Raw genomic sequence first — 111,474 nt, forward strand, 5'->3', positions numbered from 1 at the left:
ATAGTGTTCTTAATAAATACAGCACATTATTATCAGTAATAGTGTTCTCAATAAATACTGCATATTATTTTCAGTAAGTGTTCCTAATAAACACTGTACATTATTATCAGTAATAGCGTTCTTAATAAATACTGCACGTTATTATCAGTAATAATGTTCTTAATGAATACTGCACATTAATTGCAGTAATAGTGTTCTTATCAATACTGCACATTATTATCAGCCATAGTGTTCTTCATAAATACTGCACACTATTATCATGCTTTTACAATAAGCTATACTGCCAGTATAGCAGCGCCTCTCCCTCTTGCATTACTATCTCCTTTCAACATGTTCCTGGGCCTGATAAATATTATGTTCACAAAGTTGCACAAAAAACAATGCTTATAAAGGCCTCGGAAGGGAATGGAGTCTCCAGTTGGGAGTACGAGAGCGAATCTAAATGCAAACATGTGTCAGCTGGCCTCGGGGGATGCTGTAGTAACATTTTGTAGAGATATTTTACTGTTAGTTTCTTTTGCAGTCTTTAATGCAGAACTTAATATAAAATGGGACTTAATGTAAGTGATTCTTTCACGTAAAATGGATTTCTTAACTGTTTCTCAATTGTAATCTCTAACAGTTGGACAATAGAGATACCCAAATTTTCCCTTTATATGTTGCGATGAACAAAGATTTGAAGCGGGTTTTAAATGCAGACTTCATACATCCAGTCAAAGTTCGAGGTTAGAACAGCAAAAGTACAAAGAATACAATCAGTAAATGATCAACAGAAAGGAGTTTAATATAAACTGCACTCGTGATGTATAAGGACAGAGCCGCACCCTGTTTAAGTCCCTCAGCTACGTGAATGAACAAGCTGTGGACTTTGTGCTCTCTGAATATTTACACAGTTATTATTAGATTAAAGGGCGGGGATCACTCCACTGCATTGAGAAAAGTTCATTTAATGGCACAAAAACAGGTTTGTTATCTGATAACTTCCAGATATGGACACTTGACAAACTCACTCACCTTAGAAGTATGAAGTCTGCATTTAAAACCCGCTTCAAATCTTAAGTCCACTTAATGCTAATCTCTGGTTCCCTCGCTCTCTCGTTCACATTATATTTTTAAAACGTTTCCTCGTCCTCTCTCTCTAACCTTCTCACTCTTTTCCTTTTCTGCTTCAGAATCTTACACTTTTCCATCCCCTCTTTCTTTCATTCATTTGCCCTTCCCACTTATCCTCTTTCCTCATTCACTTTTATCTCTTTCCTCCTGTTCCAGTCTTCCTTTCTTTCCTCTTCCTTTTTTTCCAATCATGTTTCTCTCCCTGCCTCTATTGTTTAAATTCTCCTTGTCTCTTGATTCCTCTGCCTCTGTCTCTTTTATTCCGCCTTTGTTTCTTTCTCTCCAGGACACAGAGAAATTCCCAGCTGTCTTTGAATAAAACCGTGGTGTCTTTTGAGAAATCAGCCTGGGCCTCCATGTAACATCTCATCCACAAGATGCATTTCCAGCAGTGCAGTACTCACTCAGTGTCAGCCAATATTATGTGCTCAGGTCTCTGGAGTGGGGCTTGAATGCATGACCAGCTGACTCAGTGCAATCACTGATCCAAGGCCAGCGGCTAAGAGTGGGGCATTTAAAAGCCAACTTATCGGTGAATTTTGGGTTTTCTAATCTGTTCAGAGATCATCACAGCTTCTGGTTCATTGTTAAATGATGATCAGACTACAATTCTCACAAGATAACTGGACCCATTTCTTGCAGGACATTGTTACTCGCTGTTTATAATGTTCGTGGAAATTAGTCAAATACGCTCCGTGTCTGTTTTTTCCACAAACGGGGATCTTTAAATACAGTTATCATGTTGGATCCATTGGAAGATACCGCAGCGTAAGTTCCCCTCTTCTTTTCATATGTAATAAATGTACTTGCTTAAAAACTTTAACATCTCCCAGTTCTGACGAAAGGTTTTCGATTTGAAATGTTAACTCTGTTTCTTTCTCCAACAGATGCTGCCTGACTTGCGGAGCTTTTCAGAATTTTCTGTTTTTATTTCCGATTTCTAGCAACCGCTGTATTTTGCTTTTGACCCCCTGTTCTTTTCATCTGCAAACAGGCACTGGTGTCAACTTGTGACTCATCCGTGCTCGAGAATGTAAATTTGGACTACATTCAGTCGCGTTAGCTAATAGACGCAGTGAGTGGTCTCCTGGGTGTACATCGCTGCAACATTTGTTAAAGCAACAATGCCCTTTCTGTAACCTTGCAGAAAATTAATTGGTTTCATAGTGCAGAACATCACGCAGCTCGGACAGAGCAACGTGTAAGACGAATTAGGTAAACAATTGGCGATGAGCCGATGCAAAGATCTGACTTGAATCGTCTGGAAATTTGTAAGGGAAGGACATAGTGATTGAAGGGATGTTCTACCTTAATGGTTTTCTTTGAAATTACACATTGGATGTACGTGATTTAACCTGGGAGCGGAGGAGGCAGCGGGAGCGGACCTAGAAGAGCACCGGAGGCGGCAGAGGAACTCAAATAAAGGTCCAGGCTCAATTGAAGCGGTGGAGGCGACGTTTCATGCAGAGACAGTCGGTCGGAATCGAGACAAAAAAGAGTGACGTGACAGCACAGCAGGTAGATAATTTTTACAGCGTTTTTCCCTCTAAGTTAGCGAATTGGGTAAAATTAAAATAAAAACTGGGGGCGTAAAACTGCTGTTAGTTTATTAAATTTAATAAATTAAACTAATTTATTAACTAGACCAATAAAACTATAAATAAACAGGGGAAGGAGCTGAGTTGCTGGTAGCTGCTGAGCGTTTGTTTCTCTGTTGAGTGTTTTTTTAAGGCTTAATTAATTTGTGTTAGGTTCAATGAACAATCTAATAAATCGAGGCATGGCACGGCAGCTCACAACCGACGAATGCACGGCCTGTGCCATGTGGGAACTCCAGGACTCTTCCCGTCTCCTGGACAACCACAGGTGCAGGAAGTGTTGTCAGCTGGAGGAGCTTGAGCTCCGGGTTACGGTGCTTTAGCAGCAGCTGGCGTCACTGCAGTGCATCCGCGAGGTTGAGATCTACATGGATAGCACGTTTCAGAGGTGGTCACCCCGCAGCTTTAGAAAGTGCAAGCAGAGAGGGACTGGTTGACCGCCAGACAGACAAGGAGGAGCAGGTAGGTAGTGCAGGAGTCCCCTGGGTGCATCTCACTCGCTAACCAGTATTCTGTTCTAAATACTGGTGAGTGAGAGGGTTCCTCTGTAGAGCGCAGCCAGAGACAAGTCCACAGCACCATGGATGGCTTAGCTTTCGAGGAGGGAGGAGAAAGGTCATGAGAGCGAGAGTGATAGAGGATTCTATAGTTAAGGGAGCAGACAGGCGTTTCTGCGGCCGCAGACGTGATTCCAGGATGGTATGTTGCCTCCCCGGTGCCAGGGTCAAGGATGTCACTGAGCGGCTGCAGAACACTCTGGGTTGCGGGGGGTGGGGGGGGGGGGGGCGGAGCGTGAAAAGCCAGAGGTCGTGGTCCACATCGGTACCAACGACATCGAAACAGGGATGAGGTCCTGCAGGCAGATTTTATGGAGTTAGGAAAGAGATTAAGAAGCAGGACCTCAAAGGTAGTAATTACTCCCGGTGCCATGCGCTAGTGAGTGTAGAAATAGGAGGATAGAGCAGATGAATGCGTGGCTGGAGACATGGTGCAGGAAGGAGGGCTTTAGATTCCTGGGGCATTGGGGAATCTGGGGAAGGATGGACCTCAACGGAGGCGGGGAAGATCGCTAGTGCTGTGGGGGGAGGGGAGTTTAAACTTATTTGGCGGGGGGGGGGGGGGGGGTGGCGGTGGGAGTTGGGTTGTGTCGGCACCAGCATAGAGCAATGGAAGGTGAAACAAGGGGCATAAAGGATCCAGGGATAAAGATAGCATTAGAGCAAGTAATAGTACAGTATGAGGTAGGATCAGACTAAGAGAGAGTGCAAGAAAGTCTAAAACTGGTTTGCATTGCATGTGTGTAAACGCACAAGGCATGATTAATAAGGTTGGTGAGCTGCAGGCGCAAATAGCCACCTGAGAATACGATGTCGTGGCGATAACGAGACATGGCTCAAAAAAGGGCTTGAGTACTAAATGTTCTAGATACAAGGTGTACAGGAAAGACAGGGAAGGAAAGAAAGGAGGGGGTTGGCAGTATTGATTAAGGAGAATGTTGCAGTGCAGGGGAGAGAGGATGTCCTGGAGGGGTCAAGGACAGAATCTATTTGGTTAGAGTTACTGAATGTATTCTATAGGCCACCATCTAATTGGAAGGATATAGAGGAGCAAATATGCAGGTAGGTAAACAAAAAGGTGCAAAAGCTGTAGAATAGTGATAACTGGGGACTTCAACTAGCCTAATATAGGTTGGGATAAAAATAATAATATAAGGGGCAAAGAGGGGGAGGAATTTTTTTAATGTGTTTAGGATAACTTTCTTAAACAGTAAATTTTTGGGCCAACGAGGAAGGACGTCTTGTTTCTAGGGAATGAGGTGGGCCAAGTGGAGCCAGTGTGAGTGGGGAGCATTTAGGGAACAGCGATCATAGTATCATAAGGTTTTGAATCGCTATGGAAAAGGACAAGGACCACTCTAAAGTACAGATACTCAATTGGAGGAGGGCCAATTTCAATGGAATGATTACAGATCTGGCCCGGGTACATTGATTGGCAGGCAAATCTGTAATTGAACAGTGGGTGGCCTTTAAAGAGGAGATGATTCTGGTACACTTCAGGCACATTCACAGGAGGCAGAAAGGTAGGGCACCTTAAGCCAGAGCTCCCTGGATGAAAAAAAGAGATAGTGAGTAAAATGAAACGGAAAAAAGAGGCATATGACAGATGTCAGTTTGATAATTCAAGTGCGAACCAGGCAGAATATAGAAAGTTGAGAGGGGAAGTTGAAAAGGAAATAAGAGGGGCAAAGAGGGAGTATGAGAATAAACTGGCGGCCAACATAAAAGGGAATACAAAAGCCTAGTACAGGCATGTAAACAGTAAACGGGTGTTGTGAGGAGGGGTGAGGCCGATTAGGGACCATAAAGGAGATCTACTCATGGAGGCAGAGGGGATGGCCTACGTACTAAACGAGTTCTTTGCATCTGTCTTTAACAAGGATGAAGATGGTGCAAGAGTCTCAGTAAAGAAAGAAATAGTTGAGATACTGGATGGGCTAAAAATTGATAAAGAAGAGATGCTAGAAAGGTTGGCTGCACTTAAAGTAGATAAGTCACCCGGTCCGGATGGGATGCATCGTAGGTTGCTGAGAGAAGTAAGGGTGGAAAATGCAGAGGTACCGGCCATAATCTTCCAAACATCCTTAGATACGGGGGTGGTGCCAGAGGACTGGAGAATTGCAAATGTTACACCCTTGTTCCAAAAATTGTATAAGGATAAACCCAGTAACTATAGGCCAGTCAGTATAACCTCGGTGGTGGGGAAACTTTTCGAAACGATAATGCGGGACAGAATTAATAGTCACTTGGACGACTATGGATTGATTAGGGAAAGCCAGCACAGAATTGTTAAAGGCAAATCGTGTTTAACTAACTTGATTGAGCTTTCTGATGAGGAACAGAGATGGTAGATGAGGGCAATGCAGTTGATGCGGATTTTGGGGTGAGGGGACTGTGTCCGAATCTGGGGTGAGGGTGCTGTGTCAGATTTTGGGGTGAGGGGAATGTGTCAGATTTTGGGGTGAGGGGGCTGTGTCAGATTTTGAGGTGAGGGGACTGTGTCAGATTCTTGGGTGAGGGGACGGTGTCCGATTCTGGGGTGAGGGGACTTCGTTCGATTTTGAGGTGAGGGGACTGTGTCAGATTTTGGGGTGAGTGGAGTGTGTCAGATTTTGGGATGAGGGGACTGTGTCAGATTTTGGGTTGAGGGACTGTGTCAGATTATGGGGTGAGGGGACTGTGTCCGATTCTGGGATAAGGGGGCTGTGTCAGATTTTGGGGTGAGTGGACTGAGTCAGATATTGAGTTGAGGGGGCCGTGTCAGATTTTGGGGTGAGGGAACTCTGTCAGATTTTGAGATGAGGGGATTGTGCCAGAATTTGATGTCAAGTGACTGTGTCAGACATTGGGTTGAGGGGACCGTGTCAGATATTGAGTTGAGGGGACCGGGTCAGATTTTGGGTTGAGGGAACTGTGTCAGATTTTGGGTGAGCGGTCTGTGTCAGATTTGAGGTGAGGGGACTGTGTCAGATTTTGGGTTGAGGGGATTGTGTCAGATCTTGAGTTAAGGGGACTGCGTCAGATTTTGGGGTGAGGGGACTTTGTCCCATTTTGAGGTGAGGGACTATGTCAGATTTTGGGATGAGGGGACTGTGTCAGATTTCGAGGTGAAGGCACTGTGTCAGATTTTGTGGTGAGGAGACTGTCAGATTTTGGGGTGGGGGGAGTGTGTCAGGTTCAGTGCTGAGTGGATTGTATCAGATTTGGAGGTGAATGGACTGTGTCACATTTTGCAGTGAATGGACCGTGTCAGATTTTGGGGTGAGGGGACTGTGTCAGATTTTGAGATGAGGCGATTGTGTCAGATTTTGAGGTGAGGGGACTGTATCAGATTTGGAGTTGAGGGGACTGTGTTAGATTTTGTGGTGAGTGGACTGTGTCAGATTTTGAGGTGAGGGAACTGTGTCAGATTTTAGGGTGCGGGGACTGTGTCAGATTTTGTGGTGAGTGGATTGTGTCACATTTTGGGATGAATGGACTGTGTTAGATTTTGGGGTGTGGGGACTGTGTCAGATTTTGAGGTGAGGGGGCTGTGTCAGATTTTGGGGTGAGGGGACTGTGTCAGATTTTGAGGTGAGGGGACAGTGTCAGATTTTGAGGTGAGGGACTGTGTCAGATTTTGAGGTGAGGGGACTGTGCCAGATTTTGAGGTGAGGGGACTGTGTCAGATTTTGGGGTGAGGGGACTGTGTCAGATTTTGAGGTGAGGGGAATGTGTCAGATTTTGAGGAGAGTGGACTGTGTCAGATTTTGAGGTGAGGGGACTGTGTCAGATTTTGGTGTGAGGGGGCTTTGTCCGATTTCGAGGTGAAGGCACTGTGTCAGATTTTGGGGTGAGGGGACTATGTCAGATTTAGTGGTGAGTGGATTGTGTCACATTTTGGGGTGAACGGACCGTGACAGATTTTAGGGTGAGGGGACTGTGTCAGATTTTGAGGTGAGGGGACTGTGTCAGATGTTGAGGTGAGGGGACTGTGCTAGATTTTGGGGTGATGGGACTGTGTCTGATTTGGAGTTGAGGGGACTGTGTTAGATTTTGGGGTGAGGGGACTGTGTCAGATTTTGAGGTGAGGGGACTGTGTCAGAATTTGAGGTGAGGGGACTCTGTCAGATTTGGAGTTGAGGGGACTGTGTTAGATTTTGAGGTGAGGGACTGTGTCAAATTTTCGGGTGAGGTACTGTGTCAAATTTTGTGGTGAGGGGACTGTGTCAGATTTTGAGGTGAGGGACTGTGTCAAATTTTGAGTTGAGGGACTGTGTCAAATTTTGTGGTGAGGGGACTGTGTCAGATTTTGAGGGGAGGGGACTGTGTCAGATTTTGAGGTGAGGGGACTGTGTCAGATTTTAGGGTGAGGGGAGTGTGTCAGATTTTGAGGTGAGGGGACTGTGTCAGATTTTAGGGTGAGGGGACTGTGTCAGATTTTGTGGTGAGGGGACTGTGTCATATTTTGAGGTGAGGGGGCTGTGTCAGATTTTGGGGTGAGTGGACTGTGTCAGATTTTGAGGTGAGGGGACTGTGTCAGATTATGGGGTGAGGGGACTGTGTCAGAATTTGAGGTGAGGGGAATGTGTCAGATTTTGAGGAGAGTGGACTGTATCAGATTTTGAGGTGAGGGGACTGTGTCAGATTTTGGTGTGAGGGGACTTTGTCCGATTTCGAGGTGAAGGCACTGTGTCAGATTTTGGGGTGAGGGGACTATGTCAGATTTAGTGGTGAGTGGATTGTGTCAGATTTTGAGGTGAGGGGACTATGTCAGATTTTGAGGTGAGGGGACTGTGTCAGATTTTGAGGTGAGGGGACTGTGCCAGATATTGAGGTGAGGGGACTGTGTCATATTTGGAGTTGAGGGGACTGTGTTAGATTTTGGGGTGAGGGGACTGTGTCAGATTTTGAGGTGAGGGGACTGTGTCAGATTTTTTGGTGAGGGGACTGTGTCAGATTTTGAGGTGAGGGGACTGTGTTAGATTTTGTGGTGAGCGGCTGTGCTAGATTTAGGGGTGAGGGGACTGTGTCAGATTTTGGGATGAGGGGATTGTGCTAGATTTTGAGGTGAGGGGAATGTGTCAGATTTTAGGATGAGGGGATTGTGCCAGATATTTTGGTGAGGGGACTGTGTCAGATTTTTTGGTGAGGGGACTGTGTCAGATTTTGTGGTGAGGGGACTGTGTTAGATTTTGTGGTGAGCGGACTGTGCTAGATTTAGCGGTGAGGGGACTGTGTCAGATTTTGGGATGAGGGGATTGTGCTAGATTTTGAGGTGAGGGGAATGTGTCAGATTTTGGGATGAGGGGATTTTGCCAGAATTTTTGGTGAGGGGACTGTGTCAGATTTTGTGGTGAGGGGACTGTGCTAGATTTTGAGGTGAGGGGTCTGTGTCAGATTTTGAGGTGAGGGGAATGTGTCAGATTTTGAGGTGAGGGGACTGTGCTTGATTTTGAGGTGAGGGGTCTGTGTCAGATTTTGAGGTGAGGGGACTGTGTCAGATTTTGAGGTGAGGGGACTGTGTCAGATTTGGTGTTGACGGGACTGTGTCAGATTTTGAGGTGAGGGGACTGTGTCAGATTTTGGGGTGAGGGGACTGTGTCAGATTTTGAGGTGAGGGGAATGTGTCAGATTTTGAGGAGAGTGGACTGTGTCAGATTTTGAGGTGAGGGGACTGTGTCAGATTTTGAGGTGAGGGGACTGTGCCAGATATTGAGGTGAGGGGACTGTGTCAGATTTGGAGTTCAGGGGACTGTGTTAGATTTTGCGGTGAGGTGACTGTGTCAGATTTTGCGGTGAGGGGACTGTGCTAGATTTTGAGGTGAGGGGTCTGTGTCAGATTTTGAGGTGAGGGGAATGTGTCAGATTTTGAGGTGAGTGGACTGTGCTAGATTTAGGTGTGAGGGGACCGTGTCAGATTTTGGGATGAGGGGATTGTGCTAGATTTTGAGGTGAGGGGAATGTGTCAGATTTTGGGATGAGGGGATTGTGCTAGATTTTGAGGTGAGGGGAATGTGTCAGATTTTAGGATGAGGGGATTGTGCCAGATTTTTTGGTGAGGGGACTGTGACAGATTTTATGGTGAGGGGACTGTGTCAGATTTTGAGGTGAGGGGAATGTGTCAGATTTTGAGGTGAGGGGAATGTGTCAGATTTTGAGGTGAGTGGACTGTGTCAGATTTAGTGGTGAGGGGACTGTGTCAGATTTTGAGGTGAGGGGACTGTGTCAGATTTATTGGTGAGTGGATTGCGTTAGATTTTGGGGAGAGGGGACTGTGTCAGATTTTGAGGTGAGGGGACTGTGTCAGATTTTGAGGTGAGGGACTGTGTCAAATTTTGGGGTGAGGGACTGTGTCAAATTTTGTGGTGAGGAGACTGTGTCAGATTTTGAGTTGAGGGGACTGTGTCAGATTTTGAGGTGAGGGTATTGTGTCAAATTTTGTGGTGAGGGGACTGTGTCAGATTTTGAGGTGAGGGGACTGTGTCAGATTTTGAGGTGAGGGACTGTGTCAAATTTTGTGGTGAGGGGACTGTGTCAGATTTTGAGGTGAGGGGACTGTGTCAGATTTTGGGGTGAGGGGACTGTGTCAGATTTTGAGCTGAGGGGAATGTGTCAGAATTTGAGGAGAGTGGACTGTGTCAGATTTTGAGGTGAGGGGACTGTGTCAGATTTTGAGGTGAGGGGACTGTGCCAGATATTGAGGTGAGGAGACTGTGTCAGATTTGAAGTTGAGGGGACTGTGTTAGATTTTGGGGTGAGGGGACTGTGTCAGATTTTGATGTGAGGGGACTGTGTCAGATTTTGAGGTGAGGGGACTGTGTTAGATTTTGTGGTGAGCGGACTGTGCTAGATTTAGGGGTGAGGGGACTGTGTCAGATTTTGGGATGAGGGGATTGTGCTAGATTTTGAGGTGAGGGGAATGTGTCAGATTTTGGGATGAGGGGATTGTGCTCGATTTTGAGGTGAGGGTAATGTGTCAGATTTTAGGATGAGGGGATTGTGCCAGATTTTTTGGTGAGGGGACTGTGTCAGATTTTGTGGTGAGGGGACTGTGCTAGATTTTGAGGTGAGGGGTCTGTGTCAGATTTTGAGGTGAGGGGAATGTGTCAGATTTTGATGTGAGTGGACTGTGTCAGATTTAGTGGTGAGGTGACTGTGTCAGATTTTAGGGTGAGGGGACTGTGTCAGATTTTGAGGTGAGGGGACTGTGTCAGATTTTGAGGTGAGTGGACTGTGCTAGATTTTGGGGTGAGGGGTCTGTGTCAGATTTTGAGGTGAGGGGAATGTGTCAGATTTTGAGGTGAGTGGACTGTGCTAGATTTCGGTGTGAGGGGACCGTGCCAGATTTTGGGATGAGGGGATTGTGCTAGATTTTGAGGTGAGGGGAATGTGTCAGATTTTGGGATGAGGGGATTGTGCTAGATTTTGAGGTGAGGGGAATGTGTCAGATTTTAGGATGAGGGGATTGTGCCAGATTTTTTGGTGAGGGGACTGTGACAGATTTTATGGTGAGGGGACTGTGTCAGATTTTGTGGTGAGGGGACTGTGCTAGATTTTGAGGTGAGGGGTCTGTGTCAGATTTTGAGGTGAGGGGAATGTGTCAGATTTTGAGGTGAGTGGACTGTGTCAGATTTAGCGGTGAGTGGATTGTGTCACATTTTGGGGTGAATGGACCGTGACAGATTTTAGGGTGAGGGGACTGTGTCAGATTTTGAGGAGAGGGGACTGTGTCAGATTTTTTGGTGAGGGGACTGTGTCAGATTTTGTGGTGAGGGGACTTTGTCAGATTTTGAGGTGAGGGGAATGTGTCAGATTTTGGGATGAGGGGATTGTGCCAGATTTTTTGCTGAGGGGACTGTGTCAGATTTTTTGGTGAGGGGACTGTGTCAGATTTTGTGGTGAGGGGACTGTGCTAGATTTTGAGGTGAGGGGTCTGTGTCAGATTTTGAGTTGAGCGGAATGTGTCAGATTTTGAGTTGAGGGGAATGTGTCAGATTTTGAGGTGAGGGGACTGTGCTAGATTTTGAGGTGAGGGGTCTGTGTCAGATTTTGAGGTGAGGGGAATGTGTCAGATTTTGAGGTGAGTGGACTGTGTCAGATTTTGGGATGAGGGGATTGTGCCAGATTTTTTGCTGAGGGGACTGTGTCAGATTTTTTGGTGAGGGGACTGTGTCAGATTTTGTGGTGAGGGGACTGTGCTAGATTTTGAGGTGAGGGGTCTGTGTCAGATTTTGAGTTGAGGGGAATGTGTCAGATTTTGAGGTGAGGGGACTGTGCTAGATTTTGAGGTGAGGGGTCTGTGTCAGATTTTGAGGTGAGGGGAATGTGTCAGATTTTGAGGTCAGTGGACTGTGTCAGATTTAGTGGTGAGGGGACTGTGTCAGATTTTGAGGTGAGGGGACTGTGTCAGATTTATTGTTGAGTGGATTGCGTTAGATTTTGGGGAGAGGGGACTGTGTCAGATTTTGAGGTGAGGGGACTGTGTCAGATTTTGAGGTGAGGGACTGTGTCAAATTTTGGGGTGAGGGACTGTGTCGAATTTTGTGGTGAGGAGACTGTGTCAGATTTTGAGTTGAGGGGACTGTGTCAGATTTTGAGGTGAGGGTATTGTGTCAAATTTTGTGGTGAGGGGACTGTGTCAGATTTTGAGGTGAGGGGACTGTGTCAGATTTTGAGGTGAGGGACTGTGTCAAATTTTGTGGTGAGGGGACTGTGTCAGATTTTGAGGTGAGGGGACTGTGTGAGATTTTGGGGTGAGGGGACTGTGTCAGATTTTTAGCTGAGGGGAATGTGTCAGAATTTGAGGAGAGTGGACTGTGTCAGATTTTGAGGTGAGGGGACTGTGTCAGATTTTGAGGTGAGGGGACTGTGCCAGATATTGAGGTGAGGAGACTGTGTCAGATTTGAAGTTGAGGGGACTGTGTTAGATTTTGGGGTGAGGGGACTGTGTCAGATTTTGATGTGAGGGGACTGTGTCAGATTTTGAGGTCAGGGGACTGTGTTAGATTTTGTGGTGAGCGGACTGTGCTAGATTTAGGGGTGAGGGGACTGTGTCAGATTTTGGGATGAGGGGATTGTGCTAGATTTTGAGGTGAGGGGAATGTGTCAGATTTTGGGATGAGGGGATTGTGCTCGATTTTGAGGTGAGGGTAATGTGTCAGATTTTAGGATGAGGGGATTGTGCCAGATTTTTTGGTGAGGGGACTGTGTCAGTTTTTTTGGTGAGGGGACTGTGTCAGATTTTGTGGTGAGGGGACTGTGCTAGATTTTGAGGTGAGGGGTCTGTGTCAGATTTTGAGGTGAGGGGAATGTGTCAGATTTTGATGTGAGTGGACTGTGTCAGATTTAGTGGTGAGGTGACTGTGTCAGATTTTAGGGTGAGGGGACTGTGTCAGATTTTGAGGTGAGGGGACTGTGTCAGATTTTGATGTGAGTGGACTGTGCTAGATTTTGGGGTGAGGGGACTGTGTCTGATTTGGATTTGAGGGGACTGTGTTAGATTTTGGGGTGAGGGGACTGTGTCAAATTTTGTGGTTGAGGGACTGTGTCATATTTTGTGGTGAGGGGACTGTGTCAGATTTTGAGGTGAGGGAACTGTGTCAGATTTTGAGGTGAGGGACTGTGTCAAATTTTGTGGTGAGGGTACTGTGTCAGATTTTGAGGTGAGGGGACTGTGTCAGATTTTGAGGTGAGGGAACTGTGTCAGATTTTGAGGGGAGGGGACTGTCTCAGATTTTGAGGTGAGGGACTTTGTCAAATTTTGTGGTGATGGTGTTGTGTCAAATTCTGTGGTGAGGGGACTGTGTCAGATTTTGAGGTGAGGGGACTGTGTCAGATTTTGAGGTGAGGGGACTGTGTCAGATTTTGAGGTGAGGGGACTGTGTCAGATTTTGAGGTGAGGGGACTGTGTCATATTTTGAGGTGAGGGGACTGTGCTAGATTTTGGGGTGATGGGACTGTGTCTGATTTGGAGTTGAGGGGACTGTGTTAGATTTTGGGGTGAGGGGACTGTGTCAGATTTTGAGGTGAGGGGACTGTGTCAGAATTTGAGGTGAGGGGACTCTGTCAGATTTGGAGTTGAGGGGACTGTGTTAGATTTTGAGGTGAGGGACTGTGTCAAATTTTGGGGTGAGTTACTGTGTCAAATTTTGTGGTGAGGGGACTGTGTCAGATTTGGAGGTGAGGGACTGTGTCAAATTTTGAGTTGAGGGACTGTGTCAAATTTTGTGGTGAGGGGACTGTGTCAGATTTTGAGGGGAGGGGACTCTGTCAGATTTTGAGGTGAGGGGACTGTGTCAGATTTTAGGGTGAGGGGACTGTGTCAGATTTTGAGGTGAGGGGACTGTGTCAGATTTTAGGGTGAGGGGACTGTGTCAGATTTTGAGGTGAGGGGAATGTGTCAGATTTTGAGGAGAGTGGACTGTATCAGATTTTGAGGTGAGGGGACTGTGTCAGATTTTGGTGTGAGGGGACTTTGTCCGATTTCGAGGTGAAGGCACTGTGTCAGATTTTGGGGTGAGGGGACTATGTCAGATTTAGTGGTGAGTGGATTGTGTCAGATTTTGAGGTGAGGGGACTATGACAGATTTTGAGGTGAGGGGACTGTGTCAGATTTTGAGGTGAGGGGACTGTGCCAGATATTGAGTTGAGGGGACTGTGTCAGATTTGGAGTTGAGGGGACTGTGTTAGATTTTGGGGTGAGGGGACTGTGTCAGATTTTGAGGTGAGGGGACTGTGTCAGATTTTTTGGTGAGCGGCTGTGCTAGATTTAGGGGTGAGGGGACTGTGTCAGATTTTGGGATGAGGGGATTGTGCTAGATTTTGAGGTGAGGGGAATGTGTCAGATTTTAGGATGAGGGGATTGTGCCAGATATTTTGGTGAGGGGACTGTCTCAGATTTTTTGGTGAGGGGACTGTGTCAGATTTTGTGGTGAGGGGACTGTGTTAGATTTTGTGGTGAGCGGACTGTGCTAGATTTAGGGGTGAGGGGACTGTGTCAGATTTTGGGATGAGGGGATTGTGCTAGATTTTGAGGTGAGGGGAATGTGTCAGATTTTGGGATGAGGGGATTGTGCTAGATTTTGAGGTGAGGGGAATGTGTCAGATTTTAGGATGAGGGGATTGTGCCAGAATTTTTGGTGAGGGGACTGTGTCAGATTTTGTGGTGAGGGGACTGTGCTAGATTTTGAGGTGAGGGGTCTGTGTCAGATTTTGAGGTGAGGGAAATGTGTCAGATTTTGAGGTGATGGGACTGTGCTTGATTTTGAGGTGAGGGGTCTGTGTCAGATTTTGAGGTGAGGGGAATGTGTCAGATTTTGAGGTGAGTGGACTGTGTCAGATTGAGTGGTGAGGGGACTGTGTCAGATTTTGGGATGAGGGGACTGTGTCAGATTTAGTGGTGAGTGGATTGTGTCACATTTTGGGGTGAATGGACCGTGACAGATTTTAGGGTGAGGGGACTGTGTCAGATTTTGAGGTGAGTGGACTGTGTCAGATTTTGAGGTGAGTGGACTGTGCTAGATTTTGGCGTGAGGGGTCTGTGTCAGATTTGGAGTTGAGGGGACTGTGCTAGATTTTGGGGTGAGGGGACTGTGTCAGATTTTGAGGTGAGGGGACTGTGTCAGATTTTGAGGTGAGGGGACTCTGTCAGATTTGGAGTTGAGGGGACTGTGATAGATTTTGAGGTGAGGAACTGTGTCAAATCTTGGGGTGAGTGACTGTGTCAAATTTTGTGGTGAGGGGACTGTGTCAGATTTTGAGGTGAGGGACTTCGTCAAATTTTGAGTTGATGGACTGTGTCAAATTTTATGGTGAGGGGACTGTGTCAGATTTTGAGTGGAGGGGTCTGTGTCTGATTTTGAGGTGAGGGACTGTGTCAAATTTTGAGGTGAGGGGACTGTGTCAGATTTTGAGGTGAGGGGACTGTGTCAGATTTTGTGGTGAGGGGGTTGTGTCAAATTTTATGGTGAGGGGACTGTGTCAGATTTTGAGGTGAGGGGACTGTGTCAGATTTTGACGTGAGGGACTGTGTCAGATTTTGACGTGAGGGGACTGTGTCAGATTTTGGGGTGAGGGGACTGTGTCAGATTATGAGGTGAGGGGACTGTGTCAGATATTGAGGTGAGGGGACTCTGTCAGATTTGGAGTTGAGGGGACTGTGTTAGATTTTGTGGTGAGGGGACTGTGTCAGATTTTGTGGTGAGGGGGTTGTGTCAAATTTTGTGGTGAGGGGACTGTGTCAGATTTTGAGGTGAGGGGACTGTGTCAGATTTTAGGGCGAGGGGACTGTGTCAGATTTTGTGGTGAAGGGATATGTCAGATTTTGAGGTGAGGGGGCTATGTCAGATTTTGAGGTGAGTGGACTGTGCCAGATTTTGAGGTGAGGGGACTGTGTCAGATTTTGGGGTGAGGGGACTGTGTCAGATTTTGTGGTGAAGGGATATGTCAGATTTTGAGGTGAGGGGGCTGTGTCAGATTTTGAGGTGAGTGGACTGTGCCAGATTTTGAGGTGAGGGGACTGTGTCAGATTTTGGGGTGAGGGGACTGTGTCAGATTTTGAGGTGAGGGGAATGTGTCAGATTTTGAGGAGAGTGGACTGTGTCAGATTTTGAGGTGAGGGGACTGTGTCAGATTTTGAGGTGAGGGGACTGTGTCAGATTTTGGGGTGAGGAGACTGTGTCAGATTTTGAGGTGAGGGTAATGTGTCAGATTTTGAGGAGATTGGACTGTGTCAGATTTTGAGGTGAGGGGACTGTGTCAGATTTTGAGGTGAGGGGACTGTGCCAGATATTGAGGTGAGGGGACTGTGTCAGATTTGGAGTTGAGGGGACTGTGTTAGATTTTGCGGTGAGGGGACTGTGTCAGATTTTGATGTGAGGGGACTGTGTCAGATTTTTTGGTGAGGGGACTGTGTCAGATTTTGAGGTGAGGGGACTGTGTTAGATTTTGTGGTGAGCGGACTGTGCGAGATTTAGGGTTGAGGAGACCGTGTCAGATTTTGGGATGAGGGGATTGTGCTAGATTTTGAGGTGAGGGGCATGTGTCAGATTTTGGGATGAGGGGATTGTGCTAGATTTTGAGGTGAGGGGAATGTGTCAGATTTTAGGATGAGGGGATTGTGCCAGATTTTTTGGTGAGGGGACTGTGTCAGATTTTATGGTGAGGGGACTGTGTCAGATTTTGTGGTGAGGGGACTGTGCTAGATTTTGAGGTGAGGGGTCTGTGTCAGATTTTGAGGTGAGGGGAATGTGTCAGATTTTGAGGTGAGTGGACTGTGCTAGATTTAGGTGTGAGGGGACCGTGTCAGATTTTGGGATGAGGGGATTGTGCTAGATTTTGAGGTGAGGGGAATGTGTCAGATTTTGGGATGAGGGGATTGTGCTAGATTTTGAGGTGAGGGGAATGTGTCAGATTTTAGGATGAGGGGATTGTGCCAGATTTTTTGGTGAGGGGACTGTGACAGATTTTATGGTGAGGGGACTGTGTCAGATTTTGTGGTGAGGGGACTGTGCTAGATTTTGAGGTGAGGGGTCTGTGTCAGATTTTGAGGTGAGGGGAATGTGTCAGATTTTGAGGTGAGTGGACTGTGTCAGATTTAGCGGTGAGTGGATTGTGTCACATTTTGGGGTGAATGGACCGTGACAGATTTTAGGGTGAGGGGACTGTGTCAGATTTTTTGGTGTGGGGACTGTGTCAGATTTTGTGGTGAGGGGACTTTGTCAGATTTTGAGGTGTGTGGATTGTTTCAGATTTATGGGTGAGGGGACTGTGTCAGATTTTGGGGTAAGGGGACTCTGTCAGATTTTGAGGTGAGGGGAATGTGTCAGATTTTGAGGTGAGGGGAATGTGTCAGATTTTGAGGTGAGGGGAATGTGTCAGATTTTGAGGTGAGGGGAATGTGTCAGATTTTGGGATGAGGGGATTGTGCCAGATTTTTTGCTGAGGGGACTGTGTCAGATTTTTTGGTGAGGGGACGGTGTCAGATCTTGTGGTGAGGGGACTGTGCTAGATTTTGAGGTGAGGGGTCTGTGTCAGATTTTGAGTTGAGGGGAATGTGTCAGATTTTGAAGTGAGGGGACTGTGCTAGATTTTGAAGTGAGGGGTCTGTGTCAGATTTTGAGGTGAGGGGAATGTGTCAGATTTTGAGGTGAGTGGACTGTGTCAGATTTAGTGGTGAGGGGACTGTGTCAGAATTTGAGCTGAGGGGACTGTGTCAGATTTATTGGTGAGTGGATTGCGTTAGATTTTGGGGAGAGGGGACTGTGTCAGATTTTGAGGTGAGGGGACTGTGTCAGATTTTGAGGTGGGGGACTGTGTCAAATTTTGGGGTGAGGGACTGTGTCAAATTTTGTGGTGAGGAGACTGTGTCAGATTTTGAGTTGAGGGGACTGTGTCAGATTTTGAGGTGAGGGTATTGTGTCAAATTTTGTGGTGAGGGGACTGTGTCAGATTTTGAGGTGAGGGGACTGTGTCAGATTTTGAGATGAGGGACTGTGTCAAATTTTGTGGTGAGGGGACTGTGTCAGATTTTGAGGTGAGGGGACTGTGTCAGATTTTGAGCTGAGGGGAATGTGTCAGATTTTGAGGAGAGTGGACTGTGTCAGATTTTGAGGTGAGGGGACTGTGTCAGATTTTGAGGTGAGGGGACTGTGCCAGATATTGAGGTGAGGAGACTGTGTCAGATTTGAAGTTGAGGGGACTGTGTTAGATTTTGGGGTGAGGGGACTGTGTCAGATTTTGAGGTGAGGGGACTGTGTCAGATTTTGAGGTGAGTGGACTGTGCTAGATTTTGGGGTGAGGGGACTGTGTCAGATTTTGAGGTGAGGGACTGTGTCAAATTTTGTGGTGAGGGTACTGTGTCAGATTTTGAGGTGAGGGTACTGTGTCAGATTTTGAGGTGAGGGAACTGTGTCAGATTTTGAGGGGAGGGGACTGTGTCAGATTTTGAGGTGAGGGACTGTGTCAAATTTTGTGGTGAGGGTGTTGTGTCAAATTTTGTGGTGAGGGGACTGTGTCAGATTTTGAGGTGAGGGGACTGTGTCAGATTTTGAGGTGAGGGGACTGTGTCAGATTTTGAGGTGAGGGGACTGTGTCAGATTTTGAGGTGAGGGGACTGTGTCAGATTTTGAGGTGAGGGGAATGTGTCAGATTTTGAGGTGAGGGGAATATGTCCTATTTTGAGGTGAGTGGACTGTGTCAGATTTTGAGGTGAGGGGACTAGGTCACATTTTGACGTGAGGGGACTGTGTCAGATTTTGGGGTGAGGGGACTGTGTCAGATTTGGAGTTGAGGGGACTGTGTTATATTTTGTGGTGAGGGGAATGTGTCAGATTTTGTGGTGAGGGGGTTGTGTCAAATTTTGTGGTGAGGGGACTGTGTCAGATTTTGAGGTGAGGGGACTGTGTCAGATTTTAGGGCGAGGGGACTGTGTCAGATTTTGAGGTGAGGGGACTGTGTCAGATTTTGAGGTGAGGGGACTGTGTCATATTTTAGGGTGAGGGGACTGTGTCAGATTTTGAGGTGAGGGGACTGTGTCAGATTTTAGGGTGAGGGGACTGTGTCAGATTTTGTGGTGATGGGACTGTGTCAGATTTTGAGGTGAGGGGGCTGTGTCAGATTTTGAGGTGAGTGGACTGTGTCAGATTTTGAGGTGAGGGGACTGTGTCAGATTTTGGGGTGAGGGGAATGTGTCAGATTTTGAGGAGAGTGGTCTGTGTCAGATTTTGAGGTGAGGGGACTGTGTCAGATTTTGAGGAGAGTGGTCTGTGTCTGATTTTGAGGTGAGGGGACTGTGTCAGATTTTGGGGTGAGGGGAATGTGTCAGATTTTGAGGTGAGGGGACTGTGCCAGATATTGAGGTGAGGGGACTGTGTCAGATTTGGAGTTGAGGGGACTGTGTTAGATTTTGCGGTGAGGAGAATGTGTCAGATTTTGAGGTGAGGGGACTGTGTCAGATTTTGAGGTGAGGTGAATGTGTCAGATTTTGAGGAGAGTGGTCTGTGTCAGATTTTGAGGTGAGGGGACTGTCAGATTTTGAGGTGAGGGGACTGTGCCAGATATAGAGGTGAGGGGACTGTGTCAGATTTGGAGTTGAGGGGACTGTGTTAGATTTTGCGGTGAGGGGACTGTGTCAGATTTTGATGTGAGGGGACTGTGTCAGATTTTTTGGTGAGGGGACTGTGTCAGATTTTGAGGTGAGGGGACTGTGTTAGATTTTGTGGTGAGCGGACTGTGCTAGATTTTGAGGTGAGGGGAATGTGTCAGATTTTGGGATGAGGGGATTGTGCTAGATTTTGAGGTGAGGGGAATGTGTCAGATTTTAGGATGAGTGGATTGTGCCAGATTTTTTGGTGAGGGGACTGTGTCAGATTTTATGGTGAGGGGACTGTGTCAGATTTTGTGGTGAGGGGACTGTGCTAGATTTTGAGGTGAGGGGTCTGTGTCAGATTTTGAGGTGAGGGGAATGTGTCAGATTTTGAGGTGAGTGGACTGTGCTAGATTTAGGTGTGAGGGGACCGTGTCAGATTTTGGAATGAGGGGATTGTGCTAGATTTTGAGGTGAGGGGAATGTGTCAGATTTTGGGATGAGGGGAATGTGTCAGATTTTGAGGTGAGGGGAATGTGTCAGATTTTGAGGTGAGGGGAATGTGTCAGATGTTGGGATGAGGGGATTGTGCCAGATTTTTTGCTGAGGGGACTGTGTCAGATTTTTTGGTGAGGGTACTGTGTCAGATTTTGTGGTGAGGGGACTGTGCTAGATTTTGAGGTGAGGGGTCTGTGTCAGATTTTGAGGTGAGGGGAATGTGTCAGATTTTGAGGTGAGTGGACTGTGTCAGATTTAGTGGTGAGGGGACTGTGTCAGATTTTGTGGTGAGGGGGCTGTTTCAGATTTATTGGTGACTGGATTGCGTTAGATTCTGGGGAGAGGGGACTGTGTCAGATTTTGAGGTGAGGGGACTGTGTCAGATTTTGAGGTGAGGGGACTCTGTCAGATTTGGAGTTGAGGGGACTGTGTTAGATTTTGAGGTGAGGGACTGTGTCAAATTTTGGGGTGAGGGACTGTGTCAAATTTTGTGGTGAGGAGACTGTGTCAGATTTTGAGGTGAGGGGACTGTGTCAGATTTTGAGGTGAGGGGAATGTGTCAGATTTTGAGGAGAGTGGACTGTGTCAGATTTTGAGGTGAGGGGACTGTGTCAGATTTTGAGGTGAGGGGACTGTGTCAGATTTTGGGGTGAGGAGACTGTGTCAGATTTTGAGGTGAGGGTAATGTGTCAGATTTTGAGGAGATTGGACTGTGTCAGATTTTGAGGTGAGGGGACTGTGTCAGATTTTGAGGTGAGGGGACTGTGCCAGATATTGAGGTGAGGGGACTGTGTCAGATTTGGAGTTGAGGGGACTGTGTTAGATTTTGCGGTGAGGGGACTGTGTCAGATTTTGATGTGAGGGGACTGTGTCAGATTTTTTGGTGAGGGGACTGTGTCAGATTTTGAGGTGAGGGGACTGTGTTAGATTTTGTGGTGAGCGGACTGTGCGAGATTTAGGGTTGAGGAGACCGTGTCAGATTTTGGGATGAGGGGATTGTGCTAGATTTTGAGGTGAGGGGCATGTGTCAGATTTTGGGATGAGGGGATTGTGCTAGATTTTGAGGTGAGGGGAATGTGTCAGATTTTAGGATGAGGGGATTGTGCCAGATTTTTTGGTGAGGGGACTGTGTCAGATTTTATGGTGAGGGGACTGTGTCAGATTTTGTGGTGAGGGGACTGTGCTAGATTTTGAGGTGAGGGGTCTGTGTCAGATTTTGAGGTGAGGGGAATGTGTCAGATTTTGAGGTGAGTGGACTGTGCTAGATTTAGGTGTGAGGGGACCGTGTCAGATTTTGGGATGAGGGGATTGTGCTAGATTTTGAGGTGAGGGGAATGTGTCAGATTTTGGGATGAGGGGATTGTGCTAGATTTTGAGGTGAGGGGAATGTGTCAGATTTTAGGATGAGGGGATTGTGCCAGATTTTTTGGTGAGGGGACTGTGACAGATTTTATGGTGAGGGGACTGTGTCAGATTTTGTGGTGAGGGGACTGTGCTAGATTTTGAGGTGAGGGGTCTGTGTCAGATTTTGAGGTGAGGGGAATGTGTCAGATTTTGAGGTGAGTGGACTGTGTCAGATTTAGCGGTGAGTGGATTGTGTCACATTTTGGGGTGAATGGACCGTGACAGATTTTAGGGTGAGGGGACTGTGTCAGATTTTTTGGTGTGGGGACTGTGTCAGATTTTGTGGTGAGGGGACTTTGTCAGATTTTGAGGTGTGTGGATTGTTTCAGATTTATGGGTGAGGGGACTGTGTCAGATTTTGGGGTAAGGGGACTCTGTCAGATTTTGAGGTGAGGGGAATGTGTCAGATTTTGAGGTGAGGGGAATGTGTCAGATTTTGAGGTGAGGGGAATGTGTCAGATTTTGAGGTGAGGGGAATGTGTCAGATTTTGGGATGAGGGGATTGTGCCAGATTTTTTGCTGAGGGGACTGTGTCAGATTTTTTGGTGAGGGGACGGTGTCAGATCTTGTGGTGAGGGGACTGTGCTAGATTTTGAGGTGAGGGGTCTGTGTCAGATTTTGAGTTGAGGGGAATGTGTCAGATTTTGAAGTGAGGGGACTGTGCTAGATTTTGAAGTGAGGGGTCTGTGTCAGATTTTGAGGTGAGGGGAATGTGTCAGATTTTGAGGTGAGTGGACTGTGTCAGATTTAGTGGTGAGGGGACTGTGTCAGATTTTGAGCTGAGGGGACTGTGTCAGATTTATTGGTGAGTGGATTGCGTTAGATTTTGGGGAGAGGGGACTGTGTCAGATTTTGAGGTGAGGGGACTGTGTCAGATTTTGAGGTGGGGGACTGTGTCAAATTTTGGGGTGAGGGACTGTGTCAAATTTTGTGGTGAGGAGACTGTGTCAGATTTTGAGTTGAGGGGACTGTGTCAGATTTTGAGGTGAGGGTATTGTGTCAAATTTTGTGGTGAGGGGACTGTGTCAGATTTTGAGGTGAGGGGACTGTGTCAGATTTTGAGATGAGGGACTGTGTCAAATTTTGTGGTGAGGGGACTGTGTCAGATTTTGAGGTGAGGGGACTGTGTCAGATTTTGAGCTGAGGGGAATGTGTCAGATTTTGAGGAGAGTGGACTGTGTCAGATTTTGAGGTGAGGGGACTGTGTCAGATTTTGAGGTGAGGGGACTGTGCCAGATATTGAGGTGAGGAGACTGTGTCAGATTTGAAGTTGAGGGGACTGTGTTAGATTTTGGGGTGAGGGGACTGTGTCAGATTTTGAGGTGAGGGGACTGTGTCAGATTTTGAGGTGAGTGGACTGTGCTAGATTTTGGGGTGAGGGGACTGTGTCAGATTTTGAGGTGAGGGACTGTGTCAAATTTTGTGGTGAGGGTACTGTGTCAGATTTTGAGGTGAGGGTACTGTGTCAGATTTTGAGGTGAGGGAACTGTGTCAGATTTTGAGGGGAGGGGACTGTGTCAGATTTTGAGGTGAGGGACTGTGTCAAATTTTGTGGTGAGGGTGTTGTGTCAAATTTTGTGGTGAGGGGACTGTGTCAGATTTTGAGGTGAGGGGACTGTGTCAGATTTTGAGGTGAGGGGACTGTGTCAGATTTTGAGGTGAGGGGACTGTGTCAGATTTTGAGGTGAGGGGACTGTGTCAGATTTTGAGGTGAGGGGAATGTGTCAGATTTTGAGGTGAGGGGAATATGTCCTATTTTGAGGTGAGTGGACTGTGTCAGATTTTGAGGTGAGGGGACTAGGTCACATTTTGACGTGAGGGGACTGTGTCAGATTTTGGGGTGAGGGGACTGTGTCAGATTTGGAGTTGAGGGGACTGTGTTATATTTTGTGGTGAGGGGAATGTGTCAGATTTTGTGGTGAGGGGGTTGTGTCAAATTTTGTGGTGAGGGGACTGTGTCAGATTTTGAGGTGAGGGGACTGTGTCAGATTTTAGGGCGAGGGGACTGTGTCAGATTTTGAGGTGAGGGGACTGTGTCAGATTTTGAGGTGAGGGGACTGTGTCATATTTTAGGGTGAGGGGACTGTGTCAGATTTTGAGGTGAGGGGACTGTGTCAGATTTTAGGGTGAGGGGACTGTGTCAGATTTTGTGGTGATGGGACTGTGTCAGATTTTGAGGTGAGGGGGCTGTGTCAGATTTTGAGGTGAGTGGACTGTGTCAGATTTTGAGGTGAGGGGACTGTGTCAGATTTTGGGGTGAGGGGAATGTGTCAGATTTTGAGGAGAGTGGTCTGTGTCAGATTTTGAGGTGAGGGGACTGTGTCAGATTTTGAGGAGAGTGGTCTGTGTCTGATTTTGAGGTGAGGGGACTGTGTCAGATTTTGGGGTGAGGGGAATGTGTCAGATTTTGAGGTGAGGGGACTGTGCCAGATATTGAGGTGAGGGGACTGTGTCAGATTTGGAGTTGAGGGGACTGTGTTAGATTTTGCGGTGAGGAGAATGTGTCAGATTTTGAGGTGAGGGGACTGTGTCAGATTTTGAGGTGAGGTGAATGTGTCAGATTTTGAGGAGAGTGGTCTGTGTCAGATTTTGAGGTGAGGGGACTGTCAGATTTTGAGGTGAGGGGACTGTGCCAGATATAGAGGTGAGGGGACTGTGTCAGATTTGGAGTTGAGGGGACTGTGTTAGATTTTGCGGTGAGGGGACTGTGTCAGATTTTGATGTGAGGGGACTGTGTCAGATTTTTTGGTGAGGGGACTGTGTCAGATTTTGAGGTGAGGGGACTGTGTTAGATTTTGTGGTGAGCGGACTGTGCTAGATTTTGAGGTGAGGGGAATGTGTCAGATTTTGGGATGAGGGGATTGTGCTAGATTTTGAGGTGAGGGGAATGTGTCAGATTTTAGGATGAGTGGATTGTGCCAGATTTTTTGGTGAGGGGACTGTGTCAGATTTTATGGTGAGGGGACTGTGTCAGATTTTGTGGTGAGGGGACTGTGCTAGATTTTGAGGTGAGGGGTCTGTGTCAGATTTTGAGGTGAGGGGAATGTGTCAGATTTTGAGGTGAGTGGACTGTGCTAGATTTAGGTGTGAGGGGACCGTGTCAGATTTTGGAATGAGGGGATTGTGCTAGATTTTGAGGTGAGGGGAATGTGTCAGATTTTGGGATGAGGGGAATGTGTCAGATTTTGAGGTGAGGGGAATGTGTCAGATTTTGAGGTGAGGGGAATGTGTCAGATGTTGGGATGAGGGGATTGTGCCAGATTTTTTGCTGAGGGGACTGTGTCAGATTTTTTGGTGAGGGTACTGTGTCAGATTTTGTGGTGAGGGGACTGTGCTAGATTTTGAGGTGAGGGGTCTGTGTCAGATTTTGAGGTGAGGGGAATGTGTCAGATTTTGAGGTGAGTGGACTGTGTCAGATTTAGTGGTGAGGGGACTGTGTCAGATTTTGTGGTGAGGGGGCTGTTTCAGATTTATTGGTGACTGGATTGCGTTAGATTCTGGGGAGAGGGGACTGTGTCAGATTTTGAGGTGAGGGGACTGTGTCAGATTTTGAGGTGAGGGGACTCTGTCAGATTTGGAGTTGAGGGGACTGTGTTAGATTTTGAGGTGAGGGACTGTGTCAAATTTTGGGGTGAGGGACTGTGTCAAATTTTGTGGTGAGGAGACTGTGTCAGATTTTGAGGTGAGGGGACTGTGTCAGATTTTGAGGTGAGGGTATTGTGTCAAATTTTGTGGTGAGTGGACTGTGTCAGATTTTGAGGTGAGGGGACTGTGTCAGATTTTGAGGTGAGGGACTGTGTCAAATTTTGTGGTGAGGGGACTGTGTCAGATTTTGAGGTGAGGGGACTGTGTCAGATTTTGGGGTGAGAGGACTGTGTCAGATTTTGAGCTGAGGGGAATGTGTCAGATTTTGAGGAGATTGGACTGTGTCAGATTTTGAGGTGAGGGGACTGTGTCAGATTTTGAGGTGAGGGGACTGTGCCAGATATTGAGGTGAGGAGACTGTGTCAGATTTGAAGTTGAGGGGACTGTGTTAGATTTTGGGGTGAGGGGACTGTGTCAGATTTTGATGTGAGGGGACTGTGTCAGATTTTGAGGTGAGGGGACTGTGTTAGATTTTGTGGTGAGCGGACTGTGCCAGATTTAGGGGTGAGGGGACTGTGTCAGATTTTGGGATGAGGGGATTGTGCTAGATTTTGAGGTGAGGGGACTGTGTCAGATTTTGAGGTGAGGGGAATGTGTCAGATTTTGATGTAAGGGGACTGTGTCAGATTTAGTGGTGAGGGGGCTGTGTCAGATTTTGGGGTGAGGGGACTGTGTCAGATTTAGTGGTGAGTGGATTGTGTCAAATTTTGGGGTGAATGGACCGTGACAGATTTTAGGGTGAGGGGACTGTGTCAGATTTTGAGGTGAGGGGACTGTGTCAGATTTTGAGGTGAGTGGACTGTGCTAGATTTTGGGGTGAGGGGACTGTGTCTGATTTGGAGTTGAGGGGACTGTGTTAGATTTTGGGGTGAGGGGACTGTGTCAAATTTCGTGGTTGAGGGACTGTGTCAAATTTTGTGGTGAGGGGACTGTGTCAGATTTTGAGGGGAGGGGACTGTGTCAGATTTTGAGGTGAGGGACTTTGTCAAATTTTGTTGTGAGGGTACTGTGTCAGATTTTGAGGTGAGGGGACTGTGTCAGATTTTGAGGTGAGGGAACTGTGTCAGATTTTGAGGGGAGGGGACTGTGTCAGATTTTGAGGTGTGGGACTGTGTCAGATTTTGAGGTGAGGGGACTGTGTCAGATTTTGAGGTGAGGGGACTGTGTCAGATTTTGAGGTGAGGGGACTGTGTCAGATTTTGAGGTGAGGCGACTCTGTCAGATTTGGAGTTGAGAGGACTGTGTTAGATATTGTGGGAGAGGACTGTGTCAGATTTTGTGGTGAGGTGGTTGTGTCAAATTTTGTGGTGAGGGGACTGTGTCAGATTTTGAGGTGAGGGGACTGTGTCAGATTTTAGGGCGAGGGGACTGTGTCAGATTTTGAGGTGAGGGGACTGTTTCAGATTTTGAGGTGAGGGGAATGTGTCAGATTTTGAGGTGAGGGGAATGTGTCCTATTTTGAGGTGAGTGGACTGTGTCAGATTTTGAGGTGAGGGGTCTGTGTCAGATTTTGAGGTGAGGGGAATGTGTTAGATTTTGAGTTGAGTGGACTGTGTCAGATTTTGAGGTGAGCTGACTGTGTCAGATTTTTTGGTGAGCGGACTGTGCTAGATTTTGAGGTGAGGGGAATGTGTCAGATTTTGGGATGAGGGGACTGTGTCAGATTTTTTGGTGAGGGGACTGTGTCAGAATTTTTGGTGAGGGGACTGTGTCAGATTTTGTGGTGAGCGGACTGTGCTTTGTTTTGAGGTGAGGGGACTGTTTCAGATTTATGGGTGAGGGGACTGTGTCAGATTTTGAGGTGAGGGGACTGTGTCAGATTTTGAGGTGAGGGTATTGTGTCAAATTTTGTGGTGAGGGGACTCTGTCAGATTTGGAGTTGAGGGGACTGTGTTAGATTTTGAGGTGAGGGACTGTGTCAAATTTTGGGGTGAGGGACTGTGTCAAATTTTGTGGTGAGGAGACTGTGTCAGATTTTGAGGTGAGGGGACTGTGTCAGATTTTGAGGTGAGGGTATTGTGTCAAATTTTGTGGTGAGTGGACTGTGTCAGATTTTGAGGTGAGGGGACTGTGTCAGATTTTGAGGTGAGGGACTGTGTCAAATTTTGTGGTGAGGGGACTGTGTCAGATTTTGAGGTGAGGGGACTGTGTCAGATTTTGGGGTGAGAGGACTGTGTCAGATTTTGAGCTGAGGGGAATGTGTCAGATTTTGAGGAGAGTGGACTGTGTCAGATTTTGAGGTGAGGGGACTGTGTCAGATTTTGAGGTGAGGGGACTGTGCCAGATATTGAGGTGAGGAGACTGTGTCAGATTTGAAGTTGAGGGGACTGTGTTAGATTTTGGGGTGAGGGGACTGTGTCAGATTTTGATGTGAGGGGACTGTGTCAGATTTTGAGGTGAGGGGACCGTGTTAGATTTTGTGGTGAGCGGACTGTGCCAGATTTAGGGGTGAGGGGACTGTGTCAGATTTTGGGATGAGGGGATTGTGCTAGATTTTGAGGTGAGGGGACTGTGTCAGATTTTGTGGTGAGGGGACTGTGTCAGATTTAGTGGTGAGGGGACTGTGTCAGATTTTGGGGTGAGGGGACTGTGTCAGATTTAGTGGTGAGTGGATTGTGTCAAATTTTGGGGTGAATGGACCGTGACAGATTTTAGGGTGAGGGGACTGTGTCAGATTTTGAGGTGAGGGGACTGTGTCAGATTTTGAGGTGAGTGGACTGTGCTAGATTTTGGGGTGAGGGGACTGTGTCTGATTTGGAGTTGAGGGGACTGTGTTAGATTTTGGGGTGAGGGGACTGTGTCAAATTTCGTGGTTGAGGGACTGTGTCAAATTTTGTGGTGAGGGGACTGTGTCAGATTTTGAGGGGAGGGGACTGTGTCAGATTTTGAGGTGAGGGACTTTGTCAAATTTTGTGGTGAGGGTACTGTGTCAGATTTTGAGTTGAGGGGACTGTGTCAGATTTTGAGGTGAGGGTATTGTGTCAAATTTTGTGGTGAGGGGACTGTGTCAGATTTTGAGGTGAGGGGACTGTGTCAGATTTTGAGATGAGGGACTGTGTCAAATTTTGTGGTGAGGGGACTGTGTCAGATTTTGAGGTGAGGGGACTGTGTCAGATTTTGAGCTGAGGGGAATGTGTCAGATTTTGAGGAGAGTGGACTGTGTCAGATTTTGAGGTGAGGGGACTGTGTCAGATTTTGAGGTGAGGGGACTGTGCCAGATATTGAGGTGAGGAGACTGTGTCAGATTTGAAGTTGAGGGGACTGTGTTAGATTTTGGGGTGAGGGGACTGTGTCAGATTTTGAGGTGAGGGGACTGTGTCAGATTTTGAGGTGAGTGGACTGTGCTAGATTTTGGGGTGAGGGGACTGTGTCAGATTTTGAGGTGAGGGACTGTGTCAAATTTTGTGGTGAGGGTACTGTGTCAGATTTTGAGGTGAGGGTACTGTGTCAGATTTTGAGGTGAGGGAACTGTGTCAGATTTTGAGGGGAGGGGACTGTGTCAGATTTTGAGGTGAGGGACTGTGTCAAATTTTGTGGTGAGGGTGTTGTGTCAAATTTTGTGGTGAGGGGACTGTGTCAGATTTTGAGGTGAGGGGACTGTGTCAGATTTTGAGGTGAGGGGACTGTGTCAGATTTTGAGGTGAGGGGACTGTGTCAGATTTTGAGGTGAGGGGACTGTGTCAGATTTTGAGGTGAGGGGAATGTGTCAGATTTTGAGGTGAGGGGAATATGTCCTATTTTGAGGTGAGTGGACTGTGTCAGATTTTGAGGTGAGGGGACTAGGTCACATTTTGACGTGAGGGGACTGTGTCAGATTTTGGGGTGAGGGGACTGTGTCAGATTTGGAGTTGAGGGGACTGTGTTATATTTTGTGGTGAGGGGAATGTGTCAGATTTTGTGGTGAGGGGGTTGTGTCAAATTTTGTGGTGAGGGGACTGTGTCAGATTTTGAGGTGAGGGGACTGTGTCAGATTTTAGGGCGAGGGGACTGTGTCAGATTTTGAGGTGAGGGGACTGTGTCAGATTTTGAGGTGAGGGGACTGTGTCATATTTTAGGGTGAGGGGACTGTGTCAGATTTTGAGGTGAGGGGACTGTGTCAGATTTTAGGGTGAGGGGACTGTGTCAGATTTTGTGGTGATGGGACTGTGACAGATTTTGAGGTGAGGGGGCTGTGTCAGATTTTGAGGTGAGTGGACTGTGTCAGATTTTGAGGTGAGGGGACTGTGTCAGATTTTGGGGTGAGGGGAATGTGTCAGATTTTGAGGAGAGTGGTCTGTGTCAGATTTTGAGGTGAGGGGACTGTGTCAGATTTTGAGGAGAGTGGTCTGTGTCTGATTTTGAGGTGAGGGGACTGTGTCAGATTTTGGGGTGAGGGGAATGTGTCAGATTTTGAGGTGAGGGGACTGTGCCAGATATTGAGGTGAGGGGACTGTGTCAGATTTGGAGTTGAGGGGACTGTGTTAGATTTTGCGGTGAGGAGAATGTGTCAGATTTTGAGGTGAGGGGACTGTGTCAGATTTTGAGGTGAGGTGAATGTGTCAGATTTTGAGGAGAGTGGTCTGTGTCAGATTTTGAGGTGAGGGGACTGTCAGATTTTGAGGTGAGGGGACTGTGCCAGATATAGAGGTGAGGGGACTGTGTCAGATTTGGAGTTGAGGGGACTGTGTTAGATTTTGCGGTGAGGGGACTGTGTCAGATTTTGATGTGAGGGGACTGTGTCAGATTTTTTGGTGAGGGGACTGTGTCAGATTTTGAGGTGAGGGGACTGTGTTAGATTTTGTGGTGAGCGGACTGTGCTAGATTTTGAGGTGAGGGGAATGTGTCAGATTTTGGGATGAGGGGATTGTGCTAGATTTTGAGGTGAGGGGAATGTGTCAGATTTTAGGATGAGTGGATTGTGCCAGATTTTTTGGTGAGGGGACTGTGTCAGATTTTATGGTGAGGGGACTGTGTCAGATTTTGTGGTGAGGGGACTGTGCTAGATTTTGAGGTGAGGGGTCTGTGTCAGATTTTGAGGTGAGGGGAATGTGTCAGATTTTGAGGTGAGTGGACTGTGCTAGATTTAGGTGTGAGGGGACCGTGTCAGATTTTGGAATGAGGGGATTGTGCTAGATTTTGAGGTGAGGGGAATGTGTCAGATTTTGGGATGAGGGGAATGTGTCAGATTTTGAGGTGAGGGGAATGTGTCAGATTTTGAGGTGAGGGGAATGTGTCAGATGTTGGGATGAGGGGATTGTGCCAGATTTTTTGCTGAGGGGACTGTGTCAGATTTTTTGGTGAGGGTACTGTGTCAGATTTTGTGGTGAGGGGACTGTGCTAGATTTTGAGGTGAGGGGTCTGTGTCAGATTTTGAGGTGAGGGGAATGTGTCAGATTTTGAGGTGAGTGGACTGTGTCAGATTTAGTGGTGAGGGGACTGTGTCAGATTTTGTGGTGAGGGGGCTGTTTCAGATTTATTGGTGACTGGATTGCGTTAGATTCTGGGGAGAGGGGACTGTGTCAGATTTTGAGGTGAGGGGACTGTGTCAGATTTTGAGGTGAGGGGACTCTGTCAGATTTGGAGTTGAGGGGACTGTGTTAGATTTTGAGGTGAGGGACTGTGTCAAATTTTGGGGTGAGGGACTGTGTCAAATTTTGTGGTGAGGAGACTGTGTCAGATTTTGAGGTGAGGGGACTGTGTCAGATTTTGAGGTGAGGGTATTGTGTCAAATTTTGTGGTGAGTGGACTGTGTCAGATTTTGAGGTGAGGGGACTGTGTCAGATTTTGAGGTGAGGGACTGTGTCAAATTTTGTGGTGAGGGGACTGTGTCAGATTTTGAGGTGAGGGGACTGTGTCAGATTTTGGGGTGAGAGGACTGTGTCAGATTTTGAGCTGAGGGGAATGTGTCAGATTTTGAGGAGATTGGACTGTGTCAGATTTTGAGGTGAGGGGACTGTGTCAGATTTTGAGGTGAGGGGACTGTGCCAGATATTGAGGTGAGGAGACTGTGTCAGATTTGAAGTTGAGGGGACTGTGTTAGATTTTGGGGTGAGGGGACTGTGTCAGATTTTGATGTGAGGGGACTGTGTCAGATTTTGAGGTGAGGGGACTGTGTTAGATTTTGTGGTGAGCGGACTGTGCCAGATTTAGGGGTGAGGGGACTGTGTCAGATTTTGGGATGAGGGGATTGTGCTAGATTTTGAGGTGAGGGGACTGTGTCAGATTTTGAGGTGAGGGGAATGTGTCAGATTTTGATGTAAGGGGACTGTGTCAGATTTAGTGGTGAGGGGGCTGTGTCAGATTTTGGGGTGAGGGGACTGTGTCAGATTTAGTGGTGAGTGGATTGTGTCAAATTTTGGGGTGAATGGACCGTGACAGATTTTAGGGTGAGGGGACTGTGTCAGATTTTGAGGTGAGGGGACTGTGTCAGATTTTGAGGTGAGTGGACTGTGCTAGATTTTGGGGTGAGGGGACTGTGTCTGATTTGGAGTTGAGGGGACTGTGTTAGATTTTGGGGTGAGGGGACTGTGTCAAATTTCGTGGTTGAGGGACTGTGTCAAATTTTGTGGTGAGGGGACTGTGTCAGATTTTGAGGGGAGGGGACTGTGTCAGATTTTGAGGTGAGGGACTTTGTCAAATTTTGTTGTGAGGGTACTGTGTCAGATTTTGAGGTGAGGGGACTGTGTCAGATTTTGAGGTGAGGGAACTGTGTCAGATTTTGAGGGGAGGGGACTGTGTCAGATTTTGAGGTGTGGGACTGTGTCAGATTTTGAGGTGAGGGGACTGTGTCAGATTTTGAGGTGAGGGGACTGTGTCAGATTTTGAGGTGAGGGGACTGTGTCAGATTTTGAGGTGAGGCGACTCTGTCAGATTTGGAGTTGAGAGGACTGTGTTAGATATTGTGGGAGAGGACTGTGTCAGATTTTGTGGTGAGGTGGTTGTGTCAAATTTTGTGGTGAGGGGACTGTGTCAGATTTTGAGGTGAGGGGACTGTGTCAGATTTTAGGGCGAGGGGACTGTGTCAGATTTTGAGGTGAGGGGACTGTTTCAGATTTTGAGGTGAGGGGAATGTGTCAGATTTTGAGGTGAGGGGAATGTGTCCTATTTTGAGGTGAGTGGACTGTGTCAGATTTTGAGGTGAGGGGTCTGTGTCAGATTTTGAGGTGAGGGGAATGTGTTAGATTTTGAGTTGAGTGGACTGTGTCAGATTTTGAGGTGAGCTGACTGTGTCAGATTTTTTGGTGAGCGGACTGTGCTAGATTTTGAGGTGAGGGGAATGTGTCAGATTTTGGGATGAGGGGACTGTGTCAGATTTTTTGGTGAGGGGACTGTGTCAGAATTTTTGGTGAGGGGACTGTGTCAGATTTTGTGGTGAGCGGACTGTGCTTTGTTTTGAGGTGAGGGGACTGTTTCAGATTTATGGGTGAGGGGACTGTGTCAGATTTTGAGGTGAGGGGACTGTGTCAGATTTTGAGGTGAGGGTATTGTGTCAAATTTTGTGGTGAGGGGACTCTGTCAGATTTGGAGTTGAGGGGACTGTGTTAGATTTTGAGGTGAGGGACTGTGTCAAATTTTGGGGTGAGGGACTGTGTCAAATTTTGTGGTGAGGAGACTGTGTCAGATTTTGAGGTGAGGGGACTGTGTCAGATTTTGAGGTGAGGGTATTGTGTCAAATTTTGTGGTGAGTGGACTGTGTCAGATTTTGAGGTGAGGGGACTGTGTCAGATTTTGAGGTGAGGGACTGTGTCAAATTTTGTGGTGAGGGGACTGTGTCAGATTTTGAGGTGAGGGGACTGTGTCAGATTTTGGGGTGAGAGGACTGTGTCAGATTTTGAGCTGAGGGGAATGTGTCAGATTTTGAGGAGAGTGGACTGTGTCAGATTTTGAGGTGAGGGGACTGTGTCAGATTTTGAGGTGAGGGGACTGTGCCAGATATTGAGGTGAGGAGACTGTGTCAGATTTGAAGTTGAGGGGACTGTGTTAGATTTTGGGGTGAGGGGACTGTGTCAGATTTTGATGTGAGGGGACTGTGTCAGATTTTGAGGTGAGGGGACCGTGTTAGATTTTGTGGTGAGCGGACTGTGCCAGATTTAGGGGTGAGGGGACTGTGTCAGATTTTGGGATGAGGGGATTGTGCTAGATTTTGAGGTGAGGGGACTGTGTCAGATTTTGTGGTGAGGGGACTGTGTCAGATTTAGTGGTGAGGGGACTGTGTCAGATTTTGGGGTGAGGGGACTGTGTCAGATTTAGTGGTGAGTGGATTGTGTCAAATTTTGGGGTGAATGGACCGTGACAGATTTTAGGGTGAGGGGACTGTGTCAGATTTTGAGGTGAGGGGACTGTGTCAGATTTTGAGGTGAGTGGACTGTGCTAGATTTTGGGGTGAGGGGACTGTGTCTGATTTGGAGTTGAGGGGACTGTGTTAGATTTTGGGGTGAGGGGACTGTGTCAAATTTCGTGGTTGAGGGACTGTGTCAAATTTTGTGGTGAGGGGACTGTGTCAGATTTTGAGGGGAGGGGACTGTGTCAGATTTTGAGGTGAGGGACTTTGTCAAATTTTGTGGTGAGGGTACTGTGTCAGATTTTGAGGTGAGGGGACTGTGTCAGATTTTGAGGTGAGGGAACTGTGTCAGATTTTGAGGGGAGGGGACTGTGTCAGATTTTGAGGTGTGGGACTGTGTCAAATTTTGTGGTGAGGGTGTTGTGTCAAATTTTGTGGTGAGGGGACTGTGTCAGATTTTGAGGTGAGGGGACTGTGTCAGATTTTGAGGTGAGGGGACTGTGTCAGATTTTGAGGTGAGGGGACTGTGTCAGATTTTGAGGTGAGGGGACTGTGTCAGATTTTGAGGTGAGGGGACTCTGTCAGATTTGGAGTTGAGAGGACTGTGTTAGATATTGTGGTGAGAGGACTGTGTCAGATTTTGTGGTGAGGTGGTTGTGTCAAATTTTGTGGTGAGGGGACTGTCAGATTTTGAGGTGAGGGGACTGTGTCAGATTTTAGGGCGAGGGGACTGTGTCAGATTTTGAGGTGAGGGGACTGTTTCAGATTTTGAGGTGAGGGGAATGTGTCAGATTTTGAGGTGAGGGGAATGTGTCCTATTTTGAGGTGAGTGGACTGTGTCAGATTTTGAGGTGAGGGGTCTGTGTCAGATTTTGAGGTGAGGGGAATGTGTCAGATTTTGAGTTGAGTGGACTGTGTCAGATTTTGAGGTGAGCTGACTGTGTCAGATTTTTTGGTGAGCGGACTGTGCTAGATTTTGAGGTGAGGGGAATGTGTCAGATTTTGGGATGAGGGGACTGTGTCAGATTTTTTGGTGAGGGGACTGTGTCAGATTTTGTGGTGAGCGGACTGTGCTTTGTTTTGAGGTGAGGGGACTGTTTCAGATTTATGGGTGAGGGGACTGTGTCAGATTTTGAGGTGAGGGGACTGTGTCAGATTTTGAGGTGAGGGTATTGTGTCAAATTTTGTGGTGAGGGGACTGTGTCAGATTTTGAGGTGAGGGGACTGTGTCAGATTTTGAGGTGAGGGACTGTGTCAAATTTTGTGGTGAGGGGACTGTGTCAGATTTTGGGGTGAGAGGACTGTGTCAGATTTTGAGCTGAGGGGAATGTGTCAGATTTTGAGGAGAGGGGACTGTGCCAGATATTGAGGTGAGGAGACTGTGTCAGATTTGAAGTTGATGGGACTGTGTTAGATTTTGGGGTGAGGGGACTGTGTCAGATTTTGATGTGAGGGGACTGTGTCAGATTTTGAGGTGAGGGGACTGTGTTAGATTTTGTGGTGAGCGGACTGTGCTAGATTTAGGGGTGAGGGGACTGTGTCAGATTTTGGGATGAAGGGATTGTGGTAGATTTTGAGGTGAGGGGACTGTGTCAGATTTTGTGGTGAGGGGACTGTGCTAGATTTTGAGGTGAGGGTTCTGTGTCAGATTTTGAGGTGAGGGGAATGTGTCAGATTTTGATGTGAGGGGACTGTGTCAGATTAAGTGGTGAGGGGACTGTGTCAGATTTTGGGGTGAGGGGACTGTGTCAGATTTAGTGGTGAGTGGATTGTGTCAAATTTTGGGGTGAGGGGACTGTGGTAGATTTTGGGGTGAGGGGACTGTGTCTGATTTGGAGTTGAGGGGACTGTGTTAGATTTTGGGTTGAGGGGACTGTGTCAAATTTCGTGGTTGAGGGACTGTGTCAAATTTTGTGGTGAGGGGACTGTGTCAGATTTTGAGGGGAGGGGACTGTGTCAGATTTTGAGGTGAGGGACTGTGTCAAATTTTGTGGTGAGGGTACTGTGTCAGATTTTGAGGTGAGGGGACTGTGTCAGATTTTGAGGTGAGGGAACTGTGTCAGATTTTGAGGGGAGGGGACTGTGTCAGATTTTGAGGTGAGGGACTGTGTTAAATTTTGTGGTGAGGGTGTTGTGTCAAATTTTGTGGTGAGGGGACTGTGTCAGATTTTGAGGTGAGGGGACTGTGTTAGATTTTGAGGTGAGGGGACTGTGTCAGATTTTGAGGTGAGGGGACTGTGTCAGATTTTGAGGTGAGGGGACTGTGTCAGATTTTGAGGTGAGGGGACTCTTTCAGATTTGGAGTTGAGAGGACTGTGTTAGATATTGTGGTGAGGGGACTGTGTCAGATTTTGTGGTGAGGTGGTTGTGTCAAATTTTGTGGTGAGGGGACTGTGTCAGATTTTGAGGTGAGGGGACTGTGTCAGATTTTAGGGCGAGGGGACTGTGTCAGATTTTGAGGTGAGGGGACTGTGTCAGATTTTGAGGTGAGGGGAATGTGTCAGATTTTGAGGTGAGGGGAATGTGTCCTATTTTGAGGTGAGTGGAATGTGTCAGATTTTGAGGTGAGGGGTCTGTGTCAGATTTTGAGGTGAGGGGAATGTGTCAGATTTTGAGTTGAGTGGACTGTGTCAGATTTTGAGGTGAGCGGACTGTGTCAGATTTTTTGGTGAGCGGACTTTGCTAGATTTTGAGGTGAGGGGAATGTGTCAGATTTTGGGATGAGGGGACTGTGTCAGATTTTTTGGTGAGGGGACTGTGTCAGAATTTTTGGTGAGGGGACTGTGTCAGATTTTGTGGTGAGCGGACTGTGCTTTGTTTTGAGGTGAGGGGACTGTTTCAGATTTATGGGTGAGGGGACTGTGTCAGATTTTGGGTTGAGGGGACTCTGTCAGATTTTGAGGTGAGGGGAATGTGTCAGATTTTGAGGTGAGGGGAATGTGTCAGATTTTGAGGTGAGGGGAATGTGTCAGATTTTGAGGTGAGGGGAATGTGTCAGATTTTGGGATGAGGGGATTGTGGCAGATTTTTTGCTGAGGGGACTGTGTCAGATTTTTTGGTGAGGGGACTGTGCTAGATTTTGAGGTGAGGGGTCTGTGTCAAATTTTGAGGTGAGGGGAATGTGTCAGATTTTGAGGTGAGGGGACTGTGCTAGATTTTGAGATGAGGGGTCTGTGTCAGATTTTGAGGTGAGGGGAATGTGTCAGATTTTGAGGTGAGTGGACTGTGTCAGATTTAGTGGTGAGGGGACTGTGTCTGATTTTGGGGTGAGGGGACTGTCTCAGATTTATTGGTGAGTGGATTGCGTTTGATTTTGGGGAGAGGGGACTGTCAGATTTTGAAGTGAGGGGACTGTGTCAGATTTTGAGGTGAGGGGACTCTGTCAGATTTGGAGTTGAGAGGACTGTGTTAGATATTGTGGTGAGGGGACTGTGTCAGATTTTGTGGTGAGGTGGTTGTGTCAAATTTTGTGGTGAGGGGACTGTGTCAGATTTTGAGGTGAGGGGACTGTGTCAGATTTTAGGGCGAGGGGACTGTGTCAGATTTTGAGGTGAGGGGACTGTGTCAGATTTTGAGGTGAGGGGAATGTGTCAGATTTTGAGGTGAGGGGAATGTGTCCTATTTTGAGGTGAGTGGACTGTGTCAAATTTTGAGGTGAGGGGTCTGTGTCAGATTTTGAGGTGAGGGGAATGTGTCAGATTTTGAGTTGAGTGGACTGTGTCAGATTTTGAGGTGAGCGGACTGTGTCAGATTTTTTGGTGAGCGGACTGTGCTAGATTTTGAGGTGAGGGGAATGTGTCAGATTTTGGGATGAGGGGACTGTGTCAGATTTTTTGGTGAGGGGACTGTGTCAGAATTTTTGGTGAGGGGACTGTGTCAGATTTTGTGGTGAGCGGACTGTGCTTTGTTTTGAGGTGAGGGGACTGTTTCAGATTTATGGGTGAGGGGACTGTGTCAGATTTTGGGTTGAGGGGACTCTGTCAGATTTTGAGGTGAGGGGAATGTGTCAGATTTCGAGGTGAGGGGAATGTGTCAGATTTTGAGGTGAGGGGAATGTGTCAGATTTTGAGGTGAGGGGAATGTGTCAGATTTTGGGATGAGGGGATTGTGCCAGATTTTTTGCTGAGGGGACTGTGTCAGATTTTTTGGTGAGGGGACTGTGCTAGATTTTGAGGTGAGGGGTCGGTGTCAAATTTTGAGGTGAGGGGAATGTGTCAGATTTTGGGATGAGGGGACTGTGTCAGATTTTTTGGTGAGGGGACTGTGTCAGAATTTTTGGTGAGGGGACTGTGTCAGATTTTGTGGTGAGCGGACTGTGCTTTGTTTTGAGGTGAGGGGACTGTTTCAGATTTATGGGTGAGGGGACTGTGTCAGATTTTGGGTTGAGGGGACTCTGTCAGATTTTGAGGTGAGGGGAATGTGTCAGATTTTGAGGTGAGGGGAATGTGTCAGATTTTGAGGTGAGGGGAATGTGTCAGATTTTGAGGTGAGGGGAATGTGTCAGATTTTGGGATGAGGGGATTGTGGCAGATTTTTTGCTGAGGGGAATGTGTCAGATTTTTTGGTGAGGGGACTGTGCTAGATTTTGAGGTGAGGGGTCTGTGTCAAATTTTGAGGTGAGGGGAATGTGTCAGATTTTGAGGTGAGGGGACTGTGCTAGATTTTGAGATGAGGGGTCTGTGTCAGATTTTGAGGTGAGGGGAATGTGTCAGATTTTGAGGTGAGTGGACTGTGTCAGATTTAGTGGTGAGGGGACTGTGTCTGATTTTGGGGTGAGGGGACTGTCTCAGATTTATTGGTGAGTGGATTGCGTTAGATTTTGGGGAGAGGGGACTGTCAGATTTTGAAGTGAGGGGACTGTGTCAGATTTTGAGGTGAGGGGACTCTGTCAGATTTGGAGTTGAGAGGACTGTGTTAGATATTGTGGTGAGGGGACTGTGTCAGATTTTGTGGTGAGGTGGTTGTGTCAAATTTTGTGGTGAGGGGACTGTGTCAGATTTTGAGGTGAGGGGACTGTGTCAGATTTTAGGGCGAGGGGACTGTGTCAGATTTTGAGGTGAGGGGACAGTGTCAGATTTTGAGGTGAGGGGAATGTGTCAGATTTTGAGGTGAGGGGAATGTGTCCTATTTTGAGGTGAGTGGACTGTGTCAAATTTTGAGGTGAGGGGTCTGTGTCAGATTTTGAGGTGAGGGGAATGTGTCAGATTTTGAGTTGAGTGGACTGTGTCAGATTTTGAGGTGAGCGGACTGTGTCAGATTTTTTGGTGAGCGGACTGTGCTAGATTTTGAGGTGAGGGGAATGTGTCAGATTTTGGGATGAGGGGACTGTGTCAGATTTTTTGGTGAGGGGACTGTGTCAGAATTTTTGGTGAGGGGACTGTGTCAGATTTTGTGGTGAGCGGACTGTGCTTTGTTTTGAGGTGAGGGGACTGTTTCAGATTTATGGGTGAGGGGACTGTGTCAGATTTTGGGTTGAGGGGACTCTGTCAGATTTTGAGGTGAGGGGAATGTGTCAGATTTCGAGGTGAGGGGAATGTGTCAGATTTTGAGGTGAGGGGAATGTGTCAGATTTTGAGGTGAGGGGAATGTGTCAGATTTTGGGATGAGGGGATTGTGCCAGATTTTTTGCTGAGGGGACTGTGTCAGATTTTTTGGTGAGGGGACTGTGCTAGATTTTGAGGTGAGGGGTCTGTGTCAAATTTTGAGGTGAGGGGAATGTGTCAGATTTTGAGGTGAGGGGACTGTGCTAGATTTTGAGATGAGGGGTCTGTGTCAGATTTTGAGGTGAGGGGAATGTGTCAGATTTTGAGGTGAGTGGACTGTGTCAGATTTAGTGGTGAGGGGACTGTGTCTGATTTTGGGGTGAGGGGACTGTCTCAGATTTATTGGTGAGTGGATTGCGTTAGATTTTGGGGAGAGGGGACTGTGTCAGATTTTGAAGTGAGGGGACTGTGTCAGATTTTGAGGTGAGGGGACTCTGTCAGATTTGGAGTTGAGGGGACTGTGTTAGATTTTGAGGTGAGGGACTGTGTCAAATTTTGGGGTGAGGGACTGTGTCAAATTTTGTGGTGAGGAGACTGTGTCAGATTTTGAGGTGAGGTGACTGTGTCAGATTTTGGGGTGAGGGGATTGTGTCAGACTTTGAGGTGACGCGAGTGTGTCAGATTTTGTGGTGAGGTGACTGTGTCAGATTTTGAGGTGAGGGGACCGTGTCAGGTTGCATGTTGAGGAGACTATGTCAGATTTTGTGGTGAGGGGACTGTTTCAGATTTTGGGGAGAGGGGACTGTGTCAGACTTTGGGATGAGGTGACTGTGTCAGATTTTGGGGTGAGTGGACTGACAGATTTTGGGGTAAGGGGACTGTGTGAGATTTTGGGTTGAGGGGACTGTGTTAGATTTTGGGGTGAGGGGACTGTGTCAGATTTTGGGGTGAGGGGACTGTGTCAGATTTAGTGGTGAGTGGATTGTGTCAAATTTTGGGGTGAATGGACCGTGACAGATTTTAGGGTGAGGGGACTGTGTCAGATTTTGAGGTGAGGGGACTGTGTCAGATTTTGAGGTGAGTGGACTGTGCTAGATTTTGGGGTGAGGGGACTGTGTCTGATTTGGAGTTGAGGGGACTGTGTTAGATTTTGGGGTGAGGGGACTGTGTCAAATTTTGTGGTTGAGGGACTGTGTCAAATTTTGTGGTGAGGGGACTGTGTCAGATTTTGAGGGGAGGGGACTGTGTCAGATTTTGAGGTGAGGGACTTTGTCAAATTTTGTGGTGAGGGTACTGTGTCAGATTTTGAGGTGAGGGGACTGTGTCAGATCTTGAGGTGAGGGAACTGTGTCAGATTTTGAGGGGAGGGGACTGTGTCAGATTTTGAGGTGTGGGACTGTGTCAAATTTTGTGGTGAGGGTGTTGTGTCAAATTTTGTGGTGAGGGGACTGTGTCAGATTTTGAGGTGAGGGGACTGTGTCAGATTTTGAGGTGAGGGGACTGTGTCAGATTTTGAGGTGAGGGGACTGTGTCAGATTTTGAGGTGAGGGGAATGTGTCAGATTTTGAGGTGAGGGGAATGTGTCCTATTTTGAGGTGAGTGGACTGTGTCAAATTTTGAGGTGAGGGGTCTGTGTCAGATTTTGAGGTGAGGGGAATGTGTCAGATTTTGAGTTGAGTGGACTGTGTCAGATTTTGAGGTGAGCGGACTGTGTCAGATTTTTTGGTGAGCGGACTGTGCTAGATTTTGAGGTGAGGGGAATGTGTCAGATTTTGGGATGAGGGGACTGTGTCAGATTTTTTGGTGAGGGGACTGTGTCAGAATTTTTGGTGAGGGGACTGTGTCAGATTTTGTGGTGAGCGGACTGTGCTTTGTTTTGAGGTGAGGGGACTGTTTCAGATTTATGGGTGAGGGGACTGTGTCAGATTTTGGGTTGAGGGGACTCTGTCAGATTTTGAGGTGAGGGGAATGTGTCAGATTTTGAGGTGAGGGGAATGTGTCAGATTTTGAGGTGAGGGGAATGTGTCAGATTTTGAGGTGAGGGGAATGTGTCAGATTTTGGGATGAGGGGATTGTGCCAGATTTTTTGCTGAGGGGACTGTGTCAGATTTTTTGGTGAGGGGACTGTGCTAGATTTTGAGGTGAGGGGTCTGTGTCAAATTTTGAGGTGAGGGGAATGTGTCAGATTTTGAGGTGAGGGGACTGTGCTAGATTTTGAGATGAGGGGTCTGTGTCAGATTTTGAGGTGAGGGGAATGTGTCAGATTTTGAGGTGAGTGGACTGTGTCAGATTTAGTGGTGAGGGGACTGTGTCTGATTTTGGGGTGAGGGGACTGTCTCAGATTTATTGGTGAGTGGATTGCGTTAGATTTTGGGGAGAGGGGACTGTGTCAGATTTTGAAGTGAGGGGACTGTGTCAGATTTTGAGGTGAGGGGACTCTGTCAGATTTGGAGTTGAGGGGACTGTGTTAGATTTTGAGGTGAGGGACTGTGTCAAATTTTGGGGTGAGGGACTGTGTCAAATTTTGTGGTGAGGAGACTGTGTCAGATTTTGATGTGAGGGGACTGTGTCAGATTTTGGGGTGAGGGGATTGTGTCAGACTTTGAGGTGACGCGAGTGTGTCAGATTTTGTGGTGAGGTGACTGTGTCAGATTTTGAGGTGAGGGGACCGTGTCAGGTTGCATGTTGAGGAGACTATGTCAGATTTTGTGGTGAGGGGACTGTTTCAGATTTTGGGGAGAGGGGACTGTGTCAGACTTTGGGATGAGGTGACTGTGTCAGATTTTGGGGTGAGTGGACTGACAGATTTTGGGGTAAGGGGACTGTGTGAGATTTTGGGTTGAGGGGACTGTGTTAGATTTTGGGGTGAGGGGACTGTGTCAGATTTTGGGGTGAGGGGACTGTGTCAGATTTAGTGGTGAGTGGATTGTGTCAAATTTTGGGGTGAATGGACCGTGACAGATTTTAGGGTGAGGGGACTGTGTCAGATTTTGAGGTGAGGGGACTGTGTCAGATTTTGAGGTGAGTGGACTGTGCTAGATTTTGGGGTGAGGGGACTGTGTCTGATTTGGAGTTGAGGGGACTGTGTTAGATTTTGGGGTGAGGGGACTGTGTCAAATTTCGTGGTTGAGGGACTGTGTCAAATTTTGTGGTGAGGGGACTGTGTCAGATTTTGAGGGGAGGGGACTGTGTCAGATTTTGAGGTGAGGGACTTTGTCAAATTTTGTGGTGAGGGTACTGTGTCAGATTTTGAGGTGAGGGGACTGTGTCAGATCTTGAGGTGAGGGAACTGTGTCAGATTTTGAGGGGAGGGGACTGTGTCAGATTTTGAGGTGTGGGACTGTGTCAAATTTTGTGGTGAGGGTGTTGTGTCAAATTTTGTGGTGAGGGGACTGTGTCAGATTTTGAGGTGAGGGGACTGTGTCAGATTTTGAGGTGAGGGGACTGTGTCAGATTTTGAGGTGAGGGGACTGTGTCAGATTTTGAGGTGAGGGGACTGTGTCAGATTTTGAGGTGAGGGGACTCTGTCAGATTTGGAATTGAGAGGACTGTGTTAGATATTGTGGTGAGGGGACTGTGTCAGATTTTGTGGTGAGGTGGTTGTGCCAAATTTTGTGGTGAGGGGACTGTGTCAGATTTTGAGGTGAGGGGACTGTGTCAGATTTTAGGGCGAGGGGACTGTGTCAGATTTTGAGGTGAGGGGACTGTGTCAGATTTTGAGGTGAGGGGACTGTTTCAGATTTTGAGGTGAGGGGAATGTGTCAGATTTTGAGGTGAGGGGAATGTGTCCTATTTTGAGGTGAGTGGACTGTGTCAGATTTTGAGGTGAGGGGTCTGTGTCAGATTTTGAGGTGAGGGGAATGTGTCAGATTTTGAGTTGAGTGGACTGTGTCAGATTTTGAGGTGAGCTGACTGTGTCAGATTTTTTGGTGAGCGGACTGTGCTAGATTTTGAGGTGAGGGGAATGTGTCAGATTTTGGGATGAGGGGATTGTGGTAGATTTTGAGGTGAGGGGACTGTGTCAGATTTTGTGGTGAGGGGACTGTGCTAGATTTTGAGGTGAGGGTTCTGTGTCAGATTTTGAGGTGAGGGGAATGTGTCAGATTTTGATGTGAGGGGACTGTGTCAGATTTAGTGGTGAGGGGACTGTGTCAGATTTTGGGGTGAGGGGACTGTGTCAGATTTAGTGGTGAGTGGATTGTGTCAAATTTTGGGGTGAGGGGACTGTGGTAGATTTTGGGGTGAGGGGACTGTGTCTGATTTGGAGTTGAGGGGACTGTGTTAGATTTTGGGTTGAGGGGACTGTGTCAAATTTCGTGGTTGAGGGACTGTGTCAAATTTTGTGGTGAGGGGACTGTGTCAGATTTTGAGGGGAGGGGACTGTGTCAGATTTTGAGGTGAGGGACTGTGTCAAATTTTGTGGTGAGGGTACTGTGTCAGATTTTGAGGTGAGGGGACTGTGTCAGATTTTGAGGTGAGGGAACTGTGTCAGATTTTGAGGGGAGGGGACTGTGTCAGATTTTGAGGTGAGGGACTGTGTTAAATTTTGTGGTGAGGGTGTTGTGTCAAATTTTGTGGTGAGGGGACTGTGTCAGATTTTGAGGTGAGGGGACTGTGTTAGATTTTGAGGTGAGGGGACTGTGTCAGATTTTGAGGTGAGGGGACTGTGTCAGATTTTGAGGTGAGGGGACTGTGTCAGATTTTGAGGTGAGGGGACTCTTTCAGATTTGGAGTTGAGAGGACTGTGTTAGATATTGTGGTGAGGGGACAGTGTCAGATTTTGTGGTGAGGTGGTTGTGTCAAATTTTGTGGTGAGGGGACTGTGTCAGATTTTGAGGTGAGGGGAATGTGTCAGATTTTAGGGCGAGGGGACTGTGTCAGATTTTGAGGTGAGGGGACTGTGTCAGATTTTGAGGTGAGGGGAATGTGTCAGATTTTGAGGTGAGGGGAATGTGTCCTATTTTGAGGTGAGTGGACTGTGTCAGATTTTGAGGTGAGGGGTCTGTGTCAGATTTTGAGGTGAGGGGAATGTGTCAGATTTTGAGTTGAGTGGACTGTGTCAGATTTTGAGGTGAGCGGACTGTGTCAGATTTTTTGGTGAGCGGACTGTGCTAGATTTTGAGGTGAGGGGAATGTGTCAGATTTTGGGATGAGGGGACTGTGTCAGATTTTTTGGTGAGGGGACTGTGTCAGAATTTTTGTTGAGGGGACTGTGTCAGATTTTGTGGTGAGCGGACTGTGCTTTGTTTTGAGGTGAGGGGACTGTTTCAGATTTATGGGTGAGGGGACTGTGCTAGATTTTGAGGTGAGGGGTCTGTGTCAAATTTTGAGGTGAGGGGAATGTGTCAGATTTTGAGGTGAGGGGACTGTGCTAGATTTTGAGATGAGGGGTCTGTGTCAGATTTTGAGGTGAGGGGAATGTGTCAGATTTTGAGGTGAGTGGACTGTGTCAGATTTAGTGGTGAGGGGACTGTGTCTGATTTTGGGGTGAGGGGACTGTCTCAGATTTATTGGTGAGTGGATTGCGTTAGATTTTGGGGAGAGGGGACTGTGTCAGATTTTGAAGTGAGGGGACTGTGTCAGATTTTGAGGTGAGGGGACTCTGTCAGATTTGGAGTTGAGGGGACTGTGTTAGATTTTGAGGTGAGGGACTCTGTCAAATTTTGGGGTGAGGGACTGTGTCAAATTTTGTGGTGAGGAGACTGTGTCAGATTTTGAGGTGAGGGGACTGTGTCAGATTTTGGGGTGAGGGGATTGTGTCAGACTTTGAGGTGACGCGAGTGTGTCAGATTTTGTGGTGAGGTGACTGTGTCAGATTTTGAGGTGAGGGGACCGTGTCAGGTTGCATGTTGAGGAGACTATGTCAGATTTTGTGGTGAGGGGACTGTTTCAGATTTTGGGGAGAGGGGACTGTGTCAGACTTTGGGATGAGTTGACTGTGTCAGATTTTGGGGTGAGTGGACTGTCAGATTTTGGGGTAAGGGGACTGTGTGAGATTTTGGGTTGAGGGGACTGTGTTAGATTTTGGGGTGAGGGGACTGTGTCAGATTTTGAGGTGAGGGGACTGTGTTAGATTTTGTGGTGAGCGGACTGTGCTAGATTTAGGGGTGAGGGGACTGTGTCAGATTTTGGGATGAGGGGATTGTGCTAGATTTTGAGGTGAGGGGAATGTGTCAGATTTTGGGATGAGGGGATTGTGCTCGATTTTGAGGTGAGGGGAATGTGTCAGATTTTAGGATGAGGGGATTGTGCCAGATTTTTTGGTGAGGGGACTGTGTCAGAATTTTTGGTGAGGGGACTGTGTCAGATTTTGTGGTGAGGGGACTGTGCTAGATTTTGAGGTGAGGGGTCTGTGTCAGATTTTGAGGTGAGGGGAATGTGTCAGATTTTGAGGTGAGTGGACTGTGTCAGATTTAGTGGTGAGGGGACTGTGTCAGATTTTGGGGTGAGGGGACTGTGTCAGATTTATTGGTGAGTGGATTGTGTCAAATTTTGGGGTGAGGGGACTGTGCTAGATTTTGGGGTGAGGGGACTGTGTCTGATTTGGAGTTGAGGGGACTGTGTTAGATTTTGGGTTGAGGGGACTGTGTCAAATTTCGTGGTTGAGGGACTGTGTCAAATTTTGTGGTGAGGGGACTGTGTCAGATTTTGAGGGGAGGGGACTGTGTCAGATTTTGAGGTGAGGGACTGTGTCAAATTTTGTGGTGAGGGTACTGTGTCAGATTTTGAGGTGAGGGGACTGTGTTAGATTTTGAGGTGAGGGAACTGTGTCAGATTTTGAGGGGAGGGGACTGTGTCAGATTTTGAGGTGAGCGATTGTGTTAAATTTTGTGGTGAGGGTGTTGTGTCAAATTTTGTGGTGAGGGGACTGTGTCAGATTTTGAGGTGAGGGGACTGTGTTAGATTTTGAGGTGAGGGGACTGTGTCAGATTTTGAGGTGAGGGGACTGTGTCAGATTTTGAGGTGAGGGGACTGTGTCAGATTTTGAGGTGAGGGGACTCTGTCAGATTTGGAGTTGAGAGGACTGTGTTAGATATTGTGTTGAGGGGACTGTGTCAGATTTTGTGGTGAGGTGGTTGTGTCAAATTTTGTGGTGAGGGGACTGTGTCAGATTTTGAGGTGAGGGGACTGTGTCAGATTTTAGGGCGAGGGGACTGTGTCAGATTTTGAGGTGAGGGGACTGTGTCAGATTTTGAGGTGAGGGGAATGTGTCAGATTTTGAGGTGAGGGGAATGTGTCCTATTTTGAGGTGAGTGGACTGTGTCAGATTTTGAGGTGAGGGGTCTGTGTCAGATTTTGAGGTGAGGGGAATGTGTCAGATTTTGAGTTGAGTGGACTGTGTCAGATTTTGAGGTGAGCGGACTGTGTCAGATTTTTTGGTGAGCGGACTGTGCTAGATTTTGAGGTGAGGGGAATGTGTCAGATTTTGGGATGAGGGGACTGTGTCAGATTTTTTGGTGAGGGGACTGTGTCAGAATTTTTGGTGAGGGGACTGTGTCAGATTTTGTGGTGAGCGGACTGTGCTTTGTTTTGAGGTGAGGGAACTGTTTCAGATTTATGGGTGAGGGGACTGTGTCAGATTTTGGGGTGAGGGGACTCTGTCAGATTTTGAGGTGAGGGGAATGTGTCAGATTTTGAGGTGAGGGGAATGTGTCAGATTTTGAGGTGAGGGGAATGTGTCAGATTTTGAGGTGAGGGGAATGTGTCAGATTTTGGGATGAGGGGATTGTGCCAGATTTTTTGCTGAGGGGACTGTGTCAGATTTTTTGGTGAGGGGACTGTGTCAGATTTTGTGGTGAGGGGACTGTGCTAGATTTTGAGGTGAGGGGTCTGTGTCAAATTTTGAGGTGAGGGGAATGTGTCAGATTTTGAGGTGAGGGGACTGTGCTAGATTTTGAGATGAGGGGTCTGTGTCAGATTTTGGGATGAGGGGACTGTGTCAGATTTTTTGGTGAGGGGACTGTGTCAGAATTTTTGGTGAGGGGACTGTGTCAGATTTTGTGGTGAGCGGACTGTGCTTTGTTTTGAGGTGAGGGAACTGTTTCAGATTTATGGGTGAGGGGACTGTGTCAGATTTTGGGGTGAGGGGACTCTGTCAGATTTTGAGGTGAGGGGAATGTGTCAGATTTTGAGGTGAGGGGAATGTGTCAGATTTTGAGGTGAGGGGAATGTGTCAGATTTTGAGGTGAGGGGAATGTGTCAGATTTTGGGATGAGGGGATTGTGCCAGATTTTTTGCTGAGGGGACTGTGTCAGATTTTTTGGTGAGGGGACTGTGTCAGATTTTGTGGTGAGGGGACTGTGCTAGATTTTGAGGTGAGGGGTCTGTGTCAAATTTTGAGGTGAGGGGAATGTGTCAGATTTTGAGGTGAGGGGACTGTGCTAGATTTTGAGATGAGGGGTCTGTGTCAGATTTTGAGGTGAGGGGAATGTGTCAGATTTTGAGGTGAGTGGACTGTGTCAGATTTAGTGGTGAGGGGACTGTGTCTAATTTTGGGGTGAGGGGACTGTCTCAGATGTATTGGTGAGTGGATTGCGTTAGATTTTGGGGAGAGGGGACTGTGTCAGATTTTGAAGTGAGGGGACTGTGTCAGATTTTGAGGTGAGGGGACTCTGTCAGATTTGGAGTTGAGGGGACTGTGTTAGATTTTGAGGTGAGGGACTGTGTCAAATTTTGGGGTGATGGACTGTGTCAAATTTTGTGGTGAGGAGACTGTGTCAGATTTTGACGTGAGGGGACTGTGTCAGATTTTGGGGTGAGGGGATTGTGTCAGACTTTGAGGTGACGCGAGTGTGTCAGATTTTGTGGTGAGGTGACTGTGTCAGATTTTGAGGTGAGGGGACCGTGTCAGGTTGCATGTTGAGGAGACTATGTCAGATTTTGTGGTGAGGGGACTGTTTCAGATTTTGGGGAGAGGGGACTGTGTCAGACTTTGGGATGAGGTGACTGTGTCAGATTTTGGGGTGAGTGGACTGTCAGATTTTGGGGTAAGGGGACTGTGTGAGATTTTGGGTTGAGGGGACTGTGTTAGATTTTGGGGTGAGGGGACTGTGTCAGATTTTGAGGTGAGGGGACTGTGTTAGATTTTGTGGTGAGCGGACTGCGCTAGATTTAGGGGTGAGGGGACTGTGTCAGATTTTGGGATGAGGGGATTGTGCTAGATTTTGAGGTGAGGGGAATGTGTCAGATTTTGGGATGAGGGGATTGTGCTCGATTTTGAGGTGAGGGGAATGTGTCAGATTTTAGGATGAGGGGATTGTGCCAGATTTTTTGGTGAGGGGACTGTGTCAGAATTTTTGGTGAGGGGACTGTGTCAGATTTTGTGGTGAGGGGACTGTGCTAGATTTTGAGGTGAGGGGTCTGTGTCAGATTTTGAGGTGAGGGGAATGTGTCAGATTTTGAGGTGAGTGGACTGTGTCAGATTTAGTGGTGAGGGGACTGTGTCAGATTTTGGGGTGAGTGGACTGTCAGATTTTGGGGTAAGGGGACTGTGTGAGATTTTGGGTTGAGGGGACTGTGTTAGATTTTGGGGTGAGGGGACTGTGTCAGATTTTGAGGTGAGGGGACTGTGTTAGATTTTGTGGTGAGCGGACTGTGCTAGATTTAGGGGTGAGGGGACTGTGTCAGATTTTGGGATGAGGGGATTGTGCTAGATTTTGAGGTGAGGGGAATGTGTCAGATTTTGGGATGAGGGGATTGTGCTCGATTTTGAGGTGAGGGGAATGTGTCAGATTTTAGGATGAGGGGATTGTGCCAGATTTTTTGGTGAGGGGACTGTGTCAGAATTTTTGGTGAGGGGACTGTGTCAGATTTTGTGGTGAGGGGACTGTGCTAGATTTTGAGGTGAGGGGTCTGTGTCAGATTTTGAGGTGAGGGGAATGTGTCAGATTTTGAGGTGAGTGGACTGTGTCAGATTTAGTGGTGAGGGGACTGTGTCAGATTTTGGGGTGAGGGGACTGTGTCAGATTTAGTGGTGAGTGGATTGTGTCAAATTTTGGGGTGAGGGGACTGTGCTAGATTTTGGGGTGAGGGGACTGTGTCTGATTTGGAGTTGAGGGGACTGTGTTAGATTTTGGGTTGAGGGGACTGTGTCAAATTTCGTGGTTGAGGGACTGTGTCAAATTTTGTGGTGAGGGGACTGTGTCAGATTTTGAGGGGAGGGGACTGTGTCAGATTTTGAGGTGAGGGACTGTGTCAAATTTTGTGGTGAGGGTACTGTGTCAGATTTTGAGGTGAGGGGACTGTGTTAGATTTTGAGGTGAGGGAACTGTGTCAGATTTTGAGGGGAGGGGACTGTGTCAGATTTTGAGGTGAGCGATTGTGTTAAATTTTGTGGTGAGGGTGTTGTGTCAAATTTTGTGGTGAGGGGACTGTGTCAGATTTTGAGGTGAGGGGACTGTGTTAGATTTTGAGGTGAGGGGACTGTGTCAGATTTTGAGGTGAGGGGACTGTGTCAGATTTTGAGGTGAGGGGACTGTGTCAGATTTTGAGGTGAGGGGACTCTGTCAGATTTGGAGTTGGGAGGACTGTGTTAGATATTGTGTTGAGGGGACTGTGTCAGATTTTGTGGTGAGGTGGTTGTGTCAAATTTTGTGGTGAGGGGACTGTGTCAGATTTTGAGGTGAGGGGACTGTGTCAGATTTTAGGGCGAGGGGACTGTGTCAGATTTTGAGGTGAGGGGACTGTGTCAGATTTTGAGGTGAGGGGAATGTGTCAGATTTTGAGGTGAGGGGAATGTGTCCTATTTTGAGGTGAGTGGACTGTGTCAGATTTTGAGGTGAGGGGTCTGTGTCAGATTTTGAGGTGAGGGGAATGTGTCAGATTTTGAGTTGAGTGGACTGTGTCAGATTTTGAGGTGAGCGGACTGTGTCAGATTTTTTGGTGAGCGGACTGTGCTAGATTTTGAGGTGAGGGGAATGTGTCAGATTTTGGGATGAGGGGACTGTGTCAGATTTTTTGGTGAGGGGACTGTGTCAGAATTTTTGGTGAGGGGACTGTGTCAGATTTTGTGGTGAGCGGACTGTGCTTTGTTTTGAGGTGAGGGAACTGTTTCAGATTTATGGGTGAGGGGACTGTGTCAGATTTTGGGGTGAGGGGACTCTGTCAGATTTTGAGGTGAGGGGAATGTGTCAGATTTTGAGGTGAGGGGAATGTGTCAGATTTTGAGGTGAGGGGAATGTGTCAGATTTTGAGGTGAGGGGAATGTGTCAGATTTTGGGATGAGGGGATTGTGCCAGATTTTTTGCTGAGGGGACTGTGTCAGATTTTTTGGTGAGGGGACTGTGTCAGATTTTGTGGTGAGGGGACTGTGCTAGATTTTGAGGTGAGGGGTCTGTGTCAAATTTTGAGGTGAGGGGAATGTGTCAGATTTTGAGGTGAGGGGACTGTGCTAGATTTTGAGATGAGGGGTCTGTGTCAGATTTTGAGGTGAGGGGAATGTGTCAGATTTTGAGGTGAGTGGACTGTGTCAGATTTAGTGGTGAGGGGACTGTGTCTAATTTTGGGGTGAGGGGACTGTCTCAGATGTATTGGTGAGTGGATTGCGTTAGATTTTGGGGAGAGGGGACTGTGTCAGATTTTGAAGTGAGGGGACTGTGTCAGATTTTGAGGTGAGGGGACTCTGTCAGATTTGGAGTTGAGGGGACTGTGTTAGATTTTGAGGTGAGGGACTGTGTCAAATTTTGGGGTGATGGACTGTGTCAAATTTTGTGGTGAGGAGACTGTGTCAGATTTTGACGTGAGGGGACTGTGTCAGATTTTGGGGTGAGGGGATTGTGTCAGACTTTGAGGTGACGCGAGTGTGTCAGATTTTGTGGTGAGGTGTCTGTGTCAGATTTTGAGGTGAGGGGACCGTGTCAGGTTGCATGTTGAGGAGACTATGTCAGATTTTGTGGTGAGGGGACTGTTTCAGATTTTGGGGAGAGGGGACTGTGTCAGACTTTGGGATGAGGTGACTGTGTCAGATTTTGGGGTGAGTGGACTGTCAGATTTTGGGGTAAGGGGACTGTGTGAGATTTTGGGTTGAGGGGACTGTGTTAGATTTTGGGGTGAGGGGACTGTGTCAGATTTTGAGGTGAGGGGACTGTGTTAGATTTTGTGGTGAGCGGACTGCGCTAGATTTAGGGGTGAGGGGACTGTGTCAGATTTTGGGATGAGGGGATTGTGCTAGATTTTGAGGTGAGGGGAATGTGTCAGATTTTGGGATGAGGGGATTGTGCTCGATTTTGAGGTGAGGGGAATGTGTCAGATTTTAGGATGAGGGGATTGTGCCAGATTTTTTGGTGAGGGGACTGTGTCAGAATTTTTGGTGAGGGGACTGTGTCAGATTTTGTGGTGAGGGGACTGTGCTAGATTTTGAGGTGAGGGGTCTGTGTCAGATTTTGAGGTGAGGGGAATGTGTCAGATTTTGAGGTGAGTGGACTGTGTCAGATTTAGTGGTGAGGGGACTGTGTCAGATTTTGGGGTGAGGGGACTGTGTCAGATTTTGAGCTGAGGGGACTCTGTCAGATTTGGAGTTGAGGGGACTGTGTTAGATTTTGAGGTGAGGGACTGTGTCAAATTTTGGGGTGAGTGACTGTGTCAGATTTTGGGATTAGGGGACTGTGTCAGACTTTGAGGTGACGCGAGTGTGTCAGATTTTGTGGTGAGGTGACTGTGTCAGATTTTGAGGTGAGGGGACCGTGTCAGGTTGCATGTTGAGGAGACTATGTCAGATTTTGTGGTGAGGGGACTGTTTCAGATTTTGGGGAGAGGGGACTGTGTCAGACTTTGGGATGAGGTGACTGTGTCAGATTTTGGGGTGAGTGGACTGTCAGATTTTGGGGTAAGGGGACTGTGTGAGATTTTGGGTTGAGGGGACTGTGTTATATTTTGGGGTGAGGGGACTGTGCCAGATTTTGGCGTGAGGTTACCCTGTCCGATTTGCTGAAGCTGTTGGTCATTTCTTGCTCTCTTTCTAGGTTTTCACCTTTGAAATCTGGGCAGTTGCTCTGTGAGTGCTCAGGACAGGAGCGCTCACACCTGCGCAGAACCACCCTCTGCTCCAGTTACACATGCGTCGAGTTGCACCCTGCACCGAACTGCGGCTTTGTTTTATTTTCTGTGAGAGGCGACGCGGCACCAGTTAGAAGCGGTGTGTCAGTGAGGGAATGACTGGGCTGGGGAACCGGTCAGTGACGGGATGGCGAGGCCGGGAAACTGGTCACTGAGGGAATGGCGGGCCGGGGAACGGGTCAATGAGGGAATGGCTAGTCTGGGGAACGGGCCACTGAGGGGATGGCTGGGCCGGGGAACGGATCAGTGAGGGAATGGCTGGGCCGGTGAACGGATCATTGAGGGTATCGCGGGGCTGGGGAATGGTCAGTGAGGTGATGGCTGGGCCGAGGAGCGGGTCAGTGAGTGAATGGCTGGGCTGGGGAACGTGTCAGTGAGAGAGTGAAGGGGCTGTGAAACGGGTCAGTGAGTAGATGGCGGCGCCCTGAATCGGGTCAGTGAGGGGATGGCGGCGCCCTGATTCGGGCCAGTGAGAGGATCGAGGGTCCAGGGAGCCATCGGGCGTGCGGTGCTGTTACCTGCTTCAGTCGGGAAGGGTTTGTGTTGAGCAATCAGTGACGCAGGCCGGGTCGGATCTGAAGAGAGATCTTTCAGTCTGGCTCTGGGCCCGGGCCGCCAGGTTGTTGAGTGATGAGAGCAGCTGGGTCTCAGAGCTCTGAGCGCAGCCGGTGTGGGACTGGGATCCCAGAACATGGTCTGGTGCCGGAGCCTGGGTTGTCTCTCCAGAGTGTGTAAGCGAAGCTCAGTGATCGCTCCTCATCTACTGACATGTGATTGAATTAAACCACCAGCCTTTTCAATGACCCACTCTGCACTTTCTGGTGTTTATAACTTTACTATTTCACAATCATGGGCTTCAGGTTGCAATTTGTCAATATTGTGGTTGCTTTAGTCTTCAAGCCTCTGGTCTGTGCAACAGGTGGAGGCCATTCAGCCCCTCGGGTCTGTTCCCCTATTCAGTGAGATCATGGTTGATCTGTACCTCAGCACCATTTATCCACTTTTGCTCCATATCCCCTGATAACCTGACCGAACAAAAACTCTGCAAATCGGTCTTGAAAGCTTCAATTGACCCCCAGCTTTTTGGAGGAGAGAGTTCCAGATTTCCACTCCCCTTTGTGTGATTTCCCTCTTGATTGATCTAGCTCTAGTGTTAAGATTAGTTTCTCCTTTGTCCTTGATTCCCCCACCAGAGGAAAACGGTTCTCCGTATCTACCCTATCAAATCTTCTAAAACATTTTAAACACCTCGATCAGATCACCCCTTAATTTCATATACTCAAGGCAATACAAGCCTCGTCTATGGAACCTGACCTCGTAATTTAACCCTCCAAGCCGGGTATCATTCCAGTGAACCTGCGTTGCACCCCCACGAAGGCCAACTTTTCCTTCCTGAGGGTGCGGTGCCCAACACTGAGTGTCGTACTCCTGATAGGGTTTGACCAGAGCGCTGTACAACTGAAGCGTCACTTCCCCCCATTTTATTCAACCCCTTGAGGTGATGGTCAACATTCCATTGGCCTTTTTGATTAATTTTTGGTCCTGTCCGCTAGCTTTTTTTGATCAGTCTGGATGGTCACACAAATCTCTTTGTTCCACCACAGTTCCTAATTGCTCACCATTAAGAAAAAAAATCAGATTTGTCTTTCATTTTATCCAATGTGGATGACCTGACACTTCCCCGCGTTGAACTTAATTTGCCAGGGTTTTGCCCATTCACTTAATTTGCCTATGTCCCTTTTGAACTACCTGCTCCTATCTACAGAACTTATGGCACCTTCCAACTTAGTGTAAATTCTGCCAAATTGGATACACAAGTCTGTATTGCTTCATCCAAGTCATTGTTCTAAATCTGGTGAAAAGCTGTGACACCAGAACAGGCCCCTCGAGAATAGTATTTGCCACGTCCCTCCAAACAGTGTACATTCCCTTCATCCCTACTCTCTGTCTCCTACCTCCCAATCAATTTCCAACCCACGACTCAATGTTACCTCCAACGGCATGTGCTTTCATTTTTGCTAATAATCTCTGTGTGGAACTTTATTGACTGTCTTCTGGAAGTCCTTATAGGTAACATTCATGGACGCTGCCTTATATATTTTATCAGTGACCATCGCAAAAATTCAACTAGGTTTGTCAGATATGAATTATGCTTCATAATGCCATGCTGGCTCTTTGATAGCTCACATTAATTCAAATGCTCAGTCACTCTATCCCTAATGACAGATTGTAGTAGCTTCCCCACAACTGACATTAAACTGACAGGTCTGTAGTTACTTGGTTTCTCTATCTCACTCATCTTAAATAATGGGGTGACATTAGCAAATTCCCAATCTAATGTCACAATTCCCGAATCAAGAGAGCTTTGAAAGAATAGGACGAACGTTTCTCCAATTTCCTCATCTACTTCTTTTAATACCTGGGGTGGAAACCAGATCTTTATTGAGTCCCATTACTATTTCCAAGATATTTTACATATATTGAATCCATTAAGTTCCTCCCCTTGATTTATTTTTAGTTTCACTTTTATCCTCTTCCTCTACTGTGAAAATGGATACAAAGTATTTATTCAATAAATCTTACCTTGTTTTCAATTATCTGTGTTTATCTTTAATGGGCCCACATCTCCCTCAGCCACTCCCTTAGTCTTAATATACTTATTAAAAACATGCACTATTTGCCTTCATATTACTAGCACGTTGTTTATATTCTCTTTTTTCAGTTCTTAATATTTTCTTTGAGTCTCTTTTTTGTTTTCTATATTTTCCCACTTCTCTTGACATTTGTGCAAATCACTTCTTTTAGTTTTATATCGCGTCTTACCTCATATGTTGCTCATGGTTTTTTGATTATACAAATGGAACTTTGCTCTTTAGTGGTTTGTATTGTTGTACCAAACACTTATTTGAATAATTCACATTGTTTTTTTTCTGACGGTTTACCTGTTTATTTGTTCAGCTTACATCTTATTCCTATTTCCACAATCAAGGAGCGAATTTGTGTGGTTCACGGCCATATTAAATTCGGAAAGCAGTTACTCCCCGCGAGGTTACATCATTCCGAGTACTTTAGGTATGCTGACTATGGAAGATGGTACAACTTATGAATTGTAAGGTGTAAGATTGTAGCTAATGCATAGTCGTATTAGTTAAGATTCTAGGCGATGCCTTGTATTGTTAATTAATCGGTCCGAGATTCTGGTGTCAGCAACTTCACTACTTCATTAAGAAATATGTAGCGGAGCAGATTGTCTGTCCTCCACCATATCTTATATTAAAGCATCAATCACAGTAAACATGTAAGCGTTACACGTCCTTGTTGCTCACCTGTCGCCGGATGGAACCTTGGTGTCTTAAGTTCAGGCTGCCCACTTACATCAGTTTACCCTCACTTTTTACGACCGGAACACGGTGTCAGCCGTGCCTTGGTCAGTAGCTCTTGCACCTCTGAGTCAGAAGGTTGGGGTTCGAGTCACACTTCAGAGACCTGAGCACAAAATCTAGACTGACACTCCAGAGGTGCCGTCTTTCGGATGAGACGTTAAACCGAGGCTCCGTCTGCCCTCGAAGGTGGATGTAGAAGATCCCATGTCACTATTCGAAGAAGCGCAGCGGAGTTCTTCATCTTGCCCTCAAATTAAAACAGAAAATGCTGGAAACAAACACACACTCTCAGCAGGTCGGGCAGCATCTGTGCAGAGAGAAACAGAGTTAACCTTTCAGTTCAATGACCTTTCATCAGAAGAAAGCAAATTTTGGGGGGATAGATGGAAAGAAAGTCAGAGGGAGGGAGACAGAAACAGAAGTATTTATATCTCAACCAACAACACTAAAACTGATTATCTGTTCATTTATCTCAGTGCTGTTTGTGGGATCTTGCTCTGCACAGATTGCCACCTTGGAAAGACTCCATGCTCTTCCTCCTTATCTCGTTCTGTTCCAGCTAGCCGAATTTGTGGAATGCCTTATCATTGTTGCACTGGCGACCTGTCTGCGGAGAATTGCCTGTCTTTGTTTCTAACTCAGGAAAACTCCACCTTCCCGCAATGCATATCATATCAGCAATTTTATTTCAACGTGTGATAGCCATTTTATGCTTATAGCTCTAAAACCTACATAAGGACGCAACTCAGTTTATGGGATCATCCGTGTTAGATTAACCATCTTCTCAAGGCTAACTATGGATGGACGATGAATGTCTATCTTGCCAACAACACCCACATCCTGAAAAGTAAAAAAAAATAACTGTTTGAAGGAAGGAGGGCAGTGAAAACACCCAAACAGTAAAATTGGGAATCATATTGACGATCCGGATTCGTTCCCCTCAGTCTGGTTCAGTAAAAGCTGAAGTCGAATACATTTTAAAGTTCAGCACACCTTTAATAGCAGGGTTCTTAGTCTGCAGCATGGATTTGGACTCATGATGGAGTCCCTCTATGCTGGCAGAGCAAGAACAAAAACATACAGAAATCCACACGTTTTCATACAAATCAATAGGGTTGGAACATACTTAACGAGGGTCAACACCAATCATAAGCCGGGCATAGGTTGCCATGCGAGGTTACATTATTTCCGGCCAATCATAAATCGTCCATGTGCTGATCATGCTGCTGTTAGACATCAAAGGGGATACTTCCTCACCTTCCAACTTGGAATGTTCTTCCCTGTTCCTTCTGTTCCTTATCTCCCAACCTGGAATGTCTTTCAACTTTGGCTAAGCTCGTTACCTATATTGATCTGCCATAAACATGGAGACATTCAGACCAGTCCTTGACTCACATCAAAGACCTATCATTGATAAGACAATGCAGGCCTGCTGACTAAGCAAACATATGGCCCAGCAGGAGGCCAGGCCACTTGTACCAATCTCAGTTACTAACTAATTAACCCTTTCTAACCATTTTGCATTCTGCTTCTTTGCCACGTAGGCATTTTAATATTTTACTGAAAACTGACCACGTAGGGATTCTCATTCCCCCCTTTTATCATTTGATGATAACCAATTATTACGGTGCTCACTGGTTCTGCAGGTTCTGCAGTGCAGCAACATTTAAGTAAGCAATAAACTATAAGAATTATAACAATGAATATGACTAGCCCTTGAACTAGAGAAGTCCCAATAGAACACAGACATGTTTCATCAATACGCCTTTGTATCTTATCTGTTCTCAGGAACAGACTCCTTCTAAACATCTCTCAAGTAAGTTGCGAATGTCCTTGGTCAGCTCAACCTATTCATGTTAGTTTGAAAAGGCTAACATAGTCAAATATCCTATGGTGATTTATATTTTGTTTCCAGCCTAACTAGACTGAATGGTACCTTTCAGACCATTTTACACCTGTGAATTGGTGCCCTCCCCATTATATCCCTTAATCCAAATTCTCCCTACAATATCCCGTTAGATGCTGTACCTCATCTTAACCAGGTTCCCTTCGTGTTGGCCACCAGTCCGGGTGGAAGAGAGGCAGAGCATCTGATAATCCTATCAAACTATAATTGTCTTCCCTTTTACATGCACCTTACCCCAGCGGGTGCTACTCCCGGTACCATTAAGATGTGTTCTTAGTTGAAACCACAGAGACAATGGGAACATTCTCACCCAGGCTCTGTTTTACTATCTTTGCCAAACCCTTCATCCTCTGCTTACATTTATTACATGCAATGAAAATCAAGAAGCACATTACAACAAACTGCACTACGACTAATACATATGAAATTAATCTAATCCAAGGATGGATCTGTATATTCAGTCCCAAATTCCAGAGGTCATTTCACCAGGTGGTGACTTTAATTTGGTCAATGTCATGCTTAATGTTGTTATTGTCCTGTTGTAGGTTATAATAAACCTTCTGGGAGAGGCGTATCTCCATTCGCAATGCTTTCAAGTATTTAGGCAACAGGGGTGTCAGATACCCAAATGTGTCCTGATATTCTTTTAAGTCCTTTCTGACATTCTCAGAAACTTGTACGGTGGTGAGGTTATGCCGATGTATCTCTACCAGTTCCTCGGGTCCAATCCGAACCAGGACTTCAGAAATGGAGTAGAATTCTGGACTTAAAATATCACAAGTTAGATTGGCATATTTAAACGTTTTCAAATTAGTTGTAACACAGTATTCGCCCTCTCCGGCATATGCCACTTAAGTGGGTTTTAGATCCGCCTCTAGGACCTCCATGGTACAGTTAATATCCTGATTGGTACCGGTATTATTAAACCCACACTGTGCTTCTAGGCTGTGTCCAACACTATGTGGACACACAGTGACAGCATGTCTAGTAACATATCCCTTTAATTTTGTTCCAGCCAATCAGCTTAAATCTACGTCCTCTAGTTCTTGAACCCTCTGCTAGGGGAAACAGGTACTTCCTGTCTACTTTATCTGGGCCCCTCATAATCTTATAATTTTGTATCCATCGTGCGGATATCTTCTAAATATTGTTTCTCCCAATTTTATTGTTAACTAATGGGAACCTAACCCTGAATTTTGGAAATCCAAATTACTGTGTCCCTTTTTACTTTAATTTCAGTCCTTTTGATTGATACCAGTGTTTCCTGACCGTTTCATTAATTAGTTGGTTTCTCTATGGACCATGTGTCAGTGCCTTGTTTAAAAGGATTTCTCACTCGCCTGGACCACATTAACCATTTTCCTGTTGTGCTGTTGTCAAGTAACTGAGCCTGTCTGAGACTCATTCTTCAATGTATCTTCTTCATGTATCTCCGCATACTAGCAGCATCTCATAGGAATGAGCTTAGTGTTCTTGGATATTAACTTTCTGCTGGCCAGTCTCTTCTTCCTCATGGTATTTCCGAACATTTTCCATGGCACACATCATATGTCCTGTAGGATTCAGTCCTGTAAAAGCAACTGGTTTGTTTAAAGAGTGGTTGCAATAGCTCACCAGGCCATAGGCCTTTGTAATCATGTTCTTCATCCTGATCTCCATTTCAGATGATGGCAACATACATTTGTATCTTTTATGTCCACTGTAGCCATTCTTAGGTTTTCAGGTTATCTTATCAAAAAGATCAGGGGTGTCTAGAGTGCTTATCTCCCCATGCATGGTCCCGATGTCAGGGTAGTGGCCAGGCTTTTGAGTGTAGTTTTCTCATTATTCATTATAGGCAAGGACACAAATATCTCCACGAGAAAGCTATCAATTTACTATTCTCAACTACACTTTCCTGACTTCCACTAGATTGTATATTTATGCCAGATTGATTTTTTATCATGCCCAATTCAATGACTTTAGAGAAATTCCCATATCTCCCCACCTCGAGCATTCTGTCTTGGAAGACAACAAATAGGTTAAAACAAAACAAATCAAAATGTTTTCAAAAGATGAGAATCAGGTTTATATCACCACGCTGTGACATTTGGTATCCGCTGATGTCTGCAGCTAAAGTCTTAAATCTTTAACACCACTGGATCGTTTCCTGCACCAAATTTCTCCAGCAAAGGTTGCACCGTAACTTTGTAACTACTCTTGATAATCCTGCACCATCAACACTCACGTGGTCCCATAAAAAACCAGGGTCACCTGTTTTAAAAGAAACACAGAAAATCCATTGCAGCTCTTCTTGAGAGCCCAAGTGATTAATTTGTCAAATCTTCATTTATTATTTATTTATCCAAAGGAATAATCCCTATACCGAAAACAAATTTAGAAAACAAAACAGGAGAGAGAATTTGCTTAGTTCCACTCTTGCTCTCTCTCTGAAGCACGCAGCCTGTCTGAAATAAACACTGTCTCTCCCACATACAGATGTACGCAGGGCTGCAGACTGGAATTTCTAACTCCAAGTCCTAATCTCTGTGTTTTCAAGATGTAACCACATTAAGCAGATATCATTAGCAGCCGCCTACTAAGATACGTTATATTCCTCTTTTATTAATTTATTAATGGTTTGAGCATGTGTTTCTAGCACTGTAGCTATCCTTTGCAAATATATGGTCAGCATTTGATCCTCAGACAATTCCTTATCTGTATTTTCAGTTATCTTTTAATATATCTTTAATGCGAGACCCTAAATCTCTGACCTTTTGATCTAATGTTGTCAAATCAATGGTGTTAACAACTGAGGCAAAGGCAGTTGCTATATCACTTATCACAGATCTTTACGTCTCCATATTTGCCTATCTCTTTTTACGATGTCCACCTCCATTCCATGTGGCTCTTTGTTTTAACACTTGAGTTAGGAGGTGTTGATCTAATTGTTGAGTTTTCTTAGCAGTCTCAATGCGAGTTATATAATTTGTCAGGGAAGGTCTCCCCTCTTTGGTCAGATCTTGTATTCTACTATTAATTTCAAATAAAATTGAATAGCCCCAGAACTTGTCAAAACTTCCTTATCATACTGTGGCAGGGTAAAACTGATAGGTGTTTAGTACCCTGTGTCAGTACATAGCTCAAGTGATGGACTTCCAATTGTCTAACCTATGCTTCCTTTTCATATGATTTGTTTTACATTCCTTTCTTATCAATTTTTCACTGTAGCGTGAAAACTTATCTCAGTCAATTGTAGCCTTTGGCATTTCCGAGTGATTGGGACAATTTTACTAATATAACCTATACCAATTATTACCTCATGTTCACCTGTGTTCTGGGCAAGGCTCAGACAGTTCTCAACCGACTGGGTCATTTCTATCTGTTTGAACTGCTCTTGGCATGACAGTCTGGCTTCTTGGGATGGAAGGGGTTAACATTAACTTGCTCTTGTGGTAGGAGTAATTTGATCCTTCTCCCTTTAGAGATTAAGTTCCCACCTTCAAAATTTCACTTCACACAGGTTTGACTGATTTGTTTACTTCTCACATTTGTGGATTGCTTTATACTATATTTTTGCACACTATTTTTCACATACTTTTAGTGGATGTGATTATAATCAACGCTCCGAGCTGTTCCAGCTTTCCGACTTTTCCTATCACAGTGATACCAGATAGTTTTTTTAATCTATCCCGTTAATTTTTAACCTCTTTTTAAACCACAGCCAATCACAAAATAAACATTCAAAATGCCAATTTTTTGAAGATCCCATGTCTGGAATTTAACATGCCCACACTTTATAAGAACCAGAATTTAATAGGTCACTTAACCTCAATAACTCAAATTTTAATTCAGCAGTATCAGAATTAAACACACGACAAGACAAATACAGTACACAAAGGAAGAAAACACACAAGACACAGTAATAAGGGGGCGTGGCCCACAAAACCAACAAAAAAAACACTGATCAAGACAGGCTTTTTAAAGGGACAGTACACTTAAACAACAAAACGTTTCTTTTTCAGGTCTCTGTCTTTTAAACATTTGTCTAGTCACTTAATTCTATCCATATTTTTTACATTACTGTCTCCATAAAGCAATTAGTTCTTTGGCTGTGGTACCTCTGTTATTTTTCCAAATTAATTCCTGAGCCTTTTTGGCGGCATCTAAGTTTTTATCAATAGTTCCTATTTATATCCAATCATCAGGAACTTAAACCCTGACTACCCTCAGTGATATTAACCACTGACCTACCGCTTACAAGTTATTCCCTCAGTACGTACGCTGACCCTCAGCCGGAGCTGACCCTCAGTGATATTCGACCACTGACCTCTTCCTGCTATTTCTGTGTATTCGCCAGACTGACCTGAATCTTGTAAGGACACCACACGAGTGTTAGCGATTGGACGATTCGTCGTCAGACTGACGGATTGGAGGAAAACCGACATAGTAAATTAAGACTACTTACATCGGGGCGCCATTTCCTTCCTCCGTGTCTGAGATAATCCGCCTCTTACTCCGAGAACTCTCGGTGAACGACCGTTAAGATCCCACCGCTGCCACCAAATGAAGATCCGGATTCTTTCCCCTCAGTCTGGTTCAGTAAAAGCTGAAGTTGAATACATTTTAAAGTTCAGCACACCTTTAATAGCAGGGTTCTTAGTCTGCAGCATGGATTTGGACTCCTGATAGAGTCCCTCTGTGCTGGCAGAGCAAGAACAAAAACATACAGAAATCCACACGTTTTTATACAAATCAATAGGGTTGGAACATACTTAACGAGGGTCAACACCAATCATAAGCCGGGCATAGGTTGCCATGCGAGGTTACATTATTTCCGGCCAATCATAAATCGTCCATGTGCTGATCATGCTGCTGTTAGACATCAAAGGGGATACTTCCTCACCTTCCAACTTGGAATGTTCTTCCCTGTTCCTTCTGTTCCTTATCTCCCAACCTGGAATGTCTTTCAACTTTGGCTAAGCTCGTTACCTATATTGATCTGCCATAAACATGGAGACATTCAGACCAGTCCTTGACTCACATCAAAGACCTATCATTGATAAGACAATGCAGGCCTGCTGACTAAGCAAACATATGGCCCAGCAGGAGGCCAGGCCACTTGTACCAATCTCAGTTACTAACTAATTAACCCTTTCTAACCATTTTGCATTCTGCTTCTTTGCCACGTAGGCATTTTAATATTTTACTGAAAACTGACCACGTAGGGATTCTCAATATGATTTCTGCTTGAAATTAGACCTGCTGTTTATCGATAGCTTCATGGGCTACATTGAGTTCAGACAGGAAATCTTCCCCCAGGTTGTTAGCACAGAAGGAGGCTATTTAGCCCATCGTGCCTGTGCCAGCTCTTTGAAAGAGCTATCCAATTAGTCCCACCCGCCTGCTTTTTCCTCATAGCCCTGCAAATTTTTCCATTCTAGTATTTATCAAATTCCCATTTGAAAGTTGTTATTGAATCTGCTTCCACCACCCTTTCAGGCAGTGCATTCCAGATCAGAACAAATCTATACGTAAAAAAAGTTTCCTCATGTCACCTCTGTTTTTTTGACAATCACCATCAATCTGTGTCCTTTGGTTACCGACCCTTCTGCTACTGGAAAAATTTTCCTTATTTATTCTATCAAAACCGTTCATGATTTTGAAAGCCTCCATAAAATCTCCCCTTAATCTCCTCTGCTGTAATGTGGAGATGCCGGTGATGGACTGGGGTGGACAAACGTAAGGAATCTTAGAACACCAGTTTTATTTGAAAATCACAAGCTTTCCGAGGCTTTCTCCTTCGTCAGCTAAGGAGAACAACCCCAGCTTCTCCAGTCTCTCCACATAACTGAAGTTGCTCATCCCTGGTACCATACTGGTAAATCTCTTCTGCACCCACTCTAAGGCCTTGACATCCTTCCTAAAGTGTGCTGCCCAGAACTGAACACAATAGTCTAGCTGTAATCCAGCAATACTCTAGTGTATTGTGCGGAAGTTATGCTAAACATTTATAAAACACTGGCCTAACCAGTGTTTTATAAATGTTTAGCATAACTTCCTCGCTTTTGTACTCTATGGCTGTATTAATAAAGCCCAGGATCAGGAGTGCTTTGTTAACAGCCTCCTAAATTTGTCCTGCCACCTTCAAAGATTTGTGTATGTGTACCCAGAGGTCTCTCTGTTCCTGCACCTCATTTAAAATTGTACCATTTAGTTTGTATTGCTTCACATCATTGTTCCTGCCAAAATATATCACTTCACACTTCTCTGCATTAAATTTCACCTGCCATGTGTTTGCCCATTTCACCAGTCTGTCTATATCCTCCTGAAGTCTGTTACTATCCTCCAAATTGTTTGCTATATTACTGAGTTTCGAGTCATCTGAAAACTTTGAAATTATACCCTGTATCCCCAAGTCCAGGTCATTAATATATATCCAATTGAGCAGTGGTCCTAATACTGACCCCTGGGGAACACCATTGTATACTTCCCTCCAGTCTGACAAACAACCGTTCAGCACTACTCTCTGCTTTCTGTCCCTTCGCCAATTTTGCATCCACGCTGCCATTGCCTCTTTAATCCCATGGGCTTTAATTTTGCTTACAAGTCCATTATGCCTTTTGAAAGTCCATATATACAACATCACCCGCACTACCTTCATCAGCCCTCTCCGTTACATCGTCAAAGAGCTTAGTCAAAGACGAATTTCCTTCAAAAAAATCCGTGCTGACTTTTCCAAGTGCCAATTAATATTGTCCCTGTTTATTGTCTGTAAAAGTTTCCCCACCACCGACGTCAGGCTGACTGGTCTGTAATTGCGGGTTTACCCCTCTACCGTTTTTTGAACAGGGGTTTGACATTGGCAATCCTCCAATCCTCTGGAAGCACCATTCTAAGGACGATTAGAAGATTGTGACCAGAGCCTCTGCAATTTCTACCTTTGCATCCCTCAGTAACCGAGGGTGCATCCCATTTGGACCGGGTGACATTTCTACTTTGAATACTGCCAACCTTTTAAGTACCTCCTCTTTATCTATTTTTATCCTATCCAATATCGCTATCTCCTTTGCTGCTACATTGGCAGCATCCTTTTCTCTGGTGAAGACCGATGCGAAGTATTCAATTAATCCTTCAGCTATACCTCTGCCTCGACAAGAAGATCTCGTTTTTTGTCCTTAATCGGCTCCGCCTTGCTTTGAATACCCTTTTACTATTTATATGTTTATAAAAGACTTTTGGGTTCCCTTTTACGTTAGCCACTTACATTAAGATCAGCTCAATAATCATTAAAAATACTATCAGTTTATAGCAGCTCAATAATCAGTACAGATACCGTCAAGAATATCAGCTCTAAAATCAGTACAGATACTGTCAGTAAAATCAGCTCTGTAATCAGTACAGATACTGTCAGGAATATCCGCTCTACAATAAGTACAGATACAGTCAGTAATATCAGCTCTACAATCAGTACGGATACTGTCAGCAATATCAGCTCCGTAATCAGTGCAGATACTGTCAGTAATATCAGCTCTATATTCCGTACAGATATTGTCAGTCATATCAGCTCTATAATCCGAACAGATATTGTCAGTAATATCAGCTCTATAATCAGTACAGATACTTTTAGTAATATCAGCTCTTTAATAAGCACAGATACTGTCAGTAATATCAGCTCCATAATCAGCACAGTTAGTGTCATTAATATCGGCTCCATAATCAGCACAGATACTGTTAGTAATATCAGCTCTACAATCAGTACAGATAGTGTCAGTAATTTCAGCTCTATAATCAGTACAGATACTGTCAGTAATATCCGCTCTATAATCAGTACAGATACAGGCAGAAATATCAGATCTTTAATCAGCACAGATACTGTCAGTAATATCAGCTCTTTAATCAGCACAGATACTGTTAGTAATATCAGCTCTTTAATCAGCACAGATACTGTTAGCAATATCAGCTCTTTAATCAGCACAGATACTGTTAATAACATCAGCTCTATAATCAGCACAGATACTGTTAGTAATATCAGCTCTATAATCAGCACAGATACTCACAGTAATATCAGCTCTATAATCAGTACAGATAGTGTCAGTAATATCAGCTCTTTAATAAGCACAGTTACTGTCAGTAATATCAGCTCTATATTCCGTACAGATATTGTCAGTCATATCAGCTCTATAATCCGCACAGATATTGTCAATAATATCAGTTCTATAATCAGCACAGATACTGTCAGTAATATCAGCTCTATAATCAGTACAGATATTGTTAGTAATATCAGCTCCGTAATCAGTACAGATATTGTCAGTAATATCTACTATTTTATCAGCACAGATACTGTTAGTAATATTAGCTCTATAATCAGCAAAGATACTGTTAGTAATATCAGCTCTATAATCAGTACAGATACTGTTAGTAATATCAGCTGTATAATCAGCACAGATACTGTCAGTAATATCAGCTCTATAATCAGTACAGATAGTGTCAGTAATATCAGCTCTTTAATAAGCACAGATACTGTCAGTAATATCAGCTCTATATTCCGTACAGATATTGTCAGTCATATCAGCTCTATAATCCGCACAGATATTGTCAGTAATATCAGCTCTATAATCAGTACAGATACTGTTAGTAATATCAGCTCTTTAATAAGCACAGATACTGTCAGTAATATCAGCTCTATAATCCGTACAGATACTGTCTGTAATATCAGCTCTTTAATCAGCACAGATACTTTTAGCAATATCAGCTCTTTAATCAGCACAGATACTGTTAATAATATCAGCTCTTTAATCAGTACAGATACTATTAGTAATATCAGCTCTATAATCAGTACAGATACTGTCAGTAATATCAGCTCCGTAATCAGTACAGATATTTTCAGTAATATCTACTATTTTATCAGCACAGATACTGTTAGTAATATCAGCTCTATAATCAACACAGATACTGTTAGTATTATCAGCTCTATAATCAGTACAGATACTGTTAGTAATATCAGCTCTACAATCAGTACAGATAGTGTCAGTAATATCAGCTCTATAATCAGCACAGATACTGTTAGTAATATCAGCTCTATAGTCAGCACAGATACTGTCAGTAATATCAGCTCTATAATCAGCACAGATAATGTCAGTAATAACAGCTCTTTAATCAGCACAGATACTGTTAGTAATATCAGCTCTTTAATCAGTACAGATACTGGCAGAAATATCAGCTCTTTAATCAGCTCAGATACTATTAGTAATATCAGCTCTATAATCAGCACAGATACTGTTAGTAATATCAGCTCTTTAATCAGCACAGATACTGTAGGTAATATCAGCTCTTTAATCAGCACAGATACTGTTAGTAATATCAGCTCTTTAATCAGCACAGATACTATTAGTAATATCAGCTCTTTAATCAGTACAGATGCTGGCAGAAATATCAGCTCTTTAATCAGCACAGATACTGTTCGTAATATCCGCTCTATAATCAGCACAGATGCTGTTAGTAATATCAGCTCTTTAATCAGCACAGATACTGTCAGTAATATCCGCTCTATAATCAGTACAGATACTGGCAGAAATATCAGATCTTTAATCAGCACAGATACCGTTAGTAATATCAGCTCTATGATCAGTACAGATACTGTCAGTAATATCAGCTCCGTAATCAGTACAGATATTTTCAGTAATATCTACTATTTTATCAGCACAGATACTGTTAGTAATATCAGCTCTACAATCAGTACAGATAGTGTCAGTAATATCAGCTCTATAATCAACACAGATACTGTTAGTAATATCAGCTCTATAATCAGCACAGATACTGTCAGTAATATCAGCTCTTTAATCAGCACAGATACTGTTAGTAATTTCAGCTCTTTAATCAGCACAGATACTGTTGGTAATGTCAGCTCTTAAATCAGCACAGATACTCTCAGTAATATCAGCTCTATAATCAGTCCAGATAGTGTCAGTAATATCAGCTCTTTAATAAGCACATATACTGTTAGTAATATCAGCTCTATATTCCGTACAGATATTGTCAGTAATATCAGCTCTATAATCCGCACAGATATTGTCAGTAATATCAGCTCTATAATCAGTACAGATACTGTTAGTAATATCAGCTCTTTAATAATCACAGATACTGTCAGTAATATCAGCTCTATAATCAGCACAGATACTGTCAGTAATATCACCTATTTTCAGCTTCACAGATGCCATGCTGGGAATAGAACTCACGACCTTTGAGCTCCTAGTGCAGGTTTGCACTTTGGGACAGTCCCGAAACCCCAATGGCCATGCTACATTCTCTCACCAGACTCCAAAAGCTCTCCAAAACCTCCCTCTTTGACCTTCAGCAAACACCCCAGTTTTTCTGCTGTTGCTGCTTGATATCGGTGTCTGTGTCTCTAACGCGCCTTCTGATATTTACTATCTTAAACGCGCTGTATCAATGCACTTTGCTGCTGATATTTGCTCTTTCTACCATATAATGGAGGGGAAAGACGGTCTGAGCGAACAACGGGTTGTTTAATTCGATATCGCCCATTTTGCACTTTGGCCCCAAGTTAAAGTTAGCTGTAAGGAGCGTCTGTCTCGCAGATAGGACCCCCCGGGTTGTTGAATTAGTTCGGGATGTCTGGAGTCGCTCTGTTGCAATGAATCGTAATGATAATGTTCCCCAGCTTTCCCGCCATTAGGGGTTTATAAAGCCCACAAAAACCTGGTAAGAAGAATCGAACCCCTTTGAACCAAAGAAGCCGACTCGAAATACAAACTCCAGTGGGTTAAATCCCCTGTCACACTGAGGGACAATCAGAGATTTATTGATACAGTTTCTCGGGCCCCCCTCCTTATACAGACTCCAGTGGGTTAAACCCCCTCCAACAATGAGGGACAATCAGAGATTTATTGATACAGGGTCCCGGGCCCCCTCCTTATACAGACTCTAATGGGTTAAATCCCCTCCCACACTGAGGGACAATCAGAGATTTATTGATACAGTGTCCCGGGCCCCGCTCCTTATACAGACTCCAGTGGGTTAAACCCCCTCCCACACTGAGGGACAATCAGAGATTTATTGATACAGGGTCCCGGGCCCCGCTCCTTATACATACTCCAGTCGGTAAACCCTCTCCTACACTGTGCGACAATCAGAGATTTATTGATACAGGGTCCCGGGCCCCGCTCCTTACACAGACTCGAGTGGGTTTAACCCTCTCCTACACTGTGCGACAATCTGAGCGATATTTATGGATGCGATTGGTGCCAATAATTATGCGGTGTGACGAAGTCAAGTTGCCGACCTGTATCATCGACGATGTCACAATGGTAATCATTGCAGAAACTGTTATTGACACTGTTGGGAAGCCCATTTATTTCCTGTTGAATCTTGAATTTGTTGTCTGGGTGGAGGGAATCAGTTCAGTGTTGCCTTGCGGATACAGTTGCAGGAAATATGCTGCAGGGTATCAGACCAGGACGGAGTATGACAGTTTAAACATTTCAATTGCTAAACGTTACTGATTACATGATATGAACATTTTTGGCCGATTTCTTTGTCCCTCCCCTTTAAAAGGACGCTCTCCTGGTTTAAATCCGAATGGCCGTTTAACGGTTTTCATCTCGAGCTGAGCGAGCATCATCTCCCGTTTTAACGTCAGAGGCATAGTAACAGGGTCACGAATCTCAGCCGCGGCCCTACCGTGCTGATTCCGGGGCTGAATGTTCCGCAATGGGGCACAAGGTAATTGCACAGACAGGAAGGGTCCAGGGTGGGGCTCAGTCTGGGCTGCAGTGGGACTCACTGGGTAAATGCACAGACAGGAAGGGTCCAGGGTGGGGCTCAGTCTGGGCTGCAGTGGGACTCACTGGGTAAATGCACAGACAGGAATGGCCCAGGGTGGGGCTCAGTCTGGGCTGCAGTGGGACTCACTGGGTAAATGCACAGACAGGAAGGGGCCAGGGTGAGGCTCAGTCTGGGCTGCAGTGGGACTCACTGGGTAAATGCACAGACAGGAAGGGTCCAGGGTGGGGCTCAGTCTGGGCTGCAGTGGGACTCACTGGGTAAATGCACGGACAGGAAGGGCCCAGGGTGGGGCTCAGTCTGGGCTGCAGTGGGATTCACTGGGTAAATGCACAGACAGGAAGGGGCCAGAGTGGGGGTCAGTCAGGGCTGCATTGGAAAACTGACAATTAGACTCAGTATTCCCGGAATTAGGGACAAACATTACCCACGGTTACCGCTCAGATCAGTACCCAGTGACCCTGATGGAAAGTGCACCTGTGTGTGTCCGTCTCGGGTTCACTCCTCAGTGTGGGAGGAGGTTTTACCCGCTGTATGAGGAGTGCGCTTCTGAGGTTTAAAGGGGTTGGATTCTTCATACCCGGTTTATGTAAGAAATAAAGCCACCTGATATTGGAAAAACTGGAGGGCGTTATTATCCCGAATCGGAGCATCAGGGCGACAAATGACTCCCTGCAATAATGTGGACAGAGAATGTGGCGTTGGGGATTCAGGACCGTTCGAAAGTATAAGCTCCTCACACCGATTACCTGAACTTTACTGTCCTGGAATTCTGCGATGTTCACAACAGATGGAGCTCAGCCCTGAATAAAAACAGCCAAACACATCCGTTTAAAGGGAACGTTCAAACCCTCCAGTGCTGAAGTCATTGTCCTGAAACTCTTGTTAACCTTCACATTTACCAAATACCGGAATTTAACATCCAGCAGGTGATTAAATACAGGAACAGGAGTGGGCCATTCAACCCCTCGAGCCTGCTCCCCCATTTAATTAGATCATGGCTGATCCATTTCGCTTGATCCCCTTAGCTAATAAAAATCTATCGATCTCAGTCTTGAAAATGTCAATTGACTCTGATCCCACAAGCCTTTGGGGGAGTGAATTCTACGTTTCCTCTAACCTTTGTGTGAAAAAAAGTGCTTCTAGATTTCACTCCTGAATAACCTAGCTCTAATTTAAAGATTGTGCCCCTTTGGTCCGGATTCCCCCACCAGAGGAAAGAAGCCTTTCTGTATCTAGTCTATCGAATCCTTTTATCATTTTGAACATATCAATTAATTCGCGCCGGCTGCATGCAACCCCACCATTTACCGTACTGTTCACTTAACAGTGAATTTAATGAGATCGGCTTGTTCGTTTGAATGTTTTTTTATGAATGGAAAATTCTTAGCTTAAAACAACGATAGACTGAAACAAGCAAGAAAGAGCTCCCGTCTGTGGCGGGAGAGTTCACTTGAGGATAGATATCGGAGGATGTTTGGGGCCGCGGATTCAGTCTGTGCCTCCGGCCCGAGTGAATCCTTAATCCTGGTCAAGGGGGAATAAGAGAGAAAAAGGGAAATGTCGCAATCGGTCCCTCGGAATTATCACCACAACCAACCCTCGGAATTATCTCCACAAATCTGTCCTCAAACACTTAGTCTCTTCGGACACTTTCATCCCGGGGAGGGGATATATATTACTGTCTGAAAACCCCCCTGAAAATGAGGAAAATTCAACCTTTATACCGACTAGAGCACAGGAACGATCCTTTCTGTATTTAACAATGTAACAGTTGTATCTGCTGCAAATTTACAATGATAAATGTAACTATGGAAAGTCAGTACTCATTCCTCCAGTGACTGAGGCGACGGATACACAGGGATAGTTTAGTTCGGCGGTTAACTAGTTAACGCTCTCACGTACAGAAATAGCTCAGCTGACTGACAAGAAACCGACTTTTGGGCCCTGGCTTCAAAGTGCAAACTTCAGGAAATCGATTGGAGTTTTAGCGAACAATGTCTCAGAACAATTTATTTCTAACCAGGTGTCTGTTTTACTGAACTTCCCTGGAACAAGAAGAGATAAAGTGAAATGTATAAGAAACTCTTTTCACAGTTGAAGTGGCAGCGAATTGTCAAACAGATTCGATGTGATTTCACCAGAAAGGCCGCTCCCTGTTTTCAAACAATTTCCTCCCTGAAATCCAGCCTGAGGTTTGACAGCACCTTTCACCCAGAGGGGAGCACTGAATCTCACAAAGCGAGGGTCAGATCAAATTCCCAATTTCACTCACAGGGGAGCTCTGAATCTCAAAAAGCGAGGGTCAGATCAAATTCCCAATTTTACGCAGAGGGGAGCTCTGAATCTCACAAAGCGAGGGTCAAATCAAATTCCCAATTTTACACAGAGGGGAGCTCTGAATCTCACAAAGCGAGGGTCAGATCAAATTCCCAATTTTACGCAGAGGGGAGCTCTGAATCTCACAAAGCGAGGGTCAGATCAAATTCCCAATTTTACCCAGAGGGGAGTTCTGAATCTCACAAAGCGTGCGTCAGATCAAGTTCCCAATTTCGCCCAGAGGGGAGCTCTGAATCTCACAAAGCGAGGGTCAGATCAAATTCCCAATTTCACCCACAGGGGAGTTCTGAATCTCACAAAGCGCGGGTCAGATCAAATTCCCAATTTCGCCCAGAGGGGAGTTCTGAACCTCACAAAGCGGGGATCAGATCAAATTCCCAATTTCGCCCAGAGGGGAGTTCTGAACCTCACAAAGCGGGGGTCAGATCAAATTCCAAATTTCGCCCAGATGGGAGTTCTGAACCTCACAAAGCGGGGGTCAGATCAAATTCCCAATTTCGCCCAGAGGGGAGTTCTGAACCTCACAAAGCGGGGGTCAGATCAAATTCCAAATTTGTGATTTGCTAAAATGAAACATCGAACCTGATTGTTTGTATTGAAATAACAAGGATATAAGCTGCAAAATCGACACGGAAATAGCGAGAGAGAAAATCCTTGCGGGGTAAAGGTAAGGTTAATGTAATTTCTCTGCTTATGTCCTGTGTTTTATTATTTTATTGCCCTCTTTCACCTTTCTCTCCAAAGCCCATTTCCTGCGGTCTGATATATTTTCCAGCGCCGGGGATGCGACTGTTTTTTGAGTATGAGATCAGACCGCGACTGAAGGCAGTCCATTTAACATCCGGGCTAAACGCATCTGGTCCCCTTCAATCTCCCCACAGACACTTTTTAAGAGCGGTTGCGAGACAGAAAGCAGGAAACCGGACTTTGGGGATTTATCCCATCCTGTTCCAGTTGCACCTCCTTCCCATTTTAGAATTTGCAGTTCAGACAGACAAGGATTGGATCCTGGTCCTTGTAACTCTGTACAGCACTGATGCAGCCCTGCACTATCGGAGGGTCAGTACTGAGAGCCATTTGCATTTTTGTAGAGGAAGAACTGAGAGAGGGTCAGTATCGAGGGAGTGCTCCACTAGCAGAGCGACAGTAATAAGGGAGTGTTGAAATGCCAGACGGACACGACTGATGAAGTGCTGCGCTGTCGGAATGGCAGTACTGAGGTAGTGACTACACTTCAAAAACAGGTCATTTGCTGTAAGGCTTTTGGGACATCCTGAGGTTGTGAAAGGTGCGATGCGAATGTAATTCTTTCTTTTTGTTCTCGCCCATGTTTGACGGCATGGTCTCTTGTTCTAGACTCTGTGAAACATGTCGTGGCTTTTGTGGTCCACACCATTTAGAGTCTTGAATCTTTCATGAGACCCGCCCCAGCCTTCTCCTGCCTGCTTTAAAGGAATGTTCATGGAAAGGCCTCGGTTACGAAATAGACAACAGAGAATGTGGAATCTGTACACTAACTGACAGCAGTTATGATGTGGAGATGCCGGTGATGGACTGGGGTTGGCAAATGTGAGGAATATTAGAACACCAGGATATAGTCCAACTGTTTATTTTTCAAATAAAACAGATTCCTTCCATACTCAGTAAAAAGCATCCCCCACAATCAGTACAAAATGTCCCCCCATAGTCAGCAGAAAGTGTCCCCCCATACGCAGTTCAAAGTGTCCCCCCATAGTCAGTACAAAGTGTCCCCCCATAGTCAGTACAAAGTGTCCCCCCATAGTCAGTTCAAAGTGTCCCCCCATACTCAGTACAAAGTGTCCCCCAATACTCAGTACAAAGTGTGTCCCCCATAATCAGTACAAAGTGTCCCCCAATACTCAGTACAAAGTCTCCCCCCCATAATCAGTACAAAGTGTCCCTCCACAATCAGAACAAAGTGTCCACCCCTTACTCAGTACAACGTGTCCCCCCACATACACAGTACAAGGTGTCCCGCATGCTCTGTCCAAAGTGCCCCCCCATACTCAGTACAACTTGTCCCCCGCATGCTCTGTCCAAAGTGACCCCTCAATACTCAGTTAAAGTGGCTTCTCCATAATCAGTACAAAGTGCCCCCATCGCCATACTCAGTATAATGTGCTCCTCCATATTCAGCACCAAGTCGCCCCTCCACACTCGGCACAAAGTATCCCCACATACTCGGCACAAAGTATCCCCACATACTCTGAACAAAGTGACCCCACATACTCTGTAAAAAGTGTCCCCACATACTCAGTAAAAAAGTGTCTCCCCCATACTCAGTACAAAGTGTCTCCCCCACATACTCAGTACAAAGTGTCCCCCCATACTCAGTACAAAGTGTACCCACATACTCATTACAAAGTGTCCCCCCACAATCAGTACAAAGTGTCCCCCATACTCAGTACAAAGTGTCCCCCCATAATCAGTACAACGTGTCCCCCCACAATCAGTTCAAAGTGTCCCCCCATACTCAGTGCAAAGTGTCCCCCCATAATCAGTACAAAGTGTCCCCCCAATAATCAGTAAAAAGTGTCCCCCCCATACTCAGTACAAAGTGTCCCCCCATAGTCAATTCAAAGTGTCCCCCCATAATCAGTACAAAGTGTCCCCCCACAATCAGTACAATGTGTCCCCCCAATACTCAGTACAAAGTGTCACCCCCATACTCAGTACAAAGTGCCCCCCACAATCAGTACAAAGTGTCCCACATAATCAGTACAACGTGTCCCCCCACAATCAGTTCAAAGTGTCCCCCCATACTCAGTACGAAGTGTCCCCCCCATACTCAGTGCAAAGTGTCCCCCCCATACTCAGTGCAAAGTGTCCCACCACAATCAGTACAACGTGTCCGCCCCATACTCAGTACAAAGTGTCCCCCACAATCAGTAAAAAGTATCCACCCCTTACTCAGTACAAAGTGTCCCCCCCATACTCAATACAAAGTGTTCCCCCCCCCATGCTCTGTCCAAAGTGCCCCCTTAATACTCAGTCAAAGTGCCCCCATCGCCATACTCAGTATAATGTGCTCTTCCATATTCAGCACCAAGTCGCCCCTCCATACTCGGCACAAAGTGTCCCCACATACTCGGCACAAAGTGTCCGCACATACTCAGTAAAAAGTGTACCCACATACTCAGTACAAAGTGTCCCCACATACTCAGTACAAAGTGTCCCCACATACTCAGTACAAAGTGTCCCCACATACTCAGTACAAAGTGTCCCCACATACTCAGTACAAAGTGTACCCACATACTCAGTACAAAGTGTCCCCCCATAATCAGTACAAAGTCTCCCCCCCCATACTCAGTACAAAGTGTTCCCCCATAATCAGTACAAAGTCTCCCCCCCCATACTCAGTACAAAGTCTCCCCCCCCCCATAATCAGTACAAAGTCTCCCCCACATATTCAGTACAAAGTGTCCCCACATACTAAGCACAATGTGTCCCCCCATACTCAGTACGAAGTGTCCCCCCACAATCAGTACAACGTGTCCCCCCCATTATCAGTACAAAGAGTCCCCCCATAATCAGTACAACTTGTCCCCCGCATGCTCTGTCCAAAGTGCCCCCTCAATACTCAGTTAAAGTGGCTTCTCCATAATCAGTACAAAGTGCCCCCATCGCCATACTCAGTATAATGTTCTCCTCCATATTCAGTACCAAGTCCCCCCCCATACTCAGTACAAAGTGTCCCCTCCAATACTCAGTACAAAGTGTCCCCCCCATACTCAGTACAAAGTGTGCCCCCCAATACTCATAACAAAGTGTCCCCCCATAATCAGTACAAAGTGTCCCCCAATAATCAGTACAACGTGTCCCCCCACAATCAGTACAAAGTCTCCCCCCCATTCTCAGTACAAAGTGTCCCCCCACAATCAGTACAAAGTCTCACCCCCATTCTCAGTACAAAGTGTCCCCCCCATAATCAGTACAAAGTGTCCCCGCATAATCAGTGCAAAGTGTCCCCCCACAATCAGTACAAAGTCTCCCCCCATTCTCAGCACAAAGTCTCCCCCCGATACTCAGTACAAAGTGTCCCCCCCACAATCAGTACAAAGTGTCCCCTCCATACTCAGTACAAAGTGTCCCCCCATAATCAGTACAACGTGTACCACCACAATCAGTACAACGTGTCCCCCCAATACTCAGTACAAAGTGTCCCCCCATAATCAGTACAACGTGTCCCCCCACAATCAGTACAACGTGTCCCCCCATACTCAGTACAAAGTGTCCCCCCCATACTCAGTACAAAGTGTCCCCCAACAATCAGTAAAAAAGTGTCCCCCCACAATCAGTACAACGTGTCCCCCCACAATCAGTACAACGTGTCCCCCCACACTCAGGACAAAGTGTCCCCCCATACTCAGTACAAAGTGTCCCCGCCAATACTCAGTACAAAGTGTCCCCCCATACTTAGTACAAAGTGTCCCCTCCAATATTCAGTACAAAGTGTCCCCCCCATAATCAGTACAAGTGTCCCCGCATAATCAGTACAAAGTGTCCCCCCACAATCAGTACAAAGTGTCCCCCCCATACTCAGTCCAAAGTCACCCCCCCAATACTCAGTACAAAGTGTCCCCCCCATACTCAGTACAAAGTCTCCCCCCATACTTAGTACAAAGTGTCCCCTCCAATATTCAGTACAAAGTGTCCCCCCCATAATCAGTACAAAGTGTCCCCCCACAATCAGTAAAAAGTCTCCCCCCCAGACTCAGTACAAAGTGACCCACATACTCAGTACAAAGTGTCCCCTCCAATATTCAGTACAAAGTGACCCACATTCTCAGTACAAAGTCTCCCCCCCATACTCAGTACAAAGTGTCCCCCCACAATCAGTACAAAGTCTCCCCCCAGACTCAGTACAAAGTGACCCACATACTCAGTACAAAGTGTCCCCCCACAATCAGTACAAAGTCTCCCCCCAGACTCAGTACAAAGTGACCCACATACTCAGTACAAAGTGTCCCCACATACTCAGTACAAAGTGTCCCCTCCAATATTCAGTACAAAGTGTCCCCCACATACTCAGTACAAAGTGTCCGCCCATACTCAGTTCAAAGTGTCCCCACATCGTCAGTACATAATATCCCCCCCCCCCCCCCCCGCATACTCAGTGCAAAGTGTCCTCCCTTATTCAATACAAAGTGTCCCCACATACTCAGGACAAATTCTCCCCCTAATTCTCAGTGCAAAGACTCCCCCCCCCATACTCAGTACAAAGCGACCCCCCATACTCAGTACAAAGTGTCCCCCCACAATCAGTAAAATGTCACCCCCCCATTCTCAGTACAAAGTCTCCCCCCCATACTCAGTACAAAGTGTCCCCCCACAATCAGTAAAATGTCTCCCCCCCATTCTCAGTACAAAGTGTCCCCCCATAATCAGTACAACGTGTACCACCACAATCAGTACAAAATGTCCCCCCACAATCAGTACAAAGTGTCCCACCATACTCAGTACAAAGCGTCCCCGCATGCTCTGTCCAAAGTGCACACCGCATACTCAGTGCAACTTGTCCCCCCCACAATCAGTACAAAGTCTCCCCCCATACTCAGTAGAAAGTGTCCCCCTATACTCAGTACAAGGAGTCCCCCCATACTCAGTACAAAGTGTCCCCCCCATACTCAGTACAAAGTCTCCCCCCATACTCAGTACAAAGTGTCCCCGCCATACTCAGTACAAAGTGTCCCCCCATAATCAGTACAACGTGTCCCCCCACAATCAGTACAAAGTGTCCCCCCATACTCAGTACAAAGTGTCCCCCCCATAATCAGTACAAAGTGTCCCCCCATACTCAGTACAAAGCGTCCCCGCATGCTCTGTCCAAAGTACACCCCCATACTCAGTACAACTTGTCCCCCCCATACTCAGTACAAAGAGACCCACATACTCAGTACAAAGGGTCCCCCCCCCATTCTCAGTACAAAGTGACCCACATACTCAGTACAAAGTGTCCCCTCCAATACTCAGTACAAAGTGTCCCCTCCAATATTCAGTACAAAGTGTCCCCCCCAATACTCAGTACAAAGTGTCCCTCCACAATCAGTACAAAGTGTCCCCCCACAATCAGTACAAAGTCTCCCCCCCATACTCAGTACAAAGTGCCCCCCCCCCATACTCAGTCCAAAGCGTCCACCCCATACTCAGTACAAAGTGTCCCCACATAGTAAGTACATAATAAACCCCCCCCCCCTCATACTCAGTACAAAGTGTCCTCCCTTATTCAATACAAAGTGTCCCCACATACTCAGGACAAATTCTCCCCCTAATTCTCAATACAAAGTCTCCCCCCCATACTCAGTACAAAGTGACCGCCCATACTCAGTACAAAGTGTCCCCCCCCATACTCAGTACATAATGTCCCCCCCATACTCAGTACAATGTGTTCCCCGCCCCCCATAATCAGTATAAAGGGTCCCACCACAATCAGTACAAAGTCTCCGCCCATACTCAGTACAAAGTGACCCCCCCATACTCAGTACAAAGCGTCCCCGCATGCTCTGTCCAAAGTGCACCCCCCATACTCAGTGCAACTTGTCCCCCCCACAATCAGTACAAAGTCTCCCCCCCATACTCAGTACAAAGTGTCCCCACCATACTCAGTGCAAGATGTCCCCCCCATACTCAGTAAAAAGTGTCCCCTCCAATATTCAGTACAAAGTGTCACCCCCATACTCAGTACAACGTGTACCCCCAATACTCAGTACAAAGTGTCCCCCCATAATCAGTACAACGTGTCCCCCCACAATCAGTACAAAGTGTCCCCCCCATACTCAGTACAAAGCGTCCCCGCATGCTCTGTCCAAAGTACACCCCCATACTCAGTGCAACTTGTCCCCCCCATACTCAGTACAAAGTGTCCCCTCCAATACTCAGTACAACGTGTCCCCCCAATACTCAGTACAAAGTGTCCCCCCATAATCAGTACAACGTGTCCCCCCACAATCAGTACAAAGCGTCCCCGCATGCTCTGTCCAAAGTACACCCCCCATACTCAGTACAACTTGTCCCCCCCATACTCAGTACAAAGTGACCCCCCATACTCAGTACAAAGTGACCCCCAATACTCAGTACAAAGTCTCCCCCCATACTCAGTACAAAGTGTCCCCGCCAATACTCAGTACAAAGTGACCCCCCCAATACTCAGTACAAAGTCTCCCCCTAATACTCAGTACAAAGAGACCCACATACTCAGTACAAAGGGTCCCCCCCATTCTCAGTACAAAGTGACCCACATACTCAGTACAAAGTGTCCCCCCCATTCTCAGTACAAAGTGACCCACATACTCAGTACAAAGTGTCCCCCCCATTCTCAGTACAAAGTGACCCACATACTCAGTACAAAGTGTCCCCCCCATTCTCAGTACAAAGTGACCCACATACTCAGTACAAAGTGTCCCCCCCATACTCAGTTCAAAATCTCCCCCCCATACTCAGTACAAAGTGTCCCCCCCCCATACCCAGTTCAAAATCTCCCCCCCACAATCAGTACAAAGTGCCCCCCCCATACTCAGTCCAAAGCGTCACCACATACTCAGTACAAAGTGTCCCCACTTAGTAAGTACATAATAAACCCCCCCGCCTCATACTCAGTACAAAGTGTCCTCCCTTATTCAATACAAAGTGTCCCCACATACTCAGTACTAAGTGTCCCCCCCCACACTCAGTACATAATGTCCCCCCCATACTCAGCACAATGTGTTCCCCGCCCCATAATCAGTATAAAGTGTCCCACCACAATCAGTACAAAGTCTCCGCCCATACTCAGTACAAAGTGTCCCCCCCATACTCAGTACAAAGTGTCCCCGCATGCTCTGTCCAAAGTGCACCCCCCATACTCAGTGCAACTTGTCCCCCCCACAATCAGTACAAAGTCTCCCCCCCATACTCAGTGCAAGATGTCCCGCCCATACTCAGTACAAAGTGTCCCCTCCAATACTCAGTACAAAGTGTCCCCCCCAATACTCAGTACAAAGTCTCCCCCCATACTCAGTACAAAGTGTCCCCCCACAATCAGTACAAAGTGTCCCCCCACAATCAGTAAAAGTCTCCCCCCATACTCAGTACAAAGTGTCCCCCCCATACTCAGTACAAAGTGTCCCCCCATAATCAGTACAACGTGTCCCCCCAATACTCAGTACAAAGTGTCCCCCCCATACTCAGTACAAAGCGTCCCCGCATTCTCTGTCCAAAGTACACCCCCCATACTCAGTGCAACTTGTCCCCCCCATACTCAGTACAAAGTGTCCCCCCCATACTCAGTGCAACTTGTCCCCCCCATACTCAGTACAAAGTGTCCCCCCCATACTCAGTACAAAGTGTCCACCCCATACTCAGTACAAAGTGTCCCCCCATACTCAGTACAAAGTGTCCCCTCCAATACTCAGTACAAAGTGTCCCCCCATACTCAGTACAAAGTGTCCCCCCACAATCAGTACAAAGTGTCCCCCCCCATACTCAGTACAAAGTGTCCCCCCATTCTCAGTACAAAGTGTCCCCCCATAATCAGTACAAAGTCTCCCCCCACAATCAGTACAAAGTGTCCCCCCCATACTCAGTCCAAAGTCACCCCCCATACTCAGTACAAAGTGACCCCCCCAATACTCAGAACAAAGTGTCCCCCCCATACTCAGTACAAAGTCTCCCCCCATACTCAGTACAAAGTGTCCCCCCACAATCAGTACAAAGTGCACCCCCATACTCAGTACAAAGTGTCCCCCCATACTCAGTACAAAGTGTCCCCCCCATACTCATTCCAAAGTGTCCCCCCACATTCAGTCCAAAGTGTCCCACCCATACTCAGTACAAAGTGTCCCCTACCTGGGCAGGGCCGGGACCGCTGTCCGAGGAGGAGTGTTTGCTAGTGCTGTTGGGGAGGGTTTAAACTAAAGTGGCAGGGGGTTGGGAACCTGAGCAGGGAGAGAGAGGAAAGCGTAACAGGAAGGGACAGAAGGTATGGAGTAATAGGTAAAGTGTTAAAAAAGGAAAAAGCAGGAACTAAGCGTCACAAAACAGATTTGAAAGTTCTTTATCTGAATGCACGTAGCATTCGTAATAAAATGGACGAGTTAACGGCACAAATAACTACGTATGGGTATGATCTTGTGGCCATTACAGAAACATGGCTGCAGGGTGACAACGACTGGGAATTAAATATGCCAGGGTATTTAACAATCAGGAAGGACAGGCAGGAAGGAAGGGGAGGTGGGGTGGCTATGTTAATAAAGGAAGGAATCACTGTAATACAGAGAAATGATATTGGGACAAAGCATCAAGATAATGAAACAGTTTGGGTGGAGATAAGGAATAATAAGGGAAAAAAAACATTAGTGGGCGTAGTATATAGGCCTCCTAATAGTTGCAACTCTGCTGGAAGAAGTATTAATCAGGAGATAGTCGGGGCATGTAATAAGGGAACAGCCATAATTATGGGGGATTTTAATTATCATATTAACTGGACAAATCAAATTGGGCAGAGCAGCCTTGAGGACGAGTTCATTGAGTGCATCAGGGATGGATTTCTTGAGCAGTATGTAACTGATCCTACAAGGGGGCAGGCAACCTTGGACCTGGTCCTGTGTAATGAGTCAGGATTAATTAATAATGTCCTAGTTAAGGATCCCCTTGGAACGAGCGACCACAACATGGTTGAATTCCATATCCAATTAGAGGGTGAGAAGGTTGATTCTCAAACAAGCGTACTGAGCTTGAATAAAGGAGACTATGATGGTATGAGAGCGGAATTGATTAAAGTGGACTGGGAAAATAGATTAAAGGGTAAGACGGTACATGAGCAGTGGTGTTCATTTAGGGAGTTATTTTACAACTTTCAAAATAAATATATTCCACTGAGGAAAAAAGGGTGTAAAAGAAATGACAGCCATCCGTGGCTAAGTAAAGAAATCAAGGATAGTATCCGACTAAAAACAAGGACATATAAGGTAGCCAAATTTAGTGGGAGGATAGAAGATTGGGAATTCTTCAAAAGACAGCAAAAGGTAACTAAAGGATTGATTAAGAAAGGGAAGTTAGATTATGAAAAGAAATTAGCAAAAAATATAAAAACAGATAGCAAGAGTTTCTATAGTTATATAAAAAGAAAAAGGGTGGCTAAGGCAAACATAGGTCCCTTAGAGGATGAGACCGGGAAATTAATGGTGGGAAACATGGAGATGGCAAAAATGCTGAACAAATATTTTGTTTCAGTCTTTACAGTAGAGGACACTAAGAATATCCCAACACTGGACAAACAGGGGACTCTCGGGGGGGAGGAGCTAAATACGATTAAAATCACTCAAGAGATGGTACTCAGTAAAATAATGGGACTCAAGGCGGATAAATCCCCTGGACCTGATGGCTTCCATCCTAGGGTCTTGAGGGAAGTGGCAGTAGGGATTGTGGATGCTTTGGTGATAGTTTTCCAAAATTCCCTGGACTCAGGAGAGGTCCCGGCAGATTGGAAAACTGCTAATGTAACACCGTTATTTAAAAAGGGTAGTAGGCAGAAGGCTGGAAATTATAGGCCAGTTAGCTTAACATCTGTGGTGGGTAAAATTTTGGAGTCTATTATTAAGGAGACAGTAACGGAACATTTAGATAAGCATAATTTAATAGGACAAAGTCAGCATGGCTTTATGAAGGGGAAGTCATGTCTGACAAATTTGCTTGAGTTCTTCGAGGATATAACTTATAGGGTGGATAAAGGGGAACCAGTGGACATAGTGTATTTAGACTTCCATAAGGCATTCGACAAGGTGCCACATAAAAGATTATTACTTAAGATAAAAAATCACGGGATTGGGGGTAATATTCTGGCATGGTGGAGGATTGGTTATCGAACAGGAAGCAGAGAGTTGGGATAAATGGTTCATTTTCGGACTGGCAACCAGTAACCAGTGGTGTTCCACAGGGGTCGGTGCTGGGTCCCCAACTCTTTACAATCTATATTAACGATTTGGAGGAGGGGACCGAGTGCAACATATCAAAATTTGCAGATGATACAAAGATGGGAGGGAAAGTAGAGAGTGAGGAGGACATAAAAAACCTGCAAGGGGATATAGACAGGCTGGGTGAGTGGGCGGAGATTTGGCAGATGCAATATAATATTGGAAAATGTGAGGTTATGCACTTTGGCAGGAAAAATCAGAGAGCAAGTTATTTTCTTAATGGCGAGAGACTGGAAAGTACTGCAGTACAAAGGGATCTGGGGGTCCTAGTGCAAGAAAATCAAAAAGTTGGTATGCAGGTGCAGCAGGTGATCAAGAAAGCCAACGGAATGTTGGCTTTTATTGCTAGGGGGATAGAATATAAAAACAAGGAGGTATTGCTGCAGTTATATAAGGTATTGGTGAGACCGCACCTGGAATACTGCATACAGTTTTGGTCTCCATACTTAAGAAAATACATACTTGCTCTCGAGGCAGTACAAAGAAGGTTCACTCGGTTAATCCCGGGGATGAGGGGGCGGACATATGAGGAGAGGTTGAGTAGATTGGGACTCTACTCATTGGAGTTCAGAAGAATGAGAGGCGATCTTATTGAAACATATAAGATTGTGAAGGGTCTTGATCGGGTGGATGCAGTAAGGATGTTCCCAAAGATGGGTGAAACTAGAACTAGGGGGCATAATCTTAGAATAAGGGGCTGCTCTTTCAAAACTGAGATGAGGAGAAACTTCTTCACTCAGAGGGTGGTAGGTCTGTGGAATTTGCTGCCCCAGGAAGCTGTGGAAGCTACATCATTAGATAAATTTAAAACAGAAATAGACAGTTTCCTAGAAGTAAAGGGAATTAGGGGTTATGGGGAGCGGGCAGGAAATTGGACATGAAGCTGAGTTCGGATCGGTCAATGCCCTGTGGGTGGCGGAGAGGGCCCAGGGGCTATGTGGCCGGGTCCTGCTCCGACTTCTTGTGTTCTTTAGATTTGTGGTTGGGATCAGATCAGCCATGATCTTATTGAATGGCGGAGCAGGCTCGAGGGGCCGATTGGCCTACTCCTGCTCCAATTTCTTATGTTCTTATGTTCTTATGTACTCAGTACAAAGTGTCCTCCCTTATTCAATACAGAGTGTCCCCACATACTCAGGACAAATTCTCCCCCCAATTCTCAGTACAAAGTCTCCCCCCCATACTCAGTACAAAGTGACCCCCCATACTCAGTACAAAGTCTCCCCCCCATACTCAGTACAAAGTGATCCCCCCATACTCAGTACAAAGTGTCCCCCCCCCATACTCAGTACAAAGTGTCCCCCCCACATAATCAGTACAAAGTGTCCCCACATACTCAGTACAAAGTGTCCCCCCCATACTCAGTACAAAGTGACCCCACATACTCAGTACAAAGTGTCCCCTCCAATATTCAGTACAAAGTCTCCCCCCATCCTCAGTACAAACTGTCCCCTCCAATACTCAGTACAAAGTGTCCCCCCATAATCAGTACAAAGTGTCCCCCAACAATCAGTACAAAGTGTCCCCTCCAATATTCAGTACAAAGTCTCCCCCCCCCCCATACTCAGTACAAAGTCTCCCCCCCATACTCAGTACAAAGTCTCCCCCCCATACTCAGTACAAAGTGTCCCCCCCATACTCAGTACAAAGTCTCCCCCCATACTCAGTACAAAGTGTCCCCCCCATACTCAGTACAAAGTGTCCCCCCACAATCAGTACAATATCTCCCCTCCCATACTCAGTCAAATATCTACACCCCCCACCCCATACTCAATATAAAGTGTCCACACCATACTCAGTACAAAGTGTCCCCCCCCATACGCAGTCAAATATATCCACCCCCCACCCCATACTCAATATAATGTGTCCCCCCTTACTCAGTACAAAGTGTCCCCTCCCATCATCAGTACAAAATATCCCACTGCACCACGTACTCAGTACAGAGTATGGGGGGACACTTCGTACAAAGTGTACCCCGATACCCAGTACAACATTTCCCCCACCATACAGAGCACGTAGTGTTGGGAGGACACATATTACTGATTGTGGTAGAAGGGGGACATTTAGTACAATGTGTCCCCCCGATACTCAGTACAAAGTGTCCCCCCATACTCAGTAAAACGTGTCCCCCCCATACACAGTACAAAGTGTCCCCCCACAATCAGTACAAAGTGTCCCCCCATACTCAGTACAAAGTGTCCCCCCATACTCAGTACAAAGTGTCCCCCCCCCATACTCAGTACAAAGTCTCCCCCCATACTCAGTACAAAGTCTCCCCCAATAATCAGTACAAAGTGTCCCCACTTAGTAAGTACATAATATCCCCCCCCCCCCTCATACTCAGTACAAAGTGTCCTCCCTTATTCAATACAGAGTGTCCCCACATACTCAGGACAAATTCTCCCCCCAATTCTCAGTACAAAGTGACCCCCCATACTCAGTACAAAGTGACCCCCCATACTCAGTACAAAGTGACCCCCCACAATCAGTACAAAGTCTCCCCCCCATGCTCAGTACAAAGTCTCCCCCCCATACTCAGTACAAAGTGTCCCCCCCATACTCAGTGCAAAGTCTCCCCCCCATACTCAGTACAAAGTGACCCCCCATACTCAGTACAAAGTGTCCACCCCATACTCAGTACAAAGTGACCCCCCATACTCAGTGCAAAGTCTCCCCCCCATACTCAGTACAAAGTGACCCCCCATACTCAGTACAAAGTGTCCCCCCCCCCATACTCAGTACAAAGTGTCCCCCCCACATAATCAGTAAAAAGTGTCCCACCACAATCAGTACAAAGTCTCCGCCCATACTCAGTACAAAGTCTCCCCCACATACTCAGTACAAAGTGTCCCCCCCCCCATAATCAGTAAAAAGTGTCCCACCACAATCAGTACAAAGTCTCCCCCCATACTCAGTACAAAGTGTCCCCCCCATAATCAGTACAAAGTGTCCGCCCCATTCTCAGTACAAAGTGTCCCCCCCATACTCAGCACAAAGTGTCCCCCCCATACTCAGCACAAAGTGTCCCCCCCATAATCAGTACAAAGTGTCCCCCCACAATCAGTACAAAGTCTCCCCCCCATACTCAGTACAAAGTCTCCCCCCCATACTCAGTCAAATATCTACACCCCCCCACCCCATACTCAATATAATGTGTCCACCCCATACTCAGTCAAATATTTACACCCCCCACCCCATACTCAATATAAAGTGTCCACCCCATACTCAGTACAAAGTGTCCCCCCCCATACTCAGTCAAATATTTACTCCCCCCACCCCATACTCAATATAAAGTGTCCACCCCATACTCAGTACAAAGTGTCCCCCCCCATACTCAGTCAAATATCTCCACCCCCCACCCCATACTCAATATAATGTGTCCCCCCTTACTCAGTACAAAGTGTCCCCTCCCATCATCAGCACAAAATATCCCACTGCACCACGTACTCAGTACAGAGTATGGGGGGACACTTCGTACAAAGTGTACCCCGATACCCAGTACAACATTTCCCCCACCATACAGAGCACGTAGTGTGGGGAGGACACATATTACTGATTGTGGTAGAAGGGGGACATTTAGTACAATGTGTCCCCCCGATACTCAGTACAGAGTTTGGGGAAGGGGTCTCTTTGTACTGAGTATGGGGTTAGGACTGTTGTGATTTGCTCCGGAAGCTTATAGTGGAAGAACTGGATGAGAAACGAATGAATGGAACTGTTAGACTCTCTTCAGCCAGGCTTTCTAAATGTGATGAAGGTTTAAAGGCCAGAAATACCAATCCAAAGCCCTTAAAGATGCAAATTGCTTCTAAAGAATTGGCTCAGTTTGTCAAACGACAATGTGTTGAGTCTTGTGACAAAAAGTCCAGTATTCAGCTCCCTGATTGTTCACGGAGACCCTGTGAAATGGACACAGAAAGCTCAGATTTGATGCGGTCTCTTTTCCCTGAATCATTGAATAAGCTGAATCAAAGTGCTGCTTCGCTTCATCCTTTTAAAGTAATCTTTCCACCAAACTGCTTCAAACTGCTGGGGAGATATATTCTAAACCTTCGATCTCATCTCATTCTGAACGTTTGCCAATATTTCCTAAGATTTCCAGAATCAGCAATTTAAATACAATCGTGACTCCGCCTCAATTTATTAATATTACAAGAGGAAATAACTGCCAATTTATTAACATTATAGGAATATAGGAACAGGAGTGGGCCATTCAGCCCCTCGTGCCTGCTCCGTCATTTGATAAGATCATGGCTGATCTGTGATCTAACTCCATATACCCCGCTTTGTCCAATATCCCATAATACCATTGATTGCCAAAAAGCTATCTATCTCAGATTTAAATTTAGCAATTGAGCTAGTATCAATTGCCGTTTGCGGAAGAGAGTTCCAAACTTCTACCACCCTTTGTGTGAAGAAATGTTTTCTAATCTCGCTCCTGAAAGGTCTGGCTCTAATTTGTAGACTGTGCCCCCTACTCCTAGAATCCCCAACCAGCGGAAAAATTTCTCTACGAAATGACTGCCAATTTATTAATATTATAACAGGAAATGACTGACAATTTGTCAATATTACAACAGAAAGTGACTGCCAATTTGTCAATATTACAACAGGAAATGTTTCTTCGCAGCTCATTCCTTTTATACTTGGACGACTACAACACCACCTCTCATTGGGAAGCACATTTAACGTAGTAAAACGTCCCGTGGTGCTTCACATGAGCGTTAACAGACAAAGAAGGAGACATTTGGACAGATGAACAAAAACTTGGTCAAGAGGCAAGTTTAAAGGTGGGTCTTAAAAGAGGAGAGAGAGGTGGAGAGGTGGAGAGGGTTTGGGAGGGAATTTTACAGCTTAGGGCCTAGGCAGCTGAAGGCACGACCAACAACGGTGGAGCAAATGAAATTGAGGATGCGCAAGAGGCAAGAATTGGAGGAGCACGGAGATCGCGGAGGGTTGTATCGCTGGAGGAGGTTACAGAGATACAGGGAGGGGCGAGGCCATGGAGGGAGTTGAACACGAGGAGGAGAATTTTAAAATCGAGGCGTTGCTGCTCCGGGAGTCAATGTAGGTCAGCGAGCAAAGGGGCAATGGGTGAACGGGACTTGCTGCGAGTTATAATATGGGCAGCAAGGCCTTGGTTGAGCTCCTGTCTACAGAAGCTGGAGGATGGGAGGCCAGCCAGGAAAGTAGGTGGCATCTACAGGTGTGGTTTACAGGTGTCGTGCTGTGAATTCCTTGTTGGTAAAACACTGCACGTATTTAGTTAACTATTAACAGGTATAACAGATAGCTGCGGAATTATTTTATTTTAAAGATGTAAAGTCCATGTTTGTGAAGGGACAATCTGTGTGGCAATGTTTACTGAAGGTGAGTTCATTGATTCCATTGATTTTGTTCAACAGTCAGAATGCTTAGTAATACACTTAACAGCTTCTGAGAATCGTACAGCACGGGAGGAGGCCATCGTGCCTGTACTGGCTCTGGAAAAGCTTTCGAATTAGTCCAAATTCCCTGCTCTTTCCTCTCATAGCCCTGATTTTTTTTTTCCTTTTGAATTAATTATCTAATTCCCTTTTGAAAGTTACGATTGAATCTGCTTCCACCACCCTTTCAGGCAGTGCATTCCAGATCAGAACAACTCGCTGCATAAAATATTTTCTCCTCATCGCCTCTCTGATTATTTTACCAATTACCTTAAATCTGTGACCTCTGATTACTCATCTTCCTGCCAATGGAAACAGGCTTATTTACTCCATCAAAACCCTAATTTGAACAAATCTGTTCAAACTCACTGTTAACCTTCTCTGCTCGAAGAACAATCCCAGTTTCTCCATTCTCGCCATATAAATGAAGTTCTTCATCCCTGGTACCATTCTACTAAGTCTCCTCTGCAACCTCTCCAAAGCTTCGACAACCTTCCTAAAGTGTGGTGCTCAGAATTGGACACAACATTCTAGCTGAGGCCTAACCAGCAATTTAGATAGGTTTAGCATAACTATCTTGCCTTTGTACCTTATGCCGCTAGTTGTAAAGTCAAGATCCCGTTTGCTTTTTTTAAGAGCATTCTAAAATTTCCCTGCCACCTTCAAGATTTGTATATGTGAACTGTAGGACTCTCTGCTCATGCACCCCGTTTAAAAATGTACCAAGCGTTCAAACAATGGTTTGTGACATATATTTACTCAGCTTCTCGGAGCAGGATCAGGAATTGAAAATCATAGAAAATTTACGGTCGAGAAGGAGGCCATTCGGCCCATCGTGTCCGCGCCGGCTGCGAAACGAGCTATCCAGCCTAATCCCACTTTCCCGCATTTGGTCCGTAGCCCTTCAGGTCACGGCTGTTCAGGTGCACATCCAGGTATTTTTTAAATGAGCTGAGGGTTTCTGCCTCTATCAACCTCTCAGGCAGTGAGTTCCAGACACCCACCACCCTCTGGGTGATTTTTTTCTTCATTTCCGCTCTAATCCTACTACCAATCACTTTAAATCTATGTCCCCTGGTTATTGACCCATGCGCTAAGGGTAATAGGTCCTTCCTATCCACTCTATCTAGGCCCCTCGTAATTTTGTACACCTCAGTCAAATCACCCCTCAGCTTCCTCTGTTCCAAAGAAAACAACCCCCCAGCCTATCCAATCTGTCATCATTGCTAAAATGTTCCCTCTCCTGGCAGCCCCTCCCTTTATCTTTGTCGGAACGTGTTTACCCTGAACCATTTGAATCACCCCTTTGAATGTCTCCCACTGATCTGACACTGATTTCCCTTCAAGTAGCTGTTTCCAGTTTACTTCTGATAAATCACTTCTCAGTTTAGTAAAATTGGCCTTTCCCAAATTAAAAACTTTAACTCCTGCTCTCTCTTAGTCCTTTTCCATAACGATGCTCAAACTAACTGATCACTACCACGAAAATGGTCTCCCACTGATACGCCTTCCACCTGCCCCTTTTCATATCCTAGAACTAAATCCAGGACTGCACCCCCTCTCGTTGGGCTTGAAGGTGGGATGTCAGAGCTTCCAAACAGAGAGATTTTAATCCCTTTCTTTCTATTTTAAAAAGCACAAACAGATTGAGTTCCGGAGCACGAGGCAGAAAATAAGATTCGCAGGAATCCGAGGGCGCACTCGAACCGCCCTAACACAGCACAGAGCGAGCTTTGGATCCGAGGGGACTGAGACACCGAGACATTGGTTAGGACCTGATCCTGAAGAGTGAGCATCTCATGCTTTGTTATAGCCCATCGATAGCCGCAGGGACTGTTCCCTCTGTAATAGATGGCATATCACTGGGGCTGGGATTAACCCCTCTGTAATCAATGGTCTATCACTGGGGCTGTGATTGTTCCCACTGTAACCGATGGTCTATCACTCGGGCTGGGATTATTCGATCTGTAGTCGATGGTCTGTCACTCGGGCTGGGATTATTCCCACTGTAATCGATGGTCTATCATTCGGGCTGGGATTACTCCCACTGAAATCGATAGTCTATCCCTCAGGCTGAGATTATTCCTTCTGTAATCGATGGCCTATCACTCGGGCTGGTATTAATTCCACGGTAATCGATGGTCTATCACTCGGGCTCGGATTAATTCCACTGTAATCGATGGTCTATCACTCGGGATGGTATTAATTCCAATATATTCGATGGTCTATGAGTCGGGCTATGATTAATTCCACTGTAATCGATGGTCCATCACTCAGGCTCGGATTAATTCCACTGTAATCGATGGTCTATCACTCAGGCTCGGATTAATTCCACGGTAATCGATGGTCCATCACTCGAGCTCTGATTAATTCCACTGTAATCGATGGTCTATCACTCAGGCTCGGATTAATTCCATTGTAATCGAAGGTCCATCACTCGGGCTCGGATTAATTCCACTGTAATCAATGGTCTATCACTCAGGCTCGGATTACTTCCACTGTAATCGAATGTCTATCACTCGGGCTCGGATTAATTCCGCTATAATCGAGGGTCTATCACTGGGCCTGGGATTATTCCAATTTTAATCAATTTGCTATCACGTGCTGGGATGATTTCTATTTCAATGGTTTGGCTGTCTCTCGGGTTGGGATCATTTCCCACTTTAATCGAAAGTATATCACTTGGGCTGGGATGGTTTTCACGTTAATCGATAGGCTTTCTCTCGGGTTGGAAATATTTCCCACTTTAATCGCTAGTTTGGCACTGGGAGTCGGATTATTTCCACTTCGCTCTGATGAATTTTGCTATGTGCATCAAACAAGCACGTAGTATATTGCTGCGGATGTGAGGCCTTAGTTATGAAGAGATGAATTAGAGTTGGGGGCTCTTTTCAATCGTTATGGGGAATTTGATGGAGTTTTCATTATCATTAAGATTTTTGATGAAGTTAAGACCAATTTTCTGGTCACTGTGTGTTCAGGGTTAAAATGAGGAAATAGCCACTGCTCGTCACACACGGAATTGCACAAACAGACATTCTGTTTGGTCTGGAATTACATGGAATGTACAGCAGAGAAACAGGCCATTCGGCCCAACAAGTCCATGCTAGTGTTTATGCTAGGAATGTTTGGCCGTTTGGACATTGTAAGGGATCTGAATGACAGAAATAATTTGGATTGTTCCAGCAACGATTAGCTGGATGTTATTCTGAGATGGAGAAATGTGTCGCAGGTGGTCCAAAGTGTTTGGAGCTGATTAACTTGTTCCCGGGAAGGGGATGGCTCGAGGGGGGTGGTGTTGCGGCGAGGAGCAAGCAATTCAATTCAGATACTAACATTCTGGGATTACTTCCCGAAAGCATGTGTTTTGTTAGCTGCTCTATTTTTACATTTGAGGGATACTTTTTGCATTTGATTTGCTTTGATTAATATTGAAAGGATTTTTAAAATATATTTTGGGCCAAAATTTCTTCAAGTTCCCGGTGCTGTTGTCGCCAGCAGAGAAAGGCATCGTTATAGGCTGTTACTATCGAAATTACTTGTGGTGCAGTTTTATACGGAGTGTTATCGTGGCGATTTTGACTATTTGTTACTTTGCAAATTCCCAGGAGACAGTAAAATCTGCAATTACTGGAAGAATATGTTTCCTGTTTAATAAATGTTTTTGGTAGTTTATAGTTTAAACCGTGGTCTGATAGAACGTTTAGTCTAACGGGTTCTAAATCTTAAAGCACATTGGGGCACAGGACTGGACAGGATATTGTGGGCTGATGTGTAGAAAATCTCCAATCCTGTCAGTCAGCACACTCTGAATGTAATGAACAAAACGAGAAGCTAAACAGCTTTGCAGTCAAAGCAATTAACAAAGAATGTCTCGTACCCTCTGACGTGTGTTTGGTTAGGCTCCTATCCAGCTCTCAATTCAATTTGCTGATACAATCAGTCCAACACCCATTCCGAACATCCCACCCCTCCCCTCTGTGGAAAGTACTTAAATCAAAGCATTCTGGCCGCACTCTCACCTCTGAGTCAGAAGGTCTGGGTTCAAGTCCCAGTGCAGAGACTTAATCACGAAATCCAGGATAATACTTTAGTGCGGTACTGAGGGAGTGCTACTTTATCGGACGAGCAGTACTGAGGGAGTGCTGCACAGTCAGAGGTGCAGTACGGAGGGAGTGCTGCACTGTCAGAGGGCAGAATTGAGGCATTGTTGCACCGTCGGAGGGTCAGTACTGAGGGAGAGCTGCACTGTTGGAGAGTCAGTACTGAGGCAGTGCTGCACTTTCGGCGGGGCAGTACTGAGGGACTCCTGCACTGTCAGAATGGCAATACTGAGGGAGTGCTGCACTATCGGAGGGTCAGTACCGAGGGAGTGCTGCACTGTCAGAGGGTCATTACTGAGGGAGCACTGCACTGTCGGAGGGTCAGTACTGAACGAGTACTGCACTGTCGGAAGGTCAATACTGAGGGAGCGCTTTACTGTCGGAGGATCAGAACTGAGGGAGCGCTGCACTGTAGGAGGGTCAGTGCAGAGGGAATGCCGCATGTCGGAGGGTCAGTACTGAGGAAGCGCTGCACTGTCGGAGGGGCATTTCCGTGGGAGAGCTGCACTGTCGGAGGGTCAGTAATGAGGAAAAGCTGCATTGTCGGAGAGTCACCATTAAGGGAGAGCTGCACTGTCAGAGGGGCAGTACTGAGGGATGCTGCAGTGTCGTAAAGTCAGTACTGAGGAACTGTTGTACTGTCGGAGGGTCAGTACTGAAGGAGCGCTGCACTTTCGGACTGTCAGCATTGAGGGAGTGCTGAACTGTCAGAGGCTCACTACTGAGGGAACGCTGCACTATCGGAGGGTGAGTACTGAACGAGTACTGCACTGTCGGAAGGACATTACTGAGGGAACGCTTTACTGTCAGAGGATCAGTACTGAGGGAGCGCTGAACTGTAGGAGGGTCAGTACTGAGGGAGCTCTGTAATGTCGGAGCGGCATTTCCGTGGGAGAGCTGCACTGTCGGAGGGTCAGTACTGAGGAAAAGCTGCAGTGTCGGAGGGGTAATATTAAGGGTGAGCTGCACGTTCAGAGGGGCAGTACTGAGGGATGTTGCACTGTCGTAAAGTTAGTGCTGAGGAATTGTTGTACTGTCGGAGGGTCAGTACTGAGGGAAAGCTGCGTTGTTTTTTTTTATTCGTTCATGGGATGTGGGCATCGTTGGCGAGGCCGGCATTTATTGCCCATTCCTAATTGCCCTTGAGAAGGTGGTGGTGAGCCGCCTTCTTGAACTGCTGCAGTCCGTGCGGTGACGGTTCTCCCACAGTCCTGTTAGGAAGGGAGTTCCAGGATTTTGACCCAGGAACGGCGATATATTTCCAAGTCGGGATGGTGTGTGACTTGGAGGGGAACGTGCAGGTGGTGTTGTTCCCATGTACCTGCTGTTCTTGTCCTTCTAGGTGGTAGAGGTCGCGGGTTTGGGAGGTGCTGTCGAAGAAGCCTTCGCGAGTTGCTGCAGTGCATCCTGTGGAAGGGACAGTACTGAGGTAAGGCTGCACTGTCGGAGGGTCAGTAATGAGGGGGCGCCGCACTGTCGGAGGGGCATTTCCGTGGGAGAGCAAAACTGTCGGAGGGTCAGTACTGAGGGGGCGCCGCACTGTCAGAGTGTCAGCACAGAGGGAGCGTTGCACTGTTGGAGGGTCAGTACTGAGGGAGCGCTGCACTGTCGGAGGGTCAGTACAGAGGGAGCGCTGCACTGTTGGAGGGTCAGTACTGAGAGAGGGCCGCACAGTCGGAGGGTCAGTACTGAGGGAGCGTTGAACTGTAGGAGGGTCATTTCCGTTGGGAGAGCCAAACTATCGGAGGGTCAGTACTGAGGGGGCGCCGCACTGTCAGAGGGTCAGCACAGGGGGAGCGCTGCACTGTCGGAGGGTCAGTACTGACGGAGCGCTGCACTGTTGGAGGGTCAGTACTGAGAGAGGGCCGCACAGTCGGAGGGTCAGTACTGAGGGAGCGTTGAGCTGTCGGAGGGGCATTTCCGTTGGGAGAGCAAAACTGTCGGAGAGTCAGTACTGAGCGAGCACTGCACTGTTGGAGGGTCAGTACTGAGAGAGGGCCGCACAGTTGGAGGGTCAGTACTGAGGGAGCGTTGAACTTTAGGAGGGGCATTTCCGTGGGAGAGCAAAACTGTCGGAGCGTCAGTACTGAGGGAACACTGTACTGTCGGAGGGGCATTTCCGTGGGAGAACAAAACTGTCGGAGAGTCAGTACTGAGGGAGCACTGCACTGTCAGAAGTGCAATACTGAGAGTGTGCTGAATTTACGGAGGGTAAGTACTGAGGGACATCGGCCTTGTTGAAGATAAGTACTGAGGAAGTGCTGCAGCCTCAGAGGGTCAGTATTGAGGGAGTGCTGCACTGTTGGATGGTCAGTACTGAGGGAGTGCTGCACTGTCGGATTGTCAGTACCAACGGAATGCTGCACTGTCAGAGGGTCAGTACTGAGGGAGGGCTGCACTGTCAGAGGGTCAGTACTTAGGAAATGCTGCATTGTCGGAGGGGCAGCACTGAGGGTGAGCTACACTGTCAGATGGGCAGTACTGAGGGATGCTGCACTGTGGTAAAGTCAGTACTGAGGAACTGTTGTACTGTCGAAGGGCGAGTACTGAGGGAGCGCTGTACTGTCGGAGGGTCAGTACAGAGGGGATTTTGCTCTGTCAGAGGGGCAATACTGAGGGAGTGCTGCACTGTCCAAGGTGCCGTCTTTCAGATGAGATGTTGAACCAAGTCTGGGGCATGTCTGCCCTCTCTGTGGACGTAAAATATCCCATCGGCCCCGCGCCCTTGCCAATATTTATCCCTTAACCAAAATAATCAAAACAGACTATCTGGTCATTGTCACATTGATGTATGTGGGATCTTGCTGTGCGGAAATTGGCTGCCGCATTTCCTACATTGCAACAGTTACTACACTTCAAAAGTACTTCATTGGCTGTAAGCGCTTTGTCCGTCCTGAGGTGGTGAAAGGCGCGAAAGAAATGAAGTGTTTCTTTCTTTTCCCTCCCGTGGTTGACTCGATGTTCTCTTGATCTGGACTCTGTGAAACATGTTGTTCCATTTCTCGTCCTTCCCTTTTAGGATCTTGAATCTTTTCTGCGATCCCCGGGCCTTCTGCTGCCTCCTTTAAGGAAATGTTTACGGAAAGGCCTAAGTTACGAAAAAGGCAACAGACAATATGGAATCTTTCCACTAACTGACAGCGGTTACACGAGGGAGGAACTTATTCCAAGGACCTTTGTGAAGCGAAGATCGAGTCTCTGCGACAAGAAACTGAGACTCTGAGCGCCATCGAAGCACAAAAAGCGGAGTGTGAGAGAACGAGGGAAGGTGTGAAGTCTGACTGAACACAAAGACTCACCGGAACGGTGGGACCTGTGAAACAGAGCGGACAGCTGAACACCAATGAATCTACAATTGCTGTTTGCAGCCCCGACCAGAAGATTTGAATTCATCGGTGCCTGAAAATTCGATGCCCAATTTATCCAAATCCCCGGAACAAAGTGTCTCCTTTTCAAGGTCATAATTTTCCACTTGCCCTTCTGTATAATAGTTATATCTGGAAATCGGATCACATATTTGCATTTAAAATACCGGTGGAAGAGCAATGAGGAAGTTGGCTCTGTGCAGGCTGGTGCTACTGATTTCAATCCTGGGCGGGCTGTCTTTGAATTTCCTTTGTCGATACTTTTGCCAGAGAGGCAATCCATTGATAAACTATAAGAAACCAGTTAAACTAAAACCAGCTGATAATGAGCGATTTACATCCCTTGATTTTTCAGAAAACAACTCGAGTTGTTTGAAGATAATTAGTGGTGAACCAAAAGCCGTTGAAAACGCACTTTTAAAGTCGATTACAACCGCCAACATACATAAAGTCTTCACTGAAATCGATTATTTAAAAATGATCCGAGACTGTGATTCTTTTGTTGAAAACCGCAAATACATCACTTTCTCCTTAAGCACCAAGGAACGCGATTTCCCTCTGGCCTATTCCATGGTGATCTTTGAAAAGATCGAGATGTTTGAGAGGCTCCTAAGAAGCATTTACGCCCCTCAGAATGTGTACTGCGTCCATGTGGACAGGAAGTCTCCAAGGCCGTTTCACTCGGCCGTCCAGGCCATCGCCTCCTGTTTCAGTAACGTCTTCGTTGTCAGTAAATTAGAGACGGTGACGTACGCCTCATGGTCCAGAGTTCAGGCTGACCTGAATTGTATGGAAGAGCTGCTGAGGAGCTCAATCCCGTGGAGATATCTCATCAATGTGTGTGGACAAGACTTTCCAATGAAAACCAACCGAGAGATGGTCAACGCTCTTTTGGCCATGAACGGCTCAAATGTTATCGAGTCAGACCCTCCACCGGAATATAAACAGGTAAATGGTCCATCCCTCCGTCCGTCCCTCTGCCCGTCCATCCATTTCCCCATTCCTCACTCCACCTCTCCACCAATCCATTCATTCATCCCTCCCTTCCTCCATCACCCATCATTCCCTTCATCCTTCCATCCCTCTATCCTTCCACCCTTCCGAACCTCCATCTCGCCTTCTCTCTCCCTTCATCCCATCGTCTCTCTGTACCTCCATCCATCCATCCATCCATCCCTCCATCCATCCCATTTTTCCTTCCTCTCCCCGTGCCTTCCTCCATCCATCTCTCTCTCTGGATATTCATACTTCCATCCATCCCACCATTCATCCCTCCCTCCGTCCCTCTCTCCTTTACTCCATCCATCCATTCATCCCTCCCATCATTCCTGCCTCTCTCCTTGCATCCATCCATTCAACTCTCCCTCCCTTGATCCATCCATCTTTCCATCTCTCCCTCCCTCCATCTATCCATCCATTTTTCCATCCATCCATCATTCATAGATCCATCCCTCCCTACCTCTCTTCGTTCCTCCATTCATCCATCCATCCAACCATCCATCCATCCATCCATCCATCCCTCGGTCTCTCGCTCCCTCTCTCCATTCCTCATTCCATCCAACCCTCCATTCATCCATCCATCCAGCACTCCCTCTCTCCCTCTCTCCGTTCCTTCATCCATCCATCCATCCCTCCATCCGCCAGTCAATCCATCCCTCCCCTCTCCAGCCATCTATCGATCCTTATCTCCCCCCATTATTCCTCCCTCTCTCCGTTCCTCCGTCCATCCCTCCATCCATCCATGTCTCCCTCCCTTCATCCATCCATCCTTCCATCCATCCCTCTATCCATCCATCCCTCCATCCATCCCTCACTCCCCTATCCGTACCTGCATCCATCCATCCATTCCTCCATCCATCCATCCATCCATCCATCCATCCCTCTATCCATCCATCCCTCCATCCATCCCTCACTCCCCTCTATCCGTACCTGCATCCATCCTTCTATCCATCCATCCCTCCCTCCCATCATTCCTCCCTCTCTCCTTTCCTTCATCCATCTATCTATCCATCTAACCATCCATCATCCATCCATCACTCCATCCACCCTTCCATCCACTACTCCTTCTCTCCCTCTCTCCGTACCCTCATCCATTCATCCACCCCTCCCTCCCTCTCTCTGTACCTTCATCTATCCATCCATCCCTCCCTTCTTCTCTCCTTACCTTCATTCCTCCATCCATCCGTCCATCTATCCCTCCCTCCCTCTCTCTGTTCCTTCATCCATCCTTCCATCCATCCATCCATCCATCCATCCCTCTATCTCTCCGTACCTCCATCCCTGCCTCCCTCCAGTCCTCCCTCTTTCCTACGTTCATCTCTCACTCCCTCCAGCCCTCCCTCTCTCGGTACCTCCATCGCTCCCACCCTCCCTCCTTCCTCCCTCCCCCTCTCCTTACCTTCATCCATCCATCCTTCCATCCATCCATCTATCCATCCCTCCCTCCCTCTCTCCAGACCTCCACCCGTCCACCCCTCCCGCCCTCCAGCCCTCCCTCTCTCCGTACCTCCATCTCTCCCTCCCTCCAGCCCTCCCTCTCTCCGTACCTCCATCTGTCCCTCCCTCCAGCCCTCCCTCTCTCCGTACCTCCAACAATCCCTCCCTCCCTTCCTCCCTCCCTCTCTCTTTACCTTCATCCATCCATCTATCCATTCCTCCCTCCCTCTCTGCGTACTTCCATCCATCCCTCCCTCCCTCCCTCCAGCCCTCCCTCTCTCCGTACCTCCATCCAAAGGAGTTTTCTATCGGTTCACCCGCAATAGTATGGTTATCGTCGTTTGGCTACAGAGCGTAGCGAACACGTGGCCTGGTCCATCCGGGAGGCAGCGAAAGTGCTTCAATGTAATAAAAAGGGACTGAATGAATATTTGAAGTAGTGGATGATTGAAACTTCCATATCATCAGACTGCAGTGACACGACCCGTCACGTGAAGTAGAGGGGGTGTGAAACTACCCCCTGCCCGTGGTCTCAAAAGTCCCGCTTCACTGCATTCGAGAGTCAAGTCCTGACTAGAATGCCTCATGCCCGACTATCTATAAAAAAGAAAGAACTTGGAATTTTGTAGCGTCTTTTCCGACATCAGTACTGAGGGAGCGCTGCACTGTCGGAGGGGCAGTACTAAGGGAGCGCTGCACTGTCGGAGGGGCAGTATTAAGGGAGCGCTGCACTGTCGGAGGTGCCGTCTTTCAGATGATAAGCCAAATCGAGGTCCCGTCTGTTCTCTCAGATGAAGGCAAAATATTCCATTGCACTACTTCGAAGAAGAACAGCGGAATTCTCTCTGGTGTCCTGGGTAAATATTTATCCATCAACCAACATCACTTGGCTAGTATCGCATTGTTGTTCGCGGGATTTTGCTATGCGCAAATTGGTTCCCGAGTTTCCTACATTGAAACAGTGACTACACTTCAAAAAAGTATTTCATTGATTGCAAAGCGCCTGGGACGCTTTGCAATCAATGAAATACTTTTTTGAAGTGTAGTCACTGTTTCAATGTAGGAAACTCGGGAACCAATTTGCGCATAGCAAAATCCCGCGAACAACAATGCGATACTAGCCAAGTGATGTTGGTTGATGGATAAATATTTACCCAGGACACCAGAGAGAATTCCGCTGTTCTTCTTCGAAGTAGTGCAATGGAATATTTTGCCTTCATCTGAGAGAACAGACGGGACCTCGATTTGGCTTATCATCTGAAAGACGGCACCTCCGACAGTGCAGCGCTCCCTTAATACTGCCCCTCCGACAGTGCAGCGCTCCCTTAGTACTGCCCCTCCGACAGTGCAGCGCTCCCTCAGTACTGGCCCTCCGACTGCGCCTCACTCCCTCAGTCATGCCCCCTGACATGGCAGCACCCTCTCAGTACTGACCCTCCGAAAGTGCAACACTCCCTTAGTACTGCCCCTCCGACAGTGCAGCGCTCCCTCAGTACTGACCCTCCGATAGTGCAAGTCCCCCTTAGTACTGCACTGGAGTGTCAGCTTAGATTTTTGTAAGAAATCCCTTGGTTTGGGCACGGGAATAGAAGGATTTATTACATTGTTTACAAACCCTGACATACGTTCCTTTCAGGTGTGATTGTTGATTGGATTATTTCATCTCACGTGTTGCGGGTGATCGGAGTAATTCTAAGTAACTAACATATTGAGCTAATCGGGTTACAGCTCCCATCTCATTTCCCTTCAATAGGCCATTAGCAGCAGTGCAATGAGTTACCGCCTTATCATTTCTGCAAGATTTCCTCTTTTGAGCCGCTCTGCGTATCAGAATTTTCAGCGGACAATTTACACAAGAAAAAAAAGTAGATAAAGGCTAAAGTGACGAGAACATTTCAGTTTATCATTACTGCTGCTAGTTGTGATATGGTCGGAAAATGAGGATTAAATTGAACAATTGCTCTTTGTGTTGACTTTCAGAGGCGATGGAAATTTCATTATGATATCCGTGGAACTGTGGTCATGACAAATCGAAAGAAGAGCCCCCCTCCCATACGCAGCCCCATGTTTGTGGGGTCCGCATACATTCTGGTCACCAGAGAATTTGTGAGTAATTTATTTGTGAACTCGGAAATCCAGGCGTTCTTCAAGTGGTCGGAGGACACCTACAGTCCCGATGAACACATCTGGGCAACCCTGCAGAGAATGCCCGAGGTACCCGGCTCCATTCCATACAATCCCGGGCACCGCAGCGGGAATCCGAGAGTCATTACTCGGACAGTGAAGTGGTCTTCAGAGGCCGGTGATGTAGCGAAAGGAGCCCTTTATCCGCCTTGTACAGGAAGGTACCGCCATCAGCTCTGTGTATATGGGCCTGGAGATCTTCATTGGATCGTCCAACAGAAACACTTGTTCGCGAACAAGTTTGACCCTGAAGTGGACAACACAGCGGTGCAATGTATGGAGGAATATGTCCGACACAGAGCGATTCACGAAACAGGACGTCAAGAGTGAATGGGAAGATTTGGGCCTCAGGCAGAAGACAGGACTGCAACAACAAATGCATTAAGATTGCGGATTGATGGCAATGAGCTGAATAATAATGGAGTAATCGGGCGCAGGTGGACTAGGACTGCAACACTAAGCAGAGATTGAATGTGCAACAATATACAGAGAAAGACAAGAAGAAATGGGTGGAACAGAAAGATCAGTAATAGTGGATGAATAATTAACTCAAACTGGAGCATAGTAAGAATAGGACGGGAACAATAATTTACACTTATGCATTGTAATCGATGAGTTTGTAACGGTGGCTGCATCATTAGTTCAAACTGGTGCATTTCAATGAATACGATTGTAACAGGTGTTGCAGCAACAATTCAACCAAATTAAATGGTAAAATTACACAGAAGAAATATCTATGATTCCACTAACAAATTGAGAGATTTTCTGCGATTGCAGATAAACAGTTATCTCGACATTGGTGCTGTCGAAATTAGCCAAGAAATGGTAAAGGCTTAAAGCATCCATGTGGAATATTTGTGATATTCCCCTGTCCACTATTTTGAGTTGCCGTTATCTTATTTAAAGTGAAGGGCTGTAAGCTGCAGTATCCCGAACAGGAGTGACTCAGTGAATGAGGAAATACCGACCACAGTTTTCATTGAGAAATATCTCAGACACAAAGGCCTGCCCTGCAATGACTGTAATGAGGCTTGGAGCAGTATATATTTAAAACGTGTAAATGACTTTAACGGTCCACGATAGATTGGGAATGCACAGGGGAACATGACTGTCAAAACCGGGCATCCATGAGGCGCTGTGGGCCATCAGCAGCAGCTGAATTGTATTCCACCACAATTTGTAACCTCATAGTGCGGCATATCCCTCACTCTACCATCGCCATCAAAGCAGATGACCAACCCTGGTTTTATGAGGAGTGTGGAAGAGCATGCCAGGAGCAACACCACACGTAGCTGAGAATGACGTGCGAACCTGGTGAAGCTGCAACACAGGACTAAATGCAATGCTAAACAACGCAAGGAACATGCGTTTGAGAGAGCTAATCAATTCCACAAACAACGGATCAGACCAAAATTCTGCAGTCCTGCGACATCCAGATGTGAAAGATGGTAGGCAATATGCTCTGGGTGGGGGTCTTCAATGTCCATCACTAAGAGTGGCTCGGTAACACCACTACTGACCGAGCTGGCCGAGTGGGCCCGTGGCAGGTGGTGAGCGAACCAACACGAGGGAAAAACCTACTTGAACTCTCGCTCACCAATCTACCTGTCGCAAATACATCTGTCCTTGACAGTATTGGTAGGAGTGACCACCGCACAGTCCTCGTGGAGACGAAGTCCCGTCTTCACACTGAGGAAACCATCCAACACTATCACCGTGCTAAATGGGCTAAATTCAGAACAGATCTAGCAGCTCAAAAGTGGGCATCCATGAGGCGCTGTGGGCCATCAGCAGCAGCTGCAGAATTGTATTCCAGCACAATCTGTTACCTCATGGCCCGGCATATTTCTCAATCTCCCATTACAAACAAGCCAGGGGACCAACTGTGGTTCAGTGATGAATGTCGAAGCGCATGTCAGGAGCAATACCAGGTGCACCTAAAATGGTGAAGCTACAACACAGGACTACATGCATGCTAAATAGTTGAAGCAACATGCTATAGACAGAGCTAAGTGAATCCACAACCAACGGATCAGATCAAAGCTCTGCAGTCCTGCCACATGCAGTCGTGAATGGTGGTGGACAATTAAACAACTAACGGGAGGAGGAGGCTCTGTAAACATTCCCATCCTCAATAATGGCAGAGTCCAGCACGTGAGTGCAAAAGACAAGGCTGAAGCATTTGCAACCATCTTCAGCCAGAAGTGCCTAGTAGATGATCCATCTCGGCCTCCTCCCGATTTCCCCACCATCACAGAAGCCAGTCTTCGGCCAATTCGATTCACTCCACGTGATATCAAGAAACGGCTGAGTGCACTGGATACAGCAAAGGCTATGGGCCCCGACAACATCCCGGCTGCAGTGCTGAAGGCTTGTGCTACTGAACTAGCTGCGCCTCTAGCCAAACTATGCCAGTGCAGCTGCAACATTGGCATCTACCTGACAACGTGTAAAATTGCCCATATAAGTCCTGTCCACCAAAAGTAGGACACATTCAATCCGGCCAATTAATGCCCCATCAATCTACTCTCAATCTTCAGCAAAGTGATGGAAGGTGTCGTTGACAGTTCGATCAAGCGGCACTTACTCACCAATAACCTGCTCACCGATGCTCAGATTGGGTTTAGCCAGGACCACTCGGCTCCTGACCTCGATACAGCCTTAGTCCAAACATGGAAAAAAGAGCTGAATAACAGAGGTGAGCTGAGAGTGACTGCCCTTGACATCAAAGCAGCATTTGACCGAGTGTTGCACCAAGGAGCCCCAGTATAATTGAAGTCAATAGGAATCGGTGGGAAAACTCTCCAGTGGCTGGAGTCATATGTAGTGCAAACGAAGATGTTAGTGATTGTTGGAGGCCAATCATCTCAGCACCAGGACATTGCTGCAGGAGTTCCTCAGGGCAGTGTCCTCTGGCCAAACATCTTCAGCTGCTTCATCAATGACCTTCCCTCCATCATAAGGTCAGAAATCGGGATGTTCGCTTTTGATTGCACAGTGTTCAGTTCCATTCGCAGCACCTCAGGTAATGAAGCAGTCTCCACCAGCATGCAACAAGACCTGGACAACATCCAGGCTTGTGCTGATAAGTTGCAAGTAACATTCGCGTCAGACACTTACCCATCTCGAGCAAGAGAGTTTATAACCACCTCTCCGTGACAGTCAACGGCGTTACCATCGCCGAATCCACCACCATCAACATCCTGGGGGTCACCATTGACCAGAAACTTAACTGGACCAGCCACATAAATACAATGGCTATAAGAGCAGGTCAATGGCTGGGTATTCTGCGGTGAGTGACTCACCTCCTGACTCCCCGAATCCTTTCCATCATCTGCGAGCATAAGTCAGGTGTATGATGGAATACTCTCCACTTGCCTGGATGAGTGCAGCTCCAATACACTCAAGAAGCTCGACACCATCCAGGACAAAGCAGCCCGCTTGATTGGCACCTCATCCACACAAAACATTCACTCCCTTGACGACCGGCGCAAAGTGGCTGCAGTGTGTACCATCCACAGGATGCACTGCAGCAACTCGCCAAGGCTTCTTCGACAGCACCTCCAAAACCCGCGACCTTTACACCTAGAATGAAAGGGCAGCAGGCACATGTGAACAACACCACCTGCACGTTCCCCTCCAAGTCACACACCATCCAGACTTGGAAATATATCGCCGTTCCTTCATCGTTGCTGGGTCAAAATCCAGGAACTTAACAGCACTGTGGGAGAACCTTCGCCACATGGACTCCAGCGGTTCAAGAAGGCGGCTCACCACCACCTTTTCAAGGGCAAGTAGGGATGGGCAATAAATGCTGGCCTCGCTAGCGACGCACACATCCCATGAACAGATTAAAAAATGCTTGTTACAGAGTCCGAATCCTCACTGGGAGAGACACAAAGTGTACACAGACACACTTGTTACAGATTCCGACTCCTTACTGGGAGAGACGCACACTGCACACAGGGACACTTCTCACAGATTCCGACTCCTCACAGGAGAGACACACTAGAATCATAGAATCATAGAAGTTTACAACATGGAAACAGGCCCTTCGGCCCAACATGTACATGTCGCCCAGTTTATACCAATAAGCTAGTCACAATTGCCTGCACTTGGCCCATATCCCTCTATACCCATCTTATCCATGTAACTGTCCAAATGCTTTTTAAAAGACAAAATTGTACCCGCCTCTACTACTGCCTCTGGCAGCTCGTTCCAGACACTCGCCACCCTTTGAGTGAAACAATTGCCCCTCTGGACCCTTTTGTATCTCTCCCCTCTCACCTTAAATCTATGCCCCCTCGTTATAGGCTCCCCGACATTTGGGAAAAGATTTTGACTATCGACCTTATCTATGCCCCTCATTATTTTATAGACTTCTATAAGATCACCCCTAAACCTCCTACTCTCCAGGGAAAACAGTCTCAGTCTATCCAACCCCTCCCTATAAGTCAAACCATCAAGTCCCGATAGCATCCTAGTAAATCTTTTCTGCACTCTTTCTGGTTTAATTTACTACATACGGACACTTGTTGCACAATCTTTCTGATCACTGGGAGACACACACTGTCGACAGTGATACAAATTGCAGTGTCCCACTCCTCACTGTGTGAGGCACACGCTATACACAGGGACATTTATCGCGGAGTCTGACACCTCACTCGGAGAGACACAGACTAAACACAGGGACAATTGTTACAGAGTCCGACACCTCATTGGGAGAGTCTCGCACTGTACAGAGGGACACGTGTTACAACGTCTGAATCCTCATTGGAGAGACACACACTGTACTTACGGACATTTGTTGCAGAGTCTTTCTCCTCACTGGGAGACACGCACCCTGTACACAGGGAAACATGTTACAGATTCCGGCAACTCACTGGGAAAGACTCAAACTATAATCAGTGACACTTGATTAGTGAAGAAAAATGTAGATCCCTTACAGTCAGAAATGGGGGAAATTATAATGGGAAACAAAGAAATATCAGTACAATTAAACACATACTTTGGTTCTGTCTTCACAAAGGAGGGGACAAATGACCTGACAGAAATGTTAGGGAACCAAGTGTCGAGTGAGGGGGAGGAACTGAAGGAAACCAGTAATAGTAATAAAATAGTGCTCTGGAAATTAATGGGGCTAAGGACTGTCAAATCCCCAGGGGCTGATAATCTACATCACAGAGTACTAAAGGAAGAATCCCTTGAAATAGTGGATACATTGGTGATCATCTTCCAAAATTCTATAGACTGTGGTACAGTTCCTACAGATTGGAGGGTGACAAATGAGAGAAAAACAGGGAATTACAGACCAGTTAGCCTAACATCAGTATAGAATCATAGAAGTTTACAACATGGAAACAGGCCCTTCGGCCCAACATGTCCATGTCGCCCAGTTTATACACTAAGCTAGTCCCAATTGCCTGCACTTGGCCCATATCCCCCTATACCCATCTTACCCATGTAACTGTCCAAATGATTTTTAAAAGACAAAATTGTACCCGCCTCTACTACTGCCTCTGGCAGCTCGTTCCAGACACTCACCACCCTTTGAGTGAAAAAATTGCCCCTCTGGACCCTTTTGTATCTCTCCCCTCTCACCTTAAATCTATGCCCCCTCGTTATAGACTCCCCTACCTTTGGGAAAAGATTTTGACTATCTACCTTATCTATGGCCCTCATTATTTTATAGACTTCTATAAGATCACCCGTAAACCTCCTACTCTCCAGGGAAAAAAAGTCTCAGTCTATCCAACCTCTCCCTATAAGTCAAACTATCAAGTCCCGGTAGCATCCTCGTAAATCTTTTCTGCACTCTTTCTAGTTTAATAATATCTTTTCTATATAGGGTGACCAGAAATGTACACAGTATCACAAATGTGGCCTTACTGATGTCTTGTACAACTTCAATAAGACATCACAACTCCTGTATTCAATGTTCTGACCAATGAAACCAAGCATGCTGAATGCCTTCTTCACCACCCTATCCACCTGTGACTCCACTTTCAAGGAGCTATGAACTTGTACTCCTAGATCTCTTTGTTCTATAAAACTCCCCAACGCCCTACCATTAACGGAGTAGGTCGTGGCCCGATTCAATCTACCAAAATGCATCACCTCACATTTATCTAAATTAAACTCCATCTGCCATTCATCGTCCCACTGGCCCAATTTATCAAGATCCCGTTGCAATCCAAGATAACCTTCTTCACTGTCCACAATGCCACCAATCTTGGTGTCATCTGCAAACTTACGAACCATGTCTCCTAAATTCTCATCCAAATAATTAATATAAATAACAAATAACAGCGGACCCAGCACCGATCCCTGAGGCACACCGCTGGTCACAGGCCTCCAGTTTGACACACAACCCTCTACAACCACCCTCTGTCTTCTGTCGTCAAGCCAATTTTGTATCCAAATGGCTACCTCACCTTGGATCCCGTGAAATTTAACCTTATGTAACAACCTACCATGCGGTACCTTGTCAAAGGCTTTGCTGAAGTCCATGTAGACCACGTCTACTGCACAGCCCTCATCTATCTTCCTGGTTACCCCTTCAAAAAACTCAATCAAATTCGTGAGACATGATTTTCCTCTCACAAAACCATGCTGACTGTTCCTAATCAGCCCCTGCCTCTACAAATGCCTGTAGATCCTGTTTCTCAGAATACCCTCTAACAACTTACCCACCACAGATGTCAGGCTCACCGGTCTGTCGTTCCCAGGTTTTTACCTGCCGCCCTTCTTAAACAAAGGCACAGCATTTGCTACCCTCCAATCTTCAGGCACCTCACCTGTAGCTGTCGATGATTCAAATATCTCTGCTAGGGGACCCGCAATTTCCTCCCTAACCTCCCATAACGTCCAGGGATACATTTAATCAGGTCCCGGAGATTTATCTACCTTGATGCGCCTTAAGACTTCCAGCACCTCCCTCTCTGTAATATATACCCTCCTCAAGACATCACTGTTTATTTCCCCAAGTTCCCTAACATCCATGCCTTTCTCAACCGTAAATACCGATTTGAAATATTCATTTAGGATCTCACCCATCTCTTGTGGTTCCGCACATAGATGACCTTGTTGATCCTTAAGATGCTCTTCACTCGGAGAGACTCACAGTGTACACAGGGACACTTGTTACATGGTCCGACAACTCTCAGATAGAGGCACAAATTGTACACAAGGACACTTGTAATAGAGTTCAACTCCTCACTGGGAGAGGCACACACTTTCCACAGGGAGACTTATAACAGAGTACGACAAGTCAATGTGATAGGCACACATTTGACGGGGCTCTTATTGCATAGTTCGTATCCTCACTGGGAGAGACACACACCGTAGAATGGGACACTTGTTACAGAATCCGACACCTGACTGGGAGAAACAACACTCTGCATAGACCCAGGCGGTACATGGTTACACTTGTTACAGAGTCTGAGTACTCACTGGGAGAGTCATACACTGTAAACAGTGACACTTGTTAGAAACACCTAATCCTGACTGGGAGAGACACACACTGTACACAGGGACTCTTGTTACAAAATCGGACACCTCGCTGGGAGAGGCAGACACTGTGCATTGTGACACTTGCCAGAGAGTCAGACTCCTCACTGGGAGAGACACACACTGTACAGAAGGAAAATTGGGACAGTGGCCGACTTTCACTGGGTGAGACGCACACTGTACGCACGGACACTTGTTATCGAGTCCGACACATCACTCGGAGATAGTCTCTCCGTACACAGGGACACTTGTTACACTGTCCGATTCCCCACTTGGAGAGACACACCCTGTACTTCAACTATCCTAATCTATGATGTGGGGATGCCGGTGATGGACTGGGGTTGACAATTGTAAACAATTTTACAATCCCACAAGCTTTCAGGGGCTTTCCCCTTCCTCAGGCGGTGTGGAAATGAGATTTTCGAATCCTTCGCATTTTAAGATCATAGAACAATGCCTGGTGATTACTGCCCGTTGCCAAGGCAATCACAGTGAGCAGACAGAGAGGTGTCACCTAAAAAGGCCACCGAATATACAAACCCCCCAAAAAGAGAGAGAGAGAGATAAGGAAGACAGTCAATGACTCGTTATATTAAAAAAAGATAACATTTGTTCGCTGGTGGGGTTACGTGCAGTGTGACATGAACCCAAGATCCCGGTTGAGGCCGTCCTCATGGGTGCGGAACTTGGCTATCAATTTCTGCTCGACGATTTTGCGTTGTCGTGTGTCTCGAAGGCCGCCTTGGAGTATGCTTACCCGAAGGTCGGTGGCTGATTGTCCATGACTGCTGAAGTGTTCCCCGACAGGGAGAGAACCCTCCTGTTTGGTGATTGTTTCGCGGTGTCCGTTCATCCGTTGTCGCAGCGTCTGCATGGTCTCGCCAATGTACTATGCTCTGGGGCATCCTGCAACGTATGAGGTGGACAACGTTGGCCGAGTCACAGGAGTATGAACCGTGCACCTGGTGGGTGGTGTCCTCTCGTGTGATGGTGGTATCTGTGTCGATGATCTGGCATGTCTTGCAGAGGTTACCGTGGCAGGGTTGTGTGGTGTCGTGGACGCTGTTCTCCTGAAGGCTGGGTAATTTGCTGCGAACGATGGTTTGTTTGAGGTTGGGTGGCTGTTTAAAGGCGAGTAGTGGCGGTGTGGGGATGGCCATAGCGAGGTGTTCGTCATCATTGATGACATGTTGAAGGCTGCGGAGAACATGGCGTAGTTTCTCCGCTCCTGGGAAGTACTGGACGACGAAGGGTACTCTGTTGGTTGCGTCCCGTGTTAGTCTTCTGAGGAGGTCTATGCGATTTTTCGCTGTGGCCCGTCGGAACTGTCGATCGATGACTCGAGCATCATATCCCATTCTTACTAGGGCGTCTTTCAGCGTCTGTAGGTGTCCATCGCGTTCCTCCTCGTCTGAGCAGACCCTGTGTATTCGCAGGGCCTGTCCATAGGGGATGGCCTCTTTGACGTGGTTATGGTGGTAGCTGGAAAAGTGGAGCATTGTGAGATTGTCCGTTGGCTTGTGGTAGAGTGAGGTGCTGAGGTGCCCGTCTTTGATGGAGGTTCGTGTGTCCAAGAAAGAAACTGATTCTGAGGAGTAGTCCATGGTGAGCTTGATGGTGGGATGGAACTTGTTGATGTTATCGTGTAGTCTCTTTAGTGATTCCTCACCGTGGGTCCATAGAAAGAAAATGTCGTCGATGTATCTGGTGTATAGTGTTGGTTGGAGGTCCTGTGCAGTGAAGAAGTCCTGCTCGAACTTGTGCATGAAAATGTTGGCGTATTGGGGCGCGAATTTGGTCCCCATGGCTGTTCCGTGTGTTTGGGTAAAGAACTGGTTATTGAAGGTGAAGACATTGTGATCCAGGATGAAGCGGATGAGTTGTAGGATGGCGTCTGGAGATTGGCTGTTGTTGGTGTTGAGTATTGATGCTGTCGCAGCGATGCCGTCATCGTGGGGAATACTGGTGTATAGTGCCGAGACGTCCATCATGGTGAGAAGTGTTCCTGGTTCAACAGGTCCGTGGGTACTGAGTTTTTGTAGAAAGTCTGTAGTTTCGCGACAGAAGCTGGGGATTCCCTGCACGATGGGTTTCAGGATGCCCTCGATGTATCCAGAGAGGTTCTCACACAGGGTTCCATTGCCTGATACGACAGGACGTCCGGGTGTGTTGGCTTTGTGTATCTTTGGGAGGCAGTAGAAGTCTCCCACGCGGGGAGTACGTGGGATGAGAGTGCGTAGGATGTTTTGAAGGTCTGGATCGAAGGTCTTGATCAGTTTGTTGAGCTGATGGGTGTGTTCTTTCGTCGGGTCTGCGGGTAACCGTCTGTAGTGTTCCTGGTTGTCCAGTTGTCGGTATGCTTCTTTGCATGCTTCTATGATGCTCGACTCATCGATCGACAGTTCCGACGGGCCACAGCGAAAAATCGCGTAGACCTCCTCAGAAGACTAACACGGGACGCAACCAACAGAGTACCCTTCGTCGTCCAGTACTTCCCCGGAGCGGAGAAACTACGCCATGTTCTCCGCAGCCTTCAACATGTCATCAATGATGACGAACACCTCCCTATGGCCATCCCCACACCTCCACTATTCGCCTTTAAACAGCCACCCAACCTCAAACAAACCATCGTTCGCAGCAAATTACCCAGCCTTCAGGAGAACAGCGTCCACGACACCACACAACCCTGCCACGGTAACCTCTGCAAGACATGCCAGATCATCGACACAGATACCACCATCACACGAGAGCACACCACCCACCAGGTGCACGGTTCATACTCCTGTGACTCGGCCAACGTTGTCCACCTCATACGTTGCAGGAAAGGATGCCCCAGAGCATAGTACATTGGCGAGACCATGCAGACGCTGCGACAACAGATGAACGGACACCGCACAACAATCGCCAAACAGGAGGGTTCTCTCCCTGTCGGGGAACACTTCAGCGGTCATGGACATTCAGCCACCGACCTTCGGGTAAGCATACTCCAAGGCGGCCTTCGAGACACACAACAACGCAAAATCGTCGAGCAGAAATTGATAGCCAAGTTCCGCACCCATGAGGACGGCCTCAACCGGGATCTTGGATTCATGTCACACGACACGTAACCCCACCAGCGAACAAATGTTATCTGTTTTTAATATAACGGGTCATTGACTGTCTTCCTTATCTCTCTCTCTCTTTTTTTGGGGGGTTTGTATATTCGGTGGCCTTTTTAGGTGACACCTTTCTGTCTGCTCACTGTGATTGCCTTGGCAACGGGCAGTAATCACCAGGCATTGTTATGTGATCTTAAAATGCGAAGGATTCGAAAATCTCATTTCCACACCGCCTGAGGAAGGGGAAAGCCCCCGAAAGCTTGTGGGATTAAAAATAAAATTGTTGGACTATAACTTGGTATCCTAATCTAGACTGGGATAACAATAACAATGTAAGGGGCGCAGAGGGGGAGGTATTTTTGAAATGTGCACAGGAGAACTTTATTAACGAGTACGTTTCCGGCCCAACGAGGAAGGAGGCATTCCTGGATTTGGTACCAGGGAATGAGGTGGGTCAAGTGGAGCAAATATCAGTGGGGAAAATTTTGGGAGCAGCGATCATAGTATCATAAGATTTAGAATAGCTATGGAAAAGGACACGGACCAATCTTAAGTAAAAATATTTAATTGGAGGAGGGCCAATTTCAATGGGTTGAGAACAGATCTGGCCCGGGTAAATTGGAATCAAAGATTGGAAGGCAAAACTGTAATTGTACAATGGGCGGCTTTTAAGGCGGAGATGGTTCGGGTACATTCTCGGCACATTCCCACGAGGCAGAAAGATAGGGCTCGTGGGAATGTGCCCTGGATGTCAAAAGAGATGGTGAGTAAAATGAAACGGAAAAAAGGGGCGTATGACAGATGTCAGGTTGATAATTCAAGTGAGAACCAGGCTGAACATAAAAAGTTCAGAGGGGAAGTGAAAATAAAATAAAAGGGGCAAAGAGAGATTATGAGAATAGACTGGCGGCTGACATAAAAGGGAATCCAAAAGTCTTCCACAGGCATGTAAACAGTAAACGGGTATTAACAGGAGGGGTAAGGCCGATTAGGGACCATAAAGGAGATCTACTTATGGAGGCAGAGAGTGGCTGAGGTACTAAATGAGTACTTTGCCTCTGTATTTACCAAGGAAGAAGATGCGGCCAGAGTCTCAGTAAAGGATATAGTTGAGATACTGGATGGGTTAACATTGATGAAGCGGGAGTGTCATAGAGTCATAGAGTCATAGAGTTATACAGCACGAATAGTGGCCCTTCGGCCCATCGTGTCCGCCCCGGCCATCAAGCCCTGTCTAATCTAATCCCATATTCCAGCATTTGGTCCGTAGCCTTGTATGCCATGGCACTTCAA

General features: G+C 46.6%; 1 pseudogene; it reads left to right on the forward strand.

The window, feature by feature from the left end:
• Positions 1-2,893: 2,893 nt before the first annotated feature.
• On the forward strand, positions 2,894-99,904 carry LOC137318158 (beta-1,3-galactosyl-O-glycosyl-glycoprotein beta-1,6-N-acetylglucosaminyltransferase 3-like; annotated as a pseudogene).
• The last annotated feature ends 11,570 nt before the right edge of the window (positions 99,905-111,474 follow it).

Source organism: Heptranchias perlo, unplaced genomic scaffold, assembly GCF_035084215.1.
Source record: "Heptranchias perlo isolate sHepPer1 unplaced genomic scaffold, sHepPer1.hap1 HAP1_SCAFFOLD_66, whole genome shotgun sequence".
NCBI classification, from domain to species: Eukaryota; Metazoa; Chordata; class Chondrichthyes; order Hexanchiformes; family Hexanchidae; genus Heptranchias; species Heptranchias perlo.